The sequence below is a fragment of the Orcinus orca genome, chromosome 17 (genome assembly GCF_937001465.1).
Source record: "Orcinus orca chromosome 17, mOrcOrc1.1, whole genome shotgun sequence".
NCBI lineage: Eukaryota > Metazoa > Chordata > Mammalia > Artiodactyla > Delphinidae > Orcinus > Orcinus orca.
The window spans coordinates 38,213,666-38,357,844 of NC_064575.1; the positions used below are offsets into that span (position 1 = coordinate 38,213,666).

At 40.3% G+C, this 144,179-nt stretch overlaps 1 long non-coding RNA gene across 3 annotated transcripts; it reads left to right on the forward strand.

The window, feature by feature from the left end:
* The first annotated feature begins 9,568 nt into the window (after positions 1-9,568).
* On the forward strand, positions 9,569-101,939 carry LOC125961834 (uncharacterized). Of its 3 annotated transcripts, none has more exons than XR_007472901.1 (6): positions 9,569-11,482; positions 59,572-59,698; positions 69,772-69,825; positions 72,620-72,725; positions 82,373-82,845; positions 100,550-101,939. It is a non-coding gene; the product is annotated as an uncharacterized LOC125961834 (long non-coding RNA). The 3 variants fall into 3 exon arrangements; XR_007472900.1 differs by having other exon boundaries at positions 100,634-101,939; XR_007472899.1 differs by lacking the exons at positions 9,569-11,482; positions 100,550-101,939 and adding an exon at positions 40,571-40,590 and having other exon boundaries at positions 82,373-82,739.
* Positions 101,940-144,179: the final 42,240 nt, after the last annotated feature.

The following is a 144,179-nucleotide window of genomic DNA, read 5'->3' on the forward strand; positions in this document are numbered from 1 at the left end:
TTCTAAGTTCTGCTTTAAAAATTTTACTGCTTAGTGTTTTATTCACTAAAATAGCATTTTTAATTGAAGTATAGTTGATGTGTAATATTATATAAGTTACAGGTGTAAAATATAGTGACTCAATTTTTAAAGGTTATACTCCATTTATAGTTATTATAAAATATTGGCTATATTTTCTGTGCTATGCAATATATCCTTATAGCTCATTTTATAATAATAGTTTGTACCTCCTAATCTCCTATCCCTATACTGTTCTTTTTTTTTTAATTAAATACTTGTGTTCAAAAGTATTATAATAAGTAATATATAAAGAGATATCTCTTTATCTAGTTTCTCACTAATCCCCTTAAATTACCTCATGACCAGCCTAGAACAAGTGATATTTATTTGTAGTTTGTGCCTCATGATATCACGACTATATGTCTTCATTTGTTCCTTTCAGTCACCCTGCTGCACGTTGAAACCTTGCTCACATCATACACTGCCTCTTCCATGAGCCCTTCCCCATACCCACCTTCTTTCTCATTTCAGATGTGTTTCTCCCTTGTCTAAATTCCTATGGCACTTTCTCTTTTGGTCTGTCCTTTAGTTTGAACATGATTTGCTGTTCTAAAATAACCCTAGAGAGCAGAGTCTTTGACTAACAACTTTTTATTACCTGCAACTCATAATACAGTGCCTAGCTCTGTATGTTCCAAGTAGTTGTTCAGCAATTTGATTTTAGTGAAGAAATTAGCTATTATTTTCCGGGGGTGTATATCCACCTACTCTAATATCCAAGTTAGGCTCTAAATAATGTGTGCAAGTACATTTTAGTTTTAAATCCCTATATAATAATATAGTGAAAGTACATTCAAACAGTTATGTTCAACAAAAGTTATTGTGAGCTTACATGCCCTTAAGTGGATATTGGCTCATCCGCATCAAACAGCATAGTAAGCATTACAAAACAAAACATTAAAGAAGACATTGTACCAGCTTTCAGTATGCTTTCATTCTGCTGAAAACAAGTAAGCAGGGGAAGATGTCTTGCATAAATAAGTACTAGTTTTAAAGCACTCTGCTAGGTACTTTCATCTATGGTATATAATTTCATCCTTCTACTATATGCTAATTTTACACTGAGACTCAGAGATCTTACCTAAATGGCAGAGATTCTTTCCACATTAACATGCTGTTCTTTGAAGTGTTAACGAGTGAAGGAAAACTATAAAAACATAATCAGAGTAGTTTAAAATTGTTTTGTGATCAGGCTTTCCAGCACTTTTTAAACTTTTGGGTCTTAACATCCCCTTGAATAATTCAATAAAGGCTATGCATCCACTCCCCTAGTACATACAAAACACACACACATAGAATTTTGCCTGTAAGTGCAGGTGTTTACAGACCTAATAAAGCCCTCCTTTGCAAATGCTTTAAGGACATCTACGCTGGGCTCAGTTTTTCTTTTTGCTTGTTCTATGCTTAATATTTATTTTTGTACCTATTAAAATTAAACAAATTGTTATCTGTTATAGATTGAGATATAAACCTAAGCAGCTTCGTACTTTACAACTTTTCTTTTTGCATTTTTTTTTCTGTTCTTCTGTCTCACACAAATATAAAAATTTATATAAATGAGATCAAATAATACTTTTTTGTGAAGAGAATGCTTAGAATTTATTCTTAACGATTTTTCTATATATATCACACGTCAGTGTTAGCTATAGTCATCGTGTTGTACATTATGTCCATAGTATGTATTTATCTTACAATTGGAAGCTTGTACCTTTGACCATCTTCCTACAATTTCCCCTCCCCTGACCCTCTGTCTCCTGTAACCACAGGTCTGATCTCTTTTTCTACGATTGTTTTCTTTTTTTTTTTAGGTTCCACATATAAGTGAGATCATATAGTGTTTGTCTTTCTTTCTCTGACTTATTTAACTTAGCATAAAGCCTTCAAGGTCCATTTCTGTTGTCTCAAATGGTAGCATTTCTTTGTTTTCTTATAGATGAATAATATTTCAGTGTGTGTGTGTGTATGTACATATGATATGTATATATCTATAAATATATAAAACAACCTCTTTACCCATTTGTCCATCAATGGGCACTTAGGTTGTTTCCATGTCTTAGCTATTATAAATAATGCTGCTATGAACACGGGGGTGCAGATATTTTTTGAGTTAGTGTTTTCATTTTCTTTGGATATATTCCCAGAAGTGGAGTTGCTAGATATATGTAGTTCTAGTATTAATTTTTGAGGATCCTCCATACTGATTTCCATATTGGCTTTACCAGTTTACAATCCCACCAACAGCACAAGCGTTCCCTTTTCTCCACATCCTCACGAGCATTTGTTATCTATTGACTTTTTGAGGATGACTGTTCTAACAAGTGTGAGGTAATATCTCAGTGTGGTTTCAATGTGCATTTCCCTAATGACTAGTGGTAATGAGCATCTTTTCATTTACCTGTTGGCTTTTTGTGTGTCTTCTTTGGAGAAATGTCTATTCAAGTCCTTTGCTCATTTTTTAGTTGGGTATTTTTTTTTTGCTGTTGATTTGTTTGAATATTTAATTTATTGTGGATATTAACCCTTATCAGATATATGGTTTACAAATATTTTTTTCCCATTCTATAGGTTGTCTTTTCAATCACTTTGTTGATTTTGTTTTTGTTTTTCTTTGCTGTGCAGAAGCTTTTTAGTTTGATGTAGTTCCATTTGTTTATTTTTTATTTTGTCGTTTGTGTTTTCAGTGTCATATCCAAAAAGTCATTACCAAAGCCATGTAATGAGCTTTATTCCTGTGTTTTCTTCTGGCAGTTGCATAGTTTCAGGTCTTACATTTGAGTCTTTAATCCAATTCAAGTTAGTTTTGTGAGTGGTGTAAGATATTGGTCCAATGTCATTCTTTTACATGTGAGTATCCAAGCATCCCAGGGTTCCCTTGTATGTAACTTCTCTCTTTTCTCTTGCTGGTCTTAAAATTCTTTCTTTGTTTTTGACTTTTGATGATTTAATTGCAATGTGTCTCAGTGCAGCCCTATTTGAGTTCAACCTATTTGGGCTTGATTGGGCTTCATGGATCTGGATGTCCATTTCTCATCCTAGGTTTGGGAAGGTTTCATCCATTATTGCTTTAAATATACTTTTTTTCCCTTTCTCTCTCTCTTTTCTTCTTCTGGAATTCCCATAACATGAACATTGTTTAGTTTATTGTGTGCCATAATTTCCATAGGCTTTCTTCACTCTTTTTATTCTTTTCCTTTTTGTTCCTTTCACTGGGTAGTTTCTAATGTCCTATCCTCCAGTTTGCTGATTCTTTCTTCTGCATGGTCGAATCCACCTTTGAAACTTTCTATTGAATTCTTCAGTTCAGTTATTGTATTTTTAAAATCTAGTGTTCCTGTTTTTTTGATGTTGCTATTTCCTTGTCAAACTTCTTGTCTTGTTCATGCATTGTTTTCCTAATTTCACTTAGTTGTCTGCGCTTTCTTGTAGTTCACTAACCTTCCTTAGGAGGATTATTCTGAATTCTTTGATAGTTCATAGATCTTCATTTTTTTAAGGTCAGGTATTGGAGTTTTATGACTTTCCTTTGGTGGTGTCATATTTGCCTAATTTTTGTGATCCTTGATTCTACATTGGTATCTGCATATTTGAGTAATTGGGCTCTTCCTCCAGACTTTACTGGGTATTATATTCAGTAGTAGTAGTAGATGGGGCTACGAATTAGTTTCGTGGCAGAGAATCAGAGCCTGTATAGGACCTGGCTCTGGCCAGGACCCAGAGCCTGTATAGTTCATTGTTTGGGAACCCATATCAGGCCAGAGTGTGCACTTAATTCCCTGGTCAGGTGAGGACACTGGTTTTGCCCTGCAGATGGGGGAGGCCACAGGCTGTGCTGTCTGTTCAAGTGCCACTGTATCTAGGGCTGTTTAATGGGCTGTACAGCTTCCCATGCTCTCTGGTTAGGTTCCCCAGTTGGACATGCTGAAGGCTGTATTCAGTGATGAGTAGGGCTATGAATTAGATTTCCTGCCTGGGTGCAGCAGGAGAAGCAGCTCTAAAGCCAGTAAAGCTCTTTGTTGTCTTAACTCAAGCTGATCCACACCCCACATTCTGTGGCTGAACAAGGCCACTGGCTTTGCTTTGCAGACTATCAGCTCTGCCTACCCTTCTCTAGGCTTGAGCACTGCTGGGCCGCACAGTTTCTAGGAGTTGTCACCAATCCTTCTAGTCAGATGGGCCGCAGCACATCCACAGCAGATGGGATGGGGCTAGTCCCAGTTCCTTTGCCTGGGTGGGATGAGGAGGGGCCACTGCAGGCTACTCTTAATTTCTCAAACAGGCTCCCCAGTTGGGAGGAGCTGGGAGCTACTCTCAGCCTTGGATATGAATTAATCTCCCTGCCTGTGCATGATACATGATCCCTCCACACCTGGTACTGGCTCTGCTTTGTACCAGAGCCAGTGATGAGCTCTGGCTGCCTGCCACTTGGCTGGAGCGGCTGGACCACGACCGGGCCAAATAGCTTCCAGGATTTATTGCCAGCCCTTTCGGTCAGATGGCCAGAAGACACTCTCCACAGTGGGTGGGCTGTGACTCTGCTCTTTCCCTGGGTATGGGCAAACCAGGCTCAAGGGCCAGATGCATATCAGGTGGATCTGTACCCTGCTGAGTTCCCTGGTTGTAGTGCCCTGCCAACCTGGCTCTGTAGATAAGCAAAGATGCCAGCTGTGATCACTACTTGGGCACTGCAGGTATGAATTCCATCTGTCACAATCCATGTGCAGGCTGTTGCATGCCCCTTCCCCCTTCATCACAGTCCAACTTTTAGTGGTCAAACCCTGCAGGTTTCCCTGCAATCCCAGTGGAGCAGATTAGAGCAGTGGCTCCCACAAAGCAACCCCAATGCTAGTGGTGGTGCTTGCTGTCCCCCAGTTCTCTTCTCCTACTGGAGGAACCAGAGGTTCAGGGGAGACCTCACCCATGGTGCTCCACTGGCCTGGGGGAGGGGCAATGTGGTCAACGTGTAGCTCCTTCTCTCACCCTTCTAATGCAGTCTGTCTTGGTCTCTGTAGTGCACGGGGGTGCTTCAGCCTCACCTCCATGTTCTAGGATCCTCTCAAATAGTGTCCTGTTTCCAAATAATTGTTAGTTGTTCCTCCTTGAGGGGGGGTGCGGAGCCAGGAATGACCTTGGTGATGTCACCCCACTCAGGGCTTACTTTGACAATATGTGTGTCCTTTATAGCCCAGACATTTCTGGTACTTGAAATGAGGTTCTCCTTTTATTGTTCTCCCTGCTTTTGGACCTAAAATGGGAGGTCTTCATTAGCACTGGCACAAAGGCTGCTGAGATGACTAGGAAGCAAGTGCCAAGGAGAAGAGTGAATCAAAGAACGTTGATTCATGGAAAAGGAATCCCAGAAGGAGCTCTAAACGTTACACATGCCAAATGATTTATTCAGGGTTTTCCAATCAAAACCATTTTTACAAAAAAGAAACAGTTCTCAGACTTAGAGTACTATACTGCCAAGTATGTAGAAGAACATTGCCAGCAGTTGAGTGGTGTGGTCTATTGTGAAATATATTCAGTTTTCTTAGGATGGACATATGTCTACTTCAAAGTTACTATTTCTTTCTAGTAATGCTGTCTACAGTAATATATTTGTTTTTGCCAAGTTAAGAAAACAATGACATCCCTCCCAGGTTCTAAAACAATTACCAGCATAAAAATACATTAAAATTTTTAGCTGATACTTAAGGAAACCAGCACTAGCTAGCATTCCTACTGATGCTAGTATTCAAAGAGAGGCGTGACAAAACCATTAATCTAGAAAAAACCGGGTTGGAAAGATGGAGAGAAAGAACTCAAGAGGACTACTTAAGCTGTTGATTTCTTTACATGTCCCCAAATATGGTAATAACCATATAAGCTCCTAAAATAAGTGCAATTTTATGCAAACTTCATAATACGCCTAGTAAGAGGTAAATTTTTACTTTATTTTATAGTATATTTTTATTTTGGTAAAATGTCCCATAACATAAAATTTACCATTTTATCCATTTTAAGTGTATCATTTATTGGTATTAAGTACATTCACAATGTTGAGCAACCATTACCATTATCCATTTTAAGACCTTTCTTATTATCCCAAGCAGAAACTGTACTCACTAAACAATAACCCCTTATTTCTCCCCTCCCCTTAGCCTCTGGTTAACTCTATTCTATTTTCTGGGTTTATAATTTGCCTATTCTGACTACCTCATATAAGTGGAATCATACAATATTTGTCCTTTTGTGTCTGGCTTCTTTCACTTAACATAATGTTTTCAAAGTCCATCCATGTTATAGCATGTATCAGCATTTCATTGCTTTGTAAAACCACACAATGTATAGTGGTTTTTAGTTGCAAAACACTTAGTACATTGTGTTTCTATTATATTAATGATATCTAGCATATATCACTACCATATTACCTTTAGTAGATGCTCAGTTATGTGTACTATGAGTGAGCCATAATTTCATTCAGTCAAAACCCATTGATAAACATTTATTAAATTCCAAACAGTTTTATGATTTCAAGAAATGTGGTAATGGACATAGAGGTTCATGTCTTTATGTGCTGGAGCTTTTACTTTTGATGGAAGAATTCTTGGAGTGGTGTGGAATGGTATTGTTGGGTCAGAGATTATGCAGAAACATTTATAATTGGAATACATACATTGACTATAAAAACCATAAACTTCTTCAACAGATAGTATTCCTGTATTTTATGTAACCATTTATGACTATCTTAAAAATGAATGCAAGTAATATAAGGGAATCCATTTAATGTGATTTGAGCAAGGAAACATTCTCACTTTTTTCATTTCTAGTTCATGGAAGAAAATTCCTATACACAAGTATTGAAATATTTCAAGTCTCTGGATCACACATTTCATCATTTCAAAAATGTTACAGAGTACATCACGGATGTCAGTCAAATCTTGTAACAACACTGTAGAAAACTAGTAACATTTATAGCTAGTTTTTTTTTTTAAGCTTCAGCAATGGATCATTTCCATCCAGCCTAATCTGAAATTTTAATTCAATTAATTTTTAAAATAAAAAAGATTAATTTTTAATCTAAAACTATTTTTAGTTAATATTTATGTACCTGCATTATGGTAAATATTTTATTTTATTTTATTTCTTAGTTTCTCTTTAGAGTATCTTTTAAAATTTATTTTGAAACAGAATAATTTGAGCCCAAAGATGAGAATGTCTCATTTCAGCTAAACTAAAGAATGTTGGAATAGCTGAAGTATGAACACAATTGGCAAAACTTTTCACTACTCTCCTTAGAAGAAGACTGTTTTGATTTGCATGGTCCCAAAAAGCAGAAAGAGATAACTTGCTGGGGATTGCATCCTGCTTTACTTAAATTAGACATTAACAGGCTAAAAGGGCAAGGGTGAAGCAACATGTTTATAACATATTTTTGAAAAGCTACTTAAAGGTGAAGGGTTGCAAGAACACAGACAGACACACCCTAGACATTTCACAACAATATTTTAAGGTATGCCTTTTCTTTGGTTGATAGGGATGGAGGGACCTATTAATAAACATTTCTCCTATTTTCTTTTGTCTTTATTGCTGTCTAATCAAACCCTCAATTAAAAAGCAGACATAAAACAAATAAGCATTCTGACTTTTGCCTGAATAAGCAACAACAAGCTCACATCTTAAACAATAGACTGCAATGGCTATGAGACTGAGGATCCTTGGTCATTGCAACAGTAGCGGCAACACAACCTGTTTTGTTCCTTCTGTTGTATACTGCAGAATCTGAGTAAATAGAGAGAAGTCAGTGATACCTTTAGTGCCATTTCTTACACTCCTCTCCATGATCTTTGACACTCAGGTTCTCTGGTAATCTCAATGTAGTGAAAAACAACCAGGATGCTAATACCCTCTATCCATTCACAAAACTTAATGCTTCTGAGACTTGCAGAAATAATGTTGAATCTGAATTGGTGGTACCCAATAGAGTCACTAAGAATAATCCGTCAGACTCAGCAAATCCAAATTCAGATTTAAAGGCGTCAAATTTTAAAGATTACGAAGATGTTAAGATTTCATTATTTGTTATATATGGTCATATGTAAAAATTTAGAAAAGTAAAATTATATGTATAGATTTTTAATTATAAGCTATATTCACTGGAGAATTAATGCATTTTTAAAAGGATTCATTCTGAAAAGATTACATTAGCACTTTTTTTAAACCACTACCCTCAAAAATAAATTGTGACAAATCATTGTTCATCCAAGTTTATCTCTCATTTCAAGGAAGTGAGTTGTTCTTGGCGAAATTGCTTTCATCTAATTTGTGCTTTCCTGCAGTGGATCAAGCTGAAATGAAATGGAGCTGACATTCTTAACTATTATTACGCACCCACATTTACCAGAATTACCTAATGATCAGTACCGAAGAGTTTTATAATAAATAAATATGTATGTCCTGAGAGTCTCCACTGATAAAAGTTAGTTGAGACATGGCTGGTGATCCCGTAGAAGAGATATCTAGATTATATTTCTTACATCATCTCCATATTAGAAAGCAATCCAGGATTGCAAAGCAAGACATGGAACGGTAGCATTTGGTGTATTTTATAAATGTTTAGATTTCTAGGGAGCTTATTGGTATCATATATTATGGTAAGCACTCAAATGTAAACTGTTACTTTAAAATAGTAAAATATCAAGAACGTAAAAATCTCTGCAACTTAAATGGTCAGTTTAGTATTTGGCTTTATTACAGGCATTTGCAAGATATTTATTAAACAACCAAATGAACCAATACCATTTAATTTTGAAAACTGCCTTCCTAATACAAAAGAATTGGTATTCTACACAAGCTCCTTGTGATTATTTTTGTAGGTGTGGTGGGAATGAATTATGGATGGCACTACCCTTTCTCCTGTTTCTTGTCTGAGGTTTTGGTAAGGTGGAAATTAGAGGTGATGGACCTTAAAGTTTGAGCAGTTCAAGACACTCAACCAGTAAGTCAGAAAGAGAAAGACAAATACCGTATGCTAACACATATACATGGAATCTAAGAAAAAAAGAAAATGTCATGAAGAACCTAGGGTTAAGACGGGAATAAAGACACAGACCTACTAGAGAATGGACTTGAGGATATGGGGAGGGGGAAGGGTAAGCTGTGACAAAGTGAGAGAGTGGCATGGACATATATACACTACCAAATGCAAAATAGATAGCTAGTGGGAAGCAGCCGCATAGCACTGGGAGATCAGCTCGGTGCTGATCTCCCAGTGCTATGGATGAGGGGTGGATGAGGGAGGGTGGGAGGGAGGGAGACACGAGGGAAGAGATATGGGAACATATGTATATGTATAACTGATCCACTTTGTTATAAAGCAGAAACTAACACACCATTGTAAAGCAATTGTATTCCAATAAAGATGAAAAACAACAACAACAGTGAGTAGAATTCAAATAAGTACTAGTAGATATAAAAATAATAAAAAAGAAATTTTGGCACTAAAAAAAAAGACACTCAACCAAGCACAGTCCATTTACCCAGGACAAGAAAACATATGATATTACTCTTATTTTTTCAACCACAATGGATTTGAACTTTTAGAAAATTGAAAATGCAAGATACAGATTTTATTTTTTTTAAGTTATTTATTTATTTATTTATTTATTTCTGGCGGCGTTGTTTCTTCGTTGCTGTGCATGGGCTTTGTCTAGTTGCGGGGAGCGGGGGCTACTCTTCGTTGTGGCGCGCAGGCTTCTCATTGCGGTGTCTTCTCTTGTTGCAGAGCACAGGCTCTAGGGCATGCCGGCTTCAGTAGTTTCGGTGCACGGGCTCAGTAGTTGTGGCTCGCGGGCTCTAGAGTGTAGGCTCAGTAGTTGCGGCGCATGGGCTTAGTTGCTTTGTGGCATGTGGGATCTTCCCAGACCAGGGTTCGAACCCGTGTCTCCTGCATTGGCAGGCGGATTCTTAACCACTGCGCCACCAGTGAAGCCCAAGATACAGATTTTAATAAGAAAATATTAGGCAACAGTTCTCTTATCTCTATGTCTTTTTCTATCTCATTGATTGTGAAGAATACAATCATAGAGAAAGCAAAATCTACATCAGTTGAAAATTTTTTCCACCTGCATGCATATTAGAGTGGATGTGTAACATCTTCACAGGGTTTGTGAAATCACTATTTCACCACAGAAATTAAATATGACACTAAAATGATCTGACACTAATTAGTCCATTGAATAAGGGGAGGAGGATTGGCATTTGGTCATCGTTTAGAAGAAAAAAAAATCATTAACCTGTTAGGCAAAATACTTGTCTTTAAATTATCCCGTAATAAATATACTAGAAAATGAAATCAAATGGCAGTACAGTGTTATGAAAGGAAAGCAATTGGGTTGATCTCAAAGTGAGTGAGTATAAAAATCAATGTTTTTTGTTTAGTTTGTTAATAATTTTATTCTTAGAGCTCCAAGGCAGCTAGCTTTTGGTCATTTTTAAGATCAATCAAAAAGTTCTAAACATTATTTTTAAGGTATGCAGATCACTAGGCCCTCCCCGCCTCCTTTCTCTCTTTCTTTTAATTTTTAAATTTATTTTGGGGAGTTTTGGCTACCATTTATGTTCTAATCATGTTTTTCAGGAAGTGAATTTGAACTTTGAACCTCACCTAGTTTGAATCCTACCTCTATTGTTTTCTATCTCTATGACTTAGGGTAAGTTACTTAACCACTGTGAATTGTTTCTGGATATTTAAAACAGGGAAATCACAGGGTTGTTGCGAAGATGAAAGAAGATAACATAAAAGGGAACTTACTGCAGTGTTTGAGACATAGTAAGGGTTAGTAAATATTTCCAATTTTTATCTTTCTAATTCTCGTGAGCAGTTTACAATGAGATCTCATTACCACAGATTTTCCCTAAAATTATGAACCTTTTCCTACCCCTCTCCATTTTAAACCAAACCTTGAAATGACTGAACCTCATAGGAAGATGTCTCAATGCAGGTAATCCCAGTAGCAGGAGAGGTTGAAGCTACCACAATGCAAAGTTGTCAGGCTCTGATCTGGCAGTAGCTGTGGGAATTAGTCTTAGCTTCTATTTTTAACTCTGCAAGGAGTTGATTGGATGACCTGGGAAAACTCAGTTGGCATCTTATTTTCTTTCTGAATTTCTTTCTGCGTCTTATTTTCTTTCTGAATTGTACCATTTGTCTAATCACTCTTTTCACTGACTCATTATCAGAAATGATATGAAGGTTGTTGAATTAGGGTGTTGATTTCAGAAGTAATGTTATAGAAAATGGGAATTGTTCCCTTTCTTAAAAGCAATAGTTGACAATTTTATTTTATTTTTTTCTGATACAGTGTTGAAGTTCCTGGGAGAGGGCAACTTTAATTTATAAAGAGTCGTTAACATTCACTTCCTCTAACAAAAGCCTTTGAAGGTAATACTACTAATTATCTGCCTTGTACCCCAATCTTTTTTTTTCATGTGTAACTGTTGAAGTTTTTTAATGTTAATCAATATCATTAAGTTGTCCAAAAAGGAAAATTAATCTGTTACTCCATTGTACACCATATACAAAGGAATCTTCTTGGTATATGATATCTTTCTATTTTACTGAATCTCAATGAATTTAGAGAGTACATGTAAGAATATTAATATTCAGAGTCTTATTCATAAATGTGCACTACTGAGTAGATTCAATCACTAGCAACACCTTTAAACTGAAAGCAAAAATAGAGCCTCAATTAACGTGAAAACTTTAGTACCAGAAACACCTGCCTCTAAAAACTACACTGTTAGTATACAGAGGAGCTTTAGTATGATAACCATTTTGTTGGGCTTTAAAAGCACATAATTTTACATTTTTTTCTTATTTGACTTTTTATCATTATGTGGACCATTTAGGTCTAAGGAAAAAAGTACAAAAACTGCCTAGAGCCTTCCATTTAATATGTAAGCCATAGTTGTCCACAAGAGAGAATTTTGTGGTAATCAACAACTCTAGCCAAATCGGCAATAATTTATTTCAGTTGGTAGAGTCTAATCATGTGTACCTAACTATGTTCTTTTAAGTAAAAAGTGTAAAACATTTTTAGTAGTAAGTTTGTCCTGAATTTCCAAATCAATATTTTTAATCCCTGTTTGAATACTGAATTCATTAGCTATTCACCAAAGGCTTGAGGCATAGATTTTGGGCATAGTCTGCTTCTAAGATGAGTTGTAGCAAACAGTCTAAATTCCTGTTTTAAATATACATGTGCATACACGTATATTATGCAAAAATTTATATACAGACATTCCCCGAATTACAACGGTTCGACTTACCGATTTTTCATCTTTACCATGGTGCGAAAGTGATACTCGTTTAGTAGAAAGTATAGTTTGAATTTTTTCAAAGTATACTTCGAATTTAGAGTAGAAACTATACTTTTCCCAGACTACTGATAAGCAGCATGATGCTCTCTTGTGATGCTGGGCAGCAGCAGCAAGCCACGCCTCCCACTTAGCGACTGGATCACAACTGACACACTTAACAGCCGTTCTGGTTTTCACTTTCAGTACAGTATTCAATAAAACAAATGAGATAGTCAACAGATTATTATAAAATAGGCTTTATGTTAGATGATTTTGCCCAACTTTAGGCTAATGTGAGTGTCCTGAGCACCTTTAAGGTAGACTAGGCTAAACTATGACGGTTGGTAGATTGGGTGTAGTATAAGCATTTACAATTTATGATATTTTCAATTGATGTTGGGTTTATCAGGATGCAATGCCAGAGTAAGTTAAGGAAGATCTGTACTTTATGTGTATTATATGTATTAATTATATTTAGCCAATTATGTGTGTAAATATATATATGCATATATATGCATGTATATATGTCTGTTTTCATGAACATTTGCCTTCTATTTCAAATATTTGATTATATTTATTTACTTTTATTTTTTTATTTGATTATATTTAAAATAAACAGACAAGTTCTTGGAGAAGCATTTGAAGAATCTGTGTTTCCAGAATCAACTTTTGCAAAGAAAACTTAGTTTTTCACTAGGTGTTTATTTTCCAATAGTTAAAAAAATATTTTTAAAATTTCAAAGTGATTCTTTAATATATGAATACGAATATGTATTTACTTCAGGCACTATATATGTGATTTATACATATGTGTATTTATATATATTTAAATGTTTTTAAACCTGATCTTACTGGGTTATAACTACTATCCAATTATGTGAGAATAGTGATATTGTTGCCTTTCAGCTTGGAACATGCTTCTGTTTCATTTGATTATATTTTATCCATTAAGTGCTCTGGCCTTCCATTAGCTCTTTTGCTTTGAGGAATACATTTTATAGTGCATTAGAAATAGTCTTCTATTTTTCATGCCATAATTTTCCAGTGTCTTACAAAATCCTAATTTGGAATGTTCTGACTTGAATTGTGTCTCAGAATAGAGACTTTTCCCTTTTGGAATCATCAGATCTGTTGGTTAGGTACAGTATTTCTTATTTTTTCTGTTGGAGAGAGGGAGGAAGGAAACTGCCCTATGGAACTTTCCAGTTTTTTTTGTTTTCTTACGCTTATACCAAAAAAATGCACTCTTCTAGTAAAACTAGAAACATGAGTGTGGCAGCTACATAGTTCCAAATGAGGACAACCTAATATACTGTAATTTTTTCAAGTAAGAGAATAACCCAGGTAGTATACTATTAACTAGATTTTTTAAAATAGCCATTTGTTGATTAATAATTCTATTCTTTTTCCATTCTTAGTTTCATAACAATTTTACACAAAGGCTTATATTAACAAATGCCATCAGTTGTATTGTTGGTTTCCTCCTGCTTTCTGATTAGTTCTATAATTTAAAAATGCTTAAAGTCCAGACTTCTCAACTAGAAAACATAAGCACAGTAAAAGCAGTGTTTTTAAAATTAATTCTGGAATATATTTCTTTTGATGGTAAAGGCATATAAGATTACGGATGTGTATGTTTGGATGCTATATAAATAAAAGTAATATGATTAATCATGTATTAATTTATACTACCAGAAATTCCCTCTAAATCCTTTGTAGGACACAAATATTTATGACATTTCTATATTGTTCTCAGTTTATTATTTTAATGAAATATTATACAGGTAGTATTTCATAAAAAACACTGCATCAATTGTAATACTAGTTTAGGAATTTTAATTTGGTATGTAAACATACTAACTTCTGTTGAGATTGCTATAGCTTAGGGTCAAAATGAATTTGAAGGTTATTAGTGTTATTATTCTGGTTTTTATTAGCTGCTGTCTCAAATTAATTATAAAGACAAAAATATCCCTGGCTTTCTGCACTATTAATGACATGCTGAGATGTCTCTTGGGTATCAGTAAATGATATATTTTAGAGCATAACTTATGAAATGACTTGCCAGTTGGCAGACCACCTTTGACAATAAAATATATTTGATAGTCTACCTTTGCAAATTCATTGCACCACACAAATGTGATCTTGGTAATTGACATATGACTATCAAGCTTCAATCATTCTCCATAATATTCCTATTACCAATTATTAACAGAATAAAGGGGAGATAACAATTCTATAGTATTTATTCAGATTTTTATTTAAACTCAAGTATAATCTATATTTCTATAGTGCATTTTTTATCTAACACCTCACTTAAGCAGAAGGAAGTGTTCTATAGGTTTGTTATCAGCTTTTAAATGAAGTAAGCTTTAACTATTTATTTAAAAATACTAAAATATTTTTATTTTAAAATTTAAAATACTATTTAAAAATACTAAAAAAATTTTATTTAAAATTTAAAAATACTAAAAATATTTTAAAATATTAAAAAAAGTTTCATGGTCTTTAATTAAATATAAATATTGGAATTGTCTATGAAACTTTTGAAATGGTCAATCACATAAAAACATAGGGATATCCTTTAAAGCAGGGGTCCACAACCCCCTGGCTGTGTTAGGAACCCGGCCGACCAGCAGGAGGTGGGCAGCGGGCGAGCTAGCAAAGTTTCATTTGCTGCTCCCCATGGTTCGCCATCGCTGGCATTACAGCCTGAACCAACTATCCTCCCCCGCTCACCCTGTTGGTGGAAAAATTGTCTTCCACGAAACCGGCCCCTAGCTCCAGAACTGTTGGGGATCACTGCTTTCAAGCATATGAATTTCTAATATATTTATTTAGGTTATATATGCTGAACTACTTTTTACATAATAGCTCATAGGTAACCTTCACTATTAAGTATTTTATGATGCTTAGAATCGGAAACAATACAGAAACTAACAAATTAAAATTGTTTTTTGTAAAATGTCAAGTGAGAAGAGAAGAACGTTAAATAATAAATACAGCATATTCACAACTTGGTTTTGAATATCACACACATAGAGAAAAAAGACCCAAAGAAAATTTAAAAATTACTTATCAATGGTTAACTCAAGAAATAAGAGAGTCAGATCAGGGTGACCTTTACTTTCTCCTGTTCTTATTCTGTATTCCCAAATTCATTGCAATATGTATGTACTACTTTTAGAACTGTTTAAGAAGAAATGTGCCAGTTTGGATAATTTTTTTTTTAACATCTAAACATTGCCGAGTGTTGTTAAAATATTCAGGTTTTATGTAGCTTTCTGGAAGATCTAGCTGGCCATAAAAAACTGAATATATTAGAGGAGGGGGAGTTTTCCCATCTTGAAATAATAATGATAAATAATATTTTTAAAGCATTAAATAATTTTCAAAGCATTTTTGTATACATTTTCTCCTCAGACCATCCTAACTCTCTAGAGTTGGTAGAAAAAGGATTATACTCATTTTGCCCAGGGTGGGGAGTTTGAGGGTGGGAATTGAAATTCATGAAGTTTAGCAAATTGCCCATTTAAGCCGTGCACAGTTATTAAGTGGCAGGGCCAGAATTCTAACCTGTTTCATGCCATGGCCAATCTAGTGCTTTCCTCTATGCTGTAGGAACTGGACATATTTAAGAGGTAAGCACAAAAATGGAAATAGGTCTGAATCTTGCTTTAGTTACAAATTTGCCTATAGTCCTCACTGGAGCCTGAACCAGGAAAATCTATATGAATTTCTTTCTTCAACCCAAAGAAATGGCCATGTTAATTAATTCCTAGGTTTAATTTTAAAATATCTATACTGTCTGTTTTTTCACCATGTTCCAGTTTGTGTATTTTGTGTCTATCAACTACTCCAAAGAACCATGCTTCCTACCTAAAGGGTTGCATTGCTTAATAAACAAACATTGACAATTCTGATGCTAACCTGAATTAAATAATATACCAATCATTTATGAGATCTGCCTTAGTATTTTTACACTCCTGAAATATCATTTCTATAACCTGCTTTTTAAAATAGTCTGACACCTACCGAGTACTCTTTCACTTCCTACAAGAAATCAAGAAAAAGAAAGCATTTGTGTTTTTAATTTTAGTGAAGGGTTCTTGATTTACGAATTAGTCATTTAGTGTCATTTGAATTTCAAGTGTGTCTCAAGTAGTGGAGGTTCTTTCTGTATGACTTCTCCAGAGTTTTCACATATATATCATCATTAATTTCATCTTTCACTTGGGATTAGTAAAAGAAAAGGTTTATTTACTACTATTTCTTAGTTTTCTTCATTTCAAATATTCAGTGCCTTATCAAAAATAATATTATAGTCTTATTACTGTTCATTGATAACAGATAATACCAAGAAATTGTGATTCTGGTTTTCAGTTAAAAAAACAAAACGAGAAACTAAAGAAATAATTACTATAACAATTTTTTCTTCATTTAGCTAATCAGATATTCACATCAGTGAGTGTTAGATTTTGAGACTATGAATCCCAATACTAAATGTTTTATATATTCAGAGAAGTGAAAAATAATAATTATTATGCTTCCTCTGTGCTAAATACTGTTTTAAAACCAATTGGAATCCCCCCTCACAACAATCCTAAGATGTAGGTACTCTTTGCACCTATTTTACAGCCGGACAAACTGAGGCACAGAATGATTAAATTATTCATGGTCACACAGCTAGTAAGGCACAAATACAATATTTAAAATCAAGTCTGTTTTTGTGAGAGTCCACATTCCCAACCCCTGTAATGAAAGCGTGTGATCCCTACTATTTGCTATATACCCATTTACTTGCTTTGTGGAAAGAAAGGGAGTGAGGGAAGAGGAGGGAAAGGGAGGGAAGGAAAGAGGAAAAGAAGGTGGAATGGAGGGAGGCAGGAGAATTGTCAAAATTCTGCCAGTTTGTTGATACTGTGTGTTATTTCTTATAATAAGGTTGAAATTAAGGACTTGTAGAGATTTACCTGGAATAAATAATTTTAAATTTCCTTAAGGGAAGTCTCTGGTAATATTATCAGATGGAGACAGCAAGTGAATTTCTGTTTAATTCTATTCACAATTAAAATGCTATATCAGGCTCATATTTGGAACAAACACAGTTCTGGTAATTCTCATAGTAATAATTCTACATTTTCTTAAATTTGTTATCATTTTTTTCATCCTCAACACTCTCGGCTTATTTAATTTTAGTACCTACTCTTTTTCAAAAGTCCATAAATTTTAGTTAGGCTTAAATCATAGGAAAATTGAAGAAAGTTTAGAGCCTGTAACAGAAGGAAACCCCCCCCCTTCCCACCCTGAGAGCCCAGCTCTGTCCATTTCTATTAGAGCTACACCACCAAGAAAGGAGGAATTATTCTGATTGGTCAGATTTATGACACATTCTATTACATAGGGTGACTGTATTTGTTTAGAGGTACACAGCAACAGTTCCACATTTCTTCTTGTCCGTTGCCTGGTTCTGTGAAAGCAGGTAAGTGGAGTGAAGATCCTCAAAACCTAGACCTCAGTCTCTTGTTTCTGTTCCATTCCATTCACCAGGGTGAGCTTAATCCAGCAGAAGAGTGAGCTCTTCTGTGTTTCGCTGGATGTTTCCATGCAGATGAGTCAAGTTCCATTTTGAGCCTGGAAAATCTTGCATGCTCTCTCATCAACTTCTTCCTTTTCTGAGTATGTACTCAGAAAATGGTAACATGCCCCCAGTAAGCCTTTACCACAGCTCTGACTCAGGGTTATTAGGAAGTAATTCCAAATCTCAGACATGTTCTGTATTTTAATCAACAGATAATTTGTACTTTTAGTTAACATTTACTCTCGATTATTCACGTGTTCTTATGCAGTTGGAACCTATTTCTGTCTTCATGTGCTTAAAGCTAGGATGAGTACGGATTTTAATCAAGATAATTTAGAAACTTTATTAAGTGTTTCTTATGTGGCAGGCACTGTTCTAGGTACTGGTGATAGAGTTTTAAACAGAGTGGTTACAATCCACACTCTAAGAAAGGGTACTTAACATTAAAATTCAAAGAGGAAAGATGTACAGAAATCATACGCAAAAAACAAGAGTCAGTTTAATATGCATGGTTGGCATCTTGGGGACAGAAGAAGTCTAACACAAGGAGTTTTACAAGACTGATGATATATAGTCACTTCAGTTGAACTTTGTTTTATTTAAAACAAGCAACTTTTTTCAAACCAAGTAAAAAAATTATTGACAGTAATTGTGCAACTTTATAGCTCCTTATTTTAGTAAAGAGAGGGTGCTTTGACTTATGATATGAGGCAATTTCAGTATTTTGATAAACTAACCTTCAGCATTTTAGAAATTAAGCTTTTACATTGATGGAAATTCTGATAATTGCCCATCAGTTTTATTTCATGCTTCCGAAATTATATTTTCCAATTTTAAATGAAAAACTGGCATATTATCTGTTGACACTACAGTTCCAAGTTTTATCATAGGAAAAGGTGGGTGAGAGGAATCCCCAGCTCAAAATCCTATCCAAATTTGAATTCTGAAAGTCTTTTTTTCATTGATTAGTAGATGTTGGTATCACATTATTTGCAATGACAGAGGATATTGTCAGGTGGTTATTAGCATTCATTGCAGCACCGGCTTCTGAGAATGTAGTAGTTTTTTTTTTTTTTTTTTTTTAACATCTTTATTGGGGTATAATTGCTTACAATGGTGTGTTAGTTTCTGCTTTATAACAAAATGAATCAGTCATACATAAACATATGTTCCCATATGTCTTCCCTGTTGCGTCTCCCTCCCTCCCACCCTCCCTATCCCACCCCAGTAGTTTTTTTTTTAAACCACGTTGTCTCCTCTTGATCCATGACTCCAACTCTAAAAATATCTTGACTCATTCATACATCATACATTCAAGAAATAATTACTGATCGCATATACTATTCCAGATACCAGGCTGGTCACTAGGGAGTCAAAATGACTAAGACACAGGCTTGGCTGTCAAGGAGACCCCAATGTAGTGAATCTTTGCTTCTTACTCTTCAAGTGGCATTGATCCTGTGTAATCAGAAGTAATAGGGAATTAAGTAGCATTCATATTGTAATTAAATGTAGATAGAGCCAGATGATTTTCCAAAATCAGGCTTAATCAGAGATAGGGCAAGAATGTTCTTTGGGATTTTTCCTTGATGAGCATTGTTAACTATCCTTGAGATGCAATAATAGAAGTCACTGAGTAATTTATCAATTTGGTTTCCTATGGGAACCAGGATGAAGGACGTTTCCTCCTTTAGTCATTGACTTTCTACAGAGATAGCGAAGGCGCTTCAACTTCCCCAGACAAGAAATCACCAGTAAACAGCAGTGATGGTAGAGGTGGGTTATTTACTACCATGGGGTTGAGAATATTAGTGAGCTGCATTTTGACCACTTGTCAAACATTTTGACATCTTGGAACAGAAAGTGTTATTTAAATATAAAAAGCATTTTCTGTTGAATTGTTGTTAGTCATCCCTATGAGGAAATGACCTATTAAGTAATAGATGGGGAATAAGATTGATTTCTGCTAGAGTCCTTAAAGTAGCTACATGTTTCAATTTGTGGGTGTTTTTCAACCATTTGTAAGTTACCACAGTAAAAGCCCCATGTAAAAAGCTATCTGAATTTACTTTCCAGCATTCTTTCCTGGGCTTTCTCTATCTTTCCCCCTCTCCCTCTGTCTCAGATCAGGAGAGCAATGGGTCTGAAGCTTTAGCGAGAATCAGAAGGCTTGTCAAAACAATGATTTCCGGAGCCTCAGCTGGGAATTTGCATTTCCAACAAGTTTCTAGGAGAAACTTCTGCTGCTGTTACTTATTTGATGAACCACTGCTCAAGTAAAAGGAATGGGAATTTAGGAAGTAGAAAGATGGAGAGCTATGAAAAGCTGAATGAAGTCAGCCTCTGATCTTCTTCACCAAGCTGCCCAAGCTATTGGGAAGATCATCACTAGTGCCCCAGGGAAGCGTATTGAAAGTCACACCAATTAGAATGGGCATCATCAGAAAATCTACAAGCAACAAATGTTGGAGAGGGTGTGGAGAAAAGGGAACCCTCTTGCACTGTTGGTGGGAATGTAAATTGATACAACCACTATGGAGAACAGTATGGAGGTTCCTTAAAAAACTAAAGTAGAATTAACATATGACCCAGCAATCCCACTACTGGCACATACCCAGAGAAAACCATAATTCAAAAAGACACATGCACCCCAATGTTCATTGCAGCACTATTTACAATAGCCAGGTCACGGAAGCAACGTAAATGCCCATTGACAGACGAATGGATAAAAAAGACGTAGTACATACATAAAATGGAATGAACTTGGGTCATTTGTAGAGACGTGGATGGACCTAGAGACTGTCATACAGAGTGAAGTAAGTCAGAAAGAGAAAAACAAATATCGTATATTAACACATATATGTAGAATCTAGAAAAATGTTACAGATGAACCGGTTTTCAAGGCAGAAATAGAGACATAGATGTAGAGAAGAAACGTATGGACACCACCGGGGGAAAGCAGGGCAAGGGTGGTGGTGGTGGGATGAATTGGGAGATTGGGATTGACATGTATACAGTAATATGTATAAAATAGATAACTAATAAGAACTTGCTGTATAAATAAATAAATTCATTTAATTTAATTAAGAAAAAAAGTAATTGGCCCTCCTCTGAGTAAGTGATTGGCCGAGGGCATCACGTAGAACACTCTTGACTGTCCTACTCTTAAGCCCAGCTTTGCAGTGAATGAGCCATTTAACCTCTCTTTACCCCAGTCTTTCTCAGATTCAAAATAGTAACAGTAATTTCCCTTCCCTCTTGTTAAAAAACAAGACAAAACAAAAATGCAAATCCTGATGGTGATTTCCCTTTGTGGAAAATTCTTTGGATTTATCCATCTATTTCTCTGATGTAGTAAAGAAGAAATTTAGCAAAATTTCTCTCTGTCCATAAAGATTTTAGGCTTTTAAGCTTAACTCTTTAGTGAAAACTCCCAAATGCCTATTCTCCACTGCCTGGGGCTAGACATTTCCTTGATTCTGTCTAAGAGGTGGGGAGCCACAAGGGAACAAGTACTTAAAGAGACTCTAAAAAGCCCTATCTATTCTGCACCCCCTTCACCACCACCAGCTCTCCAGTTTATCCACTGCTCTTCTCACTCTTTCCACACCAGCAACACCAGCCTCTTACCTTGTACTTTCAACACTCAATGTTCTCCCATCCAAAGGCCCTTGCATTTACGATTTCATCTTCTGGAAATGTTCTAGAAAAGTAGTCCATACACATATAAATAGAATATGATACTAGAGGTTATGAGAATAGATAGGATATGACTACCTTCCAGTTTCTGGTCAAATGTCACCACATCGGTGAGACCTTGATCATCCTATAAAAAACAACTGTTGTGCATCCCCATGCAGGTGCACACATTAACCTACACATGCTCTATTCCATCTCTGATATATTTTTCTCCATATGTTTGTTCCCATCTGCCAAACAATACATCAGTATTTTGGTATTGGTTTATTTTCTGTCTCTTCCCTAGGTAGAATGCAAATTCCGTGCAGGTAGAGTCATGGTTTTTTCCCTGCAGAACCTACAACCATCATTGACACATAAGAGTCGCTCAGTAAATATTTCTAGAGTGAAAAAGAGAAAGGTGATATATCCTTACGTTAGATTATCCAGTGCAAATTTTGGTATCTTTTGCATTACTTGCTCAAATGATCTTATACTCCAGTCATACTTACCTATTGGCAGTTCTTTAGAACCACCATTGCTCTTTATGCCCTCTTGTCTTTTTTAAAATTTAATTTTATTTTTTTAACATCTTTATTGGAGTATAATTGGTTTACAATGGTGTGTTAGTTTCTGCTTTATAACAAAGTGAATCAGCTATACATATGCATATATCCCCATATCTCTTCCCTCTTGCGTCTCCCTCCCACCCTCCCTATCCCACCCCTCTAGGTGGTCACAGGACATATATACACTCACTACCAAATGTGAAATAGATAGCTAGTGGGAAGCAGCCACATAGCACAGGGAGATCAGCTCTGTGGTTTGTGCCCTCTTACTTTTTAAATCTTGCTGTAGCCTCTGCCTAGAATGTTCATTTCTGAAACCTTTTTGTTGTCTTTCACACTTCTACATTTCCTTCAAAACACAAATCAGGTGTCCTGTTCTTCAAAAATATTTCATGATAAACTCGTTCTTTCTCTGTGTCCTCCTTCCCACCCTGGCACCCTATCCTGGCACATATCTACTCATTATGTTATACTATTCTGTCCAGTTGAAACCCCTCCCAGCTTTACCAGAGACCACTTGAAAGCAGGGACTGCTTCTGACATCAAAAGCACAATGCCCCAATGCCTGGCATATGACAGCTACTCATAAATGATCAATAAATGAACAACAATCCACCTTATTCTTTTTTCTTATCATAAGAAGCTACCCTTCATTGCTTTAAACTTCTAAACTTGCCCTGAGGGATATAATAGTAATGAGTGTTCCTGAAAATCAAGAGAATGGGCACTTATGATACGTAGCTTGAAGATCAGCCAAGTGAAAACTGGAATAGCTCTCAAACAAGGAAGAGGAGTGAGGCATTCAAGCTTCTTTAGGAGTAGCAAGTAGCAGTGATGCTGGTGTTCACACTGCCATGAAGAAAACCACTGCCATGTGAAGCTCCTAACACGAGTAAATATGTAGTATCTCTGAGGTATGTGATAGTATGTGATAGTAGATCAGGACAAAACTCTTCAGCAACCTTGTTTCTGGATTTCACCTCATCCAGCATCACTTGGTGTATGTTGAGGTAATGCAGAAATTTTACTAGGTAATTAGTCTAGGAATTATTCCTCTAGGGTAGAAAGATGCTATGTTACTCCAATCGTGTTGCTATAACAAAATACCACCAACTGGGTAGATTATAAGAACAGCAATTATTGCTCACAGTTCTGGAGGCTGGGAAGTCCAAGACTGAGGTGCTAGCATGTTTGCCTTCTGGTGAGGACCTTCTTCCTGGTTCATAAGCTGACACCAACTCCCTGTGTCCTCACATGGTAGAAAGGGCAGGGGATCTCTCTGGAGCCTCTTTTATAAGGCATTAATTTCATTCATGATGGTTCCACTGTTACGACTCAAGCACTTCCCAAAGGTCCACCTACTAATACTATCACATTGGGCATTAGGGTTTCAACATAGGAATTTCAACATAGGAATTCAATGTATAAAACATTCAGACCATAGCAGATACTTGGGACTCGAAGCTTGTTCTAAACTTTATAGCTGGGAAGACTCTGTGAAGCTAGTATGTGTGGCTGAGTCATGAATGTTTGAAGATGATAAAAGACCCATCCCAGCAGAAAAATCCTACACACAACTGAGAAACCACTGGGCATTGTGAATGAGTGTATGCCTTGGCAGAAAGATTTTACAGCTGTTCCTCCTCACATATGTGAATTATGCATGATATTGCAAGAGGACTTTTTAAATATGAGCAATTTGGAGCAAAAATGACAGAAAAGAGAAATGCAAAGAAACAAGGTGAGTGAGTATTGAAAGGCAGAAGTGTATATTGGTAGGCCTGGAAATCAACTGTGAGTAATTTAAATTGATTAAATGTAGCATAGAAAATGTACAAGAAAAGGTTGAGGGGATCAAATTAACAGGCAAAAGAAACAATTTTCTCAACAGTAACATTTTTGCCAGATCAAAGTGAAAGCAGTCCATAAGAGATTGAGAAAATGAGTATATTTTCTCATTCCTTTGTCATGTGACCAAGGAATAAAGTAATTCCTTGGTCACATGACTAGGTCTAAGGTGAAAATTAGAACTTTATCTCCATATAAGGAGGCAGTCATTCTTAGGAAATAACATTTAATTTGAACAAAAAAGAGGAGATCAGAGGCATGAACCAAGAGATAAGAACTTGTCTCCCTTATTCGTAAACTATGGGGCCCAACTGTCGAACAATAATCAGTATCGAGGCTGCAGAGAACAAAGTTGTATTTGGGGTCTTAATAATTGCAATCCTGGACACACAGATTCAGGTAAAACCCAAAGATGTTTTATGGAAGAGAAAGAGTCAGGGACTTATAAAGATGAAAGGTACAAGGTTGTTAAAGCTGTCTGGCAGGCATTATGATTGACTCTGATGCAGGAAAGGAAATATTTGTCCTTAAGGGATTCTCTGTCACAAGTTATTTTAGGGTAAGGGTCCGATAAGTATCTTGAGTTTCTGGAACGTGGGCAGATGCTCTGGATGCCTGTGTCAAAGCAATAGGTAGTCAAAGTTCAGATTCCATCTCGGCTGAGATGTGCCTAAGTCACTTCCGCAGTGGCTTCCTCAGAGGCTCCATTTGAGAGAGCGCTCCCTACCAATAATGACTCCATTTCTGTTTTCCTTTCACACAACTTACCTTCACTCCTCAGATTTGTTGGGAACTGATAAGCATATTCTCACCATAGTACTTGTTGTCACTCACTTGCATTAGAGTGTACCATATCCAACATCAATAACTGATAATATTGAGTTTTGTTGTATTTTTCTCAAATTCAGAGTTATTTATTTTAAAGCATCAGTAAGCAAACTATGGCCTACAGGTCAAATCTATTCTTGGGCTAAGAATGGTTACTGCATTTTGAAAAGGTTGTAAGAAAAGAAAAAGAAAAAAAGGAAGAATATGTGTTCGAGACCTATGTAGGTCATAAAGACAAAAATATTTATTACCTGGAGGGCTTAAATTTAAGGGGACAAAGTTGATATTCACATTCATTATATATATATGAATAAATATATTATGAATATATTATATGAATATATATAATATATATTATATATATGAATAAATATATTATGAATAACAACTGAATATAATAAATGTATATACTGAATGCGAAGGTTTATATATACACAGTTAATTATAAGAGAACAATTTTGTCTTACACATTGTAGGATTTCACACCCTAAAGGGTGGATTTCTAGATAAGAGAAAGATATATATTTACCAGTTTATAGTTCATTGAGGACAAGAAGGAAGAGGATTGAGGCAAGTTCACTTCATTTTTGTAATTACAACATTACAGAGGAAAATGAAGTAAAAAATGTGAAACAGAAGCCTGATTGTGGAAGATGCATGAAGGGAATGAATAAGGCAATGAAAGGGTATAAACTACTTTGAGAGCTCTGATACCAGGAGGAAAGTGGAAAGTAGTAATGTATGTCCCTGCAGGTATTTGTAGATTGTCTTACACTCTGAGATTTCTCTGCTGCTGCCCCTCCCCTAAACAACTGTCAGAGAGGATTGGAGCTCTAGCTTCACAGCGCTTGCTGACTTTTCAAGAGAAACTTTGTACAGATAGACCCACAGACATACTTAAATAGATATCCACAGCTCTGTTGGATGTGTAGTATTTAGCTTCTTCGGTCTGTGAGTGAAACACTTCTAACATGCTTCCCCTACTCCAATGGCCACAGGGCCACCAGTTTTCAACCTGTTTTCTCTGTCCTGTTAAACACACCTCTTTTTCTAGCAGCTGAATGGGAAGGAAGACCCCCCCCTTCAGTTGTTATCTTCCTCGAAACTGTTCATTCTAAACGAATTCTCACATTTCCCTTCCTAATCTATCTACCATCTCCCTCTATGTCCAAACTCCTCCTGATAGCCAAATTTATTGAGCGCTTAAGTGTACACCAATTACCGTTTGTCAGTAGCATTTAACCCTCACACATATTATCCACATTACACAGGTAAATATTGAGACTTAGAGAAAGTAAGAAACTTGCCAAAAGTTGCACACTTAACAAGTGACATGTCTAGGATTCAGGCACAAAAGATTTGAGCCCAGAGGCCATGCTCTTAACCGTGAAGTTAAACTCTGGGAAGAAGTTAACACCTGTTCAAGGGAAATGGAGGGTCCGATACCAGCTCCCTTATTTATACCAGCCGCCAGAGGGGAAAGTTTAACAGAAAAGTGTTCCCATTTAATTTTTCTATTTCTTTAACCATTGAATTAAACAATAACACATCCTTCTTAAATGTAATCTCTCTTTGATTCAAGCTTTCTGATTATTTCAGAAACTTCAGTGAATAGTTTATATCTTCATAATATTTTTCTTTAATTTCAGAACTTTGTGAGAAGGAAAATACTATTTTCTTTTAAGTGATTAGATAATTTTGTAATAGTCTATGCTAAAAAGTATACTTATAGATATAGTACATATAAAATTCTATGTATTTAATGTGTACTTCTGTTAAAGCATTGTAAAATAACAACTGAATTGTACTCAAATAAATACATCATTATTCCTCAACATTGACTTAATGTGCACTATAGTTCATATTTTTTTCTGATTAGTTCAGAATTATCAAATTAGAGAATTACCATTTTGAGACTGGTTTTTACTAACTCTAACTTCCATGTTCCTAATGAATAAACTAAGCTTTATTTATCCTTAATATTTTCTGACCTCTTCACTTCAACTGAAATCTCGATTGTTTCAAATGATTCCCTTACCATCTCCACCACAAATTTAGCTTTCTCTTTCTCTAGTGTAAGAAGAGCCAGCCTGCTTCTTACATTTATGCCACTTTCTGATTATTATTCTATAATCTCTGTATTCCCCTAATTTTAACTTACTGTTAGGAAGTAAAGTTGGCCCTCTCTCTATTCAAACCACTCCTGTATCCTCCAGAACCAGTGCCCACTTATACTTTGCTGAACGAGGTCAACTACAGTTCACCAAGCTTACCATTTTTTAATTTTAATTAATTAATTTTAAAATAATTAATTTTATTGAAGTATAGTTGATTTACAGTGTGTTAGTTTTACGTGTACAGCAGAGTGATTCAGTTATACATATACATATATCTATTCTTTTTCAGATTCTTTGCTCATATAGGTTCTCATAGACCAAGCTTACCAATTTTATAGTTTCATTGCCTGTCTTCATCTGTGCCATGACCTCATTTCTCATTCACATCTCAAAATTAAACTTTCAGAACTCTATTGCAACAACGATCAGTGGTCTAATGAACTTGTATAAGATGACCAGAAGTTGAAATATTGTAAGCATTAGTAATATAAAAGTCCAACTATTGTCTGTTCTGCAAATGAATATATGTTTAATACTAAATATATGTTTAATACGAAAAGTTTCACCATGGTAGTGTGAATCTTTCCAAAATTTATTACATTCCTATTATATGCCAAGCACTGACTTACTCTTTGATTTCATTTTTCCCCCCATTTTGTTTTCCAAACACAGAATGACAACTTGGTGAAAAAAACCCTGTGGTATATACCAAATACCAAGATATGCATCCTCTGCCCATCCTCATTTGTGTATTCCCACTCATCCCATCATAATTAGATTCTGCCACTTTTCTCCTCAGCCCTATAACAGTCTCATGTCTACTCACTTCCCATCTCTTCCCCATCTTTTAGTCTCAAATACAGTTCATACATACGGAACGTCACCTGAATGATGTTCATTACTGATGGCTGCTTGCTTTCTTAAGAATGCTTAAAAGATGCAGTGTTGTAAGAGAAAACTGTCACCACCTGCTGACTTGTGCCCAAAGTCTCAGAGGCTGAAACTTCTGCTTTCATAAATGGGGAGGCCCAGCACAGAAGTGAAATGAAGAAGTGCCATAAAAGAGCTTATGAGCCTTTTAAAGACTCTCCAGGAAATATACACACACACATGCATGTACACAAGATGTGCAGTGTGATTTCAGAGAAATTCTCAGACACCTCATATGTCTTGAACACTGGGTAAGACCTCTGCTTCCAGACATTCTAAAATTTACTCTTGAATATTGCAACCCAGAGAGCTGTGTACTTGGACCAAATTACTTATATTCCTTATAGTATTATTTCTGGCAAATTACCCCATCCGCTTTTGGCTTGCATAAGAGACAATTACAAGAATTTCTTTTCTATCTATTCGTAGAGGTCCTCTTCCATCACATCCTTTATACAAAGACTATATAAATGCACATAATGTCTTACATATTATTTCACAGGGTTAACAGATACTTGGTGTCCAATGTAGAATAACATGGACTATGGGCTAATAATGTTCTATAAAGAATAAAGTAGTTCTTTGTAGACTAGACTGTTTATATATTTCATACACACTCTGTTTCCCAGTTATTCTCTCTTATCACTTAATAAATTCTTTTGATGTCTTTTCTATATCATTTGTACTAAAGCGAAACAAAGCAAGATGTTTCTGATTGCTCCATACCTGGACAAAAGTGTTAGAATGGAAGCCTAGAGGCTGTTATGGTGGTAGCAGTCATAATGAAAATGAGAGAACCCCTAAATGGATGTGGTTTTCCTGCTTCAATTACCTGGAGATTGTTTTCCAGTGCTGACACCAGGATGTTCTGAATTTTGCTTTAGTGAAAGGAATTAGTGTTTCCTCTACAGTTTTAATTATAATTTTGTTTCCTCTAAAATTGTTATGTAATTTCATTGACCATTGAATTAATACAAAGTGAACTCCTTGGCCTGGCCCTCCAGGCACTTTAACTGTTCTAACCTATCACTGTGGCTCCATCACCTCCCCTTATCCTACGCATGGGCCTGTGCTGCCATCAAACTGCACAAACCTCTCTTCTCTCAAGTGCTGGGGAGTTTTCTAATCTCTGTGTCACTTTTCATTCTGCTGATTACGTCAGGAATTGGATTTTTTTAGATGCAATGCATATTAAATCTAGTTTACATGTATAACATGCTTATATAGTTAATAAATTTGACAAAAAATTATTAAATGATACCTAATGATGACTATGTCATAAAATCACATATGTATATGCTTTTTAATATATATTTATGTCTTTCAACACTAACCTTACCCTCTACATCCTCATAATACTTAAAATATGCTTGCATTATGTTTTCCAGGCCATTGCATGTGGTACTCTCTTTGCCTGGAGTTCTCTCCTTCCTCCGTTCTTCTACTTGCCACCACTTCCCCATGTAATGACCCGATTTGGAGAAGACTTGTTTCTGCCCCTCTTATGGGTTCCCTTAGTACCCTATTCTAAGCTCTATTAATTCACACTGCATTGTAACTCCCTGTGCATTGTCTTACTTCATCATTGTGTCCCCAATGCCTATACAGCACCTAACGTTTGGAAAGTACTCCAATAAATGAAAGTTGGTGACATTGAAATACATGTATAACTGGTTTAGAAGAGTTAAATGATAATTGTTATTGAAAGTCATAAAGATACTTACACCTTTGACCCAGTAATCCAGGAGTCAAAAATTCAAATGCTTTGAGGGTCAAGCAAGTAATCTAAATGTGCAATGTTGGCCTGGGGGAAGGCAATGGGGAATACAGGTTACTGTACTTGCCTCACCTAAACACATTCAGATTTACACTTTTATAAATACTGTCGACACAAACCAAACAAACCATAACCCCTGTCTCATTCTAAAGGAACAATTCTGTAGAGGAAAAAAAATATTCGTAATAATGTTTTTTGTGAATCTGTCTGTCATAAGGAAAAAAATGAAGACAAATAGCTAGTAATAGGGATCCGACTAAATTAAATGTAGATTGTATCCATTAAATATCATGTATTCTTTAACATGAAAATAATCCCCCAATCGTAATACATGAATAATGCTTTCGTTATTGGAAATAGTGAAGGAATAACACAAAACCCTGTGTTTCCTATAATTGCAACCATGTAAAAATGTACATCCTTGTTTAAAAAAAAGTATTATGCAAAATGAAGATAACTATGTTAGGGTGCTCAGAATAGAAATGATTTTTTTAAAGTTCAGCATTTACTAATGCCATCATTTTTCCAATCCCAGTCTCTGGAGAAAACTTTGGCAATATCTCTTGGAGTCTTAGAAGATGATACCTAGCAAGCAGAACCAGGTTACTTTGGGTAAAAGCTGAAGAATATGAATTGTGGGCTGAGCTACAAATAACCTTGTCATAGCAACCTCCAAAGATTTCATAGAAAAGGCATGACTTGGATTTCTCTGTTGTTTTTTTTTTTAAGGAAAATGACTAACAAGATCCCTTTTGAAACAGTTCTGATACAGTGAGGGATAAGATACAATAAGTTTGATAAAGAGTTTTGTTGAGAAATTGGGATAAACTGGCATAACCTTGAGATCAGAAGTGAGACTCCCTAGTGTAGCCTTAACACATTTTTTTGTGTGTGTGTATTGATTAGTTTTCAGTGACGTAACACTTATGTGATGCCAATCTGCCTTCCCTGCAGATAATAATTATTTATTTAATAATAAAATATTAAGAACAATATAATATTCTATAATGATAATAATGGTTATTATAAGTAAAAAAGTTCAATTCTCCTTGTTAAGAGACATTTAATATATTTCTCTGATTCTTTATAAAGGCTTGATTATCTGTTCTCAGGGTTCTTCTGTGATACTATATATAACCTCCTGGAAACAGAGGACTGTGGAAATACTGATAGTATCAATAGAAATCATTGTAACTCTTTCCTTGGAAAGGGCGTATTCCATCAGTCTCATTGCCTCATTTGTTAAGCTGAATCACCATCCTAAGTGACAGATCTTTTCAGTGTCCAAACTTCCTGCAAGGATTTATGTATTAACCCCATTCTGTTTGAGTTTAGATCAGGAGTGTCCCTTAGGTTATTTTATGAACCCAGGTTTCCTGTAGTTTGCAAAAGCTGGCCCAGCCCACTGGCAGAAAATCTACTTCTGATAGCATAGTCCTGTGGTAACAACTTTGGTATCTTGCACAAATAAGCAGCCTTGATATAGGTCCATGTGGTTAAGGAGGAAGACATTGTCAGTAATTACTTTTATGGGGGAAATTCTAGTTAGCAATTTTTTTCCAGTTCGAGGTAAACATGTAAATCTGGGCTTATCAAAAATAACAATATATCCAAAGTATCATTCTCAGACTACACACAAATTTTTGACTCTAGCTTTCTGTGTAACATTAGAAAAACAAACAAACAAAAAAGCGTAGTCAAATCACCTGTTACCTCAAAATAAGGAGCTGTGTGGCAGCATCAGGAAGCATAATGAGTTAAGCCAGAATTAACAAGTAGCAGGGCTGAGTGTGAAACCCCTGCAGTTCAGGCCTTATCATTGAAACTGGCACCTCATTGCCCTTACAAGTAATACCTGTTCACTCAGTTCTTGAAACAATCAAATATATACCATAAATATCATGTTTCTGCTAACACCTTTTGATGTTTTTTGAAGCCACTGGTAGAACTAACCTTTTTAACCATCTGATGAGGACAGAAGTCATGTTATAAGTCAAATGGAACTTTGAGTTCTATTTACATTTCTGAACATTTGACCACAAAATTAAACCTCAGATTCTTAAAAGAGGAATTCAGTCTTCTGTGTAAGTGGAATCTGTCCACTCGTTCATTCAACATTTACTGAGCTGCTGCTTCATGTAGAACGTACAAGTGGGTTAAAAAATGTTTGAGGAGATTACTGTCTGGGTAGCCATCCAACTAATCATCATTCATGCTGAAGTTTTGAATCAGAAAAAAAAAAAGATTTGAACCAATATTTGTTAAATTTTGCACACAAATAGCCCTAGGGAGCACAAAAGGGAAGACTTTTTCCATTGAAAAAATGTATGACTTTTCTGAATAAATTAATATGTATCTTAATCATCTGTGTTTCAAATGAGGAAAATGTTAATTTAACAGAATCATTCTGTAAAACCCCTACTGCTTTGAACCATATGAAAACTTGTTGCTAATTTGAGGCTTTCAAATTTAAAGTCATAAGGTAAGTTGATCAGTCAATAACCTTGAAATTTAGGAAAGTGACTGACATGGACTAGCCCGGACGTTTTTTGCAGTAATTTGATTTATAACTCTGCCCTAATCACTCTTAAAAATCAGCTAGACAGTAAAAAGTTGTCTACCTTCAAACCTCTTGATGAAGTTTTGCAGATTAATCTGAATGAGTTTAAAATGTGATGAAAGGATGGAGAGCATCTAAATTTAGTTTCTGTGGATAGCCACATGCAAAAGAATGAGACTAGACCACTATCTTATACCATACATAGATATCAACTCAAAATGGATTAGAGACTCCAATGTAAGACCTGAAACAATAAAACTCCTAGAAGAAAACATAGGCAGTATTCACTTTGACTTTGGTTTTAGCAATATCTTTCTGCATATGTCTCCTCAGGCAAGGAGACAAAAGCATAGCTAAACAAATGGGACTATTATCAAGCTAAAAAACTTCTGTACAACAAAGGAAACATCAACAAAATGAAAACCTACCAAATGGGAGAAGATATTTGCAAATCATGTATTTAATATCCAAAATATATAAAGAATTCATGCAACTCAACAACAGAAAAGCTAACAATCCAATAAAAAAATGAGCAGACAAACTGAATAGATATTTTTCCAAAGAAGGTATATAGATGTCCAACAAGCATGTGAAAAATGTTCAACATCACTAATTATCAGGGAAATGTAAATTAAAAACACAGGGTGATATCACTTCACACCCATTAGAATAGCTATTATCAAAAAGACAAGAAATAACAAGTGCTGGAGAGGAAGTGAAGAAAGTGGAACCCTTGTGCACTTTTGGTGGGAATGTAAATTAGTGCAGCCTCTATGGTAAATGAGATGGAGATACCTCAAAAAATTAAGAATAGAACCATCATATGATCTAGCTATTCCCCTTGTGGGTATTTATCCAAGGAATACAAAAACACTAATCTGAAAAGATATATGCACCCCTGTGTTCATCACAGCATTATTTAGAATAGACAAGATATGGAGACAGCCTAAGTGTCCACTAATGGATGAATGGATAAAGAAGATACACACACACTTACAATGGAATAATAGCCATAAAAAGATGAAATCTTGGCATTTGGGACAACATGGATGGACCTTGTGGGTATTATGTTAAGTGAAATAAATCAGATAGAGAAAGACCAATACCATATGATTTAACTCATATGTGGCATATAAAAACAAGCAAAACAAAATGAATGAACAAACCAAACTGAAACAAATAGATACAGAGAACAGAGTAGTGGTTACCAGAGGAGAAGGGGGTGGAGGGAGGGCAAGATGAGTAAAGGGGTCAACAATATGGTGACAGATGACAACTAACCTTTTGGTGGTGAGCACACCATAGTGTACATAAATGTCAAAATATAATATTATACACATGAAACTTATGTGTTATAAACCCATGAAAATATAAAAAACTAAAAATTTAATAAATAAATTTACTTTAATTAACTTATGAAACAGCAACATACTTTGCCCAATTTACTTAGCTTCAGAATTTTCATTTGTACAATTTGAACTAGAAGTACCATTATTCGTCTTTTTTTTCCCTAAAATTCTAAGACTAAATTGTTATTACAATGTCTTCATAAAATTATTAATAGAATGCTTTCATAATTATCTCACATAAATATTTAGATAAATAGCTATGTAATAGCTGAATTTTCTCAAACTGTTAAAGTATTATTTCTAAAGGTATTTCAAGTTAAGAAGGATTAAGCTGCACAGATATAATGTTTAATGATATTTCTCAAGTGATAAGAACTTACTATCAGAAGCATGTAATATATTAGTACCCTCATTATGGAGTTCAGATTCTCTCTTCAGCAGAAAATGCTCAGGGCATATGTGAGTGATGATTTATTTTTTTTTTTCTATGCCTATATTCTTATAGCATTTCTTATCATGATCTCATTGTGTAACTGCATTTAGAGTGTGCTCTTAGGGACTTCCCTGGTGGCGAGTGGTTAAGAATCCGCCTGCCAATGCAGGGGACACGGGCTCGAGCCCTGGTCTGGGAGGATCCCACATGCCGCGGAGTAGCTAAGCCCGTGCGCCACAATTATTGAGCCTGCGCTCTCTAGAGCCCACGAGCCACAACTACTGAGCCCGTGTGCCACAACTACTGAATCCCACGCACCTAGAGCCGGTGCTCTGCAACAAGAGAAGGCACCACAATGAGAAGCCCGCACACCGCAACGAAGAGTAGCCCCCGCTCCCCGCAACTAGGGAAAGTCCGCTTGCAGCAATGAAGACCCAACGCAGCCAAAAATAAATAAATTTAAAAAAAAGATGATTCTTTAATAAATAAATAAATAAATAAAGTGTGCTCTTAAGCATTTGCCAATTAAAGAAACTCAACATAAAGACCCAAAGACCCCATCTGAGTTTGCTAAGTGATGCAGTGTTAATAAAACTGGCTCATTGGAATCTAGTGTGTTACACGAATTTTTGCACACTTAGCTCTTCAACTGATTTGGTTTGGATTCTAGTCAAATTACTTGGCACCTTGGTTAAGTGGGCTTGTGAAAAATACCTGATGTATACAACCACTTCATATGGAGCTAATAGCTATGTGTTTGCTAAGTATTTTGTGAGAAGAAAAGATCAGAGAGCAAAGAAAGCTGGATTTCCTTAAAAGCCCTGAACTGTAACATGTATGTAAAGACTGGGTAATTACTGGGCAGAAACAGGCCTGCCAGTAAAAGCCAAATATATGCAGCTCCCTTCTTTTGCTGAAAATCTGTCCTAGTTTCATGTTAAATTATATATTAAAAGAATACTGCATTTTTCTATAATGAAACTATAGAAATTTTTTTTATAATATAGACGGTATGTTTCTGACCAAAGACTCTACATCCACAATATATGATAAAAGCAAAGGTATAATTACAAAATATCATACTCAACTCATTTAAGTAGTAAAGTATATTCTAAACCTCATAATGGACAAATATAGGCACTGTGAGGTGGTTATATAAGTCTCCAATATATTTTAAAAAGGTATATATCATGTTCAAACCAATTTCTACTATATCTTAAATTATAAGTATATGAAATGAACACATTAACTTTAATTACCACTTATTTACACTAATATAAGTCTGTTCCCCAACAAGAAAGATGTACATATGTATATGGGTGTTTGTATGAGTTAGATAACTGGCATCTTTTTAAAAACTGTCCAAGAAAGTTTGAAGTAATGAATTTTCATGTAGCATGAGGAGGTAATCAGAATCATTCTCCCATATTTCCTTAATTCTAAGGTGCCATATGTTGTATATGACCTTAAGTTAGTGAAACCTTTTTTTGGAAAGAAAAAGCAAGTACACCAAATGTGCACATTAGAAGGAAAATTCTGGTTTTATACATTTTATAATGAAAAAAATGAAAATGGAATACATATTTTTATTTACCTTAGAATTAAATTTGAATTTAAGCTTCATTTCTACAGTAACCTTTAGAAATTTTTATTATGCAGTCTTTCTTGATGATAATTTGTAATTTGTTATGATTGATTTAGAATTTCCAAATTTCCATCCATTTTTAGAATTCAAAATTTTGGCTAAAACCATCAATTATTTGAAATCCTCTCTCAATCTAGACTGCGCATGAGGCCAGTACCTGAGCTGATCCTCTAGAGAGCTTCATGGAGAGTATAATAAGGGGAGCCCTTGTTGAGTAATTTATAGTTGATTAACATCCTCATGAATTGCTCCCAACTTTATTCATGATTCTGAACACTTGAGATAATTGAAATACCAAAAGAATGAGTATAAAGCTTTTAGGACGAATGGATACTTGAGCCTACTCACAGTCTCTTTGAGGCAGAGGCTCATTTTGTGCATAAGTGTAAAGAAATATATTTTTGGAAAAATAATTCTAGTTCCAGTTAGAAGATGGTGAACTCAGAGATTTCATTTATCACTGCTCAAAGTGTTTAGAGCCATTGAAAACATTTCCCCCTAGACCTTGACATGATGGACTTATTTTAATCAGCAATTACAAAAGTTGACCAAGTGCCAGGCATCAGTGAGTAGATTATTGGGCAAAAATCAGTTTTTTCCCCTTGTACAAAACCTGGATGCATCCTGTCCAAGGACAGACTTAAACAGGCAAGGGAAAGTTTATTCAAAACTATTGCAATTGGAGAGAGAGATTAGACTAAACTCTGCTGAAACAAAAGGTGGGAGAGTTTATCAGTTCTGGAGTGAGCTAGTGGACTGGTACTGGAGGACATTAGGAGGAGACTGGTTAATGTGATTAGGCCATCTGTGTTTGCTAATCAGCACTTATTGAAGTTAGACTCTTGCCCTCCCACAGAGGATGCGGTGCTATCTTTCTTGATGATTACATTTTGAAAAATGGCTCCCATGTCCTTGAGAAAGACATTCCTGGGTTGTAAATCTGGCAAGATTACTAGAAGAAGATTTATGTGTCAAAGGGGTGAAAAAAGAATTTGTATGTTTTTTAGAGTAAATGTTCTAAATAAGGGGAGGTCAAGGGCCTATAAGTCAGGAAGAAACCTGTCTAAAGTTTTATTAAGCTGAAAGGAATGTTAAGGCTGTCTTGGTCAATCTAAACCTTGAACACAGCTACAGATGTTTGCCAACTCTAGAGAAAGGCCTACAAGTACGGCAAGCTCCTTTACCTTTAATCTCCCATCCTCCCTAATCTGATTTAGATATTTCACTTGTGTTGTCACAGGCTTACCAATATCACAGAATTTATCAGGTCAAATTGCAATTTTTTGTCTGTTTACTACTCTTGACACTAGACTATAAGGTACCTGAGAACAGGGGTCCTGTTTACATTTGTAACCACAGGACCTACTGTAATTCCCCTTACTTCAATTAATGCCTGCTAAAATAAACTGAATTCTAAAAAATTAACAGAAAAGTAGCTGAGATAGGAAATAAGAATGTGGGAATTACAAAAAAATGAAGAGTCTTTAGTTTAGTAAAATGAAGATGGTAAGGGAATATGATCAGAAGCCATATATTCCTAGAAGGTATGAAATTTTCTAGTAAATCCTAGAAAACTAGAAGTTGGCCACACCCAGTGGAGAAAGGAAAGAGGGCTCACATTTAATGTACACCATATGGTAGACACTATGTTAGCATATCAAATTTAATCCTTTATGTGTGAAGAAAGCACTGCAAACCCTATTTTATAAGTAAGAAAACATAGCTGGAGTGGCCATATACCACCTACCAAACAGTGAACCAAGATTTAAACACTCACCTTTATGGCCCCAAGTCATAAAGCTATTAAACTTGGCTGCCTTGAACATAAATTATAATAGTTTAAGTTTAGGAGAGAACAATGATCAATACTTTTAACTTTGCATATGAGATGATATCCCTAAGAAGGGATCACCCTCAAAATATAAATAGAATCAATAAGTATCAGATGTATCTTTAAATACTAGAGACAAGCAAGGTTGTAAAGAAAACTGGTGATGTTTGGGGGTAACTTCCAAAACTTTTGAAGGTGGTGTCACCACAAGGAGACTCTGTCTCTTGGTAACACCATCAGCTCTGCTTCTGGATTGGATGGATATTGAGATGACATTAGAAGTGCTCTTCTCTTAGAGTTAAGACATTCTCTGATTCTTTAGTAATGAAATACCTTTGATTCTTTGCTTTATCACCAAAAAAGATTGTTTAAAGGAACAACCTTTCTGTTTTTCCAGATACACACTGGGAATGCTATTTACTAACTCTCACTACATGCTAGAGATATGATGGTAGTCCCCTTATATATCCCAGTATACCGTACAGAAAATATTAAGGCTTCTGGCATCAGCCCCATATGGTTAAATAAGCTATTTAAAGGAGGATATTCCTGAACTGGAGAGGGATGTCTGGGACAAGAGCAAGCAGGATGGAGAGGATTTAATCAACAATTTAGTTTTATCTGGAAGCCTGATAAAATTCAAATACCCGTGTCTCGCTTACATGGGACTTATTTTTCAACATAATATGGCTTGACGATTTTTCTTAAGAATTTGGGATGAGAAGGAAAAATCAGTAATTTAATCTAGTCAATAAAAGGAATACTGATGTTCCTCATATTTCTTTGAAATCCTTTGGTAAATTTCTTGACTTGTCATCTGACTGATTTTTACCCTTTTCTAGAAAAACATACCGGGAGGAAGTAAGACCTAGTGCTTTTCTAGTGTACTCCTGACATTCTTCCAACTCTTCTGGAAAACATCATTCTATCACTTATATTCCTGTAGAACTGTAAGCTGAAATGAAGAACCCTCTTACACAGCCTCTTAGACAAAAGTATCACGATATTCTTACAAAGACCCTATCCAAACAGACATATTGAAAATAATTATTAGTTCATCATCATGCCCCAACCAGACTGCAAGGTTGCTTCGCAGCAGAATCAGGCACCCTTAACAGGAACATGCATGGGAACAATGGTGAAAAGTGATTGAGATCTTACAAAGGCAAATTCTTTGAATTAAATCTTTGTGAAAAGACATCATGGGGAAAATGAGTTTTTTAACCTAAGAATTGTTTCCTGAGATTGATACATTATTTCATAGCTAAACATCAACCACTTTCCATAGAATAGATAGAACAATGGAACTTTTAGTCTTTACATAATTTAGGGCACTTACAAAACATTATCAGTGTTAGCTTGAAAATGAATAATATTTCTGTGTCGTCCCATTATCTTTAAAACTGTATAGATATATAAAGGAAGTTACTTACAAAAATAAATACTACAAATATATTTGATTAACGACATGTTCTATTTTTATGTCATACATAATTAGACTATAAAAAATTGTATTCTTTTAAATTTGAACAAGATATAAGTATATATATATATGTATACATACATACACACAAACATGCATTATCTATCTAATTCCCATTTCCAGTGGAAAAAAAAGAAAAGAAAAAGCCTACAAAGCATTGTCGCTTTGGGACTCCTAGATTGAGTAATTTTTACTAGTTTGACTAAATGGGCTGATTTGATACTACAATACCTGTAAAGGCACTAACTTGCTTCTATTAGTAAATGGAAGAAGAAAATCCAGTACGTATGGGCTCTCTTGATGCAATATGTAAACACCCAGCAGGTTCAAAGAGTAAGCTGAACACCCTGGCAGAAGACCTCAACTTTGACCCTAGTCCCATCTCTGGCTTGGACAATTCACTTAACCACAATAGACCTCATATTCCTCATCTATAAAAGGAGGCCTCCAAGATTATTTTCAGCTCTAAACTTCCTAAAGTTCATGTTCATAACTCTAAGTAGCATCACTCTTTTTTCTCATAGAAGAATTGTTTCTTTTACTGCATTGGGCATTTGACTACTGTCTTTATGTAAATATGAGAAGTAGCAGGCTTGTTCGCCAATACATTCACGTATCAGGCAGCAAATTTTCAATACTGGCTTTTTCTTTGCTTTTTCTTCATGTCTGATTCCATGTTGCAGAGCTGATTTTTAGTTTCTGGAAGTTAAAAACATGCAGGTGCAGATATAATATGCTGCAGCCATTTATATCACCAGGCATAATGTTTTAAAACAACTGGCTTTTTTGCATAGTCTTTAGAAGAGGGTTAGATGAGCGCTTCTGTTTTCCTTTTCTTGAGAAGTTTTATAACAACACCAAAAGGTCATCTTTAAAATGTCAGACAAGATTAACAACAAAATCTTGGAAGACAGCCAGCCCACCAAGGAAACAAACCCAAAGGACTATTTACAGATGCAAACCTTAAATAAGCAACAGAATCCGAGAGTGGGGTGAGGGCAGGGGAGAGAAATACTTTGTAGCAAAGAAATACTTTCAAGAGATGCCTCAGGGCATTGAACTGTTGGAAACCAGTAGCAGTAAACAAACCTGGCCCACAGCAATTGCTAAAGGCACATTCATGAAGAAGTTGGAAGCAAGAAGTCTAAGATCGTGAGTGAGAGAAGCAGAATCATGAGCCACACCCACACTGGGTTCTATATGCTATTGTTAAAACAAAGAGAAGTTGATGTAAATATTTTAATTGCAAGGAATTGAAAAAGTGGTTTTCAATCCCACTGGTTGATGCCAGGCCAGGTTTTTGATTATACAACTGAGGATGTAGCTCTGTAGTCCTGACAGCTGAGTAGTAGAGAAGATGCTGTTTTCTTCCCACAGAAATACCACTTCTGGGCTTCCCTGGTGGCGCAGTGGTCGAGAGTCCGCCTGCCAATGCAGGGGACACGGGTTCGTGCCCCGGTCCGGGAAGATCCCACATGCCGCGGAGCGGCTAGGCCCGTGAGCCACGGTCGCTGAGCCTGCGCGTCTGGACCCTGTGCCCTGCAACGGGAGAGGCCACAACAGTGAGAGGCCCGTGTACCGCAAAAAACAAAACAAAACAAAAAAACAACCACTTCTCCTACTAACAATTCTAAAGGGAGAGAAAGCCTTTAACAGAGAACACATTGAAGGAGAGTCACAGTTATTTAAAACCAGAAACTGAAATATTGATGTAAGAAGCAAGTAGGTTTAGGAAGAGAGCAAGTTACAGAAATTGATAAAATCTTTGCACTTTTAGTTGAAGTTTTTTAAAATTATAGACAGAAATGGAGAATTCTCTGCAATTTGTATTTTATCCAGTATTCAAGTAAGTGGCCTATTAGTTTAGTAGGATGAAAACTATCTGCTGGCAAATGTGGAAACTAATACTGAAACAAAAATATAAGGCAGAGACATATTTTTGTAGCAAAGGATTTCACCAGCTTTGTCAAGGTTGACACCAGAATCATATTATAGTTATACTTAATATAAATGTTAGATTATGAAATACATAAATGTGTATTCAGGAGAAATAGTCAATAAATTGTACATAATGTACTACAGTTGTAAATGTTAGGTTCTTTTCAATGAGTACTTTATAGTGTTTTTGCGATCTTTTTAAAGAGCCTAGTTTTTAAATAAATACTATTTCAAATTTGGGGAATGAGAAGTTTAAAATAAGATGAACCAGATTTCTACAATCCATTTTCTGATGCTCAAAGTGGGCAGACTACAAAATGGAGCATGGCTGAGGCCATGTGGTAATCAGTGTGTTCCTTGCACTGTTTGAATTATATTATACATCCGTAATATGCAGGGGCACAGATCACTCATAGGTTATGCTTTTTAGGCAGACTTTTACACACGAATAATAACTAATTAGAATAGACCTTAGCAAAGCCGTGATGTTTGCTTGTTTCATCAAGCTCCACTTTCTGAGTTTCCCCTGTGAGTCTGTTTATTGCTCTGTCTTCTCTATTCCCTAATACCCTCTGCACAACACTTATGCCCTCAAGTTCTCTTCCCTCTTACACATCATCAAAACTTGCTTTTGGATCATTCAGGCTGAGGTAAAAATGACTATGATCTTAAAGCACAACCAGTATTTGAATTTTAATGGGAAAAAAAGATCTAAGGTAAAGGGATGAGATTCAGAGATAAAGGGATGAGAGTTGAGTGCCAACCATGAGTTAGTAGATGAGAAGACATTTTTAGGCATCAAAACTTTTCTGCATCTCTAATCATAATACTAATTCTGCAAGCTATATAGTTGGAGACATGCAATCATATGAAAGGCTCAAGATACCAGAAAATAGAAACCAAAGCTATTTCTTCTTAGTTCATAAATAGGGTGTAGGTTTACTAAAGAGGACATTAAAATTGCTTCCTGTTTCCTGAACCCAATCCATCCAGCAAGGGAAAGGAGTTGAGTAATGTGGCATTTGAGTTGGTTAACGGCAGGGAGAATTCAGAGTGGAATTACAGATGTAAAATGGATATCAGGATGTTATTTGTGTGTATGTGTCCATTGTGTATGTGTATAGAAGCCACCTCTGTCATCTAGGAAAAGACATTTAAATCTTCCAGAGTTATTAATTCACTGAGAAGAAACGATAAACTTCAGCATACTTTTGTTGCTAAATTAGGTCATATTTGAGGGATGAATCAATAACAATGATTTCCTTGAAAGGTCTCTCAAGGTTATTGATTTTTTTATGGCACTGGTATGCAAGGGGGTTGTTCTGAAAGGACACAAACAGGTAATACTATCTTTCAAGAATTTTGGTAGTAGTAGTTGAGCAAAAACTACAGTATGATAGAAAGCAGTTAGTTTTCTTTGTCTCATATACAGAGTTAAAATTAAAAAATGAAAAGACCCTATGTTTTATCATTTTATATTTAACACTTATCTACATAAGTGTTAAAACAAATTGCTCTTACTACCCATTATGATTATTAAGGTACCAAAAAAATTCACTTTGAAAACGATTCCTGAATATGGATACATTTTGTATTCAGAATCACATGGAAAAAGAAGCCTCTTAACTTCCATGGGCCAGTGTCCCATAGTTATTGATCATTATTCATGGGAAATAAATTAATTTTCTAACATTCCATCATTTGCTATTTTTTTAACAAAAGATGGATTTTATTGTTCAGCACAGGGAAATATAGCCATCATTTTATGATACTTAAATGTAGTACAATCTATAAAAATATTGAATCACTATGTTGTACACCTGAAACTAATATAATATCGTAAATCATCTATACATCAATAAAAAAGAGATTTTAGTTTTCTTATCAGCTGTTCTGTTCTTTGTTAAGAAGTGAGGAAAAAAACACTGATTCCAAGGAAGTCAGATCCTTGATTTGCCTGATGATTATGAATATGAAAAAAGTGTTCTCTACAGAACAGTAGCTCTTAATCAAAAAAGGCCGGCTCTAACGTATTCTACAAAGAAGAGTGTGCCAAGATATAGCAATCCTTTTTGAGTTTTTTGAAGTTTAAACAAATAGTGTACTCTGCATGAATTTTATCTTTCAACTAAATCATTGTACTGTGGAATTTATGATGTTATAGTACTAGTTTACGAAGAAAGTGTAGTAGGCTTCACATATCTCCATATCTTATATTGATGGCATTTAAATTCTAATAGCGAACTGTTATCGTTTCATAAACTAGGAGAAAATTGCGCTGATAACAAGCAGGAGAAGCTGGCAGAACCAATAGATTTTCCACTCTGCTTTCTATTGTTTGTAAACCTAATTACCCTAGTTGACCAATTAATGACAACACATGACAAAATTTTCCTGACTGCTAATTAATTAGCTCTAAGTTCACTAGTTCTGTTACTGCTAAGGCTTCCACTGATTCTATGTGTGAATGTCTTCTTACCCTACTCCTCCTATTTTCCTCTTTGAACTTCCTCATATGTAGAGAACCCATTTGATTGACTTAAGAGTCAGAAGATACTTATAATCAGAGAAAAAGCAGAAAAGAATGACTATAATGCCAATTAGTATAGCTATTAATTAGAAATTATGTTTTGAGGATTTTCAGACAGAAGAGGGGTAGAAATGATAATAGTTTAGTTTTAGGAAAGCTATAGTACACAAATAGAACCCCAAATCACACCACAGATAATTTTCCAGGAATTTAATATATCTGATATACACTCAATTTGTGCCCATGAATGGTGAGCAACTAGAAGTAAAGGAGAATCACATAGTTACATTTCTGGACAAATCAGGTTACCAGAATGATGTAATAATGGCAGTTTACCTGAATCACTTCTTACGCTTTCTTATTTACTATGCTAAATGTTAAATGAGATTTCTGAGTAAAAGCATTACAATGACTTCAGCATTGTGGGACATGAAACACAGTGAGAACTCAGAGCAGGGAAGGAAATAAGGTAAGAAGGAAAAAGAATTGAAAGAGCTGAAAGATGTATTACTTGGCTGTCAAGTGTTAGGAGAGTTTATTTGTGATTTTTCTTAATCTTCATAATGCTCTTGTCAGAATGGTAGTAACATACCCATTTTTTTAGATGAGCGACCTTTAACTATAGGTTGCACTTGATTGTCTGCCAGGTCTTCAAGTCTGTGATGGGGACAGTAACATCAGAAATTTCAATCCCAGTCAAATCAAGACCTGGTAGAAACACCATTATGGAAGTGCATAGTTTTGACCCAAATTTGACCACATTAAAATGTTGTTCTTTCTTCTCCAGGATGATAGTCTATATTTCAAGAAGAATTATAATTCTTGCCCCATAACAATTTCTCTGAGTTCTTTGTGCCAACTAAAGCCTTTGATTTTCATATTAGCAAAGCCCTGGAATTATATGCAAAATGCTATGAATAGTTATCTACCTATCTATTTTTAGCAAAAGGATGCAGAGCCGTTATCAGATTCTCAAAACTCAATCAGATTATCTAACAGTTTCCATTAAATGAGGTAATGAATGACCTTTCTGGATCCAAACATTATAATATTTTCAATCCTTACCGTGGTCCCTGAAATGTCTATTATCGCTAATTATCAGTAAGGGAACTGAGGCGTAGTAAAGTCTAAGTAAGTGAGAGGTCTGGAATTCAAATCCAGGTCAGTTTCAGGCTTGAACACCACTAATTCTATAGCCTACACTGCATTCATTCTATGCTCTCACTGTAGATAATAAGTGTTCATTTATTTCCTTTACCCCAGTTGGAGACAAAGAACATGGGTGTGTGAAAGAAAGTACAGATTAGTTTTAATGTAAATGATATAATAATAATGCTAGTCAGCAGTTACGGAATATTCATATTGTGCTAGGAGTTGAGCATTAAGTACTTTACAGGCATTCTTTTATTTAAAATCTCATATATATAATACCTACCTTAGGAAGTAGGGAGTATAAATGTGCCAAGGTGATTGAAATAACGTGGTCATGTACAGGCAATGAAACTGGGAAAGGGTTTTCTGGGCTGATGGTTGAATGTTGGCCAAGACATTAAGGGGAGAAGGGATGGGCACTGGTGGGGAGACTGAAAACTTATTCATCGTGGGGAGAAAACACTGGTGTTTAAGCATCATACTGGTTGCTTCAGAACTGTTACCCTCATAACCCGAAAACTGAGGTTTTGCTGAAAGCTGAAGGCAGATTGCTTGCAGTGTGGAAAAGAATTTACTGATATCTATTCATCTCTTCATGTTTGAACATGACTGTTCTGCAGATTTTTTGAAATGACTCAAGTTCTCTTTCAGATCTGGACTAAATGTCTGTATCACAGCATTAGGGCCCATGGAGCAGCATTTGCAAGCCCATACTCACCTCCCCCGTTTTTAGTGTTTTGCACTCTGGAAAAGCAAACAACAGCAACAACAATATCTTATTTCCTTTTATCTATAGTTATTACTCATCTTGTCAAGAAACCCAATTTGATATATTTATGCTAAAATATAAATGAAATTTTTCCAGTTTTATTGAGATTTAATTGATATATAATATTGTATCTGTCCAAGGTGTACAATGTGATGATTGTTATATATATAGTGTGTGAAATGATTACCACAATAAGTTTAGTTAACCTTAATTTACATAATTACAAATGTTATCTTTGTGATGAGAACTTTGAAGATCTACTCTCTTAGCAACTTTCGAACATAAAATACGGTATTGTTAACTGTAGTGACCAAGCTGTACATTACATCACCATTACTCACTTGTCTTACAACTAGAAGTTCTTACCTTTCGATCGTCTTCCCTCATTTTCCTCACCTCCAACGCCCAGCTCTGGCAACCATCATTCCATTCTTTCTATCATGAGTTCAGTATTTTAGATTTCACATATGAGATCATAAAGTATTTATCTTTCTCTGTCTGACATTTCATTTAGCATAATGCCCCCCAGATCCACCCATGTCGTCACAAATAGCTAGATTTCCTTCTTTATCATGGCTGAATAATAGTAGGTTGTATGCACCCCATTTTCTTCATCCATTCATCCACAAAAAAACACTGAGGTTGTTTCCATGTCTTGGCTACTGTATTGGGTTGGCCAGAAAGTTCATACAGCTAATGAATACACTGTTCAATAAAACTTGGTGAAAATGAAAAATGTGTCTTTTCTTTTTACTTAAAATAAATCTTTGGCAAAGCCAGCTAGGCATCCCTTTGAGTAATGACTTATATCACATTGAAATATTTTAAACATACGAACAGTAATAGCTTAAATGACAAATGTTACTAATATTGACACAATTTATCAAAGAGAATATGTTAGAATATGTTAAAATGCAGATGGACAGTGAAAGAACAAATATAACTTTTAACTAAATATTGTGTTGATATTTAGACCATTGGTTAAAATCATGATAACAGGTTTCATCCATTTCAAGAAAGCAGAATATTTGCAGATCACTTAACATTTACTAGGTATGTTCTCAGTCTGGAAGGATATATTTCACTTACATGTGTCATTTAATTTAACCACATCCCTCTGTAATAGATAGTGTTATCCCTATTTGCAGATAGGAAACAGGCTCAGAAAGATTAAGAATGTTACCTAATTCTAGTAAGTAGCCAAACCTAAACTGATCTAATTCCAGGGCAAAGCTCTTTCTGACACATCAGTGTGGGTCTTTATCTCTTTGACAATTGTTGAACATTAAAAGCCTTCTTCCAGGTAAATGCATAAAGAAACAACATGAGCAATGACATAACAATACAAGTCTCACTAAATAATTGCTGTGTTTGGCCTTGCTTTTGCTGATAGAGCTTTTGCAAAATTGCTTTTCTCTGAGATAGTGGACTTTAAATATTTTCTTTGAAGACTTTCCTAAATTATACCCATCAGAAAGCTACTTTGCTTTAAGGTTGAAGAAAAATAAAAGCTTACTTAACTACACTTAGGTGCCAGAGTCATACTATGAGCTCTACACCTGCCAGGATTCACTCTAAGATAGGGTGGCTCGCAAACTGTCCATAGTCCTGTGATTTCTTTCTGATATTTTGAAGTAGAAATAATTTAATAACTATTCACAAAAGAGAGAAACACTGTTTCTTGGTCCTCAATATCATACTGCTGTAGGCTAATTCTTTCTCTCTTCTGTTGCCCCTTAGTATAGAGAGTGTGTTTTGGGGACCCTCCTTCACGATCTTCTCCATTCCAAGAGCATCTTACATAAATCCAGGACTTCTCAAGCAGCCAGTTTTGCCAGATGGTCTTAGGGTTGGTTGTACCCATATATGTATAATCCTGAACTTCTCAAGTAAGGTCCTTAGAGAGCATAATGGCTAAGAGAATTGGTGCTGATACCAGACCTGAGTCCAAGTACTGCCTATGCCCCTAACTAGCTGTGTAACCTTGGAGAATAACTTAAGCCCCTTAAAGGGATTAGATTTCTCACCCAGAAAATGGTATAATAAATGCACCTACCCCATATGGTTAGTGTGTAACTTAATGTAACTTGAGATGGTGCATGTTAAGCATTAGCACAGTGCCTGTGTCTTGTTAGTAATACCTGCTTTTATTATTAATTATTCTCTTTATATTCCCAGTTCCAGCTAGGTGCCTAACATATAATAGTTGTTCAGCAAATATTTACTGGATTGAACTAGCTCTGAAATTTAAGCATTGGGTCAACAGCAAAGTAGTCACCCCACCATCATTTCTCCCACAGAAAGGGAGAATAGATGGAAGCCAGCCATCATACTTTCTTTTCTTATTCTAAACTTCCCATCCAGCCCCAGCAATAAAATAATCTTCCTGAACCCCAACAATTTCAAGAATTTTTCAAATCACACTATTTGAAAATAGTTGGGTTGCCCTAATCTAATATGTCCCAGTACCTCAAGGTCACCAAGCTTATATTAATGAAGTCTAGTTAAGATAAATGATTACAGTTAGTAAACCAACTGCTTATGAGCTCATTGGGCTTTTGAAAATTTACTATCTGCACTTCACAGAGACACAAGTATTTTGCTTTTGTAGGACACTCAACAGTCAAAGTAGTCTTTTAAAAAGCACAAATCCGATGCTATTACTGCACTGCTTCTAACCTCTAAAGGCTATCTATTGTAAAGAGATTAAGTTTTCAACTACTTAGCCAGGCTCACAGGGGCCATGTGCTCTGGTCACTTGCTACATCTTTCCCTGACCTTCATGGGGTTCGAGGCACAGTTGTCTTTTTCAGTCCCTCAGATGCAACAATCTCTATTTCTTGCTCTCCCAGCTTTAGATTGGCTAATCCTTCTACCCAGACCAATTTCCCTCTGTTCATTAAGGTCTCGGTTCAAACGCCACCACTAGTATCTTGACCAAAGAGACCTGCCTCCTCAGTGCCTCTCCATCCCATTGTCCAGTCGTATTTCTGTCACTGTACAAAATTTATGTACATGTTTACTCTGTTTTCCTCCACCAGTGGACATTTGCTTAAGAGCAAGGACTTTGTAATTTTTTGCTCACCACTGAAACTTCCAAGGCTTGCAGCAGACACTGGCACATAGAAGGTGTGTAGGAAGTCTGTATCTAATAAATGAATAAATATGTGAATGAAAAAAACTGTAAAACACTAACACAAGAATATTCTTCTTTCAAAAGAATAATGAAAAATAATTTCATTTAATAAGAGTCATTCTTAGTTACTGATATATAACTTAGTAGTTCCCATTCAATTTAAAATGTTCCATTTTTTTTCTGATGCTTCACAAGTCATTAACTAAATGTTGCTCAGTTTTAAGGCCAATCTGTGAGACATTATTTAACTTGTCTACTCTAAAGTTCCAGCATTAACTCAGGCGGGGCTTCACCAAGTACTGATCATGTGACCTTGGCCTCTCATTGCCTCAGTTTTCTCATTTGTAACATGGTATAATAATAGGCTTATTTCATACACCTATGAGGAGGAAAACTATATATGTATGTGTGTGTGTGCATGTGTGTGTGTGTGTGTGTGTGTGTCTATATATATGTATTTAAACAGTGTCTTAGAATAGTGTCTGGCACATGATAAGCATTATAGAAGTATTGACTGCTGCTACTAGTACTGTTACTATGAGAACTAACTGTTGAGAATAATCCTTCATATAGTGGTTTATTCCACTGAAGATAAAGGAAACTCATAGAATGTTAGAAATCAGATTAAACACAGAAAGCCAGTAAAATATACCAGGACAGAAGTTGATGCGAGTGTAAAAGCATAGAAGAAAAAAAAGGGTTTTTGTTTTTGTTTTTCTTTTTTAAAGAAGGAAAGAGCCTAGAAATAGGACAAAAACTATTCATTGGCTATGCTGACATGGAGATCGCTGGTGACCTTCATAAGTAAAATTTCAGGACAGTGGGCAGAGAGATTATGGTGAGAGAAGTCAGGTGGAGGTAAATTAGAGAGTAAATGGGACGTGAGGAAATGGAAACAATATATGAAGATAACAATTTTGAAAAGTTCAGACATGAATTGGCTAAAGAAGATATGCAGGGATTAGGGGAGGAGGGAGGCTTTCATGTTACACGTATAGTTTTTAACATTTTAAGTTGGAGTTACTAGTCTAGAATGAGGTTGAATTTTGGCAAGAATCATTCATAAGGAGTAGATGGGTTGTAGAAAATGCAGTGCTGTGAAGTACTTGAGAAGATGAGAGAAAATGAAATGCTATCTGTAGTGCACGTGGCCTTTTAACTTTAACTCCTGTAGTGAAAGGGAATACAAAGATCAATGCAAATGCTAATGAATTAACGGATTTGGCAGTGGACTATTTACGGACTTCTGTGTTCTTAATGAGTTATGAAGCACCTCACCAGCTCAGAGTGAAGGAAGTAGAGAGGATGGAGGAAAATTTGAGGAGGGTAGGTAAAGCTTCTAAGAAAATAGTCCTTAAGGAGAATTAGAACTTACTGTAAGTCAGAGCAATATTTCCAGTCTTGAAAATCCATTTGAAGTTGGTGATTATTAATTTATTGGAATACCAATTTGCCCTGCCACATGATTTTTCTCCAGCTACCTGGGTATAAGTTACACAGAGGCAGGAAAGAGTGAGAGATAACAATCGAGGAAATACAATTAGTATTTTTTTTACCTTTTTCCACTTCCCCGCTCCAACTCTGGGGAGCCTTCATGGACATGGCTGCCCTCCCAGCCTCCAGCAGCACTCTGTTATCAAAGAACTCAAAGAAATGGAACATAAGTTTCCAACTTATTAATTTAGCAAAATCAAAAATTATATATATAATGTCTTCTGTTGGCAAAGATTTTTGCAATATAATTTGGTTCCATCTTTTGACAAGTAATTTGGCAATGTCTAGCAAGATAAAAATGTTAATAGCTTTTTACACATTAATTCTAATTCTGGAAGCTTATGCCGATAAATAATTTATAATCCAGAAAATTATTGTATAAAAATGCTCATTGTCATGTCATTTGTAATAACAAAAAATTGGAAACACCTTTAATTGTTAACAGTAGGAAAACAGTTTAGGAAATTATATCCACTTAGTAGAAAATTACACAGTTACTATATTATAATTACAAGATGATGGAGCAAAATAGAATAATGCTTAATAAAGAAAGGATGAAGAAAGCTGACCTAAAATTGTGTCTTCCTTATGACAGTAATTATGTAAACATATCAATATTTATTAAAACTTAAAACCAAAATAAGGTTTTAAAAGCTCTGTACCAGTAATGGGGATGTAATGTTTGTTTCAAAATATTTTTTAACATAACTCTTATAATTTTGTTTTGTCTACTCCTTTTCTTAAGAATTTCTGATTATTACCTCATTTTTCATTTCATAGTTTCAAATAAACTCAGCAATTTTATCATCAGAGAAGATTAGACTTATTTGACAGTTCATAATTCCAAGTTATTTGGTATAAAAAGACCATATACACTTGTAGGTGCTTTCAAAATAAAATTTCGAGATTTTTTTTTTTTTTGCTTAGTCTTTCCTAGTATGGAGATTAAGCAAACTACCTAAAATTGCTAGCCATTCTTTTTTCATTTTTCTCATTTTATTCATTTATCTTGCCCTTCACAGGAATGATAACAAATGAGTCTGCAGTTGTATCTGCCAATTTCTTAAATCCTCTATTATCCACATTATGAAATCATACTAATATGAATGCTTCCAGTATTTTCAGAGCTCTTTTGTTATTATACTTTAGCATTCTGTATGAAGTATCTTATGTAAGTGTAAAATTTAGACTCAACTTCTGGAAGCTTTTGATTTCTTAGTTCAAAAGTGAGAGAGATCCTTAGTTCAGCCATATGATTAACAATTATTTGTATAGTAAGAAGCTCCTAAATTATTGTTTTATGGATACCTGGCAGTTTTCTTGCCATTTCTCAGAAGTTCTCTATTAAACACATTCTCTCTCTCTCTCTCTCTCTCTCTCTCTCTCTCTCTCTCTCTCACACACACACACACACACACACACACACATTGTGATTAAAAGCACAGACTTTGGCATCATGAAGTCTAAGGTTCAATTTCCAATTCTGTAGTGTCTGGGCCACCTCACTTTAGGCAAGTAACCTAATGTCTCTGAACCTTGTTATTTTCATCTGTAAAATAGAGATTACAATTATATCAGACAATCCTCAAAACATCCGTAATGATTTTAGAGTTTCAGAGTCAGGTACAAGCAGGCACTAAGTAAATGGCTAGTGCTTTTATTACTTTATTATTATTTAGGTCTTGGTTTTCCTTGAGTCTGTGAGTCCCCATAATGAAATGTAATTTCCAGTAGATTGAGTAACACCTGTTTTCACAAAAAAGTTTAACTGAGTTCATTACTTTCTGTGCAACCCAGATTAGTTTTCTGCCTTTTCTTCTGTGCCGTATGTAGGTGTTCAATAGATTTATTTAATAAATGTATCGATGCATGAACACGTAGATGAATTTTTAAATGCTTCTTTTTGAGAAGGTAGAACAAATGTGACACAGTAGAACAGATAAGAAAATAGTCCATGGAAAAAATGTCAAAGTCATGTATGTGCCCAGGGCCAGCCTAAGAATTTTTTTTTTTTTTTAAGGAAAAATGTGTTGAATAGCTTATTTTAATTATTTTTAAAAGTTAAGTACAGGGACTTCCCTGGCGGTCCAGTGGTTAAGACTTCGCCTTCCAATGCAGGAGGTGTGGGTTCAATCCCCAGTCGGGGAGCTATGGTCCCACATGCCTCACAGCCAAAAAACCAAAACATAAAACAGAAGCAGTATTGTAACAAATTCAATAAAGACTTTAAAAAGTGGTCCACATCAAAAAAAAAAAAGTTAACTACAAAAATTTGCTGATGATTTACATATTTAGGACCAATAAAATAATGTGAGATTAGCTGTACTAAAACAGAATGTTGAGCTACATTCACATTAAGTGACATTATATAGTCTAAATTTATGGAAAACTTCTGAGATGGCTGAAAAAAAGTAAGATGGTGAGTGACCTTTGAGCAGAAAAAGACAGAAGGAGAAATGGCCTTTTCTACATTCTCTTGTGCCTCTAAGTAAAGTGCATGGTAATCTAGCTACAAAGCTATATGTCATTTGGCTTTAGGCATCTACTGTGATTTACCTTGTGAAGATCAGATTTTGCCATGGAGAGGATTTGTAAAAATATCACACGTTCCAGTACCATTGGCAACCACAGCTACCAAAAACTCCAATTTAAATTGATGAACCTAATATCAGATGATAGTATCATTTCCTTGTGGGTGTTCTGGGAAAAGGTGGGTAGGAAATGTATAAAAGTGAATACTTTATTGACTGAAATAACAATTCATCATTTTGAAAACATAAAATACATTAAAGTTGTTATAGCATCATACATTAATATTTCACTGTATTTTAGACATTGTCTACAATCAATGTTTTCTGCCCTTTGAAACAGAACCATGCTTGTGGTATGCATTAATCATATAAAAGATTAAACACTGAAAAGAAATTCAGCCTTTAAAGACAATTTGCTTTGATTTATTCAGTGGGTTCTCCTAAAAAGTTAATACCAAGAATTATTGCTTGTTAAATTGGAGTTACAAATTCTTTCAGAGTTACTTAGTATTTTCTTTAATATCAGTATCAAGGAAGGCAAAGCAAATTTACATATTTATTAGGAAATACAGGCACATAATCATAAAACAAGAAAATACAACATTTTTGTAGACTTTATTTTTTAGAAGTGTTTTAATTTTACAGAAAAATTGAGAAGATAGTATAAAGTGTTTCTATATACCCTATACCCATTTCCCTCTATGATGATCAACTTATATTAGTATGTTACATTGTTACAATCAATGAACAAATATTGATACATTATTGTTTACTATAGTCCATACATTAGTCCAGTTCCTTAGTTTTCACCTAATGTCCTTTTTCTATTCCAGGATTTCATCCAAAACATCATATTGCATTTAGTTGCCATGTTTTCTTAGGCTCCTCTTGGGTTTGATAGCTTCTCAGATTTTCCTTGCATGACCTTGGCAATTTTGAATAGTTAGGTTTGTGTAGGATGCCCACTACTAGAATTTGTTTGATGCCTTTTTCATGATAATATTGGGATTATGTGTTTTGGGGAGGAAGACCACAAGAGTAGAAGGGTTATTTTGTCAGATCACATCAAGTGTACAAAGTATCAATATGCATTATGAATGCTGAGGTCGACCTTGATCACCAGGCTGAGGTAGTGTTTTTCAGGTTTCTCCATTGTAAAATGACTGTTTTCCCTTCTCCATATTGTACTTTTTGGAAGGAAGTCAATATGCTCAGCCCACAACTAAGGAATAGAGAGTTATGCTTAAGATGGAGTACTACATAAACTATTTGGAATTCTTTTGCACTGGAGATTTATCTATTCTCCCGCATTTATTTATGTATCCAATTATTTATTTATATCAGAAGAACTCATGGATTTTTATTTCATACTTTGGGTTATAATCTAATTCTACATTAGTTACTTTGTTCCTCAAATTGCTCTAGTCCTGACCCTTGTGAACTCTTTTCAGTTCAGTGGCTCGTGTGCCACTCTGAGGTATCCCCATCCTATATATTTTTTTGGAACTTCCTAACTTTCTGACACTATAAGATGGTCTTGTATATAAATCTTGTATATTTACTGCCCCAGTCCTAGAATCAGCTATTTCTTCAAGGATAACTAGGTCTTTTCAGTGGAGAACAGTATTAGACAGCAGGATCTGGGTGTGGGGTGTGCTAATTGCTGCCCGGATGTCATTGCTTCTAGGTCTTCTCAGCTGACAGAGCAAAGAGATAGTATGTGTGTACATTACCCATGTATATGCACATATCTATAAGTATCTCTCTACATAACCATGTGTATTAAGGTAATATGAAGCAATATTAAGCTAAACATGAATGTATATTGATGTTTCCAACTTTAATCTGTTACCACATAGATCATCTTAGCCTCATCTCTTGCTTATCTTTAACTTTCAACTCCAGCAAAACACTTGACTTTTAGAAGTATGAAAATCAAATTGTAGCTACTTTGGGAAGCCACATCATCTAGCAGAATAATTCTTAAAGGGCAAGGTGTATATCATCAAATTTTAATTTACAGTCAGCAGTGCTTTGTAACATCAGTAGGCCTCCAGACCTCTGCTTCCAAGAAGATGAAGTAGCCCATTTCTCCCCGGTTCTTCCACTTAAAACTAAAACCCTGAACATAACAACAAACAAACATAGGAAGACACTGAAAGGTGGAAATGAGAAGGCAGACTTAACTAGGGACTTTGGGACTTGAGGAATAACATGGTGATGAGTCCCCTGTGTTTCCTGTTGCTTCCCATACATCCTGGAGAGGGTATTACAGGAACCCCCAATCAATAACCACCAACAGAACAACAGACAAGAAAGCTTCAAAAAAGAAAACACAAAACCCCCGTTCCCCCTAGCCAAGGTATGAGGAAAGGGGTTGCCAAAGACAGAAAACCATTTGGGCAATAATATACACACTACTCGAGCCAAGTGCCAGTGGAATATTGCACCCGTCCCCTATGTCCTGTGGTTTCAGTTGGGCCAAGCTAGGATTTGATCTTCCACACTACCCCACTCCTGCCCTCCAGAAGAGGCAGCGCTCTGATTCGCCACCAGGGCTGTTTCAGTGTGGTGCAATGGTGAGCTGAGCCTCCACCCCTTTGCCTTAGCAAAGAGACTTTCAAAGGTGGTGCCTGACAGGCTAGTTAACACTGGGCTGCCCTCACACAGTCGTGGGGTCCAATGGTGGGACTTAGCCTCTGTCTCTCCCCGACATCAATAAGAATAGGATGTTACAGGTTGGAGGGAGTAGGCACCCCACTAACCCCCAACACATGGTGTCAGTGAGACCCAATGGGGTGCTGAATCCCCATAACCGTCCTGAGGCAGTAAGACAGAATGAGATGGCACAAGCAGGGCTAGTTGGCAGTTCTCTTCCTCTTACCCTGGTGTCGTGGGGCCAGCAGGTAGCTGACCCTCTACCCACATCCGGCATCAACAAGAAAGAATGAAGTGGGAGGAAGGACAGCAAACACTTCACTTCTCCCCTCCCCTGGTGTCAAGAAATGTACTGGGGAGAAGAACTTCCACTCCTACTAAAAGGCAACACAATGATATTAATGTTCCCACTTTTGGGGGGAAGGTGTCAGAAGGGCCAATAGGATAGCTGAACTTCTACTTGATCTGTCTTCAGTGAGGCAATGTAAGTGCCCACTTTTGCTGGGGTATTGACAGTAGGGCCCAATGGAAATCTGTATGTAACCCCTCAGTCCTCATACTACACCTCCAGTAGGATGACTTCCTTCTAAAAAGTAATAATAAATTAAATGGGATGCAGAGTCATATAATAACTCACAATGTTTAGAATACAATTGAAATATACTCATGGCACCAAGAACCGGGAAGTCACAGAATAAATGAGAAAAGACAATAAACCTACACCAGCACTGAGATAAAACATCTATTGAAATTATCAGACAAGGATTTTAAATAAGCTGTCACATAAATGCTTCAATTAGCAATTATGTGTTCCTTGACAGAAATGGGAAAAATAGAAAATGTAAGCAAAGAACTAGAAGTTATAAGAATAAAAACAAATGAGAACAGTAGAACTGAAAAATACAACAATCAAAAAACTTTGCTCAAGAGTAGAGTGGAGATTACAAAGCATAGAATCATGAACTTAGAAGAGATCAATAAAATGTCCCAAATGTACAGAGAAAAATAGACTGAGAGGTAGAGATGGGAGAAAAAACAGGATCTCAAGAACCTGTAAACAGTAACAAAAGCACTAACATTCATATCATCAAAGTTCCAGAATGAAAGAAGAGAGCAAGTAGGACTGACAAAGTATTCAAAGAAATAATGACTAAAAAGTTCCCAATATTTTAGAAGACATAAGCACAAATTCAAGAATCTGAGCAAACCCAAAGAGGAATAACACAAAGGTATCCTTGTCAAGACGCGTCATAATTAAACTTCTGAAAAGTAGAGACAAAAAAAATCTCGAAAGTGCACAGGCAGAAACAATGCATCACTTATTGAGAAACCAATTCCAATGACAGCATATTTCTTGTCTAAAACTATGGAGTCAGAAGCATTGACATAACATTTTTCAAGTACTAAAAGAAAAGAACTCTCAGCCACAAATTCACACTTTTTATATCCACTTTCTTGTTTGACTTATATTAATGGACTACTAACTCATCTTTCTATATCCGGGCCTGCCATCACACTTCTCCAAAAATCGAGTCACTGTATTTCCAGAGTGATCTTTCTGAAAAAGAAACAAATTTTTCTTATAAAAATACCTGATTGTGTTATGAAACTTTTCTCTCTTCTAAGTTACCAGGTAAAATCCTTCAATGGATTCCCATCTTTCTTGGAGTAAAATCTCCCATCCAAACTCTCTTTGTCCTTTCGGGCTGCTGTAAGATTATCCTGCAGGTTGGGTGGCTCATAAACAACAGGAATTTTTTTTCTCACGGTTCCGGAGGTTGCAAGTTCAAGAATAGGGTGCCAGTATGGTCAGATGAGGGCCCTCTTCTGAATCACAGACTTCTCATTGTATCCTCACATGGCAGAAGAGCTTAGGGAGCTCTGTGGGGTCTCTTTAATAAGAGCACTAATACCAAAATCATTTCCAAAAGACCCCACCTACTAATACTATCAGCTACGGAAATTAAGATTTCAACGTATGAATTTGGAGGGGAACACAAAGACTAGACCATAGCACTCACTATACATACATGGACCATGCATGATCTGGCTTCTACCACCCTCTCCATTGTCTTCTTTTCTTACAATCCAGTGAGCATTTCCTTTTTTTTTTCTTTTTTTTTTTGTGGTACGCGGGCCTCTCACTGTTGTGGCCTCTCCCGTTGCGGAGCACAGGCTCCGGACGCGCAGGCTCAGCAGCCATGGCTCACGGGGCCTAGCTGCTCCGCGGCATGTGGGATCTTCCCGGACCAGGGCACGAACCCGTGTCCCCTGCATCGGCAGGTTTACTCTCAACCACTGGGCCACCAGGTAAGCCCCAGTGAGCATTTCTTATACTGATTATGAATGGAACTCCTTTCTGCACTGATCCTTAACCATTCATTTTCTGGCAACCATGAATTTATCTTCTCTTTTCCTCAAAAATTCACCCTTCATTCATATTACATATCCATTTCAATTGCCTTCTACAGGAAGCCCTACTGATATCGCCCATATACTACTGTCCACAGCATGAATTAAGGTCTTACCGTGTCTTCCTATAGCACTCTGTAATAATTTTTACAGTAACCATGGATTTTCTTATTTGAGTGTCACAATACATTGAATTCTAGGTGGCACGATAATGATTTTAGTAACAGTAACACTGGTGCCTAGTTTAACCCATAACATACTTCAGGTGTTCAATAAATGTTTGTTGAATGAATGAATGTTTGAATGAATGAATGGTCAATTTGAACTCTTAATCATGTTACTTTTCAAAAATCCGTTACAAGATACCCACAGTTTTCCAGAAGATTAGGGACTTAGGATCTTAAACTTGATTTAATAGAGGAAATTTTTACTCATACATCATGCTTAAATACCTCAAAGTAAAACCATAAACCCAGGAATTTAAGGTTATCCATTTGGACTTTCAAGCCAATAATTAATATCTCCTGCCCTGACTGTATTAGATGGTTTCAATGCTCCACTCATATCTCCCCAGCACTCATCATTCCAGTATATGCTGATAGGATCATGCTGCCACCTGCAATTATCCACCTTAGGGCAGGCCAGAAGTGTGCAGGAGTTAATGTATCTGGGTGTAGCTTTCAACCAAGGACAGAGGGGACTGGAAGATAAGTACTTCAAGTTTCTCACCGATTCTTGGGATAACTCTGAGACATGTTCTGTAGAGTTTCACAGAACTCCCCTGAAGTACTGGCAGCAGTTCCCTGCAGGAGTAATTTATTCAGTAATGCACCTCTGTTGGCTTCCTTCCATGCCTCCATATTCAGTTCCCACTCCACTTCTGAGTTTTCTGGAAGCACCTCCCAGATGAACAGTTTGCATTCAAATTATTTCCTCAGGTTCTGCTTCTAGGGGAATTCAATTGATAGCCTCCTAACGACCCAGTGCTCCTTACAGAGCCGTCACTGGTACAAGTACCAAGGCACGGCACATTACGTATCACTCCTCCTAAATCCTAATATTTTTAAACAGATAGGAAAGAGCATGACCTTGAAGAGAAAAAGAGTTTATATGAGGATGGCCAATGGATAAAGGGAAGGAGAGACAGTGCCATTTGCTTTCCATTAATGATAGTGTGTAATTTATGGGCAGATGGTCTAACAGGTGTGACTATAATTTGAGGAGCCTGCTCCCTTGGTTACAGAAGACTGCTATTGTTATTATTATGGAACCACAACCTCATGACTTTATTGTTTCACTTGATGTAGCCTTTTCCTTTACCCTTAAATCTTCCTACATCACTGAATTGCAGCCAATAGATTTATTTTCTCCCTATGGCTCCATCACAAAAAAAGACACACATGTGCGCGCACGCACACACACACACACACACACACACACACACACAGAGTTTTGTGTATGCCAGTGCTAGAAAAGACAAGCTCATGGTGCATGTATGCAATGGATATTGTACATTACAGGTCTCTGTGAAATAGTCTTCTGCAGGTTCCTATGTTTATTTTATGAATAATTAACTTTAGTAAAGTTAATTTCCTGAAGATCTTGATGAAGACTGAAGAAAGGAAGTAAATTGTAAAGAAAAAGACTTAGAAACTTGCCCTTTTTGCCCTCTCTTTGTGTCTTAATGAACAAAGGATAACTGGGCCTTTTTTGAAGTCTTTGCTTGAGTTGAAGACACAAAATGCAACCTGTACTCTTATCATAATATGTTCAGTTTATGAGCACACAAACTTATAAACCGTGAATTTCCCTAAAGTTATTATACCATTTAGAAGATGTTTGCTTGGACATTTACTTAAAACCAAACAATTGAGGTCTATGTGTCCAAATAATTTCCTTCTCTCTTGCTTGTCACCATTTCAGTTTCCTGAGTTTCTGGGAAGGCCTGGTTTCCCCAAAGGAATGATTTCTGGTAGAAGTCTGAAGGTCTGACCCAAGAAAAAAACTCCAGTATAGCCAATGAATTGAGGACAAGAAGGTTTCCAATCAGGTAGGAACATTTAATCTCATACATTACAATCATCTTAAGTAAGGTGTGCTGATAGCTGGATATGGTTTAACTGCTTGGAAAAAGATGCATATATATTATATAACCTACCCCACAAGGAAGCTGTTCTCAATTCCCTTAGAGGGTGTGGTGTTTCTCAGAGAGTGCCTTGGGGGAAAATGAATGCAATAACAGTATGATGCTTCTTTTTTTTCATTTTTAGCGCATTGTTGCCAAGTACACTTGGTGATCTTGGTGTTTGTGGTTTAATCCCAGGAGGTTAGACATGTGGAACAGCACATTAACCCTCTTTAGTATTTTCTCCCAAGACAAATCATTTTTATACGTTGTCTCCATGGTCTTCTAGTTGCTTATCAAAATTAAGCATCAAGTCTTCTAAGTGAGCAATAGCCCCAGTCAGTGTGAGGAAATCAGCTTGGTTCTTATTGGGGCACAGCTTCTTGGTCTTGGCACAAAGTGAGTTCACATAGGGAGTTAGAAGGAGGAGAATGGGGCATGCGAAAGGGGAGTTCTGTGTTCTCATTTACCTATGCATGTTGAAACTCCACTAACAGCTTTATTTTCATTAGCAATTTGTGATAAAATCTTAGGGTAGGGCTTCCCTGGTGGCGCAGTGGTTGAGAGTCTGCCTGCCGATGCAGGGGACATGGGTTACTGCCACGGTCCAGGAAGATCCCACATGCCGTGCAGCGGCTAGGCCCGTGAGCTGTGGCCGCTGGGCCTGTGCGTCCAGAGCCTGTGCTCCACAATGGGAGAGACCACAGAAGTGAGAGGCCCGCGTAACGCAAAAAAAAAAATGAAAAAAAAACATGCAGTAAAGATATGGAGACAGATAAACCAAATTAATATGGTGAGTATACATTTTATATTATTCTGTCATAAGTATTTCATGTTTTATATATTGTCACATCCTTTTTTATTATTTTTTATTTAAGTATAGATGATTACATTAATTTCAGGTGTACAACATAGAGATTCAATATTTTATAGATTATACTCCATTTAAAGTTATTACAAAATAATAGCTATATTTTCCTGTGCTGTACAATATATCCTTGATGCACATTTACTTTATATGTAGTAGTTTGTAGCTCTTAAATCCATACCTTTATCTTTCCCCTCCCTCCTTCCTTCTCCCCACTGGTATCTACTAGTTTATCTATATCTGTGAATACGTTTCTATTTTCTTTTATACATATTCATTTGTTTTATTTTTTAGAGTCCACATATAAGTGTCAACATACAGTATTTGTCTCTCTCTGTCTGATTTATTTTACTAAGCATAATACCCTCTAGGTCCATTAACATTGTTGCAAATGGCAGAATTACATTCTGTTTTCATGACTGAGTAGTATTCCATTTTATACATACACCACATCTTCTTTATCCACTCATCAGTTGATGGACACTTATTTTGCTTTCATATCTTAACTATTGTAAATAATGCTGTCATGAACTTTGGGATGCATGTATCTTTTTGAATTAGTATTTTTTTTTCTTCAGATATATATCCAGCAGTTGAATTGCTGGATCATATGTACTTCCATTTTTAGTTTTTTGTGGACCTCCATACTGTTTTCCATAGTGGCTGCACCAGTTTACATTCCCACCAACAGTGTAAGAGGGTTCCCTTTTCTCCACATCCTCACCAACATTTGTTGTTTGTAGACTTTTTGATGATTAGCTGTTGGGACAAGTGTGAAGTAATATCTCATTGTGAGGGCATGTTTTAAGTCAAATAAATGCTTGGGATGATTTGGGTTTGTATTATTCAGTTTGTTGTCATAACAAAATACTACATCCTAGGAGACTTAAAAAACATGAATTTAATTTCTCACACTTCTTGAGGCTGAAAGTCTGAGATCATGGTGCCAGTATGGTTGGGTTCTGGTGATGACCATCTTCCTGGCTTACAGATAACCAAATTCTCACAGTGTGTCCTCACACTGTGGAAGCTCTGTGCCTGTCCAATTTCTAGAAGAGCATTAATCCTATCATGGGGGCTCCATCCTTATGACTTCATATAGAGCTAATTACCTTCCAAAGACCCTACCATTTAATACCATCGTGTTGGAGGTTAGTGCTTCAACATATGAATTCGGGGGGGATACAAACATTCTTTCCTTAACAGATTTATTTTATTGCAAAATCCAAAAAGCTTTTCATTTGAAATTGAACACCACTTATAGCACTACATGTAAATTATTCCTAGAAATCATTATGTCAGTATTGTCCAAAATGAACCTATATAAAATTATCTGTGGTGCTTCATTAAAATGCAGGTTCACAGATGCAAAATCCATGTTTTTACAAGCTCTTACTCACATTAATATTGGGCAACTATTGCTTTATTTATTTATTTTAAAGGATTTCTTCATCTTTTTTTAATTTGAATTTTTGAATTTTATTTTTTTATACAGCAGCTTTTAATTATTTATCTATTTTATACATATTAGTGTATATATGTCAATCCCAGTCTCCCAGTTCATCCCACCCACCCTCCTTGGTGTCCTTACATTTTATTCTCTACATATATGGCTCTACTTCTGCCTTGCAGACTGGTTCATCTGTACTATTTTCTAGATTCCACATATATGTGTTAATATTCAATATTTGTTTTTCTCTTTCTGGCTTACTTCACCCTGTCTGACAGTCTCTAGGTCCATCCACATCCCTACAAATGACCCAATTTCATTGCTTTTTATGACTAGTAATATTCCATTGTACCACATCTTCTTTATCCATTCATCTGTTGATGGGCATTTACATTGCTTCCATGACCTGGCTATTGTAAACCGTGCTGCCAGGAACATTGGGGTGCATGTGTCTTTTTGAATTATAGTTTTCTCTAGGTAAACACCCAGTAGTGGGATTGCTGGGTCATATGATAGATCTATTTTTAGTTTTTTAAGGAACCTCCATACTGTTTTCCATAGTGGCTGTATCAACTTACATTCCCATTAACAGTGTACAAGGGTTCCCTTTTCTCCACACGCTCTCCAGCATTTATTGTTTGTAGATTTTTTTATGATGGCCATTCTGACTGGTGTGCGGTGATTGCTCATTGTAGTCTTGATCTGCATTTCTCTAATAATTAGTGATGTTGAGCAGCTTTTCATGTGCCTCTTGGCCATCAGTATGTCTTCTTTGCAGAAATGTCTATTTAGGTCTTCTGCCCATTTTGGGATTGGATTGTTTCTTTTTTTTAATATTGAGCTGCATGAGTTGTTTATATATTTTGGAGAATAATCCTTTGTCCATTGATTCATTTGCAGATATTTCTCCCATTCTGTGGGTTGTCTTTTTGTCTTCTTTACAGTTTCCTTTACTGTGCAAAAGCTTTTAAGTTTCATTAGGTCCCATTTGTTTATTTTTTGTTTTAATTTCCATTACTCTACGAGGTAGGACAAAAAAGATCTTGCTGTGATTTATGTCAAAGAGTGCTCTGCCTATGTTTTCTTCTAAGAGTTTTATAGTATCCAGTCTTACATTTAGGTCTTTTAACCATTTTCAGTTTATTTTTGTGTACGGTGTTAGGGAGTGTTCTAATTTCATCCTTTTACATGTAGCTGCTGTTCAGTTATCCCAGCACCACTTATTGAAGAGACTGTCTTTTCTCCATTGTATATCCTTGCCTCCTTTGTCATAGATTAGTTGACCACACGTGCGTGGGTTTATCTCTTGGCTTTCTATCCTGTTCCACTGATCTATATTTATGTTTTTGTGCCAGTACCATACTGTCTTGATTACTCTAGCTTTGTAGTATAGTCTGAAGTCAGCCAGCCTGATTCCTCCAGCTCCGTTTTTTCCCTCAAGATTGCTTTGGCTATTCGGGGTCTTTTGTGTCTCCATACAAATTTTAAGATTTATTGTTCTAGTTCTTTGAAAACTGCCGTTGGTAATTTGATAGGGATTGCATTGAATCTGTAGATTGCTTTGGGTAGTATAGTCATTTTCACAATATTGATTCTTCCAATCTGAGAACATGGTATATCTCTCCATCTGTTTGTGTCATCGTTGATTTCTTTCATCAGTGTCTTATAGTTTTCTGAGCACAGGTCTTTTACCTTCTTAGGTAGGTTTATTCCTAGGTATTTTATTCTTTTTGTTGCAATAGTGAATGGAATTGCTCCTTAATTTCTCTTTTTGTTCTTTCATTGTTAGTGTGCAGGAATACAAGAGATTTCTGTGCATTAATTTTGTATCCTGCTACTTTACCAAATTCATTGATTAGCTCTATTAGTTTTCTGGTGGCATCTTTAGGATTATCTATGTATAGTATCATGTCACCTGCAAACAGTGACACTTTTACTTCTTGCCAAATTTGTATTCCTTTTATTTGTTTTTCTTCTCTGATGGCTCTGGCTAGGACTTCCAAAACTATGTTGAATAATAGTGGCAAGAGTGGTCATCCTTGTCTTGTTCCTGATCTTAGAGGAAATGTTTTCAGTTTTTCACCGTTGAGAATGATGTTTGCTGTGGGTTTGTTATATATGGCCTTTATTATGTTGAGGTAGGTTCCCTCTATGCCCACTTTCCAGAGAGTTTTTCATCATAAATTGGTGTTGAATTTTGTCAAAAGCTTTTTCTGCATCTATTGAGATGATCATATGGTTTTTATTCTTCAACTTGTTAACATGGTATATCACATTGGTTGATTTGCATATTTTGAATAATTCTTGTATCCCTTGGATAAATCCCACTCCCACTTGATCATGGTGTATGATCCTTTTAATGTGTTGTTTGATTCTGTTTGCTAGTATATTGTTGAGGATTTTTGCATCTATGTTCATCAGTGATATTGGTCTGTAATTTTCTTTTTCTGTAGTATGTTTGTCTGGTTTTGGTATCAGGTTGATGGTGGCCTCGTAGAATGAGTTTGGGAGTGCTTCTTCCTCTGCAAGTTTTTGGAAGAGTTTGAGAAATATAGGTGTTAGCTCTTCTCTAAATGTTGGGTAGAATTCACCTGTGAAGCCATCTGGTCGTGGACTTTGGTTTGTTGGAAGATTTTTAGTCACATTTTCAATTTCAGCACTTGTGTTTGGTCTGTTCATGTTTTCTATTTCTTCCTGGTTCAGTCTTGGAAGGTTATACCTTTCTAAGAATTTGTCTATTTCTTCCAGGTTGTCCTTGGCATAAAATTGCTTGTAGTAGTCTCTTATGATGTTTTGTATTTCTGCAGTGTCCATTGTAACTTTTCCTTTTTCATTTCTAATTTCATTGATTTGGGTCCTCTCCCTCTTTTTCTTGATGCATCTGGCTAAAGGTTTATCAATTTTGTTTGTCCTCTCAAAGAACCAGCTTTTTGTTTTATTATCTTTGCTATTGTTTTCTCTGTTTCTATTGCATTTATTTCTTCAGTTCCTTTTGATGTAAGTTTAGGTTTTTTATTTGAGATTTTTCTTGTTCCTTGAGGTAGGATTGTATTGCTACAAACTTCCCTCTTAGAACTGTTTTTGCTGCATCCTCTAGGTTTTAGATCATCATGTTTTTGTTGTGATTTGTCTCTAGGTATTTTTTGATTTCCTCTTTGATTTTTTCAGTTATTTCTTGGTTATTTAGTAACATATTGTTTAGCCTCCAAGTGTTTGTGTTTTTTTACTTTTTTCCCCTGTTATTTATTTCTAATCTCATAGTGTTTTGATCAGAAAAGATGCTTGATATGATTGCAATTTTCTTAAATTTACTGAGGCTTGATTTGTGACCCAAGATGTAATCTATCCCGGAGAATGTTCCATGTACACTTGAGAAGAATTTAATCTGCTGTTTTGGGATGGAATGTCCTATAAATATCAATTAAATCTTTCTGATCTATTGTGTCATTTAAAGCTTGTGTTTCTTTATTAATTTTCTGTCTGGAAGATCTGTCCATTCCTGTAAGTGAAATGTTAAAGTCACCCACTATTATTGTGTTACTGTCGATTTCCTCTTTTATGGCTGTTAGCATTTGCCTTATGTATTGACCTGCTTCTATGTTAGGTGCATATATATTTATAATTGTAATATCTTCTTCTTGGATTGATCCCTTGATCATTACATAGTGTCCTTCCTTATCTCTTGTAACATTCTTTATTTTAAAGTCTGTTTTGTCTGATATGAGTATTGCTACTCCAGGTTTCTTTTGATTTCCATTTGCATGAAATATCTTTCTCCATCCCCTCACTTTCAGTCTGTATGTGTCCTTAGGTCTTAAATGGGTCTCTTGTAGACAGCATATATATGGGTCTTGTTTTTGTATCCATTCAGCGAGACTGTGTCTTTTGGTTGGAGCATTTAATCCATTCACATTTAAGGTAATTATTGATACGTATGTTCCTATTACAATTTTCTTAATTGTTTTTGGTTTGCTTTTGTAGGTCCTTTTTTTCTGTGTGTTTCCCACTTAGAGAAGTTCCTTTAGCATTTGTTGTAGGGCTGGTTTGGTGGTGCTGAATTTTCTTAGCTTTTGCTTGTGTGTAAAGTTTTTGATTTCTCCATCGAATCTGAATGAGATCCTTGCTGGTAGAGTAATCTTGGTTGTAGGTTCTTCCCTTTCATCACTTTAAATATATCATGCCATTCCCTTCTAGATTCTAGAGTCTCTGCTGAGAAATCAGCTGTTAACCTTATGGAAGTTCCCTTGTATGTTATTTGTTGTTTTTCTCTTGTTACTTTTAATAACTTTCCTTTGTCTTTAATTTTTGTCAGTTTGATTACTGTGTGTCTCAGCATGTTTCTCCTTGGGTTTATCCTGCCTGGGACTCTCTTCACTTCCTGTATTTGGATAGTTATTTCCTCTCCCATGTTAGGGTATTTTTTGACTATAATCTCTTCAAATATTTTCTCGGGTCCTTTCTCTCTCTTCTCCTTCTGGGACCCCTATAATGAGAATGTTGGTACGTTTAATGTTGTCCCAGTGGTCTCTTAGGCTGTCTTAATTTCTTTTCATTGTTTTTTCTTTATTCTGTTCCATTGCTGTGAATTCCACCATTCTGTGTTCCAGGTCACTTATCCATGCCTCTGACTCAGTTATTCTGCTATTGATTCCTTCTAGTGTATTTTTCATTTCAGTTATTGTATTGTCCATCTGTTTTTTTGTTCTTTAATTATTCTAGGTGTTTGTACTTTAATTCTTCTAGGTCTTTTTTCAACAATTCTTACATCTTCTTGATCTTTGCCTCCATTCTTTTTGAGGTCCTGGATCATCTTCACTATCGTTATTCTGAAATCTTTTTCTGGAAGTTGCCTAGCTCCACTTCATTTAGTTGTTTTTCTCGGGTTTCATTTTGTTCCTTCATCTGGTACTTAGTTCTCTGCCTTTTCATTTTGTCTGTCTTTCTGTGAGTGTGGTTTTCGTTCCACAGGCTGAAAGATTGTAGTTCTTCTTGCTTCTGGTGTCTGCCCTCTGGTGGATAAGGCTATCTAAGAGGCTTGTGGAAGTTTCCTGTTGTGAGAGACTGGTGGTGGGTATAGCTGGTTGTTCCTCTGATGGGCAGGGCTCAGTAAAACTTTAATCTGCTTGTCTGCTGTTGGATCGGGCTGAGTTCCCTCCCTGTTGGGTTTCTGGCTTCAGGTGACCTAGTGCTGGAGGCTACACGCTCTTTGGTTGGGCTAATGGTGGACTCCGGGAGGGCTCATGCCAAGGAGTACTTCCCAGAACTTCTGCTGCCAGTGTCCTTGTCCCCGTGGTGAGCCACAGCCACCCCTGCCTCTGCAGGAAACCCTCCAACACTAGCAAGTAGGTCTGGTTCAGTCTCCTATAGGGTCACTACTCCTTCCCCCTGGGTCCTGATGCACACACTACTTTGTGTGTGCCCTCCAAGAGTGGAGCCACTGTTTCTCTCAGTCCTGTTGAAGTCTGCAATCAAATCCCTCTAGACTTCAAAGTCTGATATTTTGGGAACTCCTCCTCCCATTGCCAGACCCCCAGTTTGGGAAGCCTCACATGGGGCTCAGAACCCTCATTCCAGTGGGTTGACTTCTGTGGTATAATTGTTCTCCAGTTTGTGAGTCACTCACCCAGCAGTTATGGGATTTGATTTTATTGTCATTGTGCCCATCCTACCGTCTCACTGCAGCTTCTCCTTTGTCTTTGGATGTGGGGTGTCTTTTTTGGTGAGTTCCAGTGTCTTCCTGTTGATGACTGTTCAGCATTTAGTTGTGATTTTGGTGCTCTTGCAAGAGGGAGTGAGTGCATGTCCTTCTACTCCACCATCTGGAACCAATCTGGGCAACTATTGCTTTAATTGTTAAAAAAGAAAAATTCAGCAATCAAAAGACAACATAATGGAAATACATTGAAAATGCATATTTATTTAATAAAGAAGTAATTATATAATTATTTGAACATTCAAATTGTTACATACTTAATGTGAAGGTATTAATAACAATATAGTACTGACTACATTTTTAAGGCATCCAATAAGCCACTGTTGTTTAGTTTTATTATTGCATCTTAACTACAAGGTGAGTAATAATAGTATTCTCAATGTTAATATGTGGAAATTGAGATTTATATGAATTAACTCACCTAGATAACAAATAGAAGATCAAGCACATGAATTCATGATGATATAGATCTGATTCTATTTCATATGCTTGGAACCAGATGGACAAGAAAGTGATTGAAGTTATTTTGAGATCTCAAAAAAAAGTTTTGCATAATTAATTAAGTTATCCTTATTATTTATATGCATTTTTATATTTCATTGTAACGTATTACCATCACCCAAGACACAACTTCAAATTTGCAACCTTGAAATATGGTCTTTTGGTGACTGGTGCCAATATTTTGAAATTTAGCATCTTGAGAATCTGTGGGAGAGTAATGACTTTAATTTTCCATAGAATCAACAGATTTCTTTGGTCAACCAACATAAATACTGAAATTTGCAAATTTCTTGTAGGCTAGATCTAGCATATATTTTCTTCTCATTCGAGAAATACAAAGAGGAAGTGACTGAAATTTTTGCTTTTATAAATTCTGCCTATGGTATGCAGAAATTCTATGTGGCAATAGTAGTTTCAGTTGTGACCTCCCATGCTTTGATATTTTAGACTGGAGTATATCTTTTGGAGCCTCGGTTAGAAATCTGAAACCCTCATTATTTCTGCATTTGTTAAACTATGTCTTTTGTTCCACTTGCAGACCAAGTAGTTGGCTTTGATAAAACTTGATCTACATTCAGAGATCTGCTCTGATCTTGGCTTTCTAAATGGTTCATCCTGGGGCACCCTAGAATGTTTGAGAAGATACTTTTAACCGGCTTCTTTTTTTTTCCTTTTAGCTTGGCTGTTTTCATTTATATACCTGAAACTTTTGAAGTTTACATTTGCTCTAAGACTGAAAAAGTTTTGAAAAGCTTTGTATTCATGTATTTGGCATGATTTTCATGAATTAATGCTCTTATTTCAAATGTATAATTTTATTTAATAATTTCTTATATATAGAGAGAGAGATCTAGATAAATCTATATCTGCATATATGTGTGTCCATGTCTTATAAAGAGAATTTGCTGTCTTAAAACAGAAATACTGGGTATGTTTTACCTATGTTTACTCACAATGTTTTGTCAAGATCAGAATTTAAAAGTGATACTTCTGTATCTGTTCTCTTTGAAAATATGTTCATTGAGGGATGTAGCCTGAGGGCATCTTGAAAACACAGTTTATTTTAGGATTCCACATATAAGCAATTCATGGAACTAAAAAATAAACTATAGTGTTATTTTTGTATTCTCAAGCCACTTTCTGCATCTCAACTTTTAATTTATTGGCATTCATGAGATTAAATTAGTGATGCTAAATCATGCCTTAAACACACACACACACACACACACACACACACACACACACACTATATTTACATCATTCTTCTGTGTCTTTATATCTACTATGCATTCCACTAAAGCACCTAGAGGATAAAAATTGAAATTACTTTTCCTAAATTGTCTATCCAGCTTGCATTCTACTTTCCCAACTCTTTTGGACATTTTCAATATTTTTCAGATTCCCACCAGTACCTTGAACCCAATATGTGTCAAGTGAAATTCTTCTCTTTCTCTCTCTTTTTTAAGTGTGATCCCAGAAGTCTCACCAAGAGATGGTGTTGATTCTTCTCAGTGCAAGAGGTAAGTTGATTTCCCATGGAGTTCTCCTGTATAAATCAATATTAGGGTCTACTTGGCACCTTTTGAATTTCCTTCTTTGGTTTTGGTAACAGGAACCTACCTGAATACAATTTACTTAGACTTACATGTAGAGGTGTTTATGAAAATAGACCAGTCAGATCTCATGCTCTGAGGAACATAACTGTCCAATGATACTAGTTGCTGCCCCTGTGGATTCACCACTGCACTAACACTGAGACCATATATTCTATGTCCTGTTCCTAGCCAATGACCGAGCACAGAGGAAGTCCTAAGGTGGACCCATTTCAGTGAAAAGCAGGGCTCTTCCAAGACACAACTTTGTCTTGAGAGCACTCAGCTACCCAACCCCAGCATTCTTCAAATTGTACTGTAATCTGCGACATGTCCTACAATAACCTTCATTCCAATCACCATTTTCTTACACGAGATTGATATTTATATCATAAGCTGAAGATTCTTTCCCCTTTCTTCTGCTGCCCCTCCATCCCACTTTCATCTCTAATCCCATATTGACTTCAGCATCTTGGAGAACCCACACTAATGTAAATGGAAAATAGAATAGTTCAAGAAAACTGGTGGTAAAGTGAGGATTTGAGATTGATTCACTATCTACTGTGCTGGTGAAAAGTACATCATTCTGACTAGTTTTGGGGCATAGACAGTTCCAAACACAAGATGATTACCCACTAACTAAATATTTCCCTGTTTAAGATGCAGGGAAATAAACTTGTGGAGGGAAATATCCTTGAAGTTGTAAGTGATTCTGGCGTTTGTAAGATATGGTGGGAACTATGACTATAAATAGAGCAGAGTTGTTTGTTACTGCTAATCTGTATTGACTCTTTGTGGAGGGATAATGAGAAACAAAGGGCAATTAGCAAGCAGTTAGAGACCTCTTTAGTAACTTACAAAACAGCCCTTACCTCCAACAGTAAAGGCTGAGCAGTATACCAAAGATCTGTCAGAGTGGAGATCAAGAGATATTTGAATACCCTGACAAGGCAGATCTTAACACCTTTGAACCTGAAAGTAGGGATGGAACTTCTGGAGGAATGTCTGAGAATATGACTCTGCAGACTCCTGAACACTATGAGTTTAAAGAGATGTCCCACATTTTTTCATCCAAAGCTAGCACTTCTCCTTTTGGAAGACGTTGCAAAAGCTTGTCTACCATAAGGGACTTGTGACCTTTCAGTAGCTTCCAATACCACTTTTGCTGGCCCACAAGCTGAGGACTACTTTAAATCTCAGCATAACTTGGCTAAGGATGTACAAGGTCTGATAAAAGAGAAAAGAGATTACATATTGGAGAAATTGCAAAAATAGCTAGTGAGTACAAGAAGGAGTCAAGGAAGCAACCCTGGAATTGGATTTTAATGGTGTTGATCAAGGAGTCTGGAGTTTAAGACTGGCTAAGTCATGACCCATTGACTTGGAAACACAATTTCTGGCTTTAGAATGGCTTTCTAAAGACATGGATAAATCACCACCTTGGAGGCAAACTCTGAATGGACAGAATGCTGTCCTTCCAGATGTAGTGTTTGCACTAAATCAGAGCACATGCTTTATATGGCACCATGTCCCCAGTAGTTCCAGGAAAATTGGGACGATCAGTAGGTGTACAGAAAAGTCACCATAATGGTAGGAGTAATCAATCTTGATCAGTAAGAGGGATTAGGGCTGTTTTTACAATATGCAGTCAAGGAGGAAACCATATGGAACACAGGTGACATACTTGAACACCCCTTGATACTCCCTGGACCCATGGTAATAGTGTCCAAACATACTCTGAAGACTTGGCCTAAGAGCTGTCTAATTGACAAGAGCTCAGAACCTCAGAAATGAAAGTTTGAGTCACCTTGTCAAGATGAAGTGATGGTGCGAAACAAGGCTTTGTGAATAGTTCCATTTTTCTGCAGTGTCACAGCTTTCCAAGCAAAGATTACTAGAAATCTGTGTAAAGCAGGGGTCTCCAACCCCCGGGCCATGGACTGGTATTGGTCCGCAGCTGTTAGGAACCAGGCCTCACAGCAGGAGCGAAGCTTCATCTGCTCTTCCCATCTCCCCATCTCCCCATCGCTCGCATTACTGCCTGACCCCCCCCCCCCCATGCGTGGAAAAATGGTCCTCCACGAAACCGGTCCCTAGTGCCAAAAAGGTTGGGGATCACTGGAAGGATAATTGGATGGTAAACAGGCTTTGGGAATTACAGATTATGCATTGCTCAAGTGCCATTTGCTTGCATTCTAATGTAATAAATCTGGACTCCACTTTTTTATCTCCCCCAGAGCAGAGCCATTTGATTACAGTTAGAAGCAGCATAAAGGGGACTTGTTTATGCTGTACAGTCCAAGTCTCTCATCTCTTTCTCTCTCTCTCTCAGTTGCTCCACCTCTCAGAGAGGAGGAACATCAGAAGTGTCAGCCACCCTACATAAGCTCCAAGTCTCATCCTTTCAAAGTTCCTTTCCTGTAGTGCAACTTCTGCACATTCAGATGATCTCTGGTCCATTTTATCAGGTCAGTTGTATTTAGAACTGGTACTGGAGAAAGGGCAAGGATGAGTACCAGTTGTAGCCCTGAGACCACTTGCAAAGAGAGGGACTGTTATTCATCTCACTAACCTTCCGCTTTTAAGGTTCTCTTTGGGAAGATAAGCCCATAGGAACCATGGTGGAGCTGAGCCACCAAGCATCATGGAGAAATGGATATATGTAGCACAGGGATGGACTGGGGTAACCTTAGAAACATGACACTCAGATCTCCTATTACAGGGATCATGATTGACTGATGGCTCCAGTTACTGTTACCAGCACAGGACAGAGCCTGGTGTGGCCAAGAAAGCGGGCCATTCCTGTGAATACAAGACTGCCCCAACAGGTGAGTTTGGCTCTAGGATGCCCCATTGGCTTTGCCAAACCTTTCTTGGAACTGCAATGTAGTCTGAGACTCTTCTTATTCATTCTACCTTCCTTTCCTCTGTCCTTCCATGGATATCAGATCTACATCATGTTTTGAAGGTTCTCCTTTCTTTCTCAAGCTCCTAGGTGTTAACAGATCTCTTGCAAGTCTGATCCCTTCTTACCATCTGCTTTCCACAAATGCAAAATTACTCAGAGTATAAATTTATGGAGCAGCTCCAGGGAATCCAACATGATCTTCTCTTATGCACCTGATGGCACTCAGGAAACATTTCTTAAACACTTTCTGAGTGAACATTTGTGGGAGTGTGCATGAGGCCAAAGATTAGCAGCCATCATTTATTGCTCTTGCTACATTACTATATTTTCATCTTTTGTACTAAGTAAATGTAGCCAGCCTGTATGGACAGAGGCAAGAAAAAGAAGGACTCTTTATTTTAACAGTGAGTGAAGATAGCAGTTGACTCTATAGATGGATGCTGAGAGTTGTATTCTATAAAGGAAAGAAGATTGACCCGTGTGGGCAATCATTTGTCACTTAGTAGCATAATGCAGAAACATTTCCCTATAAATAAATGTACACATAAGTGTAGTATTGTCAATCAATCTGGTTTTTTCTTGTTTTTAGAAAGCATAAGGGATTTTCCCTCTGATTTGGTTGAGAAGAAAAGGAAAACGAAAGAAGGCAAAATAAAAACCCCAAACAGTTACTAAGCAGTTTGCAGTGACTGTTTAATATTACTATGGAACAAATTATTTGGGGGGAGCTTGTAATCTACTCTGGGAATTTGTTCATAGATACATAACATACTCATGTATCTCATGCTGCTGTTTACACTGAGTAAGCTATTGATTAGAACCTCCAAAATTCTCTCAAGTTTGGATACTCATTGGTGTCACATGGGGAGTTTTAAAAATACCCATGCCTCAACCACACCTCTAGAGACTCTGCCTCAATTTCTCTGGATGAGTCTAGGCATTAGTATTTTTAAAACTTTCTTGGATGTTTCTAAAATGCAATTAGGATTAAAACAATTGGTAACATGTAAAAGAGAGAGAGAGAGAGAGGGAGAGAGAGAGAAAGAGAGAGAGAGAGAGAAACTGAATATTCCATCCATTTTCTAGATCAGTGGAAAGTTGTATATTCACCTGAACTGTTTGCAGAGGTGACAGTAGCAATTATGTTGCACTAGGAAGGGTTCAGAGGCATTTCCTTGTCATGTTATTTCTTCATCGACTAGTTCACGTTACACTTTATCTCAGTCTAAAGACCCATGCCATCTCCTTTAATTGACTACATTCAAAGCCTCAGTGTTGGTCTCACTGTAACTCTGTCAGGGTCTTTCAGCCTAGATTACTCATGGTTACAGGCTTTAAAAATTATGGCTTTTATTCATATCCTTTGAAACCATATTCTTAAGTGGTTAGTAATTTTATTTATACTTTTTTAAACTTCTCTTTTTCAATGAAAGAAGTATCGCATTGTGTGTCAAAAGAAATTTATGGAAATAAACCTGACCAAATAGTAAGTCAATGCTCTGGATTAGACCGCAGGGCCCATTCTGCTACTAACTCACTGAGGCATGAGGCTAGGGTATGGCTTTGATGCCCTTCACGGCCTCTTTGGATTAATCCTTAGCCTTAATGCCTTAAGACTCAGTGAGGTGCAACATACCAATTCCCACATGTCCCGTTTCCCTTAGTGATGGGTTAGTTTTTGATTCATCATTTCTGCAAGTATCGTGTCAAATGGGTCGATAAAACATCAATGTTAGGACAGTTCATGTCCCGGTGGTCAGCTAGTGCCCACATGCTGAGAATTAAGTGGCGAATCACTACACAAATGTCCCAAGACATAAGAATTAGGCTGTATCGACAGGTTTCTCAGATGAAGCAAAACAATAATTTCTCACCTGCTACATTCCATTGCTGGATTGCTCAGTCATTGCATAGAGACTTCTGCTAACAATTAATACAGTCATAAAAAAGGGAAAATAACAGGGGGAAACATGCACACAAACTGAAAGCAGATATCTGCATGCTGTTGTCCCACAAGTTTAGATCAACCCCACGTCTGCCTGGAAACTTGTAAATAGCATTCATAAGTGATGTTATCATATAAAGTGTGGTGGGGAAATCACAATGGTGCCTATTTGTACATTCTGGAATTAATATCTATGTGCAGATAAGAGAACAATTAAAATACACGAAACAAATGTACACAGGGGAAGGTAAGAACTGAACATGATCCAAATATGTCATACTGTGGAAACCTTAGGGAAATAAAGTTTTTTGGGATACTGGCAGACAGCATAGCTGCTGGAACCAGGATTTTGAAGTCTTGCAGCTTGGAAATAATGCTTTCAGTTAATAAGGGTGTGTGGGTGGAATTAAACACACCACTCCCACTACTGTAGTCAGAATTATGTGCCTCATTTCCATGCACGGTCCTGAAAATAATTCTTGCAACTTCTTTTACGAGAATACTTTTGAACAAACCATGGTAGCATCAAATGATATCAAGATAAAACTTCTGTTGCTACGTGCTCATCCTCTTACATTATAAATAGGTTTAGATATACACACAGGCATCAGGAACACTCCAGTGTGTTCCAAGAGAACAGACTTTAGCCAAGTGAATCAATTTTAATTTTAGACCCAATGAACATCCTTTGAAGACTGCCGAGGTTATTAAAAGGCAACAATACTACAACAAGCGGTGTTTTCACAAACTAGTGTTTCCTGGTTTTAGGAATGTGTTGTGCAACAATGTAGATACAAGGCCAGATATAGTCTAAGTGATTTAAATCTTTTGTTTATGTATTTCACAATATAGGGCAGCAGACTTAGGTGTGTGTGTGGGGGACAAGTCTCACATTTGAGGCACAATTAAATGCACATGTAGTTTTTTTTTTTAACATCTTTATTGGAGTATAATTGCTTTACATTGTGGTATTAGTTTCTGCTGCATAACAAAGTGGATCAGCGATGTGTATATTTATATCCCCATATCCCCTCCTTCTTGCTTCTCCCTCCCACACTCCCTATCCCACCCCTCTAGGTGGTCACAAAGCGCCTAGCTGATCTCCCTGTGCTATGCGGCTGCTTCCCACTAGCTATCTATTTTACATTTGGTAGTGCATGTATGTAAATGCCACTCTCTCACTTCATCCCAGCTTACCCTTCCCCCTCCCCGCGTCCTCAAGTCCATTCTCTACGTCTGTGTCTTCTTCCTGTCCTGCCCCTAGGTTTTTCAGAACCTTTTTTTTTTTTTAGATTCCATATATATGTTAGCATACGGTATTTGTTTTTCTCTTTCTGACCTACTTCACTCTGTGCACTATTCAGTGTACTTTGATTTATAACAGAGTAGATTTCAAAATCAAAAAGTTTATATTATCAAATGTGTGTGTTTCTGTGTGTGTGTGTGTTGGAGAAAAGGGAGCTCAGGTTTGTTTTAAGAAGTCTGGTATTTCTTCACAAATAAATTCCAGTGAAATTAAATCACATGATAAGTTTTATAGATAGTTTTAAAAGAAAATAAAAAAAATTAAACACAAGGCAATTTCTAGACACAGTTTCCAAATACCCAAAGACATGCATTTTCTTTTGAGAGAGATAAACCAAATGGATTAAGCTCATTGAATAGTGTAAGGACAAAAGTTTCTGTCACAAATTGCTTTAAAACAATACTTTCCCATGTTCACTTAACTTTGTAAAATTGTTAATAAGTAAATAAGAATAGTACCACTCTCAGTAGTGAAAAGACATTTTTAGATGCCCCTTGGTAAGGGGCGCCATCAGAAAAACTAACAAGAAGAAAAAAATAAAACCAAATATATTACCCCTATAATAAATCATTTTCTTCTGTGATCTTCGTTCTGTAGCAACTGATGATTAATAATAAATTGTTTTGTATGCCATCATGAGAAATACAACTTTCTCACATTCTAACAAGTCTTATTTGACTTAAAATGGAAATTTTATTATACTGGCATGTGGTATGGCCTTCAACAGACCATTAGTAGAGCTGTATTTGTAATTTAAAAATATTTCTGTTAGTAATGGAAGGGCCATAAATATTTGTTTTCAGTCAAGAAAGAGGGCAGTTAGTCACCATAAGAGAAAGAATGACACATTGAAAGAAGATTTAATTCTGTAACACCTATAGGACTTGTATGAAAATCATTATCCCCCAGCTTCTTGCTGGGAAGATTTGGAGAAAAGACTTTTTGACTGTGATATTTTCTATTCTCCTGTTATTCTCAGGGTTGATAATTCTAAATAGAGGAGAGTGCTCCTTCTACCAACGACAAAACTGTGACAAAGGTGACGTGCCACCTGGTCTACATAGAGGTACACGGAGTTGCCACTCACCTGTTCTTCCTCCATCCCTGTTATGCCCTTTCTCAGCCCTGCTCCCTAAGCAGAATTGTCTCTGAAACATAAATTCATTCATCCTTCCAGGGACTAAAGGTCACTTCTCCTCTGGGCTTTTGAGATTTTAAGAAATGCACTTAGCCTATTTGGCTTAAACTAAAACCTCAAAGTGACTTTCAGAAATAAAGGGAGTGTCCAAGTGAGTGTGTATATGTGTGTGTGTGTGTGTTTGTGTGTGTGTGTATGTGTGTATGTATGTATGCATGTGTTATTTTGGGCACATTGGAAAGTTCTCTTGAGATGTAACACGCAGTATGGAGATTACACACTATTCTGTCTCTTTAGGAGGATAGTCCTATCTTTGCGAGGTCCTCAGAGATCAAAACTGTTTCACATTCACACTATATTTTGCATCCACATCATTAGAAAACCATAACACAAATAAATCTTTAACTATTCGTAAGTGTTCTTCAAGATTTCCTTATACTAATTAAGATCTCACAGTTGTTCCGACAGTTACTCTTTTCCAGGGCAACTTGTATATTTCACGTGCTCAGTATTGATTTTTCTTTTTTTTTTTTTTTTTTTGTGGTACACGGGCCTCTCACTGTTGTGGCGTCTCCCGTTGCGGAGCACAGGCTCTGGACGCGCAGGCTCAGCGGCCATGGCTCACGGGCCCAGCCGCTCCGCAGCATGTGGGGTCTTCACGGACCGGGGCACAAACCCGTGTCCCCTGCATAGACAGGCAGACTCTCAACCACTGCGCCACCAGGGAAGCCCCTGATTTTTCTTTTTTTATTAGATACGTGATGTGACTGCATGTTATGCTACATTTGGCTGATATCATCCCAAGATGTGTTCATGGGGTCCACCCTCCTGATTGCATAAGGAAACCAAAATTCAGTGATAAATCAGCTTTGATAATAAAGAACACAAAGAAAAATGATAAATACAAGTATTATTGGCTTTAGTAGTTGGTCTAATATTGGGAGCTGATCATGTCATAATAAAAATAGAAGTTAAGAATCATTAACTGTTGCAGTAACCGGGGTACCTAAAACCCCTCTATAAGGGGAAACTGCTCTATAAGATGCTCTATAAGCAGCTGCTTTATAAGATGGAAACAGACATTCAGAATCCACAGTATATTCCTTGTCTTCAGGTGCATCCTTATCTAAAAAAGAATCCCTAAAGATTAAGAAGGACAAATTCTATATTTGATTTCGAAGCCTGTTTTGAGATGTGTGCATTAATGGCTCCTTTTGAAATAAGATCATCTACTCCCTCCCCTCCATTGCTTCTTTTAATCTTTCAAGCTCTTACCATATACTATTTTAACCAGTGGGTGAATGTAGAGGTATAGGAAATATGCATATGATATTACCTTCATAAATTCACCAATCTTGTGCAAAATAGGGTGCATAAGCAAATAATTTTATTACAAAGTGACAATTTCTTCCAGAGGAGTAGTAAAAGGTCCTCTGAAAGCATGAAAAGGAAGATATTCTATGATATTTCAGTTGATTTTTGAAGGATCAGTAAGAATTTTTACAAGCAGAGGTAGAGATAGGACAAGTCAGGCAAATCACGTAGATATCACGTTTCAAAAGCTGTAAGAACTTCATGTGGCTGGAGAATAAAGGTGAATAACAAGGGGCAGAAAAAAAGTGGTTAAAGGTAACCATGATGAGATAGGTAAGAGTCTAGATTGAACAAACCATGTCTGTGTACAAAAGTAGTTTGGACCTCACCTTACATACAAGAAAGGGTTTTAAAACATATTTGTCATATTTGTGTCTCGTGGATGTGCGTAGATGGGTAGAGGATTAGATGGGAAGAGAGGAATAGAACAATCAGTTTTGATTGAGTTGAGAACCTTACTCCTGTTTTCATGTGTGAGACTCAGCCTTGAAAGAAACTAAGTAGCAGACTGTCAGATTTGTATTGATCAAATGTGAAAGCATGCGAGATCTGCATACCCTTTGGAGGGCTGGCTGACACTGTGTCTGCCTTGCACATGGTAGAGAGTGTACAGCCAAAATATTGAGTGATTCTCATTCCTTGTGGTTCATTAAGATAAGACAAAAAGGGGTGAGACTCACATTTTCAGCTCCACATCTCTAATAGAGAAATGTCAATGGCTGGTGGCAAATTGGAATGACAAAAGATTACCCCTTTTTTTTGTATTTCCAATGGAGATGCAGCGTATGATAAAAGTGTGTGTATAATCTAGTGTCAAAATCCAGAAAAATAATTCCAGACCCAGTTTAGTGATATTGTCTACAATTCTCTATGTTAGTCTGACATAAAGATTCTTTCTAGTGTCAGGGGGAGTGTCTCATGAAAAATTATAATACGTGTAATATAGAATCATCTAAAAGAAGAGGCACACTACTTCGCTGATTATTTGAAGGGATGTTTCATAAATAGACAATTTAATAGGAATGAACAAAACTCCAGTGGCTATTTGAATTATAATATTTTCTTTTAGGGTGGAAATAGTTTAGTACGGTATGTGGCTGGCCAAGACATTGCACCTGAACTGAGTGTGTAAGCCTCTAAGTCAACTAATTCCAAAAAGGAAAAGCAGCAATATATTATTCATTCATTCATTCACTTATTTTCTACTTCCTCAGAATTGCCATTTTAAATAGCTTTACAAAGCACTGTGGATACAAAGTTAATAAAAATAATGACTCCACTCTTGAGGAATTTTCAGACTAGCAGAGATAAAACATAGACATGCAAACAATAGACTGTAACACAATGCAGCAAGTACAATGGAAAGATGGAAACAATTCTGTCTAGGATCCTCCAGGAAGGGTTCACAGAAGTGATATCAGAATTCTGTCTTGAAGTGTGGATGGCAGTGAGCCAGGTTTAAAGGGGAAAGTCATGCTAACAAAGAAATTACAGCTAAAAAATGTAACTAAGAAACATATTTTTAAAATCTTAAGGTATAATAGAATGACACTTTCAAAAACAACGATAAACAGTAGGTAACGGATACATCTGAAATCAGTAAGCAGCTTGGAGCTCTGTCTTTTCAGGCCATGCTGGATAGTCTACTGCATTTTGCCAAAATCAATAAGAAAGTAAAATCTTTCATTTCATTCAGTGGTAAAATTTCTCCTCCTTAATGCCATGATTTTCTTCCATCATACACTCATTTTTAATAGCAGCATCAATAGAAACACTGTTTTGGATATAATTATATAAAAACACAATATTGAGAGCCTGCCAATTATATATTTAAAATTTTAGTTTAATGGAAAATAATTACTGGACTTCGAATTTCATCTCTTGAATTAGATTCTTAATGTTGTTTCTTAACAAGCATACAAATTCAAGCAACCTATTTACTGTGTTCTTAGAACCTTAATTTAGTAATGTTTAGAAAGGAGGTAATTTCCCTGAAATGGAAGAGACAAATGCTCACTGGATCATGCTTTACATTGAAAATGTAAAATGCTATAAATGTGAATGTGGCATTATTATAATAATGATTATCTGTGATATCAATGCTTGTCTATTGAGGTAGAAGTAGAATGAATGTCCTGTTAATGAGAAATATATTCTGCTTAGCTTTGCCTTTTGGAAGAGAATGGGGGACTCTTAAGCAAAACTATCTATTTTCTTATCTTAGGCCTACTAATTACTAGTCATGTGACAATCAGCTTACCTTTCTGAATCTCAGTGTTTCTCATATGTAAATTGTCAGCGGAAATAGCTAACACCTATACATGTAATATCTTTGCATTTACAATATGATTTTGCATATAATAGTTGGGTAATTTACAACAAGCATATTAAGTTAGCAATTGTATAATCCCCATGTTTCTGTATTAAAAACTGAACCTCAAAAAAAGTGTATCACTTGTTGGAAGCCACAGTTTAACAGCTCAGGGAGAAGAATTTTTACTTCTCTCATTTGTTCTTATATCTTAGGTTCTTTTTTTTTTAACATCTTTATTGGAGTATAACTGCTTTACAATGGTGTGTTAGTTTCTGCTGTATAACAAAGTGGATCAGCTATACATATACATATATCCCCATATATGGGGGATCTTGCCTCTCCCTCCCACCCTCCCTATCCCACCCTCTAGGTGGTCACAAAGCACCGAGCTGATCTTCCTGTGCTATGCGGCTGCTTCCCACTAGCTATCTATTTTACATTTGGTGGTGTATATATGTTCATGCCACTCTCTTAGGTTCTTTTTAAATACCATGTAGTTGCCTTACTGAATTCTAGTTGCACTACATTTCTTCAGGGCTGTGAGGAGGACCAAATGAAATAATATATTGAGTCTAATTAAATTAATGCCTATGCATAAGGCACTGTTACTGTTTTCACATTAGAAAATGATATACTTGTGCTTATTTCCATGTATATATGAGACTTTTCATATTCACTTTAAATTATATGGTTAATATTTTATTCCCCCAAATTATAATATAAAATAAATGTTATTCTGGAATTTTTATGCTGATGATTTTTTGTAAGTATAGAAGATTTTAATTCTATTCCAGATACATAAGATAAGGCAGCAATGCCTTGCTAGTTTGAGTGTTTTAGGAAAGAAAAAGCCCATTCAAACCACAGTTCCTCCTAGTTCACACACTTAGGCTCTGTTTGCTTAGGTTTCATTATAAGCTATGGCATCCTCAAAGAATTAGCTGGGCGCAAGGAAGAAATCTTCATTCCCTGAGAATAATCAACTGAATCACCCTGGGATAGGAAAACAGGAGTGAAACAAGGATTTGAGTACTTTCAAGCCCAGTATTAGATTTGAGGACCCTTGTCTGCCTACACTAAGGGATTTTAAACAAAAATGTATCCATTTACCTTAAGAAGTACAAAGTTTATTTAAGAGCCCCTGATTTCTTTAGAATACGATATGAGTCTCGGCATTGAACAGAAACGTGATTTTGCAACATGTGTCCATATGTGGTTCACATACTCCACATGTGTTCTGTCAGTGGGTCCTGTGACCTCGCTGTGGATCACATGTGTTTTACATATGCTTTGTATGGTTCACATCTGTTTTAAACATTTTTTTTTCCTGACAGTAGACACTCTTGTTATATTACCATTTGCTATAATAATTAAATTCAAGGAACTGAACTTGAGAGCGTTTGTGGGGGAGGGCATTTGTTAGTTTTGATTTATATTTGGTGCTGTATTCAGTGATACCCATTATAACTGCTTATCGTATCTCTTCGTAGGCATACTGTTGCTGCGTTTAACCTCACTGAAGCCAGACTAATCCAGAGATGTTCTTAGCTTCCTGTGACTCATATGAAGGTTATCATTTTAGAAGAGACCTTGAAAACATACTCTGGATTTAGGGGGGAAAAAAAACTCTGACATTTCCAAGAGGAAAAGCTTTTTTTAAGTTTTATATTGTAGATGCAGAGCTTAAAGCATTTAAACACATACAGCAAGCAATATAATATGAATCATGTAACAAAAGTTAAATTTAAGTGAAAACCTTGTGTGGTATGTTGCAGTCACAAAAGAAGATACAAAATTAATGTGGACACCTGCTTGTTTTACTTGTATCAGGAGAAAATAAAATTAATTGTCATTTAATGAATTGCTTTCTGTTGTAGCACACTTAATTATCTCTTCCTGTAACCCCAAGAAGTATCTTTTCAAACTCACAGCTGTATCTGAATAGGGGCTACCAACTAAAGAGGTAAGCAATACTTTTTAATAATTACAGTGTATTTGTTTTCATCTGTCTTTACGGAACATTGTAAAATTAGACACCTGCCCCTTGAATAAAGCAATACCGAGCTTAATGAAGTCTGAGAAGCAGTGACTCTATTTTGTATCTTTTCTTGATGTGTGGATGTAATGCTCATTAGTGTTAATAGTTCTTGGAAATAAATGAAGAATATTGGATTGAGGCTACCTTCTCCAAACACTAAGTAGGAACCTGTTGCCCCCCAGCCAACAAGGTACCTAATGCTCAGTTGGCCAAATGTTAAAAGAGATTTGGTGCTGTAGGCAATTAAATCCATAGTCTGCCCCTGTGGACCAGGCAGCCATAAATAAGCATTTTAAAAGAATCTCAGCCTTTAATGAAGAACAGGGGAATTTTGATCAGTAATCAGAAACAGGTTTGGAGGTACAGGGACAGTGGCATGCGTATTTTGATTTGGTGCATAGAACATGCCTTGTTTTAGAAACATTCCAAAGAATGGATCCCAGTGTACTAGTAAATGTTCAGTGGGTTTTGAAAAGTTGAAGAATTTAGAGTCAGCCATCTAGAGTAGAAAGAGGAATCCTTAATTAAAAATAAATGGTATAGAATGAAATGAGACAAAGAACAGGTACACCAGAAAAAAGGAAAATGTATGAAATACGAAGTGTAGCAATTCTAATGCTTGCAGGTGCTGCATATGAATGTGTGTATATATTTAGAAAGAACTTTTAAATAAAAACGAAAACATGCTTTTATCTTATAGTTTGTAATAACAAGCACATTAATGCAGTGTATGAAATCAACCCAGCTAATGAGGCATCAGAATTCTCAGGAGGAAACACAGTTCCATTCCCATATAGTTAAATGTACTTAAAACATACTAGAAAAACATTAAAAGCAAAGGTAGGTCAGAGGAAAAAAGTAAGAACTGGTAATGGAAGAAACACATTTAGACGGACAAAATGTATGTAGTTTAAAATACTTCATCTTGTAGTGTGTAGTTTAAAATACTTCATTCATACTTCACTTACTATTCTAACTAAACTGAATAGTCAAAACTTGTCATTTTTTTCCTTCTGCTTGGAGTCAGTAATCACTCCATACATCTTATTGTGTTTGAGATTGAAATTCAATGAGCTGTGGATTCAGAGATACAATGTAAGGCAAACAATGTCTAAATGTGGAGAGGTGGTGGAAAGTGGTACCAAGAATTGGTAAGGCTGTCCCTTTGCTTCACACCATGCAGCTGCCCATCATACTTTCAGAGATGATCTCTTATAACTCTATTGATGCCTTGTTGGATGGGGTGGACATAAAGGTATTTCTGTTATTTATCATCATGCTAACTTGTACGAGACAAATGACCAGCAGTATGTTGTCAATGTATGAAAGTCATGGGCACATCCAAAACATCATGACAATGATGAGTCTACCCCTTGGATCTTATTCCCAGAGTAACCAAATCTTGACAGTGTACCTCACTGCTTCCTTGATACTCCCACTAAGTATCTAATAGTCATCTCACATTTAAACAAATTCACAGTGAGATTTCTGATTCTCTCTGATTCCCCAAACCCCACCCATCCCACAATTTTGCCAGCTCATTAAAGTCAACTCCATCCTCCCTTATACTCATACCAAAAACACTGCAGTTGTCCATAACCTCCTTGTTTCTCTCAAACCCATATCCAGTCTATGAACAAACACCCTTGTTTCTGTCCCTAAGGACTGTATACTCAGAATACAAATTCTTTTACCATCTTAATCATTGCTATCCTCATCCAAGATATTATCATTTCTTGCCTGGATTATTGCAACAGCCTTCTAATTGCATTGGCTCTTGCCCTCTTTCAATCTATTTGCAACACATCAAAGACACTTTTTGTAAACCATGTTTGATGATATTTCTCTACTCCAGTTCTTCAATGCTCTCAATGCGCTGAGAGTAAAAGCCACATTTCTTACAAAAGCCTGCATGATCCCATGTCTTGGAGCTTCACAATCATTCTTCTTTCCTCATTTTGCTCTAGACATACTGGCTTCTGCAATGCCCTACACACCAAGCATGACTTTGCTACAGGGTATTTGCACTTACTGTTATTTTTCCTTCAAACACTCAGGGCTCAAATACGCCCATGGATTATTCACTCTCTTCCTGTAGGTCTCTTCTCAAATGTTAACTCATTGGAAAACTGACACTCCCTAACTTTTGCAGTTTTTCTTTGTAGCATGTAACTTCACCTGATACAGCATTCATACATCCACAGTACCTACCATAGTTTCAGGCACATAGTATTTATTCAGTAAACTTTTATCAAATGAGTTAATTCCCTCATCACAAGTGGAGAAAAATAAAGCCCTGGAAATCTTATCAAGTCTCAGCTTGTCACAGAAAACTACAGACTAAAGAGGTAGAAAGTAGTGTCCATACAACACAACATCAAAGAGAAGAGCTTTAGCTATTTGTTCTCAGGACTGTCCAGAGGCTGTTGAAGGACACTCAGTGGAAAAACAGACATCAGACATTCTTCACACGCTTCCTCTGTGCTAGTGATTTTTTTTCCTGAACACATAGAAGATTCAAACTTTATGAGGTAAAGACTACCGTCATCTCCTTTTCAATAGTGACCAAGGACTTCCAAGGTACAGAAATATTAAATAACTTGTCCAAGGCACTTGGTCAGAAAGTGTCAGAGTTGGCATTGAAACTAAGGCAAGCAGGCTTAGGACCTTCTCTCTTAAATACTGTGATATATTTCATTGAACACTTTTGTGGTCAAGAGGACTCACACATTTCTCACTTCTGACTTAATAGAATTTCTGGACTTTCAAATCTAAGTAATTCGGAAATTATTGTGACTCTGCCCGCTAGGCCCTGGCACCACCCAGGATTCTGTAACGCTGTAAAACTCACAATATGTGATGGGACAGACACCTCTATATCTTTTTTTCTTATTGAAGTACATTTGATTTACAATGTTGTGTTAGTTTCAGGTGTATAGCAAAGTGATTCAGTTATACATATATCTATATCTATATCTATCTATATATATATATTTTAGATTCTTTTCCCTTATAGGTTATTACAAAATATTGAGTAGAGTTTCCTGTGTTATACAGTAGATCCTTTTTGGTAATCTATTTTACATATAGTAGTGTGTATATATTAATCCCAAACTCCTAATTTATCTCTCCTCCCAATGCTAAATAGATCAAGTCATGGACAGTCAACTTTAAAAAGATATTATTCTCAATAGGATGATTATACCCTTAGGCTATGAGCTTAAATGTCTTTGCGTAATCCATTTGTTGTAGAGTAAGACCAGGCCCATTTGTAAAGTTTTGACTTTAACCACTTTCAAATTAGAACTATTGCATTTCGAGAAATTCTGTGATTTACATCTTATACATTTTATAAGCCCAATAGAATATCCCATAGAATTAAGACACTTAATATTTATATGAGTGGTATAGATTTTTTACTCCTGTAGTATTCAATATGCTGTAATATTAGTTTGTATTCACAGGTATATGTCGGTGTGGACAAATACCACAGATGCACGCTCACACACACACACACACAGTAGACACACATGGTTGCATTTCTCCTTGGAAATATCTGACAATGCATACAAGGTTAGATAATGTGTTTGCCATTGGAGTTTGGCCTTTGTGCTTGAAAATATATTTATTAGCTATGAGAAAAATTCCTGAATTCAACTTAAGAAAAGAAAAATCTCTTTAATTTTAGTTTATTCTCCCTTACTCTTAAAGATAGAAGACAAATGAAAGTTTATAGCATGATTTTCCCTATGACTAAACTGAGGTACAGAAAATTTCAATGGCTGTGCAAAAGGTATACTGTTACTAAGCAGCAAAGAAAGAACTTGATAGTTGGCGTGTTGCTTCCCAGTCTATTGCTTTGTGAACGTGCAGATCAAGAGAGCAGAGACAAGTATTTATCTTAAATAACCAAGCCGCAGGCTTCTTAGAAACAGATAAAGGTTCTTTATGGCTCCCAGGGGTCCTTTGTGTCACTATTATTGTGTCACATTATTTCTGACCCTTCTTTAATTTACTCGCTTAATTTTTTGTATCTCTTTTTATATAAAATGAAACACTGACATTTCAAAAAATGATTGTATCAAATGATAGTATGTTTTGAATATAAATGTATATGTACAGACAGATAAATAGATAGACAAATAGATCTCATTATTTCTACTACATTGATAGACATTTAATATTCAAACTCAGAATCGACGTATCTGGGGAGAGGTGAGTCCAGGGGTAAACAGATGAAAATAAGCAGCCCTTTCCTTTTGACATCAAAAGTAGAAAAATCCAGTCTTTTCTCCTAATTTTTTTCTTGTTCTTTTGACAGCAGTCCATTTCCCATTATTTCAGGGCTGGTTGTTATACTAGTCTTTATTTTTTATATTCATAAACTCAGCTTTTATACTTTTCTCATAGAAAACACTTCACTCTGCTTCTTTTGTGGATTAACATTTAAAACAAAAGATGAACAAAGTAGGAAGTAGGCTCGTTTATACGTGATCCGTCCCAGTGTATTGGTGAGTATTCTAAGCTCTGAAGAGCTTTTAAGAAATATAAGCTCTTAATGCTAAGATCGCTATTGTGTTAACAAATACTTTTCTATAAACTCAAACTCCCCAGCTGTATGAAACATCACTTTATTTATTTTTTGGTTTTAAAAAAATTTATTGCAGTCAAGACATCTATCTTTTAAGATGATGCATTTTGAATACATAGTTGGGTTAAGCCTTATTACTTTGGTCTAATAAACAGAGAGATGAAAATTGAGCTGCTGGATGAAGCCCTAAAACTCTGACATTTGTGTCACTTGCCTCAGCCACCTGGTTGCCTACAAAGAGATCCTGACCTTTGTCCCAAAGCATTGCTGTGGGGATTAAATAACGAATAGCTGCAAGTGATTTTGAAGGGCAACTTGGGATGACTTTTGGGTGTTAGTTTACCCTGGGTGCCCCAAAGAACAATCCAGTGCACTTGTACTGTGGCGTCAGACTTGACTCCTAGCAGGTAACCAATATGCTTTATTTTGATTATAGTAGGAGGCCAGGATTAATAACAATACTCACTTAAGGATGAAATTATATTCAGTCCAAATAATGGATGAACTTACAATTCTGGACTTTTCTTATTGTTCTCTTTCAAAGTAAAAAAGAGTTAGAGAAAGCCAAAAGATGTTCATTATTTTTTTTTAATTTTTATTTTACAAATGCCCAAGCAAAAGATTATTTTCTTGGGCTAGGGTTTTGTTATATTTTTTTCTTTAAAATGTGAAGAGCAAGTGCCTTATTAAATTAATTGAAAAGGCTGATGCAGTTTTTCAGTGTAGACTCCATAAGCTTTTGTCAGCAGATTGGGTATGAGTTATTGTATAGGCAAAATGATATGGACAACTAATTATTTGAATGGTAAATATCAGTCAAATAATGAAACTGCTTTAAAATATACATCTTAAAATTTAAATAAATTTATTCACACCAGTATTTTTTTTTATCTTCAATTGTAAGAGAAATTTGTTAACAGTGATTTATCCATTTTGTTGGAATATATTTGCCATACTTATTCTTGAAATAGGTTTCCATTATTCACAAGTAAAGATAATCCTGTCCATTCCCCACTGCCCATCCCCCCAGCCCAGGTTCTCATTATCTCACACCTGGGCTATTGTCTATTTCTCACCAATCTCTCCCCTTCCAATTCTTTCTAGACAACATATCCACTCTGTCTTTTATCATCCCATTTATGTGACCTCTCCCATTTTCTAGAGGATAGAGTTCAAAGCCCATATTCTTGCCGTGAAACCATTCTACATGCTCCCTTTCTTTATCCTCCTAATTTTATCTTTGCTTTTATTTTTCTACATAAAGCTTTTACTCCAGCCAAATGACTTTATTAATTAGTCCTCTTGTCCATTAATTCAATAACTATCTACTTATTATCCACTCCATGTAAGATTGTGTTTCTTGTGTCTGTGATGATTCTGAAGGATGCAAGGCAGCAGCTCTCTGACCTGCTCAGCTATGAACATGCTCTCTCCAGTCAGGAGTTATTCACCTGCTCCTTTCCTAGTTTCACTTGAAGACTTCCCTGGAACATTCTAGTCTTAATGATCAGGCCTCTTCTACATATATAAAGACTGCATCACTATATCAGTACATTTGCTCTATCAGTTAATCCACAGAAAGACAGGAGCTTATGTTTGTTTCTAGCCTATGAAGGCCCTTTACAGTATCCTTCATATAATACAATCTTAATAATTATTGATTGAGAGGAAACATAAGGAAGTAAAAGAGAATATGTTTTAAGTCGGACACAAGCGTGAATCCTGTTTGTGCTCCTGTCTAGCTGTGCTTAGGCAATTTTATTTAATCCTTCTGAGTGATTTTTCCTCATTTAGTAATGGGCATGATAACTACGCCATAGGGAGCTCTGAATGCTAAATAGTTAATCACCTTTTCTCTTGATGATGAAGAGGAACTAAAATTAGAACTTGTGAATTTATTCTTTGGATAATCATTTTTTCCAAGGAAAGATTACAAAAGAATCATAATCCATTCCTGCCACAATCAAACATGAATTGTCTTTCTGGTTTATGTATATGTTTAATATTTACATATGTGTGATTGCATTATGGCTGATTTTCTTTGAAAATCAGAAGGTCTGGTTTTAATATTTGTCCATAAATAGAAGAAACAAATTTCTACTTGCAAGTGTCATTAAGCATAGTTTTCAAGAGACTGAAGATTTGTCTGTTTTAATCATAATTGCCTAGTAACAAACTTCATAGCACAATATTAATGAGTTCAGATAATATCTAACTTTTTCAATGGCTCCATTTGTGGTGTAGACAGCTAACGTCACTCAGGAAGAAGTGGGTCTACTTATCTGGATTGTGGAGCAGCATTTCCACTGCATATGCCATAGCCCAGCCCTCCAGGTTTTAGAAACCATAGGTCCTGACACCTTGCAGCTCTCAGCAAAGGAAACTGTCACCATAGGAAATTAAAGTGCCAACCCCTCAACCAGAGAGAACCGTCATGGTGGTTAGTTCTGCAAGCCACCTAGCTATTTCCTGAGCTTTTATAAGGAATGGTACCTTGAGACCGCAAACATGGTAGACACTTAGCATCCTTCTCTAGGGCCTGAAGCATCACAGTGTCTGAGGGTTGTGCGAGCAACTTAGGGACTTGTAAAATGTTCTCAAAAATGCAGAAGATATAGATGCCTATGAGAGAAATCATTAGCAAATTCACTATTTTTCTCACCTCAGAAGGGGAACCAACTTGGACAATTATGAAAAACAAAAGAATAACATTTTAGATTTGGGTAAGATACAAATTAAGCAGTTGATCGAGTGCAATCATTATGACTATCTCTTATTTGCTTTCTTCTTTTTTGTTGTTTTTAACAAGTCTTTAAAAAAAATTGTGGCGAGATGTATATAACATAAAGTTTGCACATGGTTGTGCAAGTCACCACTATCCATCTCCAGATTTCTTTTCAGCATCCCGTCTTGTACCCGGTCAACAATATTTCTCCCTTCTTCCCTCCTGATTCCAACCTCTGCAAACCACTCTCCTTCCTTCTGCTCTATGCATTTGACAGCTCTAGGTACCTCATGTACTGGCTTTCTTTTCTTCACCTTTCACTCCTAAACATATACATTTTTCAATGTGTTGTCTTTGGGAATGTGGACTTACTTACAAACCATTTGCTAAGAAGTGCTGCAGCGCAGTGAGAACTCCTATGCTGGTGGTTTGATCTGTGCCGGTGGTTGATCAGCCCAGCTTGCTACTGCCTCTGCGGAGGGTGGCTTGGTGGGCCGCCCTCGTGAGCGGCTCCTCAGGTTTACTTTGAGAGACTGTATGTGACCCTGCTGAGGCAACCTTTGGACCACAGATGCCCATGCAAAAACTTTTACCATTAGAGTGTAATGGAAAGCAGATTTTCACATTCAGGGAAAATGTGATTTCAGAAATATTAAAGATCTTTATGTGGAAAAGGCATCTTTTTAACTGAGTCCCCACAGGAAACACATTTCCCCTTGGGTGTTATGTAACATGAGCATGGTTCGGGCTTTGAGATAGAGTTCAGGCAATTTAATGGGGGACAAGCAACAAACTCAAGCTATCCAGACTTGAACTTGAAAGAAATACAGATGGAAAAAATATAAAATGATCAAAATTTATACAAGATTGCTCTGATCAGGAAATCAGTTCATCAAAAGCAATGGTTTGCAGAGTATTTATAAGTCCATAATTTGAAATATTCCTTTCTCCATAAGCTGCCTTTTAATACTTCATTGAATGATAAATCAAGGCAGAATACTATACGTAGTAAATTCCTACAACTGACTAATCCTTTCATAATTATTTGTGTGTATAGAGAATAATGTACTGCTCTGCAGAGAATACCAGGTTTGAATTTACTTAAATTACCTTATTAACATAAAAATTGGAAAAATATGTATTCATTTGTCTTTGGACCATCTCTTGGTGTTATTATCTCTAGCAATAATAATCATAATATTGTATACACTACTCATAATTAAATCACTTTTTTCTTTTCATTTATAAAATGCTGAAGGTTTTGCACACTCATTTCTAAATATACAGATGTCAAGGCTAAGGTACTACAAAGTCATTAAAACTGAATTTTTATGCATTGATCTAGCAGGAAGCAGTTTCCCCTGATGTCAGTGAAAGAAAATTGCTGTTTTTTTCTCTGTGACCCTTCCCAGAGAAATAAACTGGCATTTGTATATTGTAAACAGCCAAACAGCATCTTTTAAATATAAAACTTTACAGTCAAGTGCCAGTAGTTAGATCTGATATGAATTTTCTGATGAGCATTATGGTATAATGTGTAAAATGCCAGGAAAACAAAGACTTATAGGAAGAGAATTCCTCAAGGGAAACCAAGCTCCAAACCTGTCAATCAAAACCTCAGGCACATTTCTATCCCTATATCCAGCCAGTGGTATTGCTACTGAGCGAGAAAGAATATAAAATCTGAATAACTGCACGGCACACGGTTGACCTTTGTTATGACCTCTGGCTTTGCATGTAAACAATGTCTTCACAGGGGAGGAATCATCAGTTTGGAGGCAGAGAATTTGAGGAAACATCTTTGCCAAACATTTGCCTATGCCTATTTCCCATCATTCCTCATATATCCTGAATGGTCTTAGAGTTATAAGTATCAGTTAACTGCTATAGTACCTGCTTTGTACGTCACGTCCACTCTAAAATAAAAAGCGTTCGTAATTTTTTTAATCTTTATCCTTATCTTTCTCTCTTTTTTTTGAATTTAATTTTGACTGTAATGATCATGCCTAAAAATATCGATAATATTTTCATGAAATATTGAAGAAATACATGTCTTTCTCACAGACAGGCTAACATTGCAGTTCCTGTTGGTGAGAAATTTGGGGTCCTATTATGACAACCAAGCAGGGTTTGCACCTATCTGTCGCTTATCTTTCCAGCTGCAATGATTTTCTCATGGTTGCAAGCACAACAATGTATTTTTTTAAACATCTTTATTGGAGTACAATTGCTTTACAATGGTGTGTTAATTTCTGCTTTATAACAAAGTGAAGCAGCTATACATATACATATATCCGCATATCTCCTCCCTCTTGCATCTCCCTCCCACACTCCCTATCCCACCATGTAGGTAGACAAAAAGCACCGAACTGAACTATCTCCCTGTGCTATGTGGCTGTTTCCCACTAGTTATCTATTTTACATTTGGTAGTGTATATATGTCCATGCCACTCTCTCACTTCATCCCAGCTTACTCTTCCCCCTCCCCGTGTCCTCAAGTCCATTCTCTACATCTGCGACTTTATTCCTGTCCTGCCCCTAAGTTCGTCAAAACCATTTTTTTTTTTTAGATTCCATATATATGTGTTAGCATACGCTATTTGTTATTCTCCTTCTGACTTGCTTCACTCTGTATGACAGACTCTAGGTCCATCTACCTCACTACAAATAACTCAATTTCATTTCTTTTATGGCCCAGTAATATTCCATTGTATACATGTGCCACATCTTCTTTATCCATTCATCTGTCAATGGACACTTAGTTTGCTTCCATGTCCTGGCTACTGTAAATAGAGCTGCAATGAACATTGTGGTACATGACTCTTTCTGAATTATGGTTTTCTCAGGGTATATGCCCAGTAGTGGGATTGCTGGGTCATATGGTAGTACTATTTTTAGTTTTTTGAAGGACCCTCCATACTGTTCTCCATAGTGGCTGTATCAATTTACACTCCCACCAGCAGTGCAAGAGTGTTCCCTTTTCTCCACACCCTCTCCAGCATTTATTGTTTCTAGATTTTTTCATGATGGCCATTCTGACTGGTGTGAGGTGATACCTCATTGTAGTTTTGATTTGCATTTCTCTAATGATTAGTGATGTTGAGTATCCTTTCATTTATTTGTTGGCAATCTGTATATCTTCTTTGGATAAATGTCTCTTTAGGTCTTCTGCCCATTTTTTGATTGAGTTGTTTGTTTTTTTGATACTGAGCTGCATGAGCTGCTTGTAAATTTTGGAGATTAATCCTTTGTCGGTTGCTGCGTTTTCAAATATTTTCTCCCATCCTGAGCATTGGCTTTTCGTCTTGTTTATGGTTTCCTTTGCTGTGCCTAAGCTTTAAAGTTTCATTAGGTCCCATTTGTTTATTTATTTTATTTTTATTTATTTATTTTTTTTCTTTTGTTTTTTTTTTAATTTATTTATTTATTTTTTTTTAACATCTTTATTGGGGTATAATTGCTTTACAATGGTGTGTTAGTTTCTGCTTTATAACAAAGTGAATCAGTCATACATAAACATATGTTCCCATATGTCTTCCCTGTTGCGTCTCCCTCCCTCCCACCCTCCCCATCCCACCCCTCCAGGCTGTCACAAAGCACCGAGCCAATATCCCTGTGCCATGCGGCTGCTTCCCACTAGCTATCTACCTTACTGCGTTTGTTAGTGTGTATATGCCCATGACTCTCTCTCGCCCTGTCACAGCTCACCCTTCCCCCTCCCCATAACCTCAAGTCCGTTCTCTAAGAGGTCTGCGTCTTTATTCCTGCTTTACCCCTAGGTTCTTCATGACATTTTTTTCTTAAATTCCATATATATGTGTTAGCATACGGTATTTGTCTTTTTCTTTCTGACTTACTTCACTCTGTATGACAGACTCTAGGTCTATCCACCTCATTACAAATAGCTCAATTTCGTTTCTTTTTATGGCTGAGTAATATTCCATTGTATATATGTGCCACATCTTCTTTATCCATTCATCCGATGACGGGCACTTAGGTTGTTTCCATCTCCGGGCTATTGTAAATAGAGCTGCAATGAACATTTTGGTACATGACTCTTTTTGAATTTTGGTTTTCTCAGGGTATATGCCCAGTAGTGGGATTGCTGGGTCATATGGTAGTTCTATTTGTAGTTTTTTAAGGAACCTCCATACTGTTCTCCATAGTGGCTGAACCAATTCACATTCCCACCAGCAGTGCAAGAGTGTTCCCTTTTCTCCACATCCTCTCCAGCATTTATTGTTTCTAGATTTTTTGATGATGGCCATTCTGACTGGTGTGAGATGATATCTCATTGTAGTTTTGATTTGCATTTCTCTAATGATTAATGATGTTGAGCATTCTTTCATGTGTTTGTTGGCAGTCTGTATATCTTCTTTGGAGAAATGTCTATTTAGGTCTTCTGCCCATTTTTGGATTGGGTTGTTTGTTTTCTTGTTATTGAGCTGCATGAGCTGCTTGTAAATTTTGGAGATTAATCCTTTGTCGGTTGCTTCATTTGCAAATATTTTCTCCCATTCTGAGGGTTGTCTTTTGGTCTTGTTTATGGTTTCCTTTGCTGTGCAAAAGCTTTGAAGTTTCATTAGGTCCCATTTGTTTATTTTTGTTTTTATTTCCATTTCTCTAGGAGGTGGGTCAAAAAGGATCTTGCTGTGATTTATGTCATAGAGTGTTCTGCCTATGTTTTCCTATAAGAGTTGTATAGTATCTGGCCTTACAGTTAAGTCTTTAATCCATTTTGAGTTTATTATGTTGTATGGCATTAGGTATTGTTCTAATTTCATTCTTTTACATGTAGCTGTCCAGTTTTCCCAGCACCACTTATTGAAGTGGCTATCTCTTCTCCATTGTATATTCTCACCTCCTTTATCAAAGATAAGGTGACCATATGTACGTGGGTTTATGTCTGAGCTTTCTATGCTGTTCCATTGATCTATATTTCCGTTTTTGTGCCAGTACCATACTGTCTTGATTACTCTAGCTTTGTAGCATAGTCTGAAGTCAGCCAGCCTGATTCCTCCAGCTTTGTTTTCCTTTCTGAAAAATTGCTTTGGCTATTCGGGGTCTTTTGTGTTTCTATACAAATTGTGAATTTTTTTGTTCTAATTCTGTGAAAAATGCCATTGGTAGTTTGATGGGGATTTCATTGAATCTGTAGATTGCTTGAGGTAGTAGAGTCATTTTCACAATGTTGATTCTTCCAATCCAAGAACATAGTATATCTCTCCATCTGCATGTATCATCTTTAATTTCTTTCAGCAGTGTCTTCTAGTTTTCTGCATACAGGTCTTTTGTATCCCTAGGTAGGTTTATTCCTAGGTATTTTACTCTTTTTGTTGCAATGGTAAATGGGAGTGTTTCCTTAATTTCTCTTTCAGATTTTTCATCATTAGGGTATAGGAATGCAAGAGATTTCTGTGTGTTAATTTTGTATCCTGCTAATTTACCAAATTCATTGATTAGCTCTAGTAGTTTTTTGGTAGCATCCTTAGGAATCTCTTTGTATAGTATCATGTCATCTGCAAACAGTGACAGTTTTACTTCTTCTTTTCTGATTTGGTTTCCTTTGATTTCTTTTTCTTCTCTGATTGCTGTGGCTAAAATTCCAAAACTACGTTGAATAATAGTGGTGAGAGTGGGCAATTTTGTCTTGTGTCTGATCTTAATGGAAATGGTTTCAATTTTTCACCGTTGAGAACGATGTTGCATATGGGTTTGTCATACATGGTCTTTATTATGTTGAGGTAATTTCCCTCTATGCCTACTTCCTGGAGGGTTTTTTTGTTTTTTATTTTTTACATCTTTATTGGAGTATAATTGCTTTACAATGGTGTGTTAGTTTCTGCTTTATGACAAAGTGAATCAGTTATACATATACATATGTGCCCATATCTCCTCCCTCTTGCATTTCCCTCCCTCCCACCCTCCCTATCCCACCCATCCAGGTGCTCCCAAAGCACCAAGCTGATCTACATGTGCTATGCGGCTGCTTCCCACTAGCTATCTATTTTACATTTGGTAGTGTATATATATCCATGCCACTCTCTCACTTTGTCACAGCTTACCCTTCCCCCTCCCCATATCCTCAAGTCCATTCTCTAGTAGGTCTGTGACTTTATTCCCGTCTTACCCTTAGGTTCCTCATGACATTTTTTTTTCTTAGATTCCATATATATGTGTTAGTATACGGTATTTGTCTTTGTCTTTCTGACTTCACTCTCTCTATGACACTCTCCATGACAGACTCTAGGTCCATCCACCTCACTACAAATAACTCAATTTCATTTCTTTTTATGGCTAATATTCCATTGTATATATGTGCCACAACTTCTTTATCCATTCATCCTATGATGGACACTTAGGTTGTTTCCATCTCCTGGCTACTGTAAATAGAGCTGCAATGAATATTTTGGTACATGACTCTTTCTGAATTATGGTTTTCTCAGGGTATATGCCCAGTAGTGGGATTGCTGGGTCATATGGTAGTTCTATTTGTAGTTTTTTAAGGAACCTCCATAGTGTTCTCCATAGTGGCTGAACCAATTCACATTCCCACCAGCAGTGCAAGAGTGTTCCCTTTTCTCCACACCCTCTCCAGCATTTATTGTTTCTAGATTTTTGATGATGGCCATTCTGACTGGTGTGAGATGATATCTCATTGTAGTTTTGATTTGCATTTCTCTAATGATTAATGATGTTGAGCATTCTTTCATGTTTTTGTTGGCACTCTGTATATCTTCTTTGGAGAAATGTCTATTTAGGTCTTCTGACCATTTTCGGATTGGGTTGTTTTGTTTTTTTGTTATTGAGCTGCATGAGCTGCTTGTAAATTTTGGAGGTTAATTCTTTGTCAGTTGCTTCATTTGCAAATATTTTCTCCCATTCTGACGGTTGTCTTTTGGTCTTGTTTATGGTTTCCTTTGCTGTGCAAAAGCTTTGAAGTTTCATTAGGTCCCATTTGTTTATTTTTGTTTTTATTTCCATTTCTCTAGGAGGTAGGTCAAAAAGGATCTTGCTGTGATTTATGTCATAGAGTGTTCTTCCTATGTTTTCCTCAAGAGTTTGATAGTTTCTGGCCTTACATTTAGGTCTTTAATCCATTTTGAGCTTATTTTTGTGCATGGTGTTAGGGAGTGATCTAGTCTCATACTTTGACATGTACCTGTCCAGTTTTCCCGGCACCACTTATTGAAGAGGCTGTCCTTTCTCCACTGTACATTCCTGCCTCCTTTATCAAAGATAAGGTGACCCTATGGAAATGGGTTTGTTTCTGGGTTTTCTATCCTGTTCCATTGATCTATCTTTCTGTTTTTGTGCCAGTACCATACTGTCTTGATTACTGTAGCTTTGTAGTATAGTCTGAAGTCAGGGAGCCTGATTCCTCCAGCTCCGTTTTTCGTTCTCAAGATTGCTTTGGGTATTCGGGGTCTTTTGTGTTTCCATACAAATTGTGAAATTTTTAGTTCTAGTTCTGTGAAAAATGCCAGTGGTAGTTTGATAGGGATTGCATTGAATCTGTAGATTGCTTTAGATAGTAGAGTCATTTTCACAATGTTGATTCTTCCAATCCAAGAACATGGTATATCTCTCCATCTATTTGTATCGTCTTTAATTTCTTTCATCAGTGTCTTATAATTTTCTGCATACAGGTCTTTTGTCTCCTTAGGTAGGATTATTCCTAGATATTTTATTCTTTTTGTTGCAATGGTCAATGGGAGTGTTTTCTTGATTTCACTTTCAGATGTTTCATCATTAGTGTATAGGAATGCCAGAGATTTCTGTGCATTAATTTTGTATCCTGCAACTTTACCAAATTCATTGATTAGCTCTAGTAGTTTTCTGGTAGCATCTTTAGAATTCTCTATGTATAGTATCATGTCCTCTGCAAACAGTGACAGCTTTACTTCTTCTTTTCCGATTTGGATTCCTGGAGGGTTTTTATCATAAATCGGTGTTGAATTTTGTCAAAAGCTTTTTCTGCATCTATCCAGATGAACATATGGTTTTTCTCCTTCAATTTGTTAATATGGTTTATCACATTGATTGATTTGCATATATTGAAGAATCCTTGCATTCCTGGGATAAACCCTACTTGATCATGTTGTATGATCCTTTTAATGTGCTGTTGGATTCTGATTGCTAGTATTTTGTTGATGAGTTTTGCACCTATATTCATCAGTGATATTGGCCTGTAGTTTTCTTTTTTTGTGATATCTTTGTCTGATTTTGGTATCAGGGTGATGGTGGACTCATAGAATGAGTTTGGGAATGGTCCGCCCTCTGCTCTATTTTGGAAGAGTTTGAGAAGGATAGGTGTTAGCTCTTCTCTAAATGTTTGATAGAATTCTCCTGTGAAGCCATCTGGTCCTGGGCTTTTGTTACAAGTATCTAATTTCTATTTTCCACTCTATGCTTTTTATAGTCTATACTGCCCTCTGAAATATTCTTTCTCTCGTCTCTTCAGTGACAATCCTAGCAATATTTATAGCTGAACTCCTCTCTGAAGCTTTCTTTAATGATTTCAGACAAGTTTAATAGCACTTAATAGATTTAATACTACTTTTGCTCTTGTTCTAGATTGTGTGCTTGCATGTACAAATACATAAATTGCTTTTTAAATCAAATGTAAATTGCTTGGGACCAAAGGATATGTCTTCTTTTAACCCCTGTAGTCCTTTTAATGCTAACTTTCATTGTAAGACTATGAGGAGTCTTATCTCACTAAAAGCCATCCTTCTTTTAAATTATAAGGAGATGTGGTACATATATACAGTAGAATATTACTCAGCCGTAAAAACAGAGTGAAATAATGTCATTTGCAGCAACACAGATGGACCTAGATATTATCATACTAAGTGAAGCAAGTCAGACAAAGAGAAATATTATATGATATAGCTTATATGTGGAATCTAAAAAAATGCTACAAATGAACTCATTTACAAAACAGAAATAGACTCACAGACATAAAACCAATTTATGGTTACCAAAGGAAAATGAGAGAGTTGGAATAAATTAGGAGTTTGGGATTAACAGATACACATTACTGTATATAAAATAGATAAACAACAAGGACCTACTGTATAGCACAGGGAACCATCCTCAATATCTTGTAATAACCTATAATGGAAAAGAATATATGTATAAATATTTATCACTGAATCACTTTACTGTATACCTGGAACTAACACAACATGGCAAATCAGCTTCAATAAAAATTTTGAAAAATAAAAAAATTAAGTACTGAGTACTAAAAAAATAAATAAATAAAATATAAGGTGTCTTTCTAAAATGAGAAGTAGTCTGTTCATATTGATTCGAACCTGAAATCCTTGCTAGCTGTGATAGGACCCTCTTTGATCTTACCTGTTCCTTCCTTCCAACTTCATCCCAAACCTACAATTGCTATTGTGCTCTTGTGACCAGGAATTGGGTGTCTTACAGCACACACCAGTGCATATGTTTATAGGTTCATCATCTCCCTGTCCTGTCAATCCTTCTCATTCACCTATTAATTCTTTTTTTTTTTTTTTTTTTGCGGTACGTGGGCCTCTCACTGTTGTGGTCTCTCCCGTTGCGGAGCACAGGCTCCGGATGCACAGGCTCAGCGGCCATGGATCACAGGCCTAGCCACTCCGTGGCATGTGGGATCTTCCCAGACCGGCGCACGAACCCGTGTCCCCTGCATCGGCAGGCGGACTCTCAAACACTGCACCACCAGGGAAGCCCACACCTATTAATTTTTAATCGCCTTTTAAGATTCAGGTCAAGTAACACTTCTTCATTGAAGCCTTGCCCCTGGAGACACATGCACTCTGCTATGAGTAACATCTGTCCTCTGATAGTGCCTGAGCTTCCTTCCCCTCTGTCTGGGCCAGCTTCATATTACACAGTATTCTAAAGTACTGTCAACGTCTCTTCTTTTCCCTGGGGCACTGTAAACTCTTCAAGGAAAAAGGGCTGTGTTTTATCTGTCCCTGAATTCCTTGCATGTGGCAGAGGACCATCACATGGTAAGCAGGTAACAAATCACACGAGAAGTGAGGTGACAAGGAAGCTGAATGACTGCTTCTCAAGTACATTGTGGTTTACTGCCTGGGGCTGAACTTCACTTACATCTTTAAGTAGGTTAATAATGATGACCCATAAAATAAGTGAATGTGTTTGTAAAACTGTAAAGTGCTATCCAGCACTGGTTAAATTTTAGTATGCGTGAAACTTTATCAAGGAGCATTGAATTTTAAATTGATTTTATTATGAATATGTACATTGTTAGGCCAAGTAGTGATGAACCTCACTGTTTTTTGCCTTTTCAGACTGTTTCCTTGCCACAGGTGATCACAGGCTTAGGCAAACCCAGACCGTATTTAGCTGTTGGCCTTCTGTTTCCCTTAACACAGGAGATGAATGCTAACCCCTTTTCCAGCTAGCTGCATGTGGAACAGTTCTGGCTTCAGTCCCCTGCCACCTGCCGGCTCTGGGATCTCAGGGTGCTCCTGGGAGAATCATAGGAATGCGGATGAACCCCTGAAAGAGACCTGATGGTGCAGAGAAGGCATCCGACAGAGGATCATGAAGCAGAGAGCAAAGAAGTGGGGTTGAAAAGAGGGAGGTATACGCGGAGATTGTTTTTCATCTCAAAATGTGCCATTGTATTCTACATTCTCCTTGAAACATTTCAAGGGCTCCATTTGCATATATTAGATGTTTACTTCTTTTCACATCATGTTCTCCATTCCTACCGAATTACGTGTCAATCTATGAACTGTTTCTCCTTTGTACTTCTGTCACTTTAGTACATTAACAATTGCAAGTAGAGGTTTTCCACAGTGTGTTTTCCTCTTGGTACAACTTCTTTTGAATCTATCCTGTGTATACAGAAAGATCTCAAGCGTGTGGGCCAGTCAGAATGAAGCCAAGCCCGCACTGGTGGAAGTCTACATTCTAGAAGGGCTCCAAAGACACAAGGACACACAGTTGCAGTGATTACAGTACTCAAACCTACCTAGATTAGTTGCAAAGATACTTCTTTAGCACTATTTTCACATTAATTCTATTATTGTTTAAATATAATTGCGTTTCTCTAGTTGATGTAAGTAAATCCTTTGCTTAAAATATTTCATTTTGTTTCAACTGTTAATTTGTTTTCTGAAATGAGTGTAATAAATACAAATTTTTATTTGTCCTAACAATTAAAATGCATGGATTAACCCCCAGCTTGTACAAATGCAGAATCATTACTATCCCTAACAATGTAAAACTCTGACAAATTAGATATCACTATTTCTTAAGGAAAATTGATCATAAGATAATTTTTGGACCTAAAAATCTGCATTTGTCTCAAGCACATTTAACATGCATTCATGGGAGAAGGATCATCTTTTTTCTGTTTCATATACAACTCTGTTAAGTGGATATCTTATGTTTTCTTACATTTCCTGCATATAATTTAAAGGAAAAAAAAGCCACCCAAAAAGAGAATAGAGGGAATGAATGTCTCAATCCTTTTTTAATTGTATCACTGATTCTTGGGGGGGTATAGTGTGATAGCTTCTGTATTTTCTTTACTCCCTCCCTCCCCAATTTTACTGAGTTGTGGTTGACTATAACATTGTATAAGTTTAAAGAGTACAACATAATGATTTGATACATGCATATAATGTGAAATGATTACCACAATAAATTTAGTTAACATCTGTCACCTCACATAGTTGCAACATTTTTTTTGTGAAGAGAACTTTTAAGATTTACTCTCTTAGCAATTTTCAAATATACAAAACAGTATTGTTAACTTTAATCATTATGCTGTGCATTACATCCCTAAGACTTTTTATTTTATAATTAAAAGTTTGTGCCCTTTGACCACCTTCAACTATTTCCCCTACACCCCAGCTCCCACATGTGGCAACCACTGATTTGATGCCTTTTTATGAGTTTTTTCTTTTCAGATTCCATTTAATTGAGGCCATACACTGTTTGTCTTTCTCTGATTTATTTCACTTAGTATAATGCCTTCTCTACTTTCTTGATGACTTGGTTATATGCCCTAATTTAATAACAACAAAAAATGTTTATTGAAGACCCCTGTGAATATTAAGACTAAATTTACAAACTGTCTCACACGTTTACAAAATGTCTCACAGAGTTATTTAACTAATCTTTCTATTGTTTACACGTATTCTAACAACACATTTGATTCCCAGTTAATTTTCAGTTTATTTTAGTGAATTTTCTGGCCACTTTGGCCTCATAGTTGTTGATGAAAATAGTCTGTAAAAATTGAGAAAAATTATTTATCATTTTTTTCTGTTTTTTTGACAAATCTGTTCAGTCCTACATGCCTCAGACACTAGTATTTATTGATATTTTTGTTATAGTGTTTAAAGAATTTTTGTACCTTCTGTTAATGGTGATATCACCACCTTGCTACAGAATTAACCTTGTCTTCAGTTAAGCTGTGAGTAAATGTGGTGCAGCAGAAATGGGTGGCCTTCTACTCTGTTCACACGCGAACATGTGAACAAAAAAACGGAAAGAAACACAGTAAATTGTTGTTGTGACTGAAGTAACTTACTATGTAGGTCTATGGGTTTTAATTATTTCTTCCTTCTGGGATTCTACTTGCTTACTTCTTTTTTTCTTATACAGGATATGTCAGCATTTAGAGCCAATTCTGTTCTTCAGTGATGTGAGAGAAATATCAGTTTAAACTTATGTCACTGGTTGCAGCAGGGGATTGGGACCATAAAAAAATGATTATGAATTCGGTAATATGCCTTGCATAAAGTGGTCAGAAAAGATCTGGACTTTTCCCAAAGACTTATAGAGCCTGAAAATAAAGCCTGGTTATAAGGGAAGAGAACTCTAAGAAGACAAACTTTCAGTTAAACTAAAATGAAAATAGCTACAGAAAAACATTTTAGCCAAAAAAATCTAGCAATATTTTCAGAGTTTCAGTTTCAAAAAAAAAGAAAAACAAAACTAAAGAACAATAAGAGATATTTTTATATGTAAACCTGAGAGATGTGGCCAAATGATACTTCTTGGAAAATATGTGTGAATTTCTTATTTGATAATTTATATCAGTATGGACTCATGGATATATATTTTATTCTAAAGGGTAAAATCCAATGCTATCATATTAGTTTTGTTCTCATATTGATTATTAAGAGCTTCTACTCTATATTTAAATAAATATTTTAGAAAAAGTAAACTACGTAAACCATTCAAGTAGCTGGAAAAAAATGACAGGCATGAAAATTGTTTAAAGTAATTAATAATAAAGATAACAATTAACCAAATATAAAATATTTATAATTGAGAATGATATATATAAGAAACAATATAAGAAAACTAAATCCAGTGCTTTAAAGGGACCAAAGATACATTCTATGTAAACCAGGTTTTTATAAAGGCTATTAGTTTTGTGATTTGAAAGAGACTGAGAAACCATGCGGCTACTAATTATAATCTGCTGTGAATAAATTTGAAAGATAATATTATATGAAAAAAATTTCAGACACACATAAATGCTGAAATCAAATTAGGTCAAATTGAGAAACCAGAATAGACCAATGACTATAGAAAATATGTTAGAAATTGTACTTTATGCCTCTACTAAAATCTCTCCTTCTCCACCAGATCTACTGTGACCACTATTTAAAACTGTAGCCCCTCTACTCATTTCCTCTTTCTCAAACCCCTAGACCTTGCCCTACTTTTAATTCTCTTCAGCAGTATTTATCAATGTCTAAGATACTATACTGCTTACCTATTTATTATGCTTGTTGTTGACTGTCTCCCTCACTAGAGTGTAGTATCAAAAGCTCAAAGCTAGGGCTTCCCTGGTGGCACAGTGGTTGAGAGTCCACCTGCTGATGCGGGAGACGTGGGTTCGTGCCCCTGTCCGAGAGGATCCCACGTGCCATGGAGCGGCTGGGCCCGTGAGCCATGGCCGCTGAGCCTGCACGTCCAGAGCCTGTGCTCTGCAACGGGAGAGGCCACAACAGTGAGAGGCCCGCGTACAGCAAAAAAAAAAAAAAAAAAAAAGCTCAAAGCTGTTTGTCTGTATTGTTCACTGATATATCCCAAGAATCTTGGACATTTTCTAGTATATAGCAAACATCAAAAGTTTTTGTTGAATAATAATAAAAAAAAATGAATGAACATAAAAAGCATTCCTATTAAAGTGAAAAAAATATAAGAGGCATGTTACACTACTATTATTACATGTTACTCTGGAGGTCTTAGACTATTATGACTAGAAAAAATATAAATCCATACATATATGTATATGGCAATTCATATATATAATTTGTAAATAATTTTGAAAATTATAGTTAAAACCTCATGTTTAAAATAGAAATAACAATCAAAATAAACCACAGAATCGTACCCAATATAAAAAAATACAAAGTTTTGGTGAAATGTATTTTAAAAGCCTTTAATAAAAAGTTCTATTATGTTTCCGGATGAGAAGATAAAATTTCGTAAGAAATTTCACTTCTCTCTAAATTACTCTAAAAACATTAAAAACAATTACAATTAAAATCACAGTATGAAATTTCATGAGAGTTAACAAGATGATTATAAAATTCGTCTGCAAGAGTAAATAATAGACCTAAGACTCAAGTCAGAAAATCCATTAAAAGACAAAGATACTAAGATTGAATTAAGCCATCAAATATTTGAAAAATCCCACTTAAAATCAAAGTGATGTAGATCATTTAAAATGAAAGTACATACTCAGATTTAACATGCAAGTATAAAGAAACAAAAAGACTCTTAGGACAAATCAAGCTTCAAAATGTGTGTCTCACTATGAGGTTCCTTCTAAGCAGACATGTCCAGCACATGTCCATGTTCAAGAAATGGACATATTTAGGGGTGCAGGACCCCCATCACCATTTCCGCATGTCTGGTTGAATTGAGGATGTATTCTAGATCCAAGGGCAATCAGTTCTCAGGCAAATGTGTGGCTTATGAATGACATGGGTATGATGAAATCATGAATGAGATCAATCAAATTCTCTCTCTTGGTATATTGACCTAGAAAAAAATGAGTTAATGGGGCAATAAAGCTAAAAAGGTTCTATGAAGAAGAGTAGGGGCAAGGTCATAATGAAACGTACACTGCATAGGTAACATGAAGGACAGGAAATCAGGAAATTAAGAAGGAAGTGGAGGGAAAGGGAAAAGATATTTTGAGGAGGGGATGAGGAGTTGGATAAGTAGACAGAATCAGGAAATGAAAATCAGAGAGAAGCAGAGATATGAGAAAAATAGCAAATGACCCACAAGAGATTTTAAAAATTAGGCATTCATTAGAAATTCCTCTATTTCTAAAGCAGGGGTCAGTAACCTACAGCCCACTGGCCACATACAGCCATCCCCCTTTTTTTGTACTACTCACAAATAAGTAATTTTTTTGCAGTTTTAATAATTTAAAAATCAAAATAATAATATTTAGTCATGAATTAAAATATATAAAATTCCAATTTCAGTGTCCATAAATGAAGTTATTAGAACATAGGCATACCCATTTGTTTATGGATTGTCTATGGTTGTTTCTATGCTACATTGGTTGAATATTTGCCTCAGAGACTTTGTGTGTGTTTGTGTGTGTGTGTGTTGATTGCATCGCTTTGCACTGATGTTTGGTGCACTGCAAATTGATGAGGTGCAGTTAAAACTTAGTGTTTTTAGGCATGATGTGTGACAGGACACATATATTCGAAGATGAAAGGTGTAAAATCTTATAAAAGATCATCATTAAATTTTGCAGTTTGCAAATGATTTTGATGATAGGGATCGTTAACTCTGAGTCCAAATTCAAGGAATGCTATCCCCTCAGAAAAGAACTCTTCTCATTAGTAAACTTGTATTACAAAATTTTATTCAACTTTTATTAAATTTTGAGGAAATTTATTTTCTCTCTTACATAAATACATAAATATCATCTTCAATTTTGAATTCTTTCTGCAAAACCTTAAATACTGAACAGAAAAAAAAGTGGTTTGTTTTGGGGTTTTTTTTTTTTTGTAGTTTTACAGAAAACCCCTGTGAACCTCTGCTGTAAAGGATTTCCATTTTGGATTTCAATGCACATATATGCTCACAGTATGTCTATGATGGTTAATTTTGTGTCAACTTGTCTGGGCCAAGGGATGCACACATAGCTAATTAAATACTATTTATGGGTGTGTCTGTAAAGGTTTTTTTCCGTCTTCCACCTTTAGATTAATATAGAGAGAAGTGACATATATTGGTCCTGTTTCTCTGGAGAACACTGACTAGTATACATCTTTTGTTTGAGAGAAATTCAGGAATTTTTCTTGAGAAAGATAAAAGGAACAACTACAAAATTAGGAATGAGTGACAAAAGTGTTGTCTAAAATGTAAAAATACAAAGCACAATTTATTAGATAAAATTAAGTGAATAACTTCATAATAAAAAGTTGTAGGTACTAATAAATGCATAATAGTAATGACTCCATGTTTTACATAAAGAGTCAATTAGAAAAAAAGACAGATTTATATAAATAACCCTTTTGTCAGAAATTAATACTTTTTTTACTTGCAACCATTCAACTAGACAAAAAAATAAGATAGAAGAGGACTTCCAAGATGGTGGAGGAGTAAGACGTGGAGATCACCTTCCTCCCTACAAATACATCAGAAATACATCTACATGTGGAACAGCTCCTACAGAACACCTACTGAATGCTGGCATAAGACCTCAGACTTCCCGAAAGACGCCCTCAGGCGACCTACACACAGAGGCGGGGCCAAATCCAAAGCTGAACACAAGGAGCTGTGTGAACAAAGAAGAGAAAGGGAAATCTCTCCCAGCAGCCTCAGGAGCAGTGGATTAAATCTCCACAATCAACTTGATGTACCCTGCATCTGTGGAATACATGAATAAACAAACAATTCCAAATTGAGGAGGTGGACTTGGAGAGCCACTGTAGAATTGGGGTTTGTTTTCTGCATCTAATTTGTTTCTGGTATTATGTTCATCTTAGTTTAGTATTTAAAATTTATTATAGTATGTAGATTTGATTATTGATTAGGCTGCTCTCTGCCTTTATTATATATATATATATACATATGTGTGTGTGTGTGTGTGTGTGTGTGTGTGTGTGTGTGTGTCTGTATGTGTGTGTGTGTATTTCTGTATCTGTTTTTCTGAGTGTATATGTGTATGCTGCTTTGTGTGTTTTGTCTGTGAGTTTGTATGTGTATGCTTCTTTCTGTGATTTTGTCTGTATAGCTTTGCTTTTATGATTTGTCCTAGGGTTCTGTCTGACCATTTCTTGTTTTTTTTCTTTTAATTTAATTTTTAGCACTTGTTATCATTGATGGTTTGGTTGCTCTCTTCTTTCATTCTTTTTCTTATTACTTTTTAATTATTTTATTTTATTTTTTATTTTATCTTTCTCTCTTTCTTTCTTGTTTTTCTATTTTTCTTTCTTTCTTTCCTTCTTCCTTTTTTCTCCCTTCTGAGCTGTGTGGCTGACAGGGTCATCATGCTCTGGCAGGGTGTCAGGCCTGTGCCTCTGAGGTAGGGGAGCCAAGTTCAGGACATTGGGCCACCAGAGACCTCCCAGCTCCACATAATAACAAATGGCAAAAGCTTTCCCAGAGATCTCCATCTCAATGCTATGACCCAGCTCCACTCAACGACCAGCAAGCTACAGTGCTGGACACCCTATGCAAACAACTAGCAATAGAGGAACACAACCCCACCCATTAGAGAAAGGCAGCCTAAAATTATAATAATGTTACAGACACCCCAAAACACACCACCAGGCACAGACCTACCCACCAGAAAGACAAGATCCAGCCTCATCCAACAGAACACAGGCACCAGTCCCTTCCACCAGGAAGCCTACAAAACTCACTAAACCAACCTTGGTCACTGGGGGCAGACACCAAAACCCATGGGAACTCCAAACCTGCAGCCTGCAAAAAAGAGACCCCGAACACAATAAGTTAAGCAAACTGAGAAGACAGAGAAACACACAGCAGATGAAGGAGCAAGGTAAAAACCCATCAGACCAAACAAATGGAGAGGAAATAGGCAGTCTACTTGAAAAAGAATTCAGAGTAATGATAGTAAAGATGATCCAAAATCTTGGAAATACAATGGAGAAAATTCAAAAAATATTCAACAAGGACCTAGAAGAACTAAAGAAGAACAAACAATGATGAACAACACAATAAATGAAATTAAAAATGCTCTAGAAGGAATCAATAGTGAAATAAATGAGGCAGAAGAATGGATAAGTGACCTGGGAGATAAAATAGTGGAAATAACAACCGCAGAGAAGAATAAAGAAAAAAGAATGAAAAGAACTGAGGACAGTCTCAGAGACCTCTGGGACAACATTAAAGGCACCAACATTCGAATTATAGGGGTTCCAGAAGAAGTAGAGAAAAAGAAAGGGACTGAGAAAATATTTGAAGAGATTATAGCTGAAAATTTCCCTAATATGGGAAAGGAAATAGTTAATCAAGTCCAGGAAGTGCAGAGAGTCCCATACAAGATAAATCCAAGGAGAAATACAAGACACATATGATTCAAACTATCAAAAATTAAATGCAAAGAGAAAATATTAAAAGCATCAAGGGAAAACTGCCAATAAACACATGAAAGAATGCTCAACATCATTAATCATTAGAGAAATGCAAATCAAAACTGCAATGAGATATCATCTCACACCAGTCAGAATGGCCATCATCAAAAAATCTAGAAACAATAAATGCTGGAGAGGGTGTGGAGAAAAGGGAACACTCTTGCACTGCTGGTGGGAATGGGAATTGGTTCAGCCACTATGGAGAACAGTATGGAGGTTCCTTAAAAAACTACAAATAGAACTACCATATGACTCAGCAATCCCACTACTGGGCATATACCCTGAGAAAACCAAAATTCAAAAAGAGTCATGTACCAAAATGTTCATTGCAGCTCTATTTACAATAGCCCAGAGATGGAAACAACCTAAGTGCCCATCATTGGATGAATGGATAAAAAAGATGTGGCACATATATACAATGGAATATTACTCAGCCATAAAAAGAAACGAAATTGAGCTATTTGTAATGAGGTGGATAGACCTAGAGTCTGTCATACAGAGTGAAGTAAGTCAGAAAGAGAAAGACAAATACTGTATGCTAACACATATATATATGGAATTTAAGAAGAAAAAAAAATGTCATGAAGAACCCAGGGGTAAGACAGGAATAAAGACACAGACCTACTGGAGAACGAACTTGAGGATATGGGGAGGGGAAGGGTGAGCTGTGACAGGGCGAAAGAGAGTCATGGACATATACACACTAACAAACGTAAGGTAGATAGCTAGTGGGAAGCAGCCGCATGGCACAGGGATATCGGCTCGGTGCTTTGTGACTGCCTGGAGGGGTGTGATAGGGAGGGTGGGAGGGAGGGAGATGCAAGAGGGAAGAGATATGGGAACATATGTATATGTATAACTGATTCACTTTTTTATAAAGCAGAAAGTAACACACCATTGTAAAGCAATTATACCCCAATAAAGATGTTAAAAAAAAAAAAGCATCAAGGGAAAAACAACAAATAACATACAAGGGAATCCCCATAAGGTTAACAGCTGATCTTTCAGCAGAAACTCTACAAGCCAGAATGGAGTGGCAGGACATACTTAAAGTGATGAAATGGAAAAAACTACAACCAAGTTTAGTCTACCCAGCACGGATCTCATTCAGATTCAATGGAGAAACTAAAATCTTTACAGACAAGTAAAAGCTAAGAGAACACAGCACCACAAAACCAGCTTTGCAATGAATGCTAAAGGAACTTCTCTATGTAGGAAACACAAGAGAAGGAAAGACCTACAATGACAAACCCAAAACAATTTAGAAAATGGGAATACGAATATACATATCTATAATTACCTTAAATGTAAATAGATTAAATGCTCCAACCAAAAGACATGGACTGGCTGAATGGATACAAAAACAAGACCCATATATATGCTGTCTACAAGAGACCCACTTCAGGCCTAGGGACACATAAAGACTGAAAGTGAGGGCATGGAAAAAGATATTCCATGCAAATGGAAATCAAAAGAAAGCAGGAGTAGCAATTCTTGTATCAGACAAAATAGACTTTAAAATAAAGACAATTACAAGAGATAAAGAAGGACATTACATAATGATCAAGGGATCAATCCAAAAAGAAAATATAACAACTGTAAATATTTTTGCACCCAACATAGGAGCACCTCAATACATAAGGCAAACACTAACAGTCATAAAAGGGGAAATCAACAGTAACACAATCAGAGTAGGGGAATTTAACACCCCACTTTCACCAATGGACAGATATTCCAAAATGAAAATAAGTAAGGAAACACAAGCTTTAAATGATACATTAAACAAGATGGACTTAATTGATATTTATAGGACATTCCATCCAAAAACAACAGAATACATATTTTTCTCAAGCCTCATGGAACATTCTCCAGGACAGATCATATCTTGGGTCACAAATCAAGCCTTGATAAATTTAAGAAAATTGAAATCGTATCAAGTATCTTTTCCGACCACAACACTATGAGACTAGATATCAATTTCAGGAAAAAATTTGTAAAAAATGCAAAAACATGGAGGCTAAACAGTACACTACTTAATAACCAAGAGATCACTGAAGAAACCAAACAGGAAATAAAAAAATACCTAGAAACAAATGACAATGAAAACATGAAGACCCAAAACCTATGGGATGCCGCAAGAGCAGTTTTAAGAGGGAAGTTTATAGCAATACAGTGCTATCTCAAAGAACAAGAAACATCTCAAATAAACAACCTAACCTTACACCTAAAGCAATTAGAGAAAGAGGAACAAAAAAGTCCCAAAGTTAGCAGGAAGAAAGAAATCATAAAGATCAGATCAGAAATAAATGTTAAAGAAATGAAGGAAACAGTAGCAAAGATCAATAAAACTAAAAGTTGCTTCTTTGAGAAGATAAACAAAATTGATAAACCATTAGCCAGACTCAACAAGAAAAAAAAGAAGACTCAAATCAATAGAATTAGAAATGAAAATGAAGAAGTAACAACTGACACTGCAGAAATACAAAGGATCATGAGAGATTGCTACAAGCAACTATATGACAATAAATTAGACAACCTGGAAGAAATGGACTTTGAAATTCTTGGAAAAGCACCACCTTCCGAGACTGAACCACAAAGAAATAGGAAATATAAACAGACCAATCACAAGCACTGAATTGGAGACTGTGATTAAAAATCTTCCAACAAACAAAAGCCCAGGGCCAGATGGCTTCCTAGGCAAATACTATCAAACATTTAGAGAAGAGCTAACACCTATCCTTCTCAAACTCTTCCAAAATATAGCAGAGGGAGGAACACTCCCAAACTCATTCTAGAATGTCACCATCACACTGATATGAAAGCCAGATAAAGATGTCACAAAGAAAACTAAAGGCCAATATCACTGATGAACATAGATGCAAAAAACATAACAAAATATTAGCAAACAGAATCCAACAGCCCATCAAAAGGATCATACACTATGATCAAGTAGGGTTTATCCCAGGAATGCAAGGATTCTTCAATATATACAAATCAACCAGTGATAAACCACGTTAACAAATTGAAGGAGAAAAGCCATATGATCATCTTAATAGATGCAAAAAAAACTTTTGAAAAAATTCAAAACCTATTTATGATAAAAACCCTCCAGAAAGTAGGCATAGAGGGACCTTACCTGAACATAATAAAGGCCACATATGACAAACCCACAGCCAACATCATTCTCAATGGTGAAAAAGTGAAACCATTTCCACTAAGATCAGACACAAGACAAGATTGTCCACTATTACCACTATTATTCAACATACTTTTGGAAGTTTTAGCCACAGCAATCAGAGAGGAAAAATAAATGAAAGGAATCCAAATAGGAAAAGAAGAAGTAAAGCTTGCACTGTTTGCAGATGACATGATATTATACATAGAGAATCCTAAAGATGCTACCAGAAAACTACTAGAGCTAATCAATGAATTTGGTAAATTAGCAGGTTACAAACTTAATGCACAGAAATCTCTTGCATTCCTAGCCTCTAATGATGAAAAATCTGAAAGAGAAATTAAGGAAACACTCCCATTTACCATTGCAACAAAAAGAATAAAATACCTAGGAATAAACCTACCTAAGGAGACAAAAGACCTGTATGCAGAAAACTATAAGACACTGGTGAAAGAAATTAAAGCTGTGTGATGGAGAGATATACCACGTTCTTGGAGTGGAAGAATGAACATTGTGAAAATGACGATACTGCCCAAAGCAATATACAATTCAATGCAATCCCTATGAAACTGTCAATGGCATTTTCCACTGAACTAGAACAAAAAAATTCACAATATGTACAGAAACACAAAAGACCCCAAAGAGCCAAAGCAATCTTGATAAAGAAAAATGAAGATGGAGGAATCAGGCTCCCGGACTTCAGATCATACTACAAAGCTACCATAATCAAGAGAGTGTGGTACTGGCACAAAAACAGAAATATAGATCAATGGAACAGCATAGAAAGCCCAGAGATAAACGCACATACATATGGTCAACTTATTTTTGATAAAGGAGGTGAGAATATACAATGGAGATAAGACAGCCTCTTCAATATGTGCTGCTGGGAAAACTGGACAGGTACATGTAAAAGAATGAAATTCTTTTTCTTACCAGGTGCTTCCGTGGCCGCGGTTGTGGTCTGCCTGACAAGCTCTAGAGCTAAAGGGAATCTCAACGTGAAAACTTGGCTCCAGGTTAGGCCCCTATTAGCCGTGCAGAAAGGGAAGTGGGCAGCTGTTTCCATGAGTTCTTAGTCGCTTATGTGCTTGATTTGAACGGAAGTACACTTTGGAGGACTCCTAGGACTCTCGGGTAGGCATCACTTTCCCTCCAAGTTCACTGAGTACCTCCAGACCCCGTGGGCCGGCTGAGCCACTTCGAGACCCATTGGTTGATCCCTCGGAAGCCCTCTGTGCGTGCCGAGTGATGGGCAGCACACTGTACGTTCCGTGAGGAGAGCTACATTTCCAGAGTCCTCGAACAGCCTCAAGACAACATTTCCGGTGAGTCCGACTTTGTCATCTCCCTTGTGTGAGCTGCCATGAGAAACAGTGTGCTTTGAATACTTCGAGGACCTCGTACCCGAAGTCCCTCTGCTCGAGGAGAAAGTCAGCATCTTACCGTGTGGTATCGCTAACGGCACACCCAGCATGAACAGATGCCTGGAAGTAAGGCCCTGACCTGCCGTGTAGAAGCGGAGGCGTGCAGCAGTTTCCATGAGGCGGTGGCCTCTGCTCTGGGTAACTCCACGGCAGCACAGTTTTCTGGACACCTAGGAGGCTAGCGTGGGCACCCTGCTCCCGGCAGGAACCCTGAGTAACCCCAGGCCCACCTGGGTCTGCTAAGCAATATCCGGGCCCGTAGCCCTTTAGAGCCACTCTGTGTATGCCGAGCGTAGGGTAACGCACTGCACTCTCTTTGGGAGCAGCTTAATTTCCTCAGCACTCGCACACGTTCACGAACACCGTTATGGCACCTCCCTCATGGCGTCGAAGTCTTACGCATTGCCCGAGTCTGAGCTGAACTCCGAGTAACCCTCGGCTTCGCATTCCATCTAGGAGCTCCTGCCTGAAGTCACCGTGCCTCCCAGAGATAGTCGGCATGCGTTCTTACTGCCATTTAAGTAAGTCCTGCTCTTCCTGTGACACTGCAGGCTTTGGAATAGCCACAGGCCCAGAGGAGCAGCTGCGGCGTTCCTTGGTTGAGGCAGTTCGCTTGATGCAGAACACCCTACTTCGAGAAGTTGATTCAGGGGAGGAAACACAGGGTAACCTGTGTGTCTTTAGACTTGGTAGAAACCACAGGGGTGTATGCTGAGTGTGCCCATGGAAATGGGGGCCTGCTAGAACTAGCCTTGCTTTCCCATTTTGAAGGCTGCATTCATGCTGCCTTGAAGCTACCTGACATTCCCTGCTCTTGACAGGCCTGTCAACCCTGTAAGAATGCTTCGGGGAAAATTGTGAGTCTGTTCTGTGTAAACCAGGTGCTTCTGCGGCCGCGGTTGTGGTCCGCCTGACAAGCTCTAGCGCTATAGGGAATCTCAACGTGAAAACTTGCCTCCAGGTTAGGCCCCTCGTAGCCGTGCAGAAAGGGAAGCGGGCAGCTGTTTCCATGAGTTCTTAGTCACTTATATGCTTGATGTGAAAGCAAGTACACTTTGGAGGACTCCTAGGTCTCTCGGGTATGCATCACTTTCCCTCCAAGTTCACTGAGTACCTCCAGACACCCGTGGGCCGGCTGAGCCACTTCGAGACCCGTTGCTTGATCCCTCGGAGTCCCTCTGTGCCGGCCGAGAGATGGGCAGCACACTGTACGTTCCTTGAGGAGAGCTACATTTCCAGAGTCCTCGAACAGCCTCAGGACAACATTTCTGGTGAGTCCGACTTTGTCATGGCCCTTGTGTGAGCTGCCATGAGAAAACAGTGTGCTTTGAATACTTCGAGGACCTCGTACCCGAAGTCCCTCTGCTCGAGGAGAAAGTCAGCATCTTACCGTGCGGTGTCGCTATCGGCACACCCAGCATGAACAGATGCCTGGAAGTAAGGCCCTGACCTGCCGTGCAGAAGCGGATGCGTGCAGCAGTTTCCATGAGGCGGTAGCCTCTGCTCTGGGTAACTCCACGGCAGCACAGTTTTCTGGACACCTAGGAGGCTAGCGTGGGCACCCTGCTCCCGGCAGGAACCCTGAGTACCCCCAGGCCCACCTGGGTCTGCTAAGCAACATCCGGGACCGTAGCCCTTTAGAGCCCCTCTGTGTATGCTGAGCGTAGGGAAAAGCACTGCACTCCATTTGGGAGCAGCTTAATTTCCTCAGCACTCGCACACGTTCACGAACACCATTGTGGCACGTCCCTCATGGCGTCGAAGTCTGACGCATTGCCCGAGTCTGAGCTGAACTCCGAGTAACCCTCGGCTTCGCATTCCATCTAGGAGCTCCTGCCTGAAGTCACCGTGCCTCCCAGAGATAGTCGGCGTGCGTTCTTACTGCCATTTAAGTACGTCCTGCTCTTCCTGTGACACTGCAGGCTTTGGAATAGCCACAGGCCCGGAGGAGCAGCTGCGGCCTTCCTTGGTTGAGGCAGTTCGCTTGATGCAGAACACCCTACTTCGAGAAGTTGATTCAGGGGAGGAAACACAGGGTAACCTGTGTGTCTTTAGACTTGGTAGAAACCACAGGGGTGTATGCTGAGTGTGCCCATGGAAACGGGGGCCTGCTGGAACTAGCCTTGCTTTCCCATTTGAAGGATGCATTCATGCTGCCTTGAAGCTACCTGACATTCCCTGCTCTTGACAGGTCTGTCAACCCTATAAGAATGCTACGGGGAAAATTATGAGTCTGTTCTGTCTAAACCAGGTGCTTCCCTGGCCGCGGTTGTGGTCCGCCTGATAAGCTCTAGAGCTAAAGGGAATCTCAACGTGAAAACTTGCCTCCAGGTTAGGCCCCTCGTAGCCGTGCAGAAAGGGAAGCGGGCAGCTGTTTCCATGAGTTCTTAGTCGCTTATATGCTTGATGAGAAAGCAAGTACACTTTGGAGGACTCCTAGGCCTCTCGGGTATGCATCACTTTCCCTCCAAGTTCACTGAGTACCTCCAGACCCCCGTGGGCCGGCTGAGCCACTTCGAGACCCGTTGGTTGATCCCTCGGAGGCCCTGTGCGTGCCGAGTGATGGGCAACACACTGTACGTTCCTTGAGGAGAGCTACATTTCCAGAGACCTCGGACAGCCTCAGGACAACATTTCTGGTGAGTCCGACTTTGTCATGGCCCTGTGTGAGCTGCCATGAGAAAAGAGTGTGCTTTGAAAACTTCGAGGACCTCGTACCCGAAGTCACTCTGCCTGAGGAGAAAGTCAGCATCTCATCATGCGGTGTCGCTAACGGCACACCCAGCATGAACAGATGCCTGGAAGTAAGGCCCTGACCTGCCGTGCAGAAGCGGAGACGTGCAGCAGTTTCCGTGAGGCGGTGGCCTCTACTCTGGGTAACTTCCACGGCAGCACTGTTTCCTGGACACCTAGGAGGCTAGCGTGGGCACCCTGCTCCCGGCAGGAACACTGAGTACCCCCAGGCCCACCTGAGTCTGCTAAGCAACATCCAGGACCGGAGCCCTTTAGAGCCCCTCTGTGTATGCCGAGCGAAGGGAAACGCACTGCACTCTCTTTGGGAGCAGCTTAATTTCCTCAGCACTCGCACACGTTCACGAACACCGTTGTGGCACGTCCCTCATGGCGTCGAAGTCTGACGCATTGCCCTGGTCTGAGCTGAACTCAGAGTAACCCTCGGCTTCGCATTCCATCTAGGAGCTCCTGCCTGAAGTCACCGTGCCTCCCAGAGATAGTGTGCGTGCGTTCTTACTGCCATTTAAGTAAGTCCTGCTCTTCTTGTGACACTGCAGGCTTTTGGATAGCCACAGGCCCAGAGGAGCAGCTGCGGCGTTCCTTGGTTGAGGCAGTTCGCTTGATGCAGAACACCCTACTTCGAGAAGTTGATTCAGGGGAGGAAACACAGGGTAACCTGTGTGTCTTTAGACTTGGTAGAAACCACAGGGGTGTATGCTGCGTGTGCCCATGGAAACAGGGGCCTGCTGGAACTAGCCTTGCTTTCCCATTTTGAAGGCTGCATTCATGCTGCCTTGAAGCTACCTGACATTGCCTGCTCTTGACAGGCCTGTCAACCCTGTAAGAATGCTTCACGGAAAAGTATGAGTCTGTTCTGTCTGAACCAGATGCTTCCGTGGCTGCAGTTGTGGTCCGCCTGACAAGCTCTAGAGCTAAAGGGAATCTCAACGTGAAAACTTGCCTCCAGGTTAGGCCCCTAGTAGCCGTGCAGAAGGGAAGCGGGCAGCTGTTTCCATGAGTTCTTAGTCGCTTATATGCTTGATGTGAAAGGAAGTACACTTTGGAGGACTCCTAGGCCTCTCGGGTATGCATCACTTTCCCTCCAAGTTCACTGAGTACCTCCAGACCCCCGTGGGCCGGCTGAGCCACTTCGAGACCCGTTGTTTGATCCCTCGGAGTCCCTCTGTGCCGGCCGAGAGATGGGCAACACACTGTACGTTCCTTGAGGAGCGCTACATGTCCAGAGTCCTGGAACAGCCTCAGGACAACATTTCCGGTGAGTCCGACTTTGTCATGGCCCTGTGTGAGCTGCCATGAGAAAAGAGTGTGCTTTGAATACTTCGAGGACCTCGTGCCCGAAGTGACTCTGCCTGAGGAGAAAGTCAGCATCTCATCATGCGGTGTCGCTAACGGCACACCCAGCATGAACAGATGCCTGGAAGTAAGGCCCTGACCTGCCGTGCAGAAGCGGAGGCGTGCAGCAGTTTCCGTGAGGCGGTGACCTCTGCTCTGGGTAACTTCCACGGCAGCACAGTTTCCTGGACACCTAGGAGGCAAGCGTGGGCACCCTGCTCCCGGCAGGAACCCTGAGTACCCCCAGGCCCACCTGGGTCTGCTAAGCAACATCCGGGACCGTAGCCCTTAAGAGCCCCTCTGTGTATGCCGAGCGTAGGGAAACGCACTGCAGTCTCTTTGGGAGCAGCTTAATTTCCTCAGCACTCGCACACGTTCACGAACACCGTTGTGGCACGTCCCTCATGGTGTCGAAGCCTGACGCATTGCCCTGGTCTGAGGTGAACTCAGGGTAACCCTCGGCTTCGCATTCCATCTAGGAGCTCCTGCCTGAAGTCACCGTGCCTCCCAGAGATAGTGTGCGTGCGTCCTTCCTGCCATTTAAGACAGTCCTGCTCTTCCTGTGACACTGCAGGCTTTAGAATAGCCACAGGCCCAGAGGAGCAGCTGCCGCCTTCCTTGGTTGAGGCAGTTCGCTTGATGCAGAACACCCTACTTTGAGAAGTTGATTCAGGGGAGGAAACACAGGGTAACCTGTGTGTCTTTAGACTTGGTAGAAACCACAGGGGTGTATGCTGAGTGTGCCCATGGAAACGGGGGCCTGCTGGAACTAGCCTTGCTTTCCCATTTGAAGGATGCTTTCTTTCATGCTGCCTTGAAGCTACCTGCCATTCCCTGCTCTTGACAGGTCTGTCAACCCTGTAAGAATGCTACGGGGAAAATTATGAGTCTGTTCTGTCTAAACCAGGTGCTTCCCTGGCCGCGGTTGTGGTCCGCCTGACAAGCTCTAGAGCTAAAGGGAATCTCAACGTGAAAACTTGCCTCCAGGTTAGGCCCCTAGTAGCCGTGCAGAAAGGGAAGCGGGCAGCTGTTTCCGTGAGTTCTTAGTCGCTTATATGCTTGATGTGAAAGCAGGTACTCTTTTGAGGACTCCTAGGCCTCTCGGGTATGCATCACTTTCCCTCCAAGGTCACTGAGTACCTCCAGACCCCCGTGGGCCGGCTGAGCCACTTCGAGACCCGTTGGCTGATGCCTCGGAGTCCCTCTGTGCCGGTCGAGAGATGGGCAACACACTGTACGTTCCTTGAGGAGCGCTACATGTCCAGAGTCCTGGAACAGCCTCAGGACAACATTTCCGGTGAGTCCGACTTTGTCATGGCCCTTGTGTGAGCTGCCATGAGAAAAGAGTGTACTTTGAATACTTCGAGGACCCCGTACCCGAAGTGACTCTGCCTGAGGAGAAAGTCAGCATCTCACCATGCGGTGTCGCTAACGGCACACCCAGCATGAACAGATGCCTGGAAGTAAGGCCCTGACCTGCCGTGCAGAAGCGGAGGCATGCAGCAGTTTTCGTGAGGCGGTGGCCTCTGCTCTGGGTAACTTCCACGGCAGCACAGTTTTCTGGACACCTAGGAGGCTAGCGTGGGCACCCTGCTCCCGGCAGGAACACAGTACCCCCAGCCCACCTGGGTCTGCTAAGCAACATCCGGGCCCGTAGCCCTTTAGAGCCCCTCTGTGTATACCGAGCGTAGGGAAACGCACTGCACTCTCTTTGGGAGCAGCTTAATTTCCTCAGCACTCGCACACGTTCACGAACACCGTTGTGGCACGTCCTTATTGGCGTCGAAGTCTGACGCATTGCCCGAGTCTGAGCTGAACTCAGAGTAACCCTCGACTTCGCATTCCATCTAGGAGCTCCTGCCTGAAATCACAGTGCCTCCCAGAGATAGTCGGCGTGCGTTCTTCCTGCCATTTAAGACAGTCCTGCTCTTTCTGTGACACTGCAGGCTTTGGAATAGCCACAGGCCCAGAGGAGCAGCTGCGGCGTTCCTTGGTTGAGGCAGTTCGCTTGATGCAGAACACCCTACTTCGAGAAGTTGATTCAGGGGAGGAAACACAGGGTAACCTGTGTGTCTTTAGACTTGTTAGAAATCACAGGGGTGTATCCTGAGTGTGCCCATTGAAAAGGGGGCCTGCTGGAACTAGCCTTGCTTTCCCATTTTGAAGCCTGCATTCATGCTGCCTTGAAGCTACCTGACATTGCCTGCTCTTGACAGGCCTGTCAACCCTGTAAGAATGCTTCACGGAAAAGTATGAGTCTGTTCTGTCTGAACCAGATGCTTCCGTGGCTGCAGTTGTGGTCTGCCTGACAAGCTCTAGAGCTAAAGGGAATCTCAACGTGAAAACTTGCCTCCAGGTTAGGCCCCTAGTAGCCGTGCAGAAGGGAAGCGGGCAGCTGTTTCCATGAGTTCTTAGTCGCTTATATGCTTGATGTGAAAGGAAGTACACTTTGGAGGACTCCTAGGCCTCTCGGGTATGCATCACTTTCCCTCCAAGTTCACTGAGTACCTCCAGACCCCCGTGGGCCGGCTGAGCCACTTCGAGACCCGTTGTTTGATCCCTCGGAGTCCCTCTGTGCCGGCCGAGAGATGGGCAACACACTGTACGTTCCTTGAGGAGCGCTACATGTCCAGAGTCCTGGAACAGCCTCAGGACAACATTTCCGGTGAGTCCGACTTTGTCATGGCCCTGTGTGAGCTGCCATGAGAAAAGAGTGTGCTTTGAATACTTCGAGGACCTCGTGCCCGAAGTGACTCTGCCTGAGGAGAAAGTCAGCATCTCATCATGCGGTGTCGCTAACGGCACACCCAGCATGAACAGATGCCTGGAAGTAAGGCCCTGACCTGCCGTGCAGAAGCGGAGACGTGCAGCAGTTTCCGTGAGGCGGTGGCCTCTACTCTGGGTAACTTCCACGGCAGCACTGTTTCCTGGACACCTAGGAGGCTAGCGTGGGCACCCTGCTCCCGGCAGGAACACTGAGTACCCCCAGGCCCACCTGAGTCTGCTAAGCAACATCCAGGACCGGAGCCCTTTAGAGCCCCTCTGTGTATGCCGAGCGAAGGGAAACGCACTGCACTCTCTTTGGGAGCAGCTTAATTTCCTCAGCACTCGCACACGTTCACGAACACCGTTGTGGCACGTCCCTCATGGCGTCGAAGTCTGACGCATTGCCCTGGTCTGAGCTGAACTCAGAGTAACCCTCGGCTTCGCATTCCATCTAGGAGCTCCTGCCTGAAGTCACCGTGCCTCCCAGAGATAGTGTGCGTGCGTTCTTACTGCCATTTAAGTAAGTCCTGCTCTTCTTGTGACACTGCAGGCTTTTGGATAGCCACAGGCCCAGAGGAGCAGCTGCGGCGTTCCTTGGTTGAGGCAGTTCGCTTGATGCAGAACACCCTACTTCGAGAAGTTGATTCAGGGGAGGAAACACAGGGTAACCTGTGTGTCTTTAGACTTGGTAGAAACCACAGGGGTGTATGCTGCGTGTGCCCATGGAAACAGGGGCCTGCTGGAACTAGCCTTGCTTTCCCATTTTGAAGCCTGCATTCATGCTGCCTTGAAGCTACCTGACATTGCCTGCTCTTGACAGGCCTGTCAACCCTGTAAGAATGCTTCACGGAAAAGTATGAGTCTGTTCTGTCTGAACCAGATGCTTCCGTGGCTGCAGTTGTGGTCCGCCTGACAAGCTCTAGAGCTAAAGGGAATCTCAACGTGAAAACTTGCCTCCAGGTTAGGCCCCTAGTAGCCGTGCAGAAGGGAAGCGGGCAGCTGTTTCCATGAGTTCTTAGTCGCTTATATGCTTGATGTGAAAGGAAGTACACTTTGGAGGACTCCTAGGCCTCTCGGGTATGCATCACTTTCCCTCCAAGTTCACTGAGTACCTCCAGACCCCCGTGGGCCGGCTGAGCCACTTCGAGACCCGTTGTTTGATCCCTCGGAGTCCCTCTGTGCCGGCCGAGAGATGGGCAACACACTGTACGTTCCTTGAGGAGCGCTACATGTCCAGAGTCCTGGAACAGCCTCAGGACAACATTTCCGGTGAGTCCGACTTTGTCATGGCCCTGTGTGAGCTGCCATGAGAAAAGAGTGTGCTTTGAATACTTCGAGGACCTCGTGCCCGAAGTGACTCTGCCTGAGGAGAAAGTCAGCATCTCATCATGCGGTGTCGCTAACGGCACACCCAGCATGAACAGATGCCTGGAAGTAAGGCCCTGACCTGCCGTGCAGAAGCGGAGGCGTGCAGCAGTTTCCGTGAGGCGGTGACCTCTGCTCTGGGTAACTTCCACGGCAGCACAGTTTCCTGGACACCTAGGAGGCAAGCGTGGGCACCCTGCTCCCGGCAGGAACCCTGAGTACCCCCAGGCCCACCTGGGTCTGCTAAGCAACATCCGGGACCGTAGCCCTTAAGAGCCCCTCTGTGTATGCCGAGCGTAGGGAAACGCACTGCAGTCTCTTTGGGAGCAGCTTAATTTCCTCAGCACTCGCACACGTTCACGAACACCGTTGTGGCACGTCCCTCATGGTGTCGAAGCCTGACGCATTGCCCTGGTCTGAGGTGAACTCAGGGTAACCCTCGGCTTCGCATTCCATCTAGGAGCTCCTGCCTGAAGTCACCGTGCCTCCCAGAGATAGTGTGCGTGCGTCCTTCCTGCCATTTAAGACAGTCCTGCTCTTCCTGTGACACTGCAGGCTTTAGAATAGCCACAGGCCCAGAGGAGCAGCTGCCGCCTTCCTTGGTTGAGGCAGTTCGCTTGATGCAGAACACCCTACTTTGAGAAGTTGATTCAGGGGAGGAAACACAGGGTAACCTGTGTCTTTAGACTTGGTAGAAACCACAGGGGTGTATGCTGAGTGTGCCCATGGAAACGGGGGCCTGCTGGAACTAGCCTTGCTTTCCCATTTGAAGGATGCTTTCTTTCATGCTGCCTTGAAGCTACCTGCCATTCCCTGCTCTTGACAGGTCTGTCAACCCTGTAAGAATGCTACGGGGAAAATTATGAGTCTGTTCTGTCTAAACCAGGTGCTTCCCTGGCCGCGGTTGTGGTCCGCCTGACAAGCTCTAGAGCTAAAGGGAATCTCAACGTGAAAACTTGCCTCCAGGTTAGGCCCCTAGTAGCCGTGCAGAAAGGGAAGCGGGCAGCTGTTTCCGTGAGTTCTTAGTCGCTTATATGCTTGATGTGAAAGCAGGTACTCTTTTGAGGACTCCTAGGCCTCTCGGGTATGCATCACTTTCCCTCCAAGGTCACTGAGTACCTCCAGACCCCCGTGGGCCGGCTGAGCCACTTCGAGACCCGTTGGCTGATGCCTCGGAGGCCCTCTGTGCCGGTCGAGAGATGGGCAACACACTGTACGTTCCTTGAGGAGCGCTACGTGTCCAGAGTCCTGGAACAGCCTCAGGACAACATTTCCGGTGAGTCCGACTTTGTCATGGCCCTTGTGTGAGCTGCCATGAGAAAAGAGTGTACTTTGAATACTTCGAGGACCCCGTACCCGAAGTGACTCTGCCTGAGGAGAAAGTCAGCATCTCACCATGCGGTGTCGCTAACGGCACACCCAGCATGAACAGATGCCTGGAAGTAAGGCCCTGACCTGCCGTGCAGAAGCGGAGGCATGCAGCAGTTTTCGTGAGGCGGTGGCCTCTGCTCTGGGTAACTTCCACGGCAGCACAGTTTTCTGGACACCTAGGAGGCTAGCGTGGGCACCCTGCTCCCGGCAGGAACACAGTACCCCCAGCCCACCTGGGTCTGCTAAGCAACATCCGGGCCCGTAGCCCTTTAGAGCCCCTCTGTGTATACCGAGCGTAGGGAAACGCACTGCACTCTCTTTGGGAGCAGCTTAATTTCCTCAGCACTCGCACACGTTCACGAACACCGTTGTGGCACGTCCTTATTGGCGTCGAAGTCTGACGCATTGCCCGAGTCTGAGCTGAACTCAGAGTAACCCTCGACTTCGCATTCCATCTAGGAGCTCCTGCCTGAAATCACAGTGCCTCCCAGAGATAGTCGGCGTGCGTTCTTCCTGCCATTTAAGACAGTCCTGCTCTTTCTGTGACACTGCAGGCTTTGGAATAGCCACAGGCCCAGAGGAGCAGCTGCGGCGTTCCTTGGTTGAGGCAGTTCGCTTGATGCAGAACACCCTACTTCGAGAAGTTGATTCAGGGGAGGAAACACAGGGTAACCTGTGTGTCTTTAGACTTGTTAGAAATCACAGGGGTGTATCCTGAGTGTGCCCATTGAAAAGGGGGCCTGCTGGAACTAGCCTTGCTTTCCCATTTTGAAGCCTGCATTCATGCTGCCTTGAAGCTACCTGACATTGCCTGCTCTTGACAGGCCTGTCAACCCTGTAAGAATGCTTCACGGAAAAGTATGAGTCTGTTCTGTCTGAACCAGATGCTTCCGTGGCTGCAGTTGTGGTCTGCCTGACAAGCTCTAGAGCTAAAGGGAATCTCAACATGAAAACTTGCCTCCAGGTTAGGCCCCTAGTAGCCGTGCAGAAGGGAAGCGGGCAGCTGTTTCCATGAGTTCTTAGTCGCTTATATGCTTGATGTGAAAGGAAGTACACTTTGGAGGACTCCTAGGCCTCTCGGGTATGCATCACTTTCCCTCCAAGTTCACTGAGTACCTCCAGACCCCCGTGGGCCGGCTGAGCCACTTCGAGACCCGTTGTTTGATCCCTCGGAGTCCCTCTGTGCCGGCCGAGAGATGGGCAACACACTGTACGTTCCTTGAGGAGCGCTACATGTCCAGAGTCCTGGAACAGCCTCAGGACAACATTTCCGGTGAGTCCGACTTTGTCATGGCCCTGTGTGAGCTGCCATGAGAAAAGAGTGTGCTTTGAATACTTCGAGGACCTCGTGCCCGAAGTGACTCTGCCTGAGGAGAAAGTCAGCATCTCATCATGCGGTGTCGCTAACGGCACACCCAGCATGAACAGATGCCTGGAAGTAAGGCCCTGACCTGCCGTGCAGAAGCGGAGGCGTGCAGCAGTTTCCGTGAGGCGGTGACCTCTGCTCTGGGTAACTTCCACGGCAGCACAGTTTCCTGGACACCTAGGAGGCAAGCGTGGGCACCCTGCTCCCGGCAGGAACCCTGAGTAACCCCAGGCCCACCTGGGTCTGCTAAGCAACATCCGGGACCGTAGCCCTTAAGAGCCCCTCTGTGTATGCCGAGCGTAGGGAAACGCACTGCAGTCTCTTTGGGAGCAGCTTAATTTCCTCAGCACTCGCACACGTTCACGAACACCGTTGTGGCACGTCCCTCATGGTGTCGAAGCCTGACGCATTGCCCTGGTCTGAGGTGAACTCAGGGTAACCCTCGGCTTCGCATTCCATCTAGGAGCTCCTGCCTGAAGTCACCGTGCCTCCCAGAGATAGTGTGCGTGTGTCCTTCCTGCCATTTAAGACAGTCCTGCTCTTCCTGTGACACTGCAGGCTTTAGAATAGCCACAGGCCCAGAGGAGCAGCTGCGTCCTTCCTTGGTTGAGGCAGTTCGCTTGATGCAGAACACCCTACTTCGAGAAGTTGATTCAGGGGAGGAAACACAGGGTAACCTGTGTGTCTTTAGACTTGGTAGAAACCACAGGGGTGTATGCTGAGTGTGCCCATGGAAACGGGGGCCTGCTGGAACTAGCCTTGCTTTCCCATTTGAAGGATGCTTTCTTTCATGCTGCCTTGAAGCTACCTGACATTCCCTGCTCTTGACAGGTCTGTCAACCCTGTAAGAATGCTACGGGGAAAATTATGAGTCTGTTCTGTCTAAACCAGGTGCTTCCCTGGCCGCGGTTGTGGTCCGCCTGACAAGCTCTAGAGCTAAAGGGAATCTCAACGTGAAAACTTGCCTCCAGGTTAGGCCCCTAGTAGCCGTGCAGAAAGGGAAGCGGGCAGCTGTTTCCGTGAGTTCTTAGTCGCTTATATGCTTGATGTGAAAGCAGGTACTCTTTTGAGGACTCCTAGGCCTCTCGGGTATGCATCACTTTCCCTCCAAGTTCACTGAGTACCTCCAGACCCCCGTGGGCCGGCTGAGCCACTTCGAGACCCGTTGGCTGATGCCTCGGAGGCCCTCTGTGCCGGTCGAGAGATGGGCAACACACTGTACGTTCCTTGAGGAGCGCTACGTGTCCAGAGTCCTGGAACAGCCTCAGGACAACATTTCCGGTGAGTCCGACTTTGTCATGGCCCTTGTGTGAGCTGCCATGAGAAAAGAGTGTACTTTGAATACTTCGAGGACCCCGTACCCGAAGTCACTCTGCCTGAGGAGAAAGTCAGCATCTCACCATGCGGTGTCGCTAACGGCACACCCAGCATGAACAGATGCCTGGAAGTAAGGCCCTGACCTGCCGTGCAGAAGCGGAGGCGTGCAGCAGTTTTCGTGAGGCGGTGGCCTCTGCTCTGGGTAACTTCCACGGCAGCACAGTTTTCTGGACACCTAGGAGGCTAGCGTGGGCACCCTGCTCCCGGCAGGAACCCTGAGTACCCCCAGGCCCACCTGGGTCTGCTAAGCAACATCCGGGCCCGTAGCCCTTTAGAGCCCCTCTGTGTATGCCGAGCGTAGGGAAACGCACTGCACTCTCTTTGGGAGCAGCTTAATTTCCTCAGCACTCGCACACGTTCACGAACACCGTTGTGGCACGTCCCTCATGGCGTCGAAGTCTGACGCATTGCCCTGGTCTGAGCTGAACTCAGAGTAACACTCGGCTTCGCATTCCATCTAGGAGCTCCTGCCTGAAGTCACCGTGCCTCCCAGAGATAGTCGGCATGCGTTCTTACTGCCATTTAAGACAGTCCTGCTCTTCCTGTGACACTGCAGGCTTTGGAATAGCCACAAGCCCAGAGGAGCAGCTGCGGCGTTCCTTGGTTGAGGCAGTTCGCTTGATGCAGAACACCCTACTTCGAGAAGTTGATTCAGGGGAGGAAACACAGGGTAACCTGTGTGTCTTTAGACTTGGTAGAAACCACAGGGGTGTATCCTGAGTGTGCCCATGGAAACGGGGGCCTGCTGGAACTAGCCTTGCTTTCCCATTTGAAGGATGCATTCATGCTGCCTTGAAGCTACCTGACATTCCCTGCTCTTGACAGGTCTGTCAACCCTATAAGAATGCTTCGGGGAAAATTATGAGTCTGTTCTGTCTAAACCAGGTGCTTCCGTGGCCGCGGTTCTGGTCCGCCTGTTAAGCTCTAGAGCTAAAGGGAATCTCAACGTGAAAACTTGCTTCCAGGTTAGGCCCCTCGTAGCCGTGCAGAAAGGGAAGCGGGCAGCTGTTTCCATGAGTTCTTAGTCGCTTATATGCTTGATGAGAAAGCAAGTACACTTTGGAGGACTCCTAGGCCTCTCGGGTATGCATCACTTTCCCTCCAAGTTCACTGAGTACCTCCAGACACCCGTGGGCCGGCTGAGCCACTTCGAGACCCGTTGTTTGATCCCTCGGAGTCCCTCTGTGCCGGCCGAGAGATGGGCAACACACTGTACGTTCCTTGAGGAGCGCTACATGTCCAGAGTCCTGGAACAGCCTCAGGACAACATTTCCGGTGAGTCCGACTTTGTCATGGCCCTGTGTGAGCTGCCATGAGAAAAGAGTGTGCTTTGAATACTTCGAGGACCTCGTGCCCGAAGTGACTCTGCCTGAGGAGAAAGTCAGCATCTCATCATGCGGTGTCGCTAACGGCACACCCAGCATGAACAGATGCCTGGAAGTAAGGCCCTGACCTGCCGTGCAGAAGCGGAGGCCTGCAGCAGTTTCCGTGAGGCGGTGACCTCTGCTCTGGGTAACTTCCACGGCAGCACAGTTTCCTGGACACCTAGGAGGCAAGCGTGGGCACCCTGCTCCCGGCAGGAACCCTGAGTACCCCCAGGCCCACCTGGGTCTGCTAAGCAACATCCGGGACCGTAGCCCTTAAGAGCCCCTCTGTGTATGCCGAGCGTAGGGAAACGCACTGCAGTCTCTTTGGGAGCAGCTTAATTTCCTCAGCACTCGCACACGTTCACGAACACCGTTGTGGCACGTCCCTCATGGTGTCGAAGCCTGACGCATTGCCCTGGTCTGAGGTGAACTCAGGGTAACCCTCGGCTTCGCATTCCATCTAGGAGCTCCTGCCTGAAGTCACCGTGCCTCCCAGAGATAGTGTGCGTGCATTCTTACTGCCATTTAAGTAAGTCCTGCTCTTCCTGTGACACTGCAGGCTTTTGGATAGCCACAGGCCCAGAGGAGCAGCTGCGGCGTTCCTTGGTTGAGGCAGTTCGCTTGATGCAGAACACCCTACTTCGAGAAGTTGATTCAGGGGAGGAAACGCAGGGTAACCTGTGTGTCTTTAGACTTGTTAGAAACCACAGGGTGTATGCTGCGTGTGCCCATGGAAACAGGGGCCTGCTGGAACGAGCCTTGCTTTCCCATTTTGAAGGCTGCATTCATGCTGCCTTGAAGCTACCTGACATTGCCTGCTCTTGACAGGCCTGTCAACCCTGTAAGAATGCTTCACGGAAAAGTATGTCTGTTCTGTCTGAACCAGATGCTTCCGTGGCTGCAGTTGTGGTCCGCCTGACAAGCTCTAGAGCTAAAGGGAATCTCAACGTGAAAACTTGCCTCCAGGTTAGGCCCCTAGTAGCCGTGCAGAAGGGAAGCGGGCAGCTGTTTCCATGAGTTCTTAGTCGCTTATATGCTTGATGTGAAAGGAAGTACACTTTGGAGGACTCCTAGGCCTCTCGGGTATGCATCACTTTCCCTCCAAGGTCACTGAGTACCTCCAGACCCCCGTGGGCCGGCTGAGCCACTTCGAGACCCGTTGTTTGATCCCTCGGAGTCCCTCTGTGCCGGCCGAGAGATGGGCAACACACTGTACGTTCCTTGAGGAGCGCTACATGTCCAGAGTCCTGGAACAGCCTCAGGACAACATTTCCGGTGAGTCCGACTTTGTCATGGCCCTGTGTGAGCTGCCATGAGAAAAGAGTGTGCTTTGAATACTTCGAGGACCTCGTGCCCGAAGTGACTCTGCCTGAGGAGAAAGTCAGCATCTCATCATGCGGTGTCGCTAACGGCACACCCAGCATGAACAGATGCCTGGAAGTAAGGCCCTGACCTGCCGTGCAGAAGCGGAGGCCTGCAGCAGTTTCCGTGAGGCGGTGACCTCTGCTCTGGGTAACTTCCACGGCAGCACAGTTTCCTGGACACCTAGGAGGCAAGCGTGGGCACCCTGCTCCCGGCAGGAACCCTGAGTACCCCCAGGCCCACCTGGGTCTGCTAAGCAACATCCGGGACCGTAGCCCTTAAGAGCCCCTCTGTGTATGCCGAGCGTAGGGAAACGCACTGCAGTCTCTTTGGGAGCAGCTTAATTTCCTCAGCACTCGCACACGTTCACGAACACCGTTGTGGCACGTCCCTCATGGTGTCGAAGCCTGACGCATTGCCCTGGTCTGAGGTGAACTCAGGGTAACCCTCGGCTTCGCATTCCATCTAGGAGCTCCTGCCTGAAGTCACCGTGCCTCCCAGAGATAGTGTGCGTGCATTCTTACTGCCATTTAAGTAAGTCCTGCTCTTCCTGTGACACTGCAGGCTTTTGGATAGCCACAGGCCCAGAGGAGCAGCTGCGGCGTTCCTTGGTTGAGGCAGTTCGCTTGATGCAGAACACCCTACTTCGAGAAGTTGATTCAGGGGAGGAAACGCAGGGTAACCTGTGTGTCTTTAGACTTGTTAGAAACCACAGGGTGTATGCTGCGTGTGCCCATGGAAACAGGGGCCTGCTGGAACTAGCCTTGCTTTCCCATTTTGAAGGCTGCATTCATGCTGCCTTGAAGCTACCTGACATTCCCTGCTCTTGACAGGCCTGTCAACCCTGTAAGAATGCTTCACGGAAAAGTATGTCTGTTCTGTCTGAACCAGATGCTTCCGTGGCTGCAGTTGTGGTCCGCCTGACAAGCTCTAGAGCTAAAGGGAATCTCAACGTGAAAACTTGCCTCCAGGTTAGGACCCTAGTAGCCCTGCAGAAAGGGAGGTAGGCAGCTGTTTCCATGAGTTCTTAGTCGCTTATATGCTTTATGTGAAAGCAAGTACACTTTGGAGGACTCCTAGGCGTCTCGGGTATGCATCACTTTCCCTCCAAGTTCACTGAGTACCTCCAGACCCCCGTGGGCCGGCTGAGCCACTTCGAGACCCATTGGCTGATGCCTCGGAGGCCCTCTGTGCCGGTCGAGAGATGGGCAACACACTGTACGTTCCTTGAGGAGCGCTACATGTCCAGAGTCCTGGAACAGCCTCAGGACAACATTTCCGGTGAGTCCGACTTTGTCATGGCCCTTGTTTGAGCTGCCATGAGAAAACAGTGTGCTTTGAATACTTCGAGGACCTCGTACCCGAAGTCCCTCTGCTCGAGGAGAAAGTCAGCATCTTACCGTGTGGTATCGCTAACGGCACACCCAGCATGAACAGATGCCTGGAAGTAAGGCCCTGACCTGCCGTGCAGAAGCGGAGGCATGCAGCAGTTTCCGTGAGGCGGTGGCCTCTGCTCTGGGTAACTTCCACGGCAGCACAGTTTCCTGGACACCTAGGAGGCTAGCGTGGGCACCCTGCTCCCGGCAGGAACCCTGAGTACCCCCAGGCCCACCTGGGTCTGCTAAGCAACATCCGGGCCCGTAGCCCTTTAGAGCCCCTCTGTGTATGCCGAGCGTAGGGAAACGCACTGCACTCTCTTTGGGAGCAGCTTAATTTCTTCAGCACTCGCACACGTTCACGAACAGCGTTGTGGCACGTCCCTCATGGCGTCGAAGTCTGACGCATTGCCCTGGTCTGAGCTGAACTCAGAGTAACCCTCGGCTTCGCATTCCATCTAGGAGCTCCTGCCTGAAGTCACCGTGCCTCCCAGAGATAGTCGGCATGCGTTCTTACTGCCATTTAAGACAGTCCTGCTCTTCCTGTGACACTGCAGGCTTTGGAATAGCCACAAGCCCAGAGGAGCAGCTGCGGCGTTCCTTGGTTGAGGCAGTTCGCTTGATGCAGAACACCCTACTTTGAGAAGTTGATTCAGGGGAGGAAACACAGGGTAACCTGTGTGTCTTTAGACTTGTTAGAAACCACAGGGGTGTATCCTGAGTGTGCCCATGGAAACGGGGGCCTGCTGGAACTAGCCTTGCTTTCCCATTTGAAGGATGCATTCATGCTGCCTTGAAGCTACCTGACATTCCCTGCTCTTGACAGGTCTGTCAACCCTATAAGAATGCTTCGGGGAAAATTATGAGTCTGTTCTGTCTAAACCAGGTGCTTCCGTGGCCGCGGTTCTGGTCCGCCTGTTAAGCTCTAGAGCTAAAGGGAATCTCAACGTGAAAACTTGCCTCCAGGTTAGGCCCCTCGTAGCCGTGCAGAAAGGGAAGCGGGCAGCTGTTTCCATGAGTTCTTAGTCGCTTATATGCTTGATGAGAAAGCAAGTACACTTTGGAGGACTCCTAGGCCTCTCGGGTATGCATCACTTTCCCTCCAAGTTCACTGAGTACCTCCAGACACCCGTGGGCCGGCTGAGCCACTTCGAGACCCGTTGTTTGATCCCTCGGAGTCCCTCTGTGCCGGCCGAGAGATGGGCAACACACTGTACGTTCCTTGAGGAGCGCTACATGTCCAGAGTCCTGGAACAGCCTCAGGACAACATTTCCGGTGAGTCCGACTTTGTCATGGCCCTGTGTGAGCTGCCATGAGAAAAGAGTGTGCTTTGAATACTTCGAGGACCTCGTGCCCGAAGTGACTCTGCCTGAGGAGAAAGTCAGCATCTCATCATGCGGTGTCGCTAACGGCACACCCAGCATGAACAGATGCCTGGAAGTAAGGCCCTGACCTGCCGTGCAGAAGCGGAGGCCTGCAGCAGTTTCCGTGAGGCGGTGACCTCTGCTCTGGGTAACTTCCACGGCAGCACAGTTTCCTGGACACCTAGGAGGCAAGCGTGGGCACCCTGCTCCCGGCAGGAACCCTGAGTACCCCCAGGCCCACCTGGGTCTGCTAAGCAACATCCGGGACCGTAGCCCTTAAGAGCCCCTCTGTGTATGCCGAGCGTAGGGAAACGCACTGCAGTCTCTTTGGGAGCAGCTTAATTTCCTCAGCACTCGCACACGTTCACGAACACCGTTGTGGCACGTCCCTCATGGTGTCGAAGCCTGACGCATTGCCCTGGTCTGAGGTGAACTCAGGGTAACCCTCGGCTTCGCATTCCATCTAGGAGCTCCTGCCTGAAGTCACCGTGCCTCCCAGAGATAGTGTGCGTGCATTCTTACTGCCATTTAAGTAAGTCCTGCTCTTCCTGTGACACTGCAGGCTTTTGGATAGCCACAGGCCCAGAGGAGCAGCTGCGGCGTTCCTTGGTTGAGGCAGTTCGCTTGATGCAGAACACCCTACTTCGAGAAGTTGATTCAGGGGAGGAAACGCAGGGTAACCTGTGTGTCTTTAGACTTGTTAGAAACCACAGGGTGTATGCTGCGTGTGCCCATGGAAACAGGGGCCTGCTGGAACGAGCCTTGCTTTCCCATTTTGAAGGCTGCATTCATGCTGCCTTGAAGCTACCTGACATTGCCTGCTCTTGACAGGCCTGTCAACCCTGTAAGAATGCTTCACGGAAAAGTATGTCTGTTCTGTCTGAACCAGATGCTTCCGTGGCTGCAGTTGTGGTCCGCCTGACAAGCTCTAGAGCTAAAGGGAATCTCAACGTGAAAACTTGCCTCCAGGTTAGGCCCCTAGTAGCCGTGCAGAAGGGAAGCGGGCAGCTGTTTCCATGAGTTCTTAGTCGCTTATATGCTTGATGTGAAAGGAAGTACACTTTGGAGGACTCCTAGGCCTCTCGGGTATGCATCACTTTCCCTCCAAGGTCACTGAGTACCTCCAGACCCCCGTGGGCCGGCTGAGCCACTTCGAGACCCGTTGTTTGATCCCTCGGAGTCCCTCTGTGCCGGCCGAGAGATGGGCAACACACTGTACGTTCCTTGAGGAGCGCTACATGTCCAGAGTCCTGGAACAGCCTCAGGACATTTCCGGTGAGTCCGACTTTGTCATGGCCCTGTGTGAGCTGCCATGAGAAAAGAGTGTGCTTTGAATACTTCGAGGACCTCGTGCCCGAAGTGACTCTGCCTGAGGAGAAAGTCAGCATCTCATCATGCGGTGTCGCTAACGGCACACCCAGCATGAACAGATGCCTGGAAGTAAGGCCCTGACCTGCCGTGCAGAAGCGGAGGCGTGCAGCAGTTTCCGTGAGGCGGTGACCTCTGCTCTGGGTAACTTCCACGGCAGCACAGTTTCCTGGACACCTAGGAGGCAAGCGTGGGCACCCTGCTCCCGGCAGGAACCCTGAGTACCCCCAGGCCCACCTGGGTCTGCTAAGCAACATCCGGGACCGTAGCCCTTAAGAGCCCCTCTGTGTATGCCGAGCGTAGGGAAACGCACTGCAGTCTCTTTGGGAGCAGCTTAATTTCCTCAGCACTCGCACACGTTCACGAACACCGTTGTGGCACGTCCCTCATGGTGTCGAAGCCTGACGCATTGCCCTGGTCTGAGGTGAACTCAGGGTAACCCTCGGCTTCGCATTCCATCTAGGAGCTCCTGCCTGAAGTCACCGTGCCTCCCAGAGATAGTGTGCGTGCATTCTTACTGCCATTTAAGTAAGTCCTGCTCTTCCTGTGACACTGCAGGCTTTTGGATAGCCACAGGCCCAGAGGAGCAGCTGCGGCGTTCCTTGGTTGAGGCAGTTCGCTTGATGCAGAACACCCTACTTCGAGAAGTTGATTCAGGGGAGGAAACGCAGGGTAACCTGTGTGTCTTTAGACTTGTTAGAAACCACAGGGTGTATGCTGCGTGTGCCCATGGAAACAGGGGCCTGCTGGAACTAGCCTTGCTTTCCCATTTTGAAGGCTGCATTCATGCTGCCTTGAAGCTACCTGACATTGCCTGCTCTTGACAGGCCTGTCAACCCTGTAAGAATGCTTCACGGAAAAGTATGTCTGTTCTGTCTGAACCAGATGCTTCCGTGGCTGCAGTTGTGGTCCGCCTGACAAGCTCTAGAGCTAAAGGGAATCTCAACGTGAAAACTTGCCTCCAGGTTAGGACCCTAGTAGCCCTGCAGAAAGGGAGGTAGGCAGCTGTTTCCATGAGTTCTTAGTCGCTTATATGCTTTATGTGAAAGCAAGTACACTTTGGAGGACTCCTAGGCGTCTCGGGTATGCATCACTTTCCCTCCAAGTTCACTGAGTACCTCCAGACCCCCGTGGGCCGGCTGAGCCACTTCGAGACCCATTGGCTGATGCCTCGGAGGCCCTCTGTGCCGGTCGAGAGATGGGCAACACACTGTACGTTCCTTGAGGAGCGCTACATGTCCAGAGTCCTGGAACAGCCTCAGGACAACATTTCCGGTGAGTCCGACTTTGTCATGGCCCTTGTTTGAGCTGCCATGAGAAAACAGTGTGCTTTGAATACTTCGAGGACCTCGTACCCGAAGTCCCTCTGCTCGAGGAGAAAGTCAGCATCTTACCGTGTGGTATCGCTAACGGCACACCCAGCATGAACAGATGCCTGGAAGTAAGGCCCTGACCTGCCGTGCAGAAGCGGAGGCATGCAGCAGTTTCCATGAGGCGGTGGCCTCTGCTCTGGGTAACTTCCACGGCAGCACAGTTTCCTGGACACCTAGGAGGCTAGCGTGGGCACCCTGCTCCCGGCAGGAACCCTGAGTACCCCCAGGCCCACCTGGGTCTGCTAAGCAACATCCGGGCCCGTAGCCCTTTAGAGCCCCTCTGTGTATGCCGAGCGTAGGGAAACGCACTGCACTCTCTTTGGGAGCAGCTTAATTTCTTCAGCACTCGCACACGTTCACGAACAGCGTTGTGGCACGTCCCTCATGGCGTCGAAGTCTGACGCATTGCCCTGGTCTGAGCTGAACTCAGAGTAACCCTCGGCTTCGCATTCCATCTAGGAGCTCCTGCCTGAAGTCACCGTGCCTCCCAGAGATAGTCGGCATGCGTTCTTACTGCCATTTAAGACAGTCCTGCTCTTCCTGTGACACTGCAGGCTTTGGAATAGCCACAAGCCCAGAGGAGCAGCTGCGGCGTTCCTTGGTTGAGGCAGTTCGCTTGATGCAGAACACCCTACTTTGAGAAGTTGATTCAGGGGAGGAAACACAGGGTAACCTGTGTGTCTTTAGACTTGTTAGAAACCACAGGGGTGTATCCTGAGTGTGCCCATGGAAACGGGGGCCTGCTGGAACTAGCCTTGCTTTCCCATTTGAAGGATGCATTCATGCTGCCTTGAAGCTACCTGACATTCCCTGCTCTTGACAGGTCTGTCAAACCTATAAGAATGCTTCGGGGAAAATTATGAGTCTGTTCTGTCTAAACCAGGTGCTTCCGTGGCCGCGGTTGTGTTCCGCCTGTTAAGCTCTAGAGCTAAAGGGAATCTCAATGTGAAAACTTGCCTCCAGGTTAGGCCCCTCGTAGCCGTGCAGAGAGTGAAGCGGGCAGCTGTTTCCATGAGTTCTTAGTCGCTTATATGCTTGATGAGAAAGCAAGTACACTTTGGAGGACTCCTAGGCCTCTCGGGTATGCATCACTTTCCCTCCAAGTTCACTGAGTACCTCCAGACACCCGTGGGCCGGCTGAGCCACTTCGAGACCCGTTGGTTGATCCCTCGGAGGCCCTGTGCGTGCCGAGTGATGGGCAACACACTGTACGTTCCTTGAGGAGAGCTACATTTCCAGAGACCTCGAAGAGCCTCAGGACAAGATTTCTGATGAGTCCGACTTTGTCATGGCCCTGTGTGAGCTGCCATGAGAAAAGAGTGTGCTTTGAAAACTTCGAGGACCTCGTACCCGAAGTCACTCTGCCTGAGGAGAAAGTCAGCATCTCACCATGCGTTGTCGCTAACGGCACACCCAGCATGAACAGATGCCTGGAAGTAAGGCCCTGACCTGCCGTGCAGAAGCGGAGACGTGCAGCAGTTTCCGTGAGGCGGTGGCCTCTACTCTGGGTAACTTCCACGACAGCACTGTTTCCTGGACACCTAGGAGGCTAGCGTGGGCACCCTGCTCCCGGCAGGAACACTGAGTACCCCCAGGCCCACCTGGGTCTGCTAAGCAACATCCGGGCCCGTAGCCCTTTAGAGCCCCTCTGTGTATGCCGAGCGTAGGGAAACGCACTGCACTCTCTTTGGGAGCAGCTTAATTTCCTCAGCACTCGCACACGTTCACGAACACCGTTGTGGCACGTCCCTCATGGCGTCGAAGTCTGACGCATTGCCCTGCTCTGAGCTGAACTCAGAGTAACCCTCGGCTTCGCATTCCATCTAGGAGCTCCTGCCTGAAGTCACCGTGCCTCCCAGAGATAGTCGGCGTGCGTTCTTCCTGCCATTTAAGACAGTCCTGCTCTTCCTGTGACACTGCAGGCTTTTGGATAGCCACAGGCCCAGAGGAGCAGCTGCGGCGTTCCTTGGTTGAGGCAGTTCGCTTGATGCAGAACACCCTACTTCGAGAAGTTGATTCAGGGGAGGAAACACTGGGTAACCTGTGTGTCTTTAGACTTGTTAGAAACCACAGGGGTGTATGCTGCGTGTGCCCATGGAAACAGGGGCCTGCTGGAACTAGCCTTGCTTTCCCATTTTGAAGGCTGCATTCATGCTGCCTTGAAGCTACCTGACATTCCCTGCTCTTGACAGGCCTGTCAACCCTGTAAGAATGCTTCGGGGAAAATTATGAGTCTGTTCTCTCTAAACCAGGTGCTTCCGCGGCCGCGGTTGTGGTCCGCCTGACAAACTCTAGAGCTAAAGGGAATCTCAACGTGAAAACTTGCCTCCAGGTTAGGCCCCTAATAGCCGTGCAGAAAGGGACGCGGTCAGCTGTTTCCATGAGTTCTTAGTCGCTTATATGCTTGAGTTGAAAGGAAGTACACTTTGGAGGACTCCTAGGCCTCTCGGGTATGCATCACTTTCCCTCCAAGTTCACTGAGTACCTCCAGACCCCCGTGGGCCGGCTGAGCCACTTCGAGACCCATTGGTTGATCCCTCGGAGGCACTCTGTGCGTGCCGAGTGATGGGCAACACCCTGTACGTTCCTTGAGGAGAGCTACATTTCCAGAGTCCTCGCACAGCCTCAGGACAACATTTCTGGTGAGTCCGACTTTGTCATGGCCCTGTGTGAGCTGCCATGAGAAAAGAGTGTGCTTTGAAAACTTCGAGGACCTCGTACCCGAAGTCACTCTGCCTGAAGAGAAAGTCAGCATCTCACCATGCGGTGTCGCTAACGGCACACCCAGCATGAACAGATGCCTGGAAGTAAGGCCCTGACCTGCCGTGCAGAAGCGGCGACGTGCAGCAGTTTCCGTGAGGCGGTGGCCTCTACTCTGGGTAACTTCCACGGCAGCACAGTTTTCTGGACACCTAGGAGGCTAGCGTGGGCACCCTGCTCCCGGCAGGAACACTGAGTAACCCCAGGCCCACCTGAGTCTGCTAAGCAACATCCAGGCCCGTAGCCCTTTAGAGACCCTCTGTGTATGCCGAGCGTAGGGAAACGCACTGCACTCCATTTGGGAGCAGCTTAATTTCCTCAGCACTCGCACACGTTCACGAACACCGTTGTGGCACGTCCCTCATGGCGTCGAAGTCTGACGCATTGCCCTGGTCTGAGCTGAACTCAGAGTAACCCTCGACTTCGCATTCCATCTAGGAGCTCCTGCCTGAAATCACCGTTCCTCCCAGAGATAGTGTGCGTGCGTTCTTACTGCCATTTAAGTGAGTCCTGCTCTTCCCGTGACACTGCAGGCTTTTGGATAGCCACAGGCCCAGAGGAGCAGCTGCGGCGTTCCTTGGTTGAGGCAGTTCGCTTGATGCAGAACACCCTACTTCGAGAAGTTGATTCAGGGGAGGAAACACAGGGTAACCTGTGTGTCTTTAGACTTGGTAGAAACCACAGGGGTGTATGCTGAGTGTGCCCATGGAAACGGGGGCCTGCTGGAACTAGCCTTGCTTTCCCATTTGAAGGATGCTTTCTTTCATGCTGCCTTGAAGCTACCTGACTTTCCCTGCTCTTGACAGGTCTGTCAACCCTGTAAGAATGCTACGGGGAAAATTATGAGTCTGTTCTGTCTAAACCAGGTGCTTCCCTGGCCGCGGTTGTGGTCCGCCTGACAAGCTCTAGAGCTAAAGGGAATCTCAACGTGAAAACTTGCCTCCAGGTTAGGCCCCTAGTAGCCGTGCAGAAAGGGAAGTGGGCAGCTGTTTCCGTGAGTTCTTAGTGGCTTATATGCTTGATGTGAAAGGAGGTACACTTTGGAGGACTCCTAGGCCTCTCAGGTATGCATCACTTTCCCTCCAAGTTCACTGAGTACCTCCAGACCCCCGTGGGCCGGCTGAGCCACTTCGAGACCCGTTGGCTGATGCCTCGGAGGCCCTCTGTGCCGGTCGAGAGATGGGCAACACACTGTACGTTCCTTGAGGAGCGCTACATGTCCAGAGTCCTGGAACAGCCTCAGGACAACATTTCCGGTGAGTCCGACTTTGTCATGGCCCTTGTGTGAGCTGCCATGAGAAAACAGTGTGCTTTGAATACTTCGAGGACCCCGTACCCGAAGTCACTCTGCCTGAGGAGAAAGTCAGCATCTCACCATGCGGTGTCGCTAACGGCACACCCAGCATGAACAGATGCCTGGAAGTAAGGCCCTGACCTGCCGTGCAGAAGCGGAGGCGTGCAGCAGTTTCCGTGAGGCGGTGGCCTCTGCTCTGGGTAACTTCCACGGCAGCACAGTTTTCTGGACACCTAGGAGGCTAGCGTGGGCACCCTGCTCCCGGCAGGAACACAGTACCCCCAGCCCACCTGAGTCTGCTAAGCAACATCCGGGCCCGTAGCCCTTTAGAGCCCCTCTGTGTATGCCGAGCGTAGGGAAACGCACTGCACTCTCTTTGGGAGCAGCTTAATTTCCTCAGCACTCGCACACGTTCACGAACACCGTTGTGGCACGTCCTTATTGGCGTCGAAGTCTGACGCATTGCCCTGGTGTGAGCTGAACTCAGAGTAACCCTCGCTTCGCATTCCATCTAGGAGCTCCTGCCTGAAGTCACCGTGCCTCCCAGAGATAGTCGGCATGCGTTCTTACTGCCATTTAAGACAGTCCTGCTCTTCCTGTGACACTGCAGGCTTTGGAATAGCCACAAGCCCAGAGGAGCAGCTGCGGCGTTCCTTGGTTGAGGCAGTTCGCTTGATGCAGAACACCCTACTTCGAGAAGTTGATTCAGGGGAGGAAACACAGGGTAACCTGTGTGTCTTTAGACTTGTTAGAAATCACAGGGGTGTATCCTGAGTGTGCCCATTGAAAAGGGGGCCTGCTGGAACTAGCCTTGCTTTCCCATTTTGAAGCCTGCATTCATGCTGCCTTGAAGCTACCTGACATTGCCTGCTCTTGACAGGCCTGTCAACCCTGTAAGAATGCTTCACGGAAAAGTATGAGTCTGTTCTGTCTGAACCAGATGCTTCCGTGGCTGCAGTTGTGGTCCGCCTGACAAGCTCTAGAGCTAAAGGGAATCTCAACGTGAAAACTTGCCTCCAGGTTAGGCCCCTAGTAGCCGTGCAGAAGGGAAGCGGGCAGCTGTTTCCATGAGTTCTTAGTCGCTTATATGCTTGATGTGAAAGGAAGTACACTTTGGAGGACTCCTAGGCCTCTCGGGTATGCATCACTTTCCCTCCAAGTTCACTGAGTACCTCCAGACCCCCGTGGGCCGGCTGAGCCACTTCGAGACCCGTTGTTTGATCCCTCGGAGTCCCTCTGTGCCGGCCGAGAGATGGGCAACACACTGTACGTTCCTTGAGGAGCGCTACATGTCCAGAGTCCTGGAACAGCCTCAGGACAACATTTCCGGTGAGTCCGACTTTGTCATGGCCCTGTGTGAGCTGCCATGAGAAAAGAGTGTGCTTTGAAAACTTCGAGGACCTCGTGCCCGAAGTGACTCTGCCTGAGGAGAAAGTCAGCATCTCATCATGCGGTGTCGCTAACGGCACACCCAGCATGAACAGATGCCTGGAAGTAAGGCCCTGACCTGCCGTGCAGAAGCGGAGACGTGCAGCAGTTTCCGTGAGGCGGTGGCCTCTACTCTGGGTAACTTCCACGGCAGCACTGTTTCCTGGACACCTAGGAGGCTAGCGTGGGCACCCTGCTCCCGGCAGGAACACTGAGTACCCCCAGGCCCACCTGAGTCTGCTAAGCAACATCCAGGACCGGAGCCCTTTAGAGCCCCTCTGTGTATGCCGAGCGAAGGGAAACGCACTGCACTCTCTTTGGGAGCAGCTTAATTTCCTCAGCACTCGCACACGTTCACGAACACCGTTGTGGCACGTCCCTCATGGCGTCGAAGTCTGACGCATTGCCCTGGTCTGAGCTGAACTCAGAGTAACCCTCGGCTTCGCATTCCATCTAGGAGCTCCTGCCTGAAGTCACCGTGCCTCCCAGAGATAGTGTGCGTGCGTTCTTACTGCCATTTAAGTAAGTCCTGCTCTTCTTGTGACACTGCAGGCTTTTGGATAGCCACAGGCCCAGAGGAGCAGCTGCGGCGTTCCTTGGTTGAGGCAGTTCGCTTGATGCAGAACACCCTACTTCGAGAAGTTGATTCAGGGGAGGAAACACAGGGTAACCTGTGTGTCTTTAGACTTGGTAGAAACCACAGGGGTGTATGCTGCGTGTGCCCATGGAAACAGGGGCCTGCTGGAACTAGCCTTGCTTTCCCATTTTGAAGGCTGCATTCATGCTGCCTTGAAGCTACCTGACATTGCCTGCTCTTGACAGGCCTGTCAACCCTGTAAGAATGCTTCACGGAAAAGTATGAGTCTGTTCTGTCTGAACCAGATGCTTCCGTGGCTGCAGTTGTGGTCCGCCTGACAAGCTCTAGAGCTAAAGGGAATCTCAACGTGAAAACTTGCCTCCAGGTTAGGCCCCTAGTAGCCGTGCAGAAGGGAAGCGGGCAGCTGTTTCCATGAGTTCTTAGTCGCTTATATGCTTGATGTGAAAGGAAGTACACTTTGGAGGACTCCTAGGCCTCTCGGGTATGCATCACTTTCCCTCCAAGTTCACTGAGTACCTCCAGACCCCCGTGGGCCGGCTGAGCCACTTCGAGACCCGTTGTTTGATCCCTCGGAGTCCCTCTGTGCCGGCCGAGAGATGGGCAACACACTGTACGTTCCTTGAGGAGCGCTACATGTCCAGAGTCCTGGAACAGCCTCAGGACAACATTTCCGGTGAGTCCGACTTTGTCATGGCCCTGTGTGAGCTGCCATGAGAAAAGAGTGTGCTTTGAATACTTCGAGGACCTCGTGCCCGAAGTGACTCTGCCTGAGGAGAAAGTCAGCATCTCATCATGCGGTGTCGCTAACGGCACACCCAGCATGAACAGATGCCTGGAAGTAAGGCCCTGACCTGCCGTGCAGAAGCGGAGGCGTGCAGCAGTTTCCGTGAGGCGGTGACCTCTGCTCTGGGTAACTTCCACGGCAGCACAGTTTCCTGGACACCTAGGAGGCAAGCGTGGGCACCCTGCTCCCGGCAGGAACCCTGAGTACCCCCAGGCCCACCTGGGTCTGCTAAGCAACATCCGGGACCGTAGCCCTTAAGAGCCCCTCTGTGTATGCCGAGCGTAGGGAAACGCACTGCAGTCTCTTTGGGAGCAGCTTAATTTCCTCAGCACTCGCACACGTTCACGAACACCGTTGTGGCACGTCCCTCATGGTGTCGAAGCCTGACGCATTGCCCTGGTCTGAGGTGAACTCAGGGTAACCCTCGGCTTCGCATTCCATCTAGGAGCTCCTGCCTGAAGTCACCGTGCCTCCCAGAGATAGTGTGCGTGCGTCCTTCCTGCCATTTAAGACAGTCCTGCTCTTCCTGTGACACTGCAGGCTTTAGAATAGCCACAGGCCCAGAGGAGCAGCTGCCGCCTTCCTTGGTTGAGGCAGTTCGCTTGATGCAGAACACCCTACTTTGAGAAGTTGGTTCAGGGGAGGAAACACAGGGTAACCTGTGTGTCTTTAGACTTGGTAGAAACCACAGGGGTGTATGCTGAGTGTGCCCATGGAAACGGGGGCCTGCTGGAACTAGCCTTGCTTTCCCATTTGAAGGATGCTTTCTTTCATGCTGCCTTGAAGCTACCTGCCATTCCCTGCTCTTGACAGGTCTGTCAACCCTGTAAGAATGCTACGGGGAAAATTATGAGTCTGTTCTGTCTAAACCAGGTGCTTCCCTGGCCGCGGTTGTGGTCCGCCTGACAAGCTCTAGAGCTAAAGGGAATCTCAACGTGAAAACTTGCCTCCAGGTTAGGCCCCTAGTAGCCGTGCAGAAAGGGAAGCGGGCAGCTGTTTCCGTGAGTTCTTAGTCGCTTATATGCTTGATGTGAAAGCAGGTACTCTTTTGAGGACTCCTAGGCCTCTCGGGTATGCATCACTTTCCCTCCAAGGTCACTGAGTACCTCCAGACCCCCGTGGGCCGGCTGAGCCACTTCGAGACCCGTTGGCTGATGCCTCGGAGTCCCTCTGTGCCGGTCGAGAGATGGGCAACACACTGTACGTTCCTTGAGGAGCGCTACATGTCCAGAGTCCTGGAACAGCCTCAGGACAACATTTCCGGTGAGTCCGACTTTGTCATGGCCCTTGTGTGAGCTGCCATGAGAAAAGAGTGTACTTTGAATACTTCGAGGACCCCGTACCCGAAGTCACTCTGCCTGAGGAGAAAGTCAGCATCTCACCATGCGGTGTCGCTAACGGCACACCCAGCATGAACAGATGCCTGGAAGTAAGGCCCTGACCTGCCGTGCAGAAGCGGAGGCATGCAGCAGTTTTCGTGAGGCGGTGGCCTCTGCTCTGGGTAACTTCCACGGCAGCACAGTTTTCTGGACACCTAGGAGGCTAGCGTGGGCACCCTGCTCCCGGCAGGAACACAGTACCCCCAGCCCACCTGGGTCTGCTAAGCAACATCCGGGCCCGTAGCCCTTTAGAGCCCCTCTGTGTATACCGAGCGTAGGGAAACGCACTGCACTCTCTTTGGGAGCAGCTTAATTTCCTCAGCACTCGCACACGTTCACGAACACCGTTGTGGCACGTCCTTATTGGCGTCGAAGTCTGACGCATTGCCCGAGTCTGAGCTGAACTCAGAGTAACCCTCGACTTCGCATTCCATCTAGGAGCTCCTGCCTGAAATCACAGTGCCTCCCAGAGATAGTCGGCGTGCGTTCTTCCTGCCATTTAAGACAGTCCTGCTCTTTCTGTGACACTGCAGGCTTTGGAATAGCCACAGGCCCAGAGGAGCAGCTGCGGCGTTCCTTGGTTGAGGCAGTTCGCTTGATGCAGAACACCCTACTTCGAGAAGTTGATTCAGGGGAGGAAACACAGGGTAACCTGTGTGTCTTTAGACTTGTTAGAAATCACAGGGGTGTATCCTGAGTGTGCCCATTGAAAAGGGGGCCTGCTGGAACTAGCCTTGCTTTCCCATTTTGAAGCCTGCATTCATGCTGCCTTGAAGCTACCTGACATTGCCTGCTCTTGACAGGCCTGTCAACCCTGTAAGAATGCTTCACGGAAAAGTATGAGTCTGTTCTGTCTGAACCAGATGCTTCCGTGGCTGCAGTTGTGGTCTGCCTGACAAGCTCTAGAGCTAAAGGGAATCTCAACGTGAAAACTTGCCTCCAGGTTAGGCCCCTAGTAGCCGTGCAGAAGGGAAGCGGGCAGCTGTTTCCATGAGTTCTTAGTCGCTTATATGCTTGATGTGAAAGGAAGTACACTTTGGAGGACTCCTAGGCCTCTCGGGTATGCATCACTTTCCCTCCAAGTTCACTGAGTACCTCCAGACCCCCGTGGGCCGGCTGAGCCACTTCGAGACCCGTTGTTTGATCCCTCGGAGTCCCTCTGTGCCGGCCGAGAGATGGGCAACACACTGTACGTTCCTTGAGGAGCGCTACATGTCCAGAGTCCTGGAACAGCCTCAGGACAACATTTCCGGTGAGTCCGACTTTGTCATGGCCCTGTGTGAGCTGCCATGAGAAAAGAGTGTGCTTTGAAAACTTCGAGGACCTCGTGCCCGAAGTGACTCTGCCTGAGGAGAAAGTCAGCATCTCATCATGCGGTGTCGCTAACGGCACACCCAGCATGAACAGATGCCTGGAAGTAAGGCCCTGACCTGCCGTGCAGAAGCGGAGACGTGCAGCAGTTTCCGTGAGGCGGTGGCCTCTACTCTGGGTAACTTCCACGGCAGCACTGTTTCCTGGACACCTAGGAGGCTAGCGTGGGCACCCTGCTCCCGGCAGGAACACTGAGTACCCCCAGGCCCACCTGAGTCTGCTAAGCAACATCCAGGACCGGAGCCCTTTAGAGCCCCTCTGTGTATGCCGAGCGAAGGGAAACGCACTGCACTCTCTTTGGGAGCAGCTTAATTTCCTCAGCACTCGCACACGTTCACGAACACCGTTGTGGCACGTCCCTCATGGCGTCGAAGTCTGACGCATTGCCCTGGTCTGAGCTGAACTCAGAGTAACCCTCGGCTTCGCATTCCATCTAGGAGCTCCTGCCTGAAGTCACCGTGCCTCCCAGAGATAGTGTGCGTGCGTTCTTACTGCCATTTAAGTAAGTCCTGCTCTTCTTGTGACACTGCAGGCTTTTGGATAGCCACAGGCC